The sequence below is a fragment of the Cuculus canorus genome, chromosome 19 (genome assembly GCF_017976375.1).
Source record: "Cuculus canorus isolate bCucCan1 chromosome 19, bCucCan1.pri, whole genome shotgun sequence".
Taxonomy (NCBI): domain Eukaryota; kingdom Metazoa; phylum Chordata; class Aves; order Cuculiformes; family Cuculidae; genus Cuculus; species Cuculus canorus.
The window spans coordinates 4,800,767-4,942,798 of record NC_071419.1 but is presented as its reverse complement, the minus strand read 5'-3'; the positions used below and the strand labels follow the sequence as shown (position 1 = coordinate 4,942,798).

Genomic DNA, 142,032 nt, shown 5'->3' with positions numbered 1-142,032 from the left:
CTCCCATCCCCACAGTCCTGCCAGCAGTAGGAGAGAGGAGAGCTGCAGCTTGCAGAAGCTGTTGCTCTGATGCAGCCTGGGCCCAGAGCGGCGGTGGTGAGGCTCTGACCTGCTTTAACCCACGATCTTGCCTACTTTGCTCCTGTCTGCTCATTTTGAAATGAGAGAAGGAGGCTGTGCTGGGTGGATGCTGAATAATTTAGAGTCAGGCTCTGCGGCACATCAGGGCTGAGCGTGGCCTCTACCAAAAGGCTGGGATGGAGCAGCCAAAATCCTTCCTCACTGGGGGCAGAGGGGATACAGAGCAGCTGAATTACAGCATCGCTCACGTGTAGGTACCAGCCAAAGCCACTTCCTTCTTCCGGATGCTCAGATTCACGGCTTGCTCCCAGAGCACTGATGCTCAGAGGCTGTTAGTGCTTTCAGCCGTGATGCAGCATCCCAAGCTTTCATCACCACACAAGCGGATCATGCTGAGCGTCCCTGCTTCTGCTCTATGGACCACATTTTCTTCCTTCCTCCCTTACAGAGACTGCAATATTCCTTCCCCTGCTTAGTGAGAGACAGGGCAGGGTTGTAAGACATTGAGAGGGACCTTTCATCCAGCTTATGCTTAGCCTCTGAGCGGGGTTTGCTAGAATTAAGGACAGGGAGGAAAGGAGGAGGAAAAAAACCATCATACATGAGGTCAGCTTATCCAGCCATGCGTGAGGAGGAGCACAGCAAAGGTGGCCTCAGCGGGTCAGGCAGGCAGCTGGGGAGCATCTTTGGGGGCTCCAAGGGAGAGGGGCAGAAGCATCAGGAGATGGCAGGCATGCATCGTGCCAGCCGCTGGGAGGGACCCGATTCACGGCTCCCAACCTAATCCAAGTTGTTTATCCCAGTGCAGATAGAACACGAGAAGAATCAGGCCATGCTTCCTCTCTCTTCCCTGCAAGCGGTTCATTCTCCTCAGCATTTTATCTCTTGTGCAATTAGCCCTGTAAAACAAAGCGCTGCCCCATCAGACTTCTCTACAGAGTCACATAAGGCACAGCATTACCATTTTCTAACGGTTCTGATTCTGAAAGTGTAAATTATCGCACAAAGCAGTGAAAAAACAATGGGCTGTACTAGGGATCCGTACTCTGGAATGAAATGAGAGGTTTTGGTCCCTGAAGTCTGTCTGATGGCCTCAACTTGGGCCTGAGAGTCACTAGAGCCACGTGTGAGTTATGGGCTCAGCCTCCGTGCTCTGCACAAGTCACCTCCAGAGTCTAAGCAACAGGAATTATTGTGCTCAGAGATAATTATTCCCTGCATACTGCACTACGGCTCATTAAAAGTTTGTTAATGTTTGCAAATTGCTGAATAGCGTTTTTCGTTCTTGCCTACTCCGATGAGGTGGGGACTAAAAGGCAGATTCAGATGGTGACGTTCTCTGTGTTATTGTGGTCACAGCAGGCTGGGGCTGCACTGCACGTAGGGAAAAGCATTTGTGTTGTGCAACTTCACACCACAGGAGAAAACCCTCTTGACTTCAGCACGCCATGCAGGGGTTAAGAGGCTGAGTCCCACCAGTGTTATCTATACTTTTCCATCTAAAGCTTGAGACTGTCTGCACTGCCTCCAAGTAAACCCCTATATCGGAGCGAATCGCTCAGATTTCTGGAAAAAAAAAATGTGTGACGCCTTCCTGGAGTCTCACATGGAGATATTGACTTACCATGAAATGGTCTGTGCTGCTGCAGTCAGATGTGGGAATGAAGTATCTCTCATCTTGCAATAGAGGCTGCAGATCCACCTTGGATGAGGATGTGGACATCGTAACCCCAGCAGCAAATACCTGGGGAAAACAGCTGAATTGAGTGAAAAAATCCCGCAGAAGGAACAGGAAAGGGGTAACCATCCCAGCTTCACCTCTGCATTTTCATGCACACAGACAACTCTACACCAGGGACAAGCGATACCTGATGGCCCTTCTCCTGTCTTCCTCTTCCAGGTGTAAATGCAACCTCCACGCTAACCTGTGCACCTTCAAAGAAGGCAGCCTTCAGTGCGAGTGTGAGCACAACACCACAGGGCAGGACTGCGGCAAATGCAAGAAGAACTTTCGCTCCAGGTCTTGGCGAGCAGGATCCTACCTGCCTCTACCCAATGGTTCCCCCAATGCATGTAAGTAATCCGCAGGGAGCTGGCCCGGGGCACACTCCCACCTCAGGCTGCACAACATCCACAGGCTGGAGCAGATTCTGATCTCGTCCTTCTCCATCCTGAATCAGTGCAGGATGCTCAGCTTTGAAAGGAAAGTGGGTATTTACTTGGGTCCCGGTACACAGGGAAATGAGAGAGGATCTGGGTGGATGCAGAGGTGATTTGTTGGCTATTGGTAGGTGAGTGATGAGTCCAAATGATGGCTGAGAATAGGAAGGATGTCCTTGGGCCAAGGTACAGGTCCATGGCTTTGTGGCAATGCAAATTACTGTCCTTTGAAGAAGACATTGCTTAACCACAGTGGAGCATTGGCTTTCAAGTAGCCCACAGGCTCAGTGCTGGTGCTACTCAGCTGTGAGAGTGCAGGTTGCTTTCTGGATTGCTCTCTGGATCCCTTATGTCAGCATTTCAGGCAAGCGCCACGAGCTGCAGTCCCTCTGCGCAGCTCCAGTCTCATCCAATTGCTTTCTGGAGCAAGGCACTGACAGAAGCAGAGGCGTGCAGATGAGATGAAGGATGCATACCCACCATCGTTCAAGCAGGGGAATTGGGGCAGGAAACATCACAGATGGGCCGGTTTCTCCTGGGTTTCTGTCCAGGCCACGTTAGCAGACTTGTTTAAATGTCATGGAGTAACAGTAGCCACTCCAGCCTTTCAAGCAGCGGCTTTTAGCATTACCAAAGAGAATCTTTTCCTTTCCTCCCCCCAAATTTTTTTAAAGATTTATGTGCTTTAAGATGATCAAAGCTGAAATTCAGGCTCCAAAGGCCATGACAGGAATGTTTTGTGTGCCAGGGATGGTAGATGAGCAGGTTCTTTCAAAGGGAGCGAGCTTGTCAGCTCCCACCAAGCGGCTGCATTGCTTCAAAGGAGCCTGGGAGAATTTCTGGTGTTGACAGGCACAGACATGCTGTTCTCTCTCTTTTTCCCCCTTCGTTCCTTGTGTCTCTTCCTATTTCTCTTTCTCCTCTGCTTGCTCTTTTCCCATTCATCTCTCTTCCCTTCTGTCACTCAGCCTTTTCCCTCTCCCTACCCTACTCTCTGCAAACTCTTCTGTTGCTTCCTCCTCTCCCCACCAACACCATCCTCTTCCTCTGCAACAGAGGCGGTTCTTTGAAGCCCTCTCCTCTCGGTGGTCCTACCTCTTCCATCACTGGTCCAGTCCTTTATATTCATGCAAGGCTGAGATTTGCCATGATTTATCTGCTTGTTACAGCAGGGAGGATTGTGGCCATTAGTCTCGCAGGTGCTGAAAGCCAGAAGCTGGTCCTTGGGTGGCTTTCAACTGTTTTCAGGTTTGAAACCTGTGGCTTTGCAGAGTCCTGTTAAGTGAGTGCTGCAGTGGGAAGGGTGTTCGACTCTTCTTGCTCATGGAGAACGGCCCTAGATGCAACAAGCAGGTTTAGACCCTACTTAGCAGAGTAAACCTCAGAAGATGTGCTTGTCCTCTGCTGGCCTTTAATGGTAGGTCAGGGAAATGCCCATCAGAAAAACCCATCAGTAAAGGCAAGCTGGTTTTGCTTCCCCAAATGAAAATCTGAGCTGCCAAGACAGCACTATCAGGTCGCCTTTATGGTTTGACAAAAGATGTTGTAGCAAATTGATATGCCTATGGGCAAGACCCCCACTAATTAGCTGCTGTTCTGTCCCACGTTATGTATCTGTTTCATCTCCTGCTGGTATCCAAGCTGATGGCATCCTGTTTCCAGTGACCAGGCTTCTTCTTATTTTTTCCAGGTGCAGCTGCAGGCTCAGCCTTTGGCAGTAAGTAAAATATCAGCATTTCAGTTATGTTTTAACACCTCGGTGCATGGTCCTTGTGGATGTCACTAAAAAAAAAATATGGTTATTTTCTGTCCATTATCATTTTCCAGGCAATACGTCTTCCCTAATTGTGCCTCATTTTCTGTCTTGTCAAAGAGTCTTATATTTTCTTCCTCTGACTTCAGTAGCCTCATTTTGCCTCTTCCTCTGGCATGGTTTCCCCCCATGAGGTTCGTTAGAATGGCAGCCGGAAAGGAGATAAAAAAAGACTCTTCAAAACCACCAATACTCGCTGTGAACTTTCCCCGCCAGTGTTGCAAAATTCTGCTCTGAGAAGGAGCTGGGTTTGAATTATTTGGCACAGCATCCAGTCTGGGTCACCTTGGGCTATCGATAAAAACCCATCTATAGAGTGTGTGTACATCTGTATGTACATGTGTATGTATAGGAACATATGTCTGTGAAGTGTTGGCAGCAGAGACAGCAGAGCTCAGCGGGGATTGCTATTAAAAGATTGATGGTATGGTAGGACTCCTTATTTAACAAAGCTGGAGGTAGTTTGATATCAAAGAGCCTTGAGTTTTGGGTAAGCAGAAGCCTGGGTTTGAATTTTGTGGCTCGGAATTACCTCCAGAAGAAACAAATAGGAGAGCTGAATGAATAATGAATTCTTTGGTTTGCAGGCAAGCGGGAAGAATTGGAGGAGAAATGGTTTCAGAGAAATGCAAATGCAATTAAGAAAAATGCACCTAATTGAAAAGTGGAGGGCAGTTTATCTGGGTAAATGAACCATATTTAGATTTTTAGTGGTTAAATTTAAACGGTTAAAGATTTCAAATAGAAATTAAAAGTCTCCCTCAGGTAATTTAGGATTAGAAAAAAAATTAAATGTTTTAACAGTCAAAAATATTCTTTGCTTTTCTGTTCACAACCATGTTGATAACTCTCTCTCCCCCACCCTTACCAGAGCTTGGCATCCTCAATGATACCTTTGTTTCGCTGCAAAATGTTTCTCATCAAAATTTTCTGCTAGGGAGAAGCTGGGGCGGTGCTGGGAGCAACGCGCAGGAGGTGGACAGGAGGGATTTGTGTTCAGGGCCAGTTAAGGAGAGATTATTTAGCCCACATAGGAGACTACAAGTGACCTAAATTAAGTATTTAAACTAGCTCAGAGCTATTACGAAATTAAGCATGATAATCTGCATGAAGCAGTGGGACAAACAAGGACAGGAGGGCAGCAGGTGTAAGATAAGTAGGAATTTGTGTACTGGGTATTATTTTAGTTCAGGCTGTTGTTGCAAGCACAGTGGTGTGGGCACCGCACCTGGGATCGCTCCCGCGCGGCTCCGTGGGCCTTGCTGATGCTAAGCCATCAATTAACTCACCCCGCTGAACGAAGGGTGCCCATGGAAATTAATACGTGCCAATGGTATGGGTTGGTTTTGGTGATGCCAGGTAGTTGGCTGCCTGTGGGATGGTGAGAGAATAGTGCTGGTTATGGAGCTGGGGTAGGTAAGGCTCTGCCATCTGGCACGTAGACATCGGGCAGCAGAAGCTCACCTCCCGGCGGGGAGAGCTGGGGGCTCCTCTGCATCTCCCACCCACTCTTCACCCCATCTCTACCCAGGCGTGCTTTTGTTTCCCTTTTCAACTTAATTGGTAATTAGTTTATGACAGAGCTGTGAGCATTTAAGCCAATATCTACACCAACAGGGTAAGCTGATACAGGCACAGGCTCCGGCCCCTGCACACATGCACGTGCTTGCTACATCCAGCGTCATCAAGCCACCATCGCCTTAATCCTCTCGGTGCCCCAGTTCTAACTGCGCTGAGAAATGGGTCACCAGTTCAGCGCCAGCAGCGGCAGCCTCACGGGCGTGTGGGCTGCCAAGGAAACCCTCTGTTCTCCCCCAGTAAGTGCCTCCCACCTCTTCTCTTTGCTTGCTAGCGTATGAGCGACCGCAGCGGGTTACCACTGCAAAAACCACCTCTGCAAAAACCACCACCACTACCACAACGCCCACCACCACCACCTCAACCACCACCACCACAACCACCACCGCGCCCCTACCTGCCACCACCACCCAACCAGGTGGGTGCCACAGTCCCTGCCTTGCTAAGAGGGTCAGGATGCCACCACCAGGCTCCTCTTTTTGGCCGCTTCCCATCCCGGCTCCTCTGGTGATGGTGGGGAATGAGTGGGATTGCTGTGTTGGTAGCCCTCGTTATCTGCTCTGTAGGATGATAAAGGAACATGGATAAAAATCACCCTGACCCCGTTCACATCTCCCAGCCTCTGGGCCATCCTGGTTTGCTCTTGGATTGAATAGAGGGAAGGACACTTTGACACATGTAACTCAGGCTGGGAGCAAACATTATGGTTCCTATAAGCAGGGAGCCAGCCACAACAGGGCTACGTCAAAGCCAAAAGACAACAATGCCATGGGTTGATGCCCCTCACCACCTGATCTCACGCTGCTTTCAGTCTGTTATCATCAGGGCAGCAAGAAACGAAGCCAGGACTGGATGCAGAGGAAGCAACGCTTTTCCCTTTTTCTCTCAATTTTGGTTTCTAAAAGTAAAAAGTTTTCAAAATCCATCCCTCCTAGGGCCACTTGGCAATGCTGTCCTGCACGGGGCTGGCAAGAGATGCTCTCTTACAGCTCCCGTCACACGCAGAGCAGGAAAGTAATGAGGCTTTACTGTCCCATTGCAAAATTAAACCACATACCCAGTGAGGGGAACTGCACCCCATCCTGCTCTAGTCCCTGATCTCTGACACAGGCAGGAGAGTTGCCCCTGGAGAACTTGCTGGGTGCTGCTCCCAGACCTCGATGGAGAAGCCTGGGTGCTGCTCTGCCCCATCAGACACTCACTCAGGCAGAGAAGCTTTCCCACGAAGCAAGAAGCTGCCAGGGAAGGCTGCTGCCGCCTCCTATGACTCACTAGCAGACTTAGAGCATCCCAGAGGCTTTGCTAAGCCATGCCAAGGACGGGCCAGCGGGTAAGCGGAGAAGCTGGCTCTGTCTTTGCTGGCTCTCCCAGTCCTGCATCAAGTCGCTGGGTGCAGACTCAAGGACAAAATGCAGACTGGATGCATCTTCAAGGGCAGTCTTCCTAGAGCAGAGCTGCACTGTAACATTCCTCAGGCAGCCCCTGTGCAGGAGCGCGTGGGGCTGGAGCTCATACACACGCCAGAAACACCCTTTCCTAATTTATAAAGCTCCCCCCTGGAGAAAAACTTTTATCCTTTTTCTGGGGGTTTCTCCTTCCCTCCTCTCGTGAACAGCATTCGCTTGTCTTTTGGAAATGAGCAGATAAAACTTAACAGCAGGACATTTTTTTTTTTTAAGCTTCTCATGGGGGAATTAGACACGCATTCCTCCCTTTGCCGTGCTTTCTGGGCCTGATATTTCCCAAGAGGACGTTTTACACCCACAGTATGTTAGTAACAGTCTGTCTGGGGGAGCTGCCAGAAGCCAGTCAAAGGGATGAGGAAACTTGATTGCATGTTTATGCAAATCTAGATATATTCATGGAAGTACCCTGCTTGAGTAGTTAATCAGGAAGCTGAGGGTTTAGCTCCAGCTTCCATGGAGTTGGAATGACCCTGAATAAAAGAGTGACGGTCTCTGGTATGTTAAGAAGTGCTCCTCGCCCAGGTCCATGTTGTACGTGTGCAGAACGAGGTTCATCCACCGCTCCTGCTCAGAGCTCAGCCCATCACCATGGCCCCTGCAGTGACAGGGCATCACATCTACATTTACACCACACTCTTGGGCTCACTTGATTTTTATCCATGCTCGCCTGTAGTGACATTTTAGGTCTATAATCTGCACGTGCTGTGTACGTGTGTGGGTGCTGTGTGCAGCACCTATCTTGTGTATGATTTGCAGTGCTCTGCCTTGCTTGTGTTGCACATCTGGGGTGGGCAATAAGTCATCTGTGTAGGGCTGGGAGGTGGTGGGGGTAGTCTCTCATGCCAGACTGTTCTGAGGGAGACATCATGCACCTCAGGGTTTGTTCTTTCTCTAAAACATGCTCTCACCCCTTGCCCCCCAGTCCCCCCATCGTGTTTTTGCAGAGCCGGGTCTCACCCTAGCATGGTGTCCCTGGGGATGGAGACAGTCCCTGGAGGTGCTGCTCCAAACATGAAGGTAGTTAAGGCCTCGAAGAACCACAGGGACCTGCTTTCTTACCTGGGTGGCACGCTGGATTTGATGCCAGAGGTCCATTGTGTGGTTTGGAAACCAGCAGTAGGGAAGCAACGTACAGCCTAGTTTGATCAGAGATGTTTCTTCTTCTCCGGTCCTGCAAAATGTAAAGTATTCCTTTAAATACCGTGGCATTCCCAAGGGGCTGTGAATCTGACTCACCTGGACCTCAGGGGAAACACCTTGCTAAAGAGGTGATCCTTCGAGCTGCCTTTTTGCAGGAGACTCAATAACCGCAAGCTGGGTCAGGCTCCCAAAGTGAGATCCTCTGTCATTACCTCCCTTCTCAATTTTAGAAGCATTAAACAGATTTCTTCTTGCCTTAAAGCCAGCTCAGCCACTCAGCTATTTAATAAAAAAGTCCTGTGAGGGCCCTGCCCCATCCCTGTGCTGTTTCACCCTCTGATTTACACACTGTCTTCTGCCCTTTGAATTTCTGCTTCCCACCATAAGCAAGCATCATCACACCAGCCTCCGAGTTTGCTGCCTCTGTGCCCGTGAGAGAAACACAGAAAAAAACAGGTACTTAAAGCCAGAGCGATGTGTTTTTCCCCTTCTCCTTTGTGCCTCCGCACACTAGTGGGTAGCGGCAAAGCAGAAAGTAGCACGTAGGCTAGGGAAGTAGATTAGATTTGAATTGTCTCTGGGTTGCACGGATCTGCTAGACATCTGCTTCCTTTGGCTGCTCGTGGTGTTTTCCGTGGTCAAGGTGGAGCTGTGGTCATGTTCACAGGATGCTTTTTGTGCCCAGTTGCCTGTGGTGAGAAGGGTGAGAAGACTGACTTTATGGGCACAGTCTGTGGTCTGGAGGCAGTCAAGGCTGCCAAAACGGGTAGAAAGAAGGGAAATCACAGAGTTACCCTAAGGATGATGAATTAAGTGCTATTCGCATTTGCCTCCTGCCGTTCTGTTGTTTCAAAACCTTCCTTGAAGCCTGTCAAATTCTTCCTTGACGGTTGTTACATTTTTCCCACCTTCAAAATGAGCTCCCATTCCCTCTCCCTGGTTTGGAGCAGTTTCAGCAGTACCAGTTCCCCTCTGGGAAAAACAAAACCAAGATGAGTCCTAGTTGATAGCAAAGAGCTCCAGCAGAAAGAGAGGACCAGCAGCCTGGCTTTGTGCAGGTCCTGCAGAAACGGGACCCCATGGTTATGTTGTGAGAAGGACTTTTTCACGGTTCTTCCCCACTACTCCAGCCCTGCTTCCCCCAGTGGTTATTGCCATGACGCGTGACTTCTGGGTTCAATTTATTCTGCTCTCCCCAAAACCCACCAAGACCAGCAGGGGCTGATACAAGCCCCAAAAATAAGAGGAACCCAGTGTTTCCCAGTTGTATGAACTGGGTCTGGGGGTGAAATGCGTCTCTTCCCCCTGCCAAAATATAAACCATCCATTAATGTCCCAGAGCTACAAGGGAAAGGTTCTTGGGATAATAAGCATTAATAATTTTCCTGGCTCTGTAAATGTGATTGAGTGGAGGTGTATGTGAATGACTAAAAAGCAAAATGCCTTCAGGGCTGTTTTTTATTGTCTCTCTAATTAAACCCTTGCCAATTTGCAGAGGGCTTTTTTCATATTCTCTTTTACACCATATTAATATCAATTGGTTTCCACTTTCCAGCTGAAAAGGACAATGTCTATCACCTTCTCTTAGAGCTTGTCATTAAAAAAAAATAATCTTTTTTTTTTTCTTTTCAATTCTGTATTGTTTATCATCCCCTTGATGAGGCTGGGAAATCACATTTCTCTCCTACTCGGGTTTGTCCTTTGAAACTTGGCAAGGATCGAAAGATTTTTTTTTTTTCCCCTCCTCCTCCTCCTTATGTTACCCAACTGGAGCTTGAAATTAATAATATGGCTTTTAAAATTGTATTCCTTGGTTTGTTTTCTAGCAAACCTGAAGCTTGTTACCACTACTGAGGAGACGGGGAGGGGCATGGAGCCAGTGGGGGTGAGGGCTTGCAGGGAAATCAAACAAGCGATCTATAAATTTCTTGCTGTTTTAATTTCCCTGCAGTGGCTCGCAAATTCATAGAATCACCGAATGGTAGAATCGTAGAATGGAAGGGACCTCAGAGCCCATCCAGTTCCAACATCCCCTGCCACGAGCAGGGACACCTCCCACTGGCTCAGAGGCTCCAAGCCCCATCCAACCTGGCCTGGAACCCCTCCAGGGATGGGGCAGCCACCGCTGCTCTGGGCAACCTGGGCCAGGGTCTCCCCATCCTCACAGCAAAACATTTCCTCCTAAGATCTTACCTTGATTTCCCCTCTTCCATCTCAAAACCATTCCCCCTCTTCCTATCCCTGCACTCCCTGATCAAGAGCTCTTCTCCAGCTATCCTGTAGGCCCCCTTGAACTGATACTTCCGAGGGATGAGGAGGGCTTAAAAGTTTGGATGAGAAACAAGGATTTCGTGTCTCCACCCTACGACTCTTGTGCTGCTTCTTAGTGCCCTTATTTTGAAGCAGAGAGGGGTGCAGACCAGTCCCTTGTGTCCTTACGCAAACACACGAGCCAAACACCGCGCATTCAGTGGGGCTGAGAACGAGCAGCTCAGCACATCTCCTGCCCTCTGCATTTGTGCCCAAGGGCACAGCAGCTCCCCATCGCCAGTGGCAGCGTTTGCACTGAGCAGACGTGAAAACCTGCGTGGCACAGGGTTGGGTTGGTTTTGTCCTCCGAAGTTCTGCCCTTCCATCAGAGTGCTGTAGAGCTCCTTGCAGGTTGCCAACTCCCCCCCCGCCCCAACACACCCAGTTAACACAACTTTCCCTTTTGACTGCTGCAAGACTACAGCGGCTTGTCAGCTGCCGCCCCCCTGCAAGTGGGCTCCCCCTCAGCCAAGGCTGGCCCCGGAGCAGAAGGTAGGAGACACGGGTCCGAGCTGGGTCCTGCCAGACTACCAGCTCTCCACGCTCAGCAAATGCTCTCGTTTCCAGTTCTGCATCTCTGTTTTCCATGCATCTCTCTCTTCCTCCCACATGGGAAAAAGCTCAGGGTTTGTCTGTGCCCGACACGCAGCTGGGAATCCGGTGAGGCTGGATTGAGCCTCGGGGTTTAGTCGTATACATGAAAGATGAGGATGGTAAGCGGTAGAAGAGATTGTTCACAACTTGCTGCTGGGGTGAACGGAGAGGATCATGGAAATCCTGTCGTCTCCCGAGACCAGAGTCTGTTTGTAGAGCAGAATAACTTTGTAAATAGATAGGCCTGTGTCATTTATAGCAGAGATGCTTTCTTAAGCATTTAGTTGCTACGTGTCTCCTGCGTGACTGCTGCTCCTGGTGGGGACCCTGGGAGGCTTCTCATTGGCTGTTGAGGCTGAAATTTCTCCTCCTCAGGGTTCCCACCAGCACATATGCTTCGGTAGTTGCCTGTCGCTGTTCAGCTTCTGTTTCCCATCTGAGATGCCTGTAGCTCGCTCCAGCTGTAGACATTAGCATCCCTTCCAGAGCAGGACACAACTGTTGAAGCTGGGCCCAGGACACAACCCAATGTTTGGAAATACTCAACTAGGGGGGCAGAAAGTGCCAAAATTGATGCTCTTTGGAATTGTTGTAGGTTTGGGTCCATCTCTGGACACGGAGGGAGACAAAGTTGTATATGATACAGTAACAAAAGATAGGTCTGCACTAAGGCATCAGTGCCAGGTGATGCCAACAGTCTGTACTGAACAAGAGGGGCTTCCGAGTCTTGACAGTGGTCTGCAGATTTAGCTCCTCTCCACTCTTGGGCAACATGATGACCACGTGCCAACACTCACTCATCCAGCAGTTCTCACACTCTCCCTCCCTTAGGGGTAATTTTTCTGTCTCTCTTCACACTTAAAGGCTCTAATTTCCAGGACACTTTGTCTTTCATTCCTGCTTCAACACATCAACCAGATATAGCTCCAGCAACCCACCCCAGATACCTGCCTAGAGCTTCCAGTGTTCCTTTGCCACCTCTTTAAGCAAACAAGAGGAGGATCTCTATTAAATCTGATGTTTTCTCTAACTGACACCTCTGTAAGCTGTTGAGCGCCCACCAAACGCAGCAGCACTTGGACCCACGCTGAAGCCACCAGACCCTCCTGAGAATGTTCGAGGTAAGGCCCTGCCCGTTCCCAAGGATAGGTCAGGACAGGTTTTTCTCCCAGTGCCTGCAGGTCAGGACAATGCACTAGTCCTCAGCATATCTTTTTGGAGATGTGTTTGGGGCTGGGGTGTCCCTGGGTCCCAGGAGAGCCCATGGGTACCTCTCTCAGCTCCTTTGGGAAGAGGTTTCTTGCCACAGGGCAATAGGCACACACCTTCCATTGGCCAAGATAAATTACACAAGATTGATGGGGCTGATCAGCTGCTCTGGCCCAATGGGAGGCTCCTCTGTCCTGAGGAGGTCATGGTACCACTGCAGCATGCCCACCTCCTGCCATTGCCAGCACTGTAGGGATGCGATCACCACCAGGGAGATGGAGCCAGCAATGCCTTCCCAGTGCCTCCCTGAGCACCACAGCACTGGCCGAGGGCTTGCATGCCCCAAAAAAACAGCGGGACCCATTCCTGAGTACCCTGTGGGATCTCAACACTGCTCAATCTTGCACCTTCCTGGGGTTCCTAAAGCACAAAACACCCCGAGTACCAAACCCCATCAGCTTGATTTGGGAGCAATGGCCTTTACCCCCAGTGCCCCAGTGGTTCTGCATGGGGACAGGGGTCTGGCTGGCAGCACAGCCCTGAGGGCGCACAGTCGCACCTGGGGCAGCCCCTTACCCTGAGGAATTATCTCAGCCCAACCATGCTGGGCTGGCCCTGGGAGCCCTCTCCCTACCACAGCACTCAGATATGTTTTATCATCTCGTGTAGCAGCTCCGAAGAGCAAAGCAGGGCGCACAGCACACTCTGCAGGCAAGAGGCACGGGAAGAAGCCAGGTATGTGCTGGTGGAGATGAGCTGGGCTGGAGCGGCGTGTGCTTGGCAGGACCTCGTGGCAAGCCCTGCCAGATACCACCTCCATAGCATTTGTCCTCTTAGCTGTACTCCTAGCAGCTTTTAGGGTGCCAGTTGGCGTGACCTCCATAAACCAAGGCCATGGCCAGCAGATAAGTTTTTTAAGCTGTTCAGGCTCGTAGATCCTTATCTTGAATAACCCAATTCATGCCACTAAACACGCGTATAGGGGGTATGTTTGAGTAGCTCCTCCCAGCTCTGTGTGTTGCAGTAGTGCTGTGCGTGGAGTATTTGATGCATCATCCTTTGAGAAGGGGAAAAGAGAGGAGAAATTCAGCAGCTACCAGCTGCCTAGTGCAGAAATAGATGCTGGCGCTGCCACAGTGGTGTTCTTGGCTCAGCTTGGTATTGTTCTCGTAGCAGAGCTACTCGTGGTAGGGTGGGACGTAGAGTGCTGCTAAGCGGTGGGGGGAAAAAAAGCATGTCTCTGATTTTTCTTAAGCATCCTCAAAGAGCTCAAAACTCATCCGGCTCAAACCAGACTCTGGTCCAGTGGCTCCTATTGAAACATATAAAGGTAAGAGGAGGGAGTGCGGTGCTCCAGGGCTCCTGGTCTTCACCCAGGTGATGTAGTCCAGCAGACTCTGACATGGAGAAGGTTGGGGGGGCTTACTGATCCACGTCATAGTTAGTTTTATGTAGGAGTGCGTCCCTAGGGTGAAACAATGCTTGAGAATTGCAGCAGGTAGAAGTATGTGAGCTGAAATTCTTTGGGTATTGATCAAACAGGCAGAATTTGTTTCACAGGGGATCAAGATTACAAAAGACTTTCAGCTCCTCCTCAGGCAGCTGCGAACTATGGGGAAACCTCTGCCTTGCTCCATCTTCCCTGGTCATCATTTCATTAAGACGAGTCTCCTCCTCCCATCACACATGCATGCCAACCCACAGCTTTCCCTCCCCTCTCTCTGTCGTCGTTGAATGTTTTATGCTAAAGCTTGGAACAAAACCCCAGCTCTAAGCCTCTCTCCTCCACTCCAAAGGCTGGGGTAGCTCAGGCTGACATTGTTTCTGCTCACGTTATCCTCTCCCCATGCTGGGGCACCTCCTGACCAGGACAGCTGGGCCACAGGGCATAGGGTCCCTCCTTCTCCGCTTACATTATGCTTTCAAACTCCCAGGAAGATCCAACGCCCTGAATTGAACACAGCGAGGTTGTCACCATCCCATTGTGATAACAAAAAAGCAAACACAAGAAGCAAGTAATCAATTTTCTCTGTCTATAAATCAAACCTATCCGATTGTTTTCTAACACATGCCCACAGCTGAGAGAGATGCGCCCTGGGGCCAGGAGCAGTGCTCCACCAGGTGATGGTGGCATCTCCCACCCAAGCAGCGGCCTTTGCAGCTCTCCCTGTGCTGTGCCAGGCAGCTCTGGTTCGAACCCTCACATACTCATCTTTTGAAGGACTCCACACGAGCCACGCTTCCTTACACACATTCATTTTAAGCATTTCATCCAAGGGTCACTGTACTTAACCAGCATTGGTTTGGGAGGTGCAACAGCAAAGCAGATGCTTAGAAGGGACACATGGAGAAAACCCCAGAGAAGCAGCAGGTTTTTACCTGGATACAGAGCACCTTCAGCTCCACTTCAACCTTGTCCAGGAGGCAGGAAGCACTGCTGCACCCTCTGCCAGCCCCATCCCATGGGCCAGTCCCCTCCTGGGCGCAGCCAGGCAGAGCTCAGCCTTTGGCAGAGCCTTTCCTGGGGCTCTGCACCCCAGCACAGCTCCCCTGCAGGTCCTACAGCCCCTCCAGAGCCAAACCCAGGCACCAAACTGAACTCTGCTCATTTAGGAGGCAGCTCTTTAATTAACACCTGACTCCCCTCAACAGCCCACCTCCTGCTCCATGATTATGCATTTCCTTAAAGAGATCATGTCCTGGATCAGCGTAGGGCTGGCTTCTGCCTGGCCTGACCCTCTTTGCTCTCTGAGCAATGACTTTGAGCGCCGTGTGCACTCATCCTGCTCAGCCCTGCAGCGGCCACAGCATTTCACCAGAGCATGATATTCCTCCAAAGCCTTGTGGCTCCTCTCGTCCACCCAGTGCGATGCTCCTGACTCAGCTCTCCAGCTCTTTTCTCCTCTCCACAGACTGCGAGTGCTACGGACACTCCAACCGCTGCAGCTACATCGACTTCTTGAACGTGGTGACCTGTGTGAGCTGCAAGCACAACACAAGGGGCCAACACTGCCAGCACTGCCGCCTGGGCTTCTACCGCAACAGCTCGGCGGAGCTGGATGACGAGAATGTATGCATAGGTGAGCGCTCTCGTGACCTCTGGGTGCAGCACTGGGATGTGGGATGGTTCATGCAGAACATTGCTCTGTGGGACAGCTTCAGTTTAGCCCCTCTCTGGGGGGTGGTGTGTCTACCTGCATGCTCCTCAAGCTGTTATGGGCTTTGCAGACCACCAAGGCTTCTCTTCCCTGAAAACAAAGCCCAAATAATATTTTTCCAACTCAATTCAGATGTCTTGCTCTAGCAGGAGCTGCTCAGCTCCAAAGTGGGGTGGTCTTTGCACCTGTGGCTGTTTGCACTGTTGGAGCCTGTCCAGTGCCCTCCCATAGCATGCAGCCAGTCTTTTCCAGAGGCCCAAACACGTCCCTCAAGGGATTAGCAGGCACAAAGCCTCCAGGCAGGACAAACACTAACAGCTCTGTCTTTGGTCAGAATGTAACTGCAACCAGATCGGCTCCCTGCACGACCGCTGCAACGAGACCGGCTACTGTGAATGCAAAGAAGGTGCCACGGGGCCCAAGTGCGACGACTGCTTGCCCAACTACTACTGGAGACAGGGCTGCTACCGTAAGTACCAGCACCATCACGTTCCCCTGAGCTGGAGGGACAGAGGGAGGTATGAGGTGGACCTAGACGTGAGGGGGATCTTTGGCACCACCTACTTGGATGCCCCATGGCTCTCAAGGTGCAGGGTGAGCAGACTCCAACCATTACTCCCCAATCCAAAATGACTTGATAACTTTGTCCCTGATGTTTGCAGCCCCCGCTGTGCTCCTCTGGCCTTGGGGCTGCTCTTGCGCTATGAGGGTTGGAAAATGTAACCCCTAGGATCTTGAGAAGAAAGCCCAAAACTTCTAGTTGCTGCTGCAGTCATGGGGTTTAACATTCAGTTCTGGGCCCCTCGCTCCAAGAAGGATATTGAGGCTCTGGAACATGTGCAGAGAAGAGCAATGAAGCTGGTGAAGGGGCTGGAGAACAAGTCTTATGAGGAGCAGCTGAGAGAACTGGTGGTGTTTAGCCTGGAGAAGAGAAGACTGAGGGACTTTATTGCTCTCTGAAAGGAGGGTGTAGAGAGGAGGGAGCTGGGCTCTTCTCCCAAGTGACAGGGGACAGGACAAGGGGGAATGGCCTCAAGCTGTGTCAGGTGAGGTTTGGGTCGGATATTAGGAAAAAAATCTTTACTGAAAAACTGGACATCAGGAAGGAAATTTTCACAGAAAGGGTCATCAGACATTGGCAGAGGCTGCCCAGGGAGATGTTTGAGTCACCATCCCTGGAGGTGTTTAAAAGACGGGTAGATGCGCTCAGGGACATGGTTTAGTGGCAGACAGGAATGGTTGGACTCTATGATCCAAGAGGTCTTCCAACCTGATGATTCTGTACCCCAGATTAACACCCACGTCCTTCCCTCCCTTCCACCCCGTAGCCAACGTCTGCGACGATGAGCTCCTGCTCTGCCAGAACGGCGGCACGTGCTACCAGAACCAGCGCTGCATTTGCCCTGTGGGCTTCAAGGGGGTCCTGTGCCAGCAATCCAGGTGCGAAGCCGACAAAAAGGACTGTGATGGTGTCCCCAGCACGCACAGCAGCGTCAGTGCCATCCTCCTCGGAGTGCTCGCCCTCCAGCTGTGCGGCTGGGTGGACCTCTGAAGCCGCAGAGCAGGGAGCTCAGCCCAGGCACGTCACCCGAGGGACCTGGGGTGACTAAGGTAATGGGTGGCTCTCCCCACTGTCTCCTCCGCCTTCCTTCACGCTAGGACTTGCACAACGTCTTCTGGTCCACTTTCCAAGCAGAGAGGTATGCAGAAAATCAGGGGCTGACTCCTGCCCACGAACCCATCCTGGCAGCCGCCGGGGTGGCCGCAGCGCAGAGCCGGCTGCCGAGCAGCAGCGTGGGGACTGCACCAGCCGGAGCTGGGGTCATGGTCCCACAGCCCGTGCCGTGGGACCTCCGTGCAGTGACTCTCCTTCCGCACAGGGCAACCTGGGGCCAGGGGGGCCCTGGTGAAATAGTGCCGCGATCCAAGGGATATTTTTTTTATTATTACTTTATTTACTTTGGTATAGGCTGGGGTGTTCTTTTTATTTTTCCTTTTCTTAGTATTCTGTTTCGGAAGAGCCTCTCATGACAACTCCAGAGCCCCATAAAGCAACAGGCAGGGGAAGAGGAAGGAGGGAAGGGGGGAATCTGGTCCATCCTTGCTGCATAGTCCCACGTCCCACCATTGGTCTGGCCGGGCCACACAAATACCATTGCCTACAACTCTAGTTGCTGCATTGATTTTGTATTTTCATCACTGGGATTTGTTTTCTTGCAATTACAGAGGACGCAGGGGCCATTAGGCATTGGTACATGAGGAGTGCAGTGTCTTATCCATACATTTCTGTATAGTGTACGGTTCAAATATCTTTTTTTTTTTTTTTAGTAGAGACTTATTTTTGTTTGGATTAAATGTTATAAAAGAACCACAAGTGAAAGGGACATTTCTCCATGAGCATTTGATTCTGGTGTATCCTCCTCCAGTAAAGCAAGTATCAGTTGCTGCCTGATCACCACGTTTTCCTTTTTGTGTGCACAGTTAATTACAGGTAAAGACTTATTTTTTGATTCTTAATGTCCTCTTGTGTTTTCTGAGTCACTACCAAGGTGCACCACATGGTGAGGGAGAAGGGAGGGAGAGAGAGGTTGCCTCGTCACTGAGAGCTGTTAATTATTTCTCCTAATTACTTTGCTGAACCTAGGTTAGACTACTAACTGTAGACAATGAGCAAAGCCTGAGTGATGTATTAAGCATAAGGCCATTTTAAAATGAGTTTGCAGCAGGAGAAGGCTGGATAGCCCAAGGATGCTTCTCCAGGGGGACCTCATGTCGAACCCCATTGCAGCACCTCATAGAGCTGGTGCCATGATGCACCTTTGCATAAAAGAACTGTTTATATCGAATACCTTTAAGCAGACAGAATCTGGGCCTTCAGTGTAGAGCTCATAGGAATTAGATCAACTCATTTAAGGCTTATAAACATGCCGCTGTTGGGAAGCATTTGCAGTCAAGCCAGGAGAAACCGGAGAGAAGAAATTATGTATCATCTCAGGCAGAACAATGGGAATGTCATGAACACAGAGCTTTAATTTTGTAATGTCTAAAGATTTACCAAACCAGGAGCTGACTGAGTGGAGGATTAGAAGATGGGAGACACCTCCTACCTCCAGCACATTCAGTTCTGGGCTAGTTCTCTTGACAAGGGAGCAACCCCAGCTCTTACCCAGCCTGGTTGCCCCCTGAGCCAGCCCAGGAGACCCACACAATCCAACCTTGAGCCACCAATGGCATTTCTAGGTCTGGTGTCCTTGCCAGAGCGCTAGTCCAAGAGCTTCCCTATCAATATCTTCTCTGTTTCAACACTTGGTCTCTGTGGTCCTGTCCCTACAGCCCATCCTGCTCAGCTGGGGCCTTTGCTGGGAGCAGCCCAAGTTTCAAAAGAGCAGGAGCCTGTAAGATCTTCCAGCCTGACGTTACAGATAGTGCATACGCAGCCAGTGCTCCTGAAATGCAGCCGTCCCCAAGAAGAGGGAGCAATGAACCCGTACTAGGAGAAAGGAGAAGAAAATGGGAACAGAGGTGCAGGATGGTTATTGTCACATCAAAGAGCAACACAAATCTGATGCATGTTTTGAGCAGTATTTAGCACCACAGAGGCAGGTCACGCCGCTTAGTTAATCCACCATAAAATAAACGAGGGTTAAACTCACCCTGCTGAGATGTGCTCTTTGAGGGAGTGGGCTCGCACGATGCCTCCCTTTCCATAATGCAGTCGGTTGTTGTCTGTTGTTATTGACACTCGCTCTTGACTGCAATATATTTAAAATCCTTATACGTTACTGTCCTTAAAAGTAATAGCATAGAACAAACTGTAACAAGATCAAGATCTCTAATGGCACTTCTGGAAGGTGAAGCAACATTCTCCTTTCCCTGCGCTACTGTTTTTCTCTAGAATATTGGATTAAGCAACAGAAAATTTACTACTTCATAAAACCATATCCCAGACAAATTCTGCACCCAGCAGCTCCCCTGCAAACACACTTTTATTGCGATGCAAGCAGGAACGTGCCCAGCAGCACTGAATTCACATGGAAAATAACCTGAGAAGAGCACAACAAAGCTCAGAACAACCCCAGAGAGAAGACTGCTGAAGGTGGTACGCCACTGCACTAGGCCTTTCTAGGTTTGGAGGATTTTCTCTTGGTTGATTGGGTGTTGATTGATTAGTTTGGGGGTCTTGTTTGTTTGTTTTTAAGACAAGACATCACTGGCTTCTGAACTCATCTCATGGTGGTACCTCCCTATGGAACCAGGATACCATTAATGTTCGGTCCTGGACCTTCTTTAACCAAAGCCCAATGAATAGTTCTGTACCATCAATGAGACAGGCAGTTGTGGTTCTAAACCTCCTGCAGCTATGCTAAAGGACACCTGAATAACTCTGAAGATGATGAGTGGGCAACAAAACCAAACCAAAACACAAGTCCACCTTCCACACCACTTATACCATTCTTAGGCTCTTACCAGTCATGTAGAAGCAAAGATCTCTGTGAAATAGTAACTATGAAGGACAAACACGACATGCTTCATCTCGCCAAAGAAAACAAATTGTCTTTAGGCTGAGAGCAAGACCAGAGCCAAAAGAGGCAGTTTCAAATTCCTTCCCGTGCTTTGCCCGCAGACAAGACAGTTCAGCTCATCTTCAAGCTCTGACACAAAGCTAGCCCTGCATGTTGGAGATCAGGAGGGCACTTTGCTTTTCCAAGAGCACTGGAGAACTTGCAAGCACGTAAAACAAACCACTGCAAAACAGGAAAGAAAAAATCCCTCTCAAACAAAAATGTGTTATTTTCAGAAATAATTTAAAGCTTCTGAAAGCTTCAGCCCTGAAGACCCATTAAGTGCAGACATCTGCTAGCACATAGGGGTCTGCACAAATTGACTAGAGCATTATGGAAATAATACAGAGAGAAACCATCATAGCAAGTACCAGCACAACTGAAAATACATCTTCTTTAAGATAGAAACATTCATACATCAGTTAATGCTTCCAAATGGGAGAAGTTGTCCAATGAGCTTGGTGCTTTACTTGTGGAAAGGTTAATCAAAAGGTACTTTTCTTTCCGAGAAAAGCCACTTGCGCTCTTTCAAGAGGCTTTCCTGTGTATCCCGTCGCCAGCATGCAGTTGGCATCATTCATTTGAAAAAGTTTTTAAATTACACTGCTGTCTGCAAAAAAAGTGGCCTCTTCAAACAGTGCAAGTAGAGCTTTTGATTTTTTTTTTCTTGTTTACCTCCTATTCTACTGATTTTAACTATTTAGACCATTGGAAAATCTAAATAACCAAAACCCCTAAAGTAACACATCTACCTGATATGCCAGAATGCTACGGCCAGGCTGAGTCCACAGCCCCAGCTGCAGAGAAGGCAACGGCAGTCTGATTTTATGCGTATTTGCTCATTTGCCAGGTAAAAGGTTAGGCTTACAGTCCCTGTGAGCTGGAGACAGAAGGAGGGTGAGCTGAATTCCATTGGCACTTACCAGGTATGTTATTTGTGATTTTAAAGCTGAGGAAGCAGACATCTCATCTTCAGGAGCGATTCCTAAGGAGCCGTGCGGAGGCTGGAGTAGCAAGAGAACCAACACTTTAGTGGTAATAAAATGAATTGTCTCACCAATCAATTCTGGTCTATAACTGGCTTTCACAAAAAGTCCCAAATGTAAATAAAACAAAGTATAAAGGAGGAGCTGAGCGTTCTTGTTCAGAAATAAGAGCAGAGCTGGATTTTGAAGATATTTGTATCATTATCTTCTCAGCCCTTCTGGCAGGGACTTGGAAAATTTGGCTGCTATCATGCAGAAACTGGCTAAAGCTTGCACTCTGATTTGAGAGGTAGGGTTAAGCTTCAGACTGTCCTAAAGGCTCCTTTGTCATTTTGATTCTCTACGTGTTGTAACGAGTTTAACTGCAGAGTGAAACAGGTGAGGAAAGCCTAAACCCACCCATTTTTGCCACCTACCCACCTTGTCTCCTCACCAGCAGCAATACTGATCTCCAAAAGCTCCATTCTGATCCCTCTTCGTGCTCTTAAAATAAAGAGAGGAGGAAACCGATGGGATTTCTTTGTAGCAAAGGGAGTTCTTGCTTGATGTAACAGTGAAACCTGTCACAAAATTGGTCAGCAGCAGCAGAGTAGCCTGTCAAGCTATCAACCAAGGATTTCTACGTTTCCACAATACCAAATGTAATATGCACTCAAACCACCTTCATTTTCATTTCTAGCACTCTTTGCCTGGGAGTTGGTGGCAAATTAGTGGAAGTCTTAGCAGACAGGTACATATGGCCAGGTGGTCTCCAGTGTCAGTGATATTCAATGTACAAGACTGCTTAGCCTACATTTATTTGCACTAGAGAACAAGGCATTTGGCTCCTTTCCAAGCATCTTAAAAAGACAAGAAAGGAGACTTTATATACGACTTGGGAATGGACCCATCGTGGCAAGAGACTGTATTATATCATTAACATTATAAATTCCATTTACAATACAGCAGTCATTTCATCCATCATTTATTCATGCAGACTAGAGAGAACGTCTTGCATTTTTAGGAGCGTGGTTGTGCTTATCCTTGGTATCGCTACAGTCGCTGGGCTGTGAAGGAACAGCTCAGCTCCGGCTGCTGGCTACTCTGCTCTCCCTTCTATGGGAGAAGAAAAGCCCAGCATTTCACCACAATCCAGCAGCTGCCAAAAAAAAGTCTCTACTCTGAAATAAAAGTACTTTCATGTTGTTTTTTGGAGCTCAGCTGGGATTGGGAATGTTGTTAACCCTCAATCAATACATTTGGTCACTACATGTTCGTTCTTGCTCTGGAAGCCATGCACTGCTCAGTGCTGTCCCGGCATCGCTACAGCCGGCGTGGGGGCTGCTTCCATTTTATGGACTAGCACAAGGAAGAGGCCAAGTGCCTTGCCAGTCTGCACACCTTGTACAACTCAGTCTCCTAGGTCCTGAGCCTTCATCTCTTGGACCCAGCTGCTAATTAGTTCCTGCACTCAGGTTATTTAAGAGACAGCACTGTAAAAACTCGTCCCACCTGTACTACCAGCACTGGAAAGGTGAGTGTAGCCAAGGGACTGGGGAGGAGAGGTTGATGTTTTCATCACACCCCCAGCAGCAAGGCACAGCTCTCGTGGCTTCCATCCACAACCCAGAGGTACCGCCAGCTTTCAGCGTTCCTCAGGTCCATCCACTACCACCACCCCACCAAGGGGTGAACGCCCTCCATGCTCCGCTTCCCAGAGGGAGTTAATGCTCCTGCCAGCAGCTGGTTTTCCTCTGGGTGGTCCCCAGACATCTAGAGGTGCAACAGATAAAGTCAGCTTTAGATAAACCAGCACTCCATAGCTTAGTGCATGTACAACAAAACTAAAGTAACAACTAAAACTTATTAGGTGAGTACCTGTCTGGATATCATCATTATACACGTGGCTCTGGTTTGTTCTCACATCACCAGAATTGAGAGTAATAACATGGGAATACATTACAGCAAACCTTAAAGGTAAAAAGGATAAACAGAATTATATTCCACGTTTACTGGAAAGCTATTTTGTGTACAAAGAATTAGGGAAAAAAACCCCAAACTTTGAACAAGATATAGTCAAACGCTTACAAGAGACTTTCTCTTCTTACCGATATCAAAGACTAATAGCACCAGAGGGAACCGGTTTTGCACTGAGAATTAAGCTGCCAAGCCTGGAAGAAGCGTGGAAGCCTCTGTATAAAAACCTGAATACTGCTTCTTCCAAAGTGTTTTGGCACAGCCTCCAATTAAACTGTTTTACATAAAACTTGTGTTGGATGTTTCTTTACTGATTTGTCTGACTTTTAACACTCATGAGAAGAGAATAAGCACCGCACAGCTTCTCTGGCTGCCACCGGTTCTGAGATATTAAATGAATAAAAGAAGTCGACATTCAGGGCTCATCAATGCTGAGTGCCCATCACTATCGGTGTTTTATAGCACACAATAGAAACAGCAGAGAAGTTATGAAAATTGAAGCTAATCAGTTTATAAAGATTAATATTGAGCGACTGCATGGCTTAGTAATGTTTCCTCAGTATTAATTCAGCATGCTGTCACTCACATACCAATCTGTCAGGAGCAAGGGATTCTCTGCCTTGGGTAAGGAAGGATCTCATGGTCTCAGGTGAGGCATCTCAAACGCTGAGGTGTCCCAGCTCGACGGGAGAGACACTGGGCCAGATGCAGTTCAGGGAGAGCTTAAATCGGGCTTATCCGACGGTGAAAGGTCTGTGCCTCGAGAAGCACCCTTGAGAGGCATCCCAGCTCAAGGGGAGGTCGCTGCCACGCGGCCACACTTGGAGAAGGCTCACTTAGGCCGTCACAATCACAGAATAAAGTGCTTGGCTCACGGTCAAATTACAAACAGCGCAGAAGGTACACATGAGGGCCCTTGTACGCGCCACTTTTCTTTGTTCCTTGAAAAATGAGTCTTGGAAAAGCAGCCCAGTATCCATGTGTTAATTGCACCATGCTCGCTGTGTCACTCAGCTCCTTTGTGGGTCTTCAGAAAACAGACTGGAACTAGAGGAGTTCTTGGCCCGGCTACAGCTCAGGCCTTTATCTCCTTTGGAGCCTGAACCAAAAGACCACTAGTTTAGGTAACGGGTCAAGTGCGTCCATCACAAAGCCTTTGAATGCCCTAAGTAGGAAGAGCAGGCAGGCCAGCACAGCCCCGCCAAGAAGAGTCAAGAGATTTGAAAGACAGCAGTATTTTTGAACACTCCTTTTAACATAAAGGGACACAACACACAGGGCATGGATGCTGTGATGTGGGAGTGACTGAAATGCCCCATTCGGGGCAGTCAGATTGATTCAAGCAGCCTTCCTTCTCACACAAGGCACACAACATCAAGGAAAAGTCACAGCAGTTTTAGAAGAGCATGTTCTCCTGACAAGAGGTGTCCAGGGCGCACTGAAGCGACGGACACTGCAACAAAATGAAGAACTGAAACTAAACAATGCGCATATGCTGATTTAGTTCACAGGCATCTCTCAGCTTCTCCCCCATCATCTGAAAATGCTCTGTGCTATGCAGCACACTGAGCTGGACAGTTGCAGACTAAAAAGCTTCCCAACACACCAAGAACACAGTTGTTGCTAGAAAAACACATTTGCTCTGGGCTTGGATGCAATAAGCACATAAGTCTTCCCAGCAACTACGATTTGAATCACTACCTGTTTTGTACTGAACTGCATCGCATGCAACTCTTTGGCAGGGGGTTAATTCACTGCAGTGAATTCACTAAAGATTATGGCTAAATTTTGGCTAGAAAAGTCCAGCAGCTCATTTGCGTTGGGAAAATCACTGCCGTAATATTCATTAAGCGTAAAGAGACAGCAGGTCAGTGCCTGCTTCATAGCAGGCTGTATTTCACAGACACAGGGCACTGGCAGCCTGGACCACTCACACCACAGCCAGTTAACAACGCAGCAAGGTGCTGCATTCCCAGGCAGAAGCATGCTAGGCTACCTCCATGCAAGAGAGATGCTTCTCCATCTCCATGCAAAAATCCATGCTGCTCAAAAGGAAATGCTGCTCTTCACCTCCTCATGACAGACGTGTACTCCAGAAGAAGAAAGTGATACTTCACAGTGACCCAAAGGCATTTTTAGTAGAAATTATTAGACTTTTATTGTGAAATGTTAGGATGAGAGGAAGGTTTCTTAAAAAGAATCCACTTCTCCTGCTATCCCGGTTTACTCGTTATATATATTGCTCATCAACACAATGGAAAGAATCCAGTAGTAATATGCAGAATGAACTGTTTGGCCTTTTATCTCTGTAGATCTCCAAAAGCTCTCTACAAAGAAACTCGAACATCATTACCAGTAAGTGTTAACTAGATCTTTGACCAAGATGCCACAGTGCAGTTGATTATTCGTCACATGGACTCACTGGGACCAAACAGACATCGTAGGCTTTCATCTGCTGTTTGTGTTGCCACTGCAACAAGAATAGGATTCCAACTGATGAAGCAGCAGCAAGAGCAAAACTCAAGGCACATTTGTATAAACAAAAGCTCTTCTGTTCCTATAAAAACAGGCAGTAAAATGTACAAAAGAAGCAGAATTGTCTCCATTCAACCAATGTATGCATGCCTTCAGTCTTTCCTAAATCACTAGTAGAACATGAGGAAGAATCAATGCTACCACATTTTCAACAGTCACTCTTTGCTATTAAATAAATTAGACTTACTAGTGCAAAGGAAAAAAAAGAAGTCTGGCTTTTTTGATTTTTTGGTTTCTTTTTTTTTTTTTGTGTGTGTAGCGTTGGTGGGTTTTTTCTCTGCTCTGATTCTTCATAAATAAATGACATCCCTAAGAAATCACCGTTTGCACAAAGAAACAAGAATCTATGCATTTGCCAAATTAAATCTTAAAATAATTTTGTATACTGTACAAATATACATTACACATTAAACATTTACAAGCTTAACTTCCTAGATGACAGAATTCACTGCTCTTCCAAGCAATGCAGCTACCCAACTTTCCTTTTCCACAGCTCAAATCTATCAACTGTCAGGTATAAAGTCCCCTTCACGTTAGGGACAGGGTGGGAAGATGGTGGGATCTACTGATAGCAGTGCTATCAATGGAAGGGAGTTTCAGCTGTGCTAAACAGTTTAAAATACAGTCCTTGCTAGAAAGAAATCTGGAAATAGATTTTCAGTAATCAGCCAATATTGAAGTCAGTGAGAAGTCTTTCTTCTCTTGGCACTGTTTGAGTCTGTGTTCTGTGGAGATTCCTCTGATGCTCTCCTCATTACAACACCATATTCTTTGTTTCGCTTACTGGTATTAGTTTGACCTCCTTCACTGTGGGCTTCTGAATTGCTTTTTGATACAGGAACTCTCCAGTCACTCTCACGCCGAGCTGCATGAGGCGATGTGGAAGGCATATTGCATTGTCTCACTGTTTGCTGGGGCTTCTTAGAAGTTTCTGTTCTGGACGGCTGGTCCCTGGCAGCTGAGGACACATTGAGTCCTTGCTGTGATGTTGATCCTGGATTGCTGTGGGTTGACCGACTGCTGTCTTTGGAGGCCTGCTCCTTCCCCTTGGTTTCAGTTCTACTAGCCATACTTGCCAGCCTTGGATCACGTGGTTTCTCTTGATCGGTTAGCGCTGCAGCCTCTCTAGGTGTGGAGACGCTGCCTCTCCTGGAGTCCGCAGCCCTCTGGACCTGCTGGGGCCCTCGGCCTCCCTCAGGTGCTGCATGGCCAGAGCCAGGAGCGAGTTCCCGCAGGCTGCTGGCCTCCCTTGGATTTTCAAGCTCACCTTTCTTGCTACTGCAAGAAGCAGTGGGTAACAAAGATTTCTTTGCCTCTGGTTTGGGTGGAGGCTGTACCACAGCCTTGAGCTTCAAAATCTTATCAGCATCTTTCCTGTAGCTTCTTTCTGATGTCCTGATAATCGCACCTCTTTTATGAGCATCCTGGATCAACTCATACCAGTCTTTATTTTCCTTTAAAAGAAAAAATACACCCACCACCAAAAAGAAGAAACAGTTATCATAAAGAAATCAACACGAATGGACAGAGGTGTCAGAGGATGCACGACTCCTTTAATCAAGGTACCTGACTTAACTGTCATGGAAACTATCGTTAAGTGCCTTCTGGAACGGAGGAATCTTATGTTTCACTTGCAAAACAGCAATAGGCACTCTGGCTGCTGTAACACAGGGAAGGTACTTTCACCATCAGTGAGCTACTACTTAAAATGACAATTTCTATATTCGTGAAGGCCAGAAGAGTTCTCACACACTAGAGTGAAACAGAAGCGAAGCTTTAATGCCCTCTAGTGGTGCAGCAAACACCCCACCCTTTCCAAGGGAATAAAAACCTAAAAACCAGGCACTGTAAGACATTACATCTATTTAAGGGCATTCCCAACACATCCAGTGGACCTCTGTACTCCCTCCAGTATGTAGTTCTGTTTCAAAAACACCTGTTTGAAAGAGCATCCTCAGAAACCACGTGATTACATGAAGTAGTATCAAAAAGAATAAAGTTTTGGGGAAGTTTGGTTTTCCAATATCATTTTCCTTGCTCAAGTATCCAGTAACAACTACAATAGCTGGAGCAACAGTATGGATCAAGCAGGAAACTATCACTGCCATCATCCTAACTCACCAGTAGCGAGAAGATATACTTGAATTGTAAAAGACTGTGTTACAATTTAGTTACTGCGAGCAACTTCTAACTTCCCTTCTTGGAAGCAAGAAAAACAGTTGTGGTTGGGGTTTTTTTTAAAGCTTTCATAAAAAGTCAGAGCCAAAGCTTTCAGAGAACTCGTCAGAGGCCTAGACTGCACTAATTTAGCAATACACTGGCAAAGGGTCCCCTTTCACAGACAGGAGCAGTTCGAGGATGGTTTTCACTCCTCCAACCTTGATCTGACCTAAAACAGAGGATCACAGAAGATCATTTGATTAACACTGTACCGACCTTGAGTGTTTTCAGTCTTCCAAGGATGAAGAGGCTGAATCTGGCTCGGGTAATTGTAACATTCAAGCGCTGAATACTTGCCAGAAACCTAGGTGACAAGACAAAACTAAGCTCCTAAAAGTACTTCTTCCAAGAGGCTTAAGCGTTACAAGAAAAAGATATCTCCATTTCACTGAAATTGAGTGTAAGGGAAGCAGTTACAGAGAAGGCAGCAGTTTATGACCCATTTCCAAATCCTCCTGCAGCAGCCCTGCCTTACACGAAGGGCTTTGTGTTAAGCACATTTTCTTTCTCTCTGCTCAGTGTTGGGTTTGTGTAGCAAGGTTTTGGTAGCTCAGGGTTCCATAGGGGTGGCTTCTGGGAGAAGCTGATAGAAGCCAGGGCCAGCTGGCTCCAGGATGGACCTGCCTCTGGCCAAGGCCAAGCCAATCTGCAATGGTGACACCTCTGTGATTAAAGATTCACCCCTGCCTTACTTCGACCTATGAGTTTTGCCTTCATTTCTTCAACTTTCCTCCCAACAGGGCTCAGAAAGGGGAGGGGTGAGTAAGCAGCTACATGTTTCTTATGTTGCCCACTGGGGCTGGCAGCTGCCTGGCTTTGTTGCCAGCTGGGGCTCAAAACCATGACAACCACTGACACCTTGCAGGGAATTCCAATTCTTTCCAGCTCTTGCTGTTGATGTTTTCCTGCTTAGAGCAAATCTTCTCTTAATGCAAACCACCGCTTCCTTAAACGTTCCTCGAAGTATAGAAGACAACCAACTCACTTCACCTATCAAGACTTTAAGCTCCTTTTTGACTTGGACTGAAACATTTGGCATGATTAATGGGAAAATTTTCTACTGAAATACTGCACACTAGACAAATATTTTATTTTAAAGGTGACCTGCACTGGAAGCATGTGAAGGAAGACTTTTGCTTTGTCATGCTTCAAGAGTGAAAAGTATACACTTGCAGAAGAAAACCTGTATTTGTACTATGAAAATTGGCAAATCTTATTTTTGTGGGATCACAAACCAAGGTACTGAACCCTGAACAAACAGATGCTTCACATATTCTTAAAGGTTGATTTCTACTAGGGCTTATTGATCAAAACTCAAAAAAAAGTTTGTGAAACTAATAACTATTTCTTCTCCAAGAAGGTTAGAGAACACTAAGTGACACTAGAGAACTAGAGAGCACTTGAGAGTAAGTCCTTAAACAACTTGGTTTGAACGGCTCCAACACTAATGCTTGCTACCGTGGTCATGGAAGAGACCTGCTCACCCACAAATTCACAATCCCTGCAGTAAAGACTGCAAAAGCCTCAGAGCCATCCTAGAAAATCTGGGCAGTACAGGAAAAAGAGACAAAAAGCAGACCAGAAGAGTGGATCCAGCAGCATAGATGGCTCTCCTGAGTCTTGGAAGGGGAAAAAAAAGCGATCTTCAAAGAATACTAAATATTCCTAACAGCTTTCAAAACTGAAAGAGGAGAAGAGGAAGGGGAAATATTTTGTCATTTCTTGGGAAGTTTTCCTCCATTTATTTTTCACTTTCAGGACAAATTTAATGCTGGACCAGCAACCTTGGAGACCAAAATAATTTGTGCAGGTACAAGATCATCGGGATAGCTTGCATCACCCTTACCATCACACCTTGCCAACGAGACCTGACCCTGAAACAGATGGCTAAGTCATCAGTATGTACAGCTCTTAAGGCATTGCACTGCCAAAGCTCTAATATATAAACCTTTAACACAGTAAGCAGGAAAGCTTTCTTCCAAAAGAAGAGATAGAAGTTAAGTCCTGTGTCAGCCAAAAGAACTGGCAGGTTCTAGCTGCCTTCAGTTTCCAAACTCAATCAACTAGATGAAGAAATTGCCAAAAAGCATCTTTGTTGTTTACTATAAGATCTGGATTGTTCCTTCACAAAGTACCGTGGATCAGCACAACTAAAAGCACTTTATCTTGCAATTAGAAAATTACGAGTCGCCTTCCCTGGAGGTGTTTAAGGGACGGGTGGATGAAGTGCTTAGGGACATGCTTTAGGGAGTGTTAGGAATGGTTGGACTCGATGATCCAATGGGTCCTTTCCAACCTTGTGATTCTGTGTGTGTGTGATTCTGTGTGTGTGAAACGTAACTAGCTTAGTGAAAGCTTGTATGTAGAAACAAACATTTTTGTTTATGTGAGCAGACTTCCCACAGTCTAACACAAAAGTTATTAACTAGGTGGCATAGTTCCACTACCATTTTTTTAACTAAAATGATCAATCAGTTACAGCAACAAAATCAACACAACTGCTGTAGCCCCTGGGGGTGAAGAGCACATCCAGCATCTAGTTCCTTCTGTGGCAGATAGGAAAAACCCATATAAAATCATCAAAACTGCAATCTTAACTTGTTAACGATACTTTTACAGAGAGAATGCCATACTAGTGGGGCAGGGGCAGAAATGGATTTCATCTTAAGAGAGCAGCATTCAAAAAAACAACTGCTGCAGTACTAAAGCACAATGCCAAGTTCCCAAGACCAATCCTGCCAAACCAAAACAGTGACAGGCTAAGGTAGCCGTGCAAATTCACCACCATGCAGAACACACTAGTTAGTATCTCTGCATCCCTTTTGTTCAGAGATCTCAAACCAGGATCATTAATTCATGTCATAAGATACCCTTTAATTTGCTGACTTTTTCCTAACAACTTTCTTCTTAGTCATATTAAAAATAACTAAAGTGTCACTGGAAATGGGATTTGCAAATCACTGAAGGGAAACATACCCTATTGACCCTTTAGTGCTGTTTGCCCGAACACACGTCACTATGATGCAGTCTTTCTCCCGTCCCTGGAATGCATCTACTGTGTCCACTTCTCCTGGGCTGAGAATAAAGAATTGGCAAGCTGTTAAATTATGTTAGTTGAATTTTTAAGCAACACATGGATGCAAATGGCCTAAAGACAACCCTTAATGATCGGCTGTCAAAATAACTCAAGCGTTAAGTTTCTGCTTCAGTGTATGAAAAGATTCATCTTATGAACCTAAAGATAAATTTGCTGTTCTCAGGCCAGCATCGTTGTTGAAAAGCTGTTCAGGCCTATGTTGCTTGGAATTTTAGGCTTTCTTTTAAATCAGCTTTATTCAGAACAGCAATACAATCAAAGCGTGAATACAAGTAATAACTAAGAAATGGTACCAAGAGGCCCCACCTGTTTGAAGCAAAAGGCTTGCATGTGCCCTTTAAATGCATAACTAAGCACAGATTTTAGCAGTACAGAAAAGTTTGATGTTTTGCCACTAGTTTAAGAGGATAAACAAAGGACTAACACACAAGAGCCAAGTCCCATTTGAAATCTTGTGGTTTCTTTACCTGTTATTCTGAAACTCTCTGTCCAGTTGTTGTTGAATTTTCTTTTTCTGTGCACTGTAGGGAGTAATTATTCCAATGCGACGAAGACCCAGATCCTTCCTTTTTTCTTTCATTGTCCTAATTAATTCCATTACGAGCTTCACTTCCTGAGGATTACTGAAAGAGCTGAATAGGACAGAATGGAAATATTAGAAATACATTTGACAACCTTTTCAAAGTCAATGCTTCAACCCAGTTTGCAATTTAAGCCCCTGCCTTAAATTTTTGCAGCCTCTTTGACACACAGGCTCAAAGAACTTTGCAACCAGGCTGACAAAGGGCCAGTAACAATGAAAAGTGCTGTCAGTGAAAGGCTGCACTTCACATTCCCTTAAAACTAGACAGCTATGCTTTCTTTACAGAGTAGGCAAAAGGGAGGACTGAGCCTGCCACCTTCTGGCACTACCCTCAGCATGCAGCTATGAAAAGAAAGTCACTGATGATAAATCGGAAACTGTCACTGGAGTTAGCAGAGATTGTAGGAATTCACTGGCATCCAGAAGATGGTCAAATCAGGATCAAAATCAGTTTCAGATAAAACAACTCAAATCCACCTGCCTTTTTGTAAAATCAAACCAAGTTAAAAACGCAGTTCTGGCTACTTTAAGGCACACTGGGAACCATAAAAGAGAATAAAATAAAACTCTTCTGCAAGTAATTAATTCTCAGCAAATCTAAAATTTGGCAGAGTAGAATACAGGACTTACTCATTGTCTCGCTCCTCACAACCATCTCCTACATCAAAAATAAGGTAGGGCTGGAATGGCCACTCTGAAGAACATCTGTTCTCTTCTACTGCTCTGTAAATAACATTTTTTATCACCAGGTTACCATACACATTCTACAAACTGGTACTACATTTATTTACACCATGATTATCACATAAAAACAGCTTTCAGCTTTTTCCAGGCTCCTTAATTTTCACTACTAACTGCACATACTGAGGCCTGAAAATGAACTCTAAGCAGTGTGTATGCTCCATTTTAAGTGATTTAGTTAACTTACTCACAAAAGATGGGCTGCATCTTCCCACCCCAACACAACCTCAAAAATTTTTGACTCAAAAGAATATCCTGACACAAAACACCCTCACTCGGGAAGAACAGAGCGCTACTCACTTGTCAGTCTTTAGAGTCCTGCCATAAACATAATTGGATGGGAAAAGGCAGATGTCAGGGTGCATCCTGTACTGCACAGTCAGCTGCACAACTGGCAGGCTCCGTAAAACATTCTCCTGCACTTGCTCCTCCAGGTGTCTGTGCAGGCGCGCCATCAAGGACTGATCATACCCATATTTCTGAGCTTCCTACCAGAAAGAAAAGATGAGACAATTCTGGGAAATTAAGTGCCAAGTTTATAACAGGAATTTGCTTTTCGGACTTAAAACTATGCAGTATTTTCTTTTAAACTTCTGAATCACTGACAGTATGACAACTACTTGCACTTCAATTTTCTATGTGTGTTAAGTCTTATTGTTTCAGTAGAGATCACCGGCATAAATCTCATTTCTTGTCAGTGTAGTCTTTATCAAGACAGCTTTCCTTTGCAAGTCATAACACAGTAAAAGCTTGCAAGCATCAACAATAATGAAAAGCAAGATCTTCCAAGTGGGATCTTGTTAAACAAGCACAAGTCAATTTACCCTTCTAGAGAAGCCAGTCTGTTTTCCCCCCTTCCTTTATCAGATGCTTAAAATAATCCTTCTGTTGGATACAAAGTGTTCTTATATGTCCTTAGAATATATCCACAGGGTGAAGAAGTCTCCATACAAACAGGTAACCTTCATTCTCCGTTCCTTAAGGAACATGATACCGACTGATACTCACATAACAAAATAACAGAGAATGCCACAATACAACGTCCATTACAAACCTAGTGCTGAGCTACACTGGAATTTGTGTTACCACAGCTGTTCTGAATGGTGCATGAAATCAGTTTCAAGCTGCATCAGGAGGTTGCACTCACACCTGTATTAGCTTTATTCACATATTTGAAGGCAGTATTCATATGGTCTCCATGTAACAGAGACTAAACCTGGCAGGGCAAAAGTCATTAGCTGATACACATCACGATCTGACAAAGTGACTTTTGTTTTTAAATTTTAAACACATTTTCTGAATACTGTTCTTATACCATATCCAATATACAGCATGAAAAACCACAGTTTAAACACTTACCACGGATTTTACAGTAGGAGGGAGCTGCCTGGGATCTCCAACAAGGACAAGTTTATTACAGCGATGGATCAGTGGAATCAGCGTTTCAACCTCACAGGACTGCCCTGCCTTTTGTATAAGCCAACAGGACAAAAAAGTTGTAAGCAAAGAAGTGGAGGGAACTACGTTAAATTTCCTGTAATAGAGTCAGAAAAAACTCAGAAATGCGTTTTCAGGCTTCTTTAAAAAGATGACATTTTCCCTAATAAAAAGCTCCAGATTTTATTAGGTACACAGAGCCATCTCCAAACAGACAGAACTAGAACCCAGTCCTCTGGAAGCCTCTACAGCAAGACCCACACTTTCGCCATTATTTTTTAATAAAAGTCATCTGCCATTAAAGCACCAAACAAGGCAAAAAAGTTATCCTTACTTCTTATGGCTTTATTTGGCAGAACAGGTGGATTATTAGTTAAAAGGTGGGGGATGGAGCAGTCAGCTCTCCATATATCACATCAGCAGCCAAACAACACAAGTAGCTTAAGCAGAAAACAACACAGACCATTAGAGGTGGAACATGGTGTAGTTCCAAATGGCTTTACTGACCTCATCCACAATGACACAGCAGAAAGGATCAAGTCTTTGCCGCCCAAAAACAGATTCCAGCAGAACTCCTCCACTCGCACTTAGCGTGCAGCAGATGATGTCGGACTCCAAGATGATATCTGCCTGTACTTTCTGAGAGTGCCCCCGAACCTTCAAGTACAAGAAGACATCTCTTCTCTTTTAGTTTTCTTGAACCACCTTAGAGCTATTTCTAACTGCCTGGACAACTCTAACTGCCAAACTGATTACACATAACGCATCATCCCAACAAAACTATCTCCATTTTTACAAATGAAAGTCACAAGCTTGCTTAACTGACGTGTTACTTTCATTTTAAATTACACCACCTTCAAGGCAAAATTTGGTTTGCCACCACTTCCGCACCTGCAAGTCTCCATGACCATTCAGAGTCAGCATATATTTGTTAAAGATGAACCTTCATTCATCTCATGATTTGTGCTACTCAGCCTTAACTACTGGTTTGCTATCAGGGCCTGTATTTCCAATTTTGGACCTGTCTCTTTCCACACACAACTCTTCCAGCTGTTGCTTTACTTGAAACATTTAAAAGCAACTCAGTCCCAGTAGGATTTTAAGTGGCATGAAAGTAGCGATGAAGATACATCCTAGAACATGAGGACATGCATGTTTCCATCATCTTCTTTTCTAATTATACTTTTCATTTAAAATTAACTCTAAGAGTGAATATCCCCATCCAGGTTTTTGCAATAGCAGAGCACACCTGGATTTCACACCAGGCCATCCAAAACTTATTCAGCTTATGATCTTTATTTACCTACTATTTTACAAATATACCCAGCCACACCAGAAACAGATCTCCAGCAGAATTAAAGAATACCAACTATATAAATAAGCTGAGGTTTATTAGAGAGCCACCCTAAAGATAAATTCCTACCTCTTTTAGTTGAGAAGCAAGCTGTTGTCTCTCCTTAGAAAGTCTGCCAATTTCATCAGTTAACATTTGACTCTGGATAGACGGGAGAGAAAAACGACACAAATATCAGGAATAATTAACAAGTACTTCACATATATCTTTTTCCTCCCATATCCTAAACTAGTTTCCTAAACATTTAGACTTGTACAGATTGTCTCAGTATCAAACACGTCAGAAAAAGCTGATCAGTTTCCTCAAATATGGTCACCATATTTAGACTTTCCATACACAATACATAACATCATACTGCTGAAAATACCAGTATAAATAGCCAAAAAAACAAATCCTGATGTAAAGGTCCTCATTCTCTTTCACAGTGCTAACCAACATTTCCATTAGTTGAAAAAGCAAGTGAACAGACAGTTAATGCTCAGAGATGGCATTAAAAAGAAGAGTTCTTTTACTCTTTGGATTCAATTATGAAGACAAAGAAAAACACAAACAGGATTAAAAATACTTTTATCTTTCTACCTTCGTCCTCTCACACCGGTGCATTGCACGCTGGCGAGACAGCTCATCCAGCTGTCGATCCAGAGCTGCTTTTTTCTTCTGAATATCCTGGTCACAGTCAGCTGGCATTCGTCCTATAATAACACAGAGGAAAACATACAGGAGGAATAACAGAACTAGGTTGCAGTAACCCTTGCTCTCAGACATACACTAAGTTACTAAGAATAAACAGACAAATTAACTTTTTGTTGTATTTTCCCTTTTCATATTGATCTCCTACCTCATAAAACGAGACTCTGTTCCAACTAGAGCTCTCAAATTCTGCAAAGCTGCATTGCTGAGAAAAGATGGCTTTAGCATGTACTTATTATAATTTCTTTAAATAAAAAAAAGAAGCAAGCATTTCTTTGATTTTGTTTAGATTTTAGGCCATATGTACAACTGTTTCCCATTACGACTGAGAAAAACAATGCTTATGAAGCACTGTTGTAGAAAAAAACTTTCACCTGATCTCCCTTCTTAAAGGACACAGTCCCAAGTGTAAAACATCATCAAGCTCCTAAAGATGACTGAAGAAAAGTCTGATTTGCACGTTACTTACTCATTCTGTGTTCAACTTGTTTATCCAGGCTAAATCCTCGGACTTCACTGTTGATTGCTTTTTCAGCACCCATTCGTACTAAGTTGATATCACCACAGTTTCCTGTTTACAAAATCAGAGTCAAAATATTTTTAGATTGTTCCAATCATCTCTGCACTTTGATATGAGATAAAAAAAATTAAACAGCATGGTTACCAATTGATGTTTTTTCCTTTTTTGCTTTTCAGGGGTCTGCAACAATTTACTTGCACTTATCAAAATGCAGCTACAAAAAAAAAATTAGTAATTCCAAACTCTAAGAAAAAAAAGATGCTGCATATGTTTTAGTGGTGGCTAACAGTGAAGAATATTATTTTGAATTAACAGAACCACCTCTTACGCTCAAGTCTTTTTTACCTAAAACTTACAGAACTCCTATGTTAGAAAATTACTGAGTGCGATCAGTAACACAGCTGGAAGGTTAAAATCAAATTAACATTTGGTTAGAATGCTTTTTTTTTAGCCCACTACAGACTCGATGCCTTGTTAGGACTTCATCTACTTTCTATTAGTCACTAATTAGGAGGAGAAAAAATTGAGAGGCTCCAACACATCAATTTTCATCAGTCCATTCACCATTATCAAAGTCCAATTTTATTCGAAATCAAGGTAACATCCTGTATTCAAATCTTTAAGGGGTACTTAAACTGGCAAACGGAAACTAACACTATGAGGAAAAGGTTAGCATCTATAAAGACAAAATGCAATTCCTTTAAAAAAAATAATACAACTTTTAGTAAAAGCACATTAAAATTAGTAACAGTATGAGGATGTACCAGTGATGATCTGCAAGAGAAAAAAAGCCGCTTAGAGCAGCATACATGTATTCTACATAACCAACTGCTGCAGTTCCTCCTTCAGGTTTTGCCTATTTAACAAACAGAATTTTAAAATATGCATACCCAAAGGCTCCTGTCTGTTCCGGCATTTTCCCTTAAATACGAGGATGATCTTTTTCATGAGTTCATCAACAGCAGCATTTGATGGTGCACAAACAAGAAAACGGTTTGGCTTGATCTTGGAATTTGTTTTTTGAGTTCCTTTCTCATTCCTAGTGTTCTGTGGATTAATTAACAATAAACCAGAACAGCTTCTTTAGATTCTTTCCATCTGTGACTTAGAAGACAGACTATATGCTCATCTTAATCACCATGCAGAGTATGGGGATTCTCATGCTTGAATCTCTCTTCAGGTACGTCCTACACTGAGTAACAAGTCAAATGTATTAATACTATTTGCGTTAATTCCCTTCAACAATGATATACTTGACGAATATAACAGAATCTAATACAGAAACAATTAAATGGCACAGGCCAAATAATATTTTGGTGCATTAAGGAACATTCAGGGGTTTTTAATCTAATAAGTGTTTAAACTACTGACTGTGCATGTTTTCTTAATTTTACTTTTTACATCCATAAAATAAGTATTTTCCAAGATGCCCAAAACTTATTACTTCCACCTTCACGCCCACTACAATACAGATTTAATTAAGTCAGCTTAATAAACTACACCTCCAGTAATTACCAATACTACACTTCCATTTTGTTTATGCTATCATTAACTTCCACTGGGAAACCAAACACCAGCACGTGATGACCAGCTCAAATTCACTTACTTCGCTCAAAACACGAGTCAGAAGTCCAACAATAGTTTTTGATTTCCCTGTTCCAGGTGGTCCATGAATGAGGCAAATCTTGGGAAGGCCCGGATGTTGTTTTACCATGGCATAAGCTGTCTCAATTGCTCTCTTTTGATCTTCATTGTATTCATTCATATCTGATGCCTGAAGGAACAGATGGGGAAAAAATAATTAATTACTTCATGTTGATCAAACTTCCCATGTTCATTTTAGATATTCTCAGAATACCTTCCCCCATCCCTCTAGCTATGACTCAAAAACTTTAAGGGCATAGAAGCTTTTGATTCTAGGTTTGCTCTAGACACCCACCCAATTCTGACTTGCAAGTCGTAATGAAAGTTTTGTTCACTCTACAAAGCTTTATTTTACACTACCTTTTCCATACTACGCCTTATTTCCTCAGACACGTCTACAGTGTGGAAAAGAAACCGAAAGCTGCTTCAAGTGCAGCAGTGTGTATCTGTGTCAACAGAGAAGAAACACCTGAGCAAGTTCAGGCTTGTCTCTACCCACTCTGAAAAGCGCAGTGCGTTAGTGCCTTTAAAACTTCTCTGTTTGCACTTGACCATCTCAAAAAAGCCAACATGCAAAACCAGTTCTGCAAAACTTAGGAGATCCAAACACCCAGTATATCATCCCTATCACTTCAAGCTGCAGGACTTACAGCACTTCCTGAAGCTATGATCAAATCTCTAGGACAGAAGTCATTGTAACTTGGATTTATGATGGGATTAAGCAGGGGACTCCTACTCAACAGTAGCAGACCTCTGAATGTTCGGTTTATGGTCACCAGGGAGCCAACCACCACACACTTCACTTGCTTATTTACGAAGAATGACAAATTGCTTCTAGTATACAGAGAAAGGTAACAGGTGGTATGCTGTTCATTTTGTCCTATCAAAAACAGAGAAAAAAAACCCACAAGTTGTTAATTCATAGAATATCCAAATTGTTAACTGAAAGACATTCAAACAGGTCGCTCAAAAAATTCACCAGAAGCAGCTGCTGCCTTCTATTAGGGAACCAAGAACATTTGGAAAAAAACCCAAACCCCTTTCCCGCCCAACAAATAAAAATATAAGTAAACAAAAAAAGAAACACCCACACAACCATGTCCTGTAAAACAAAGCAGATCACTGTTTAGACCAGGCAGCACTAATCCCAATACTTGGTAATCCTCGTAATTCATGACTTCAGTTACAGAAGATAGCGAAACTTTTAGTCAGTGAGAACACAGATGTTTATGGTACTTCCTGTCTTGCAGCAACGTACTCCCAAACATGTACACAGAGTAATTCCTCATCATTACTTCCTGTTCCTACACAAAGCATTAGCATCTGTGTTGCAAGAAGTCCATAGAAAAGCAGGTCTCCAGCTTCAGTTCTGGGATTTTTATGAAGCTTCTAGCATGGAACAGACACTACAGCAGAAAAACAATCCCATTTCCTCTGAGGTAAGTGGTATGTTACCATTATCAACAGCCAGCTATGAAGTTGCAATTCACAGTACCAAGAATAATCCCTCTTTTATTTCAATCCCATTTACTTACCGGTTAAAGAGCCAGATCCACGAGAAAATCGCTTCACAAGACCAACTTGACTCACTATACTGTTCTCCATCTCATTTTCTTCCCCAAAGGTGTCTTTTTTCTTTTGGACCACGAAAAAGATTAAGTCAAACTCCTTTGGATGAAGCTGTCTTGCCAAATCACTTTCTCGAAAGTTGGCTACCCAAAACACATTTTAAAATTAGAACATTAAAAGGACAATGGTTACAATTACTTTCTGACTGCAGAAATACAATTAACATCTTGCATGTACTTCAGAAATATCCGTTTGTTAACTTTTAAAGCTATTAAAAGACTACAAAGAGTTTTAACTCCATTCTGCATTCTTAAACCTGAACATAGCACTGCATAAAACTGGACCAAGTCAAGGAATACTTTATTTACCAAAAGCAGCTGGAACAAAATCCTAAATGAGTGAGATGGAAAGCATTCCAACAGCAATGAAATAACTTTCTCTACTGAACACTTAAGGTACAAACTCCCTGCAAAATAAGCATTTCTGTTACATGTACTCTGTAAAATAGCAAATTCAAGATTCTTTCTGTATTTAAAGCAAATGAAAAAACGCTACTGAATGTGCTACCTCATTATCAGGTACTGTGTACTTGAAAATGAGAAGAGGGTTTTATAAGAAAAACTCTTACCTGTGCACTCTGCTGTATTGTATCCAACGTCAGCATAGAATTTCTGTAAGTAGAAGTGGTAACTCTGCTGCCTCACTCTCTGGTTTTCTATCCAATCTTGTGCCAGCTACATGTTGGGAAGTAAAAGCTAAATAATTCTTCTGCTAAATAAAAGAAAGCTAGTAGACTGTCAAGTACAAGACACTGAAGAGCCTTATCCATTTCTTTTTTCAGTACATGCATCATGGTACATATAAACACATACAGTGCAAGCGAAAGGACTTCCTCCCACCCCCATTTAACGTACTTTCTTACTACGCACCTGCCCTGCAATTTCACCTTACAATACCAGTTACTACCCTGGTATTGACTTCTGTTTCTACTGGATTTCTATGGAAGAACCGATGCAATGACTGAACTTGAAAGCATACAGACTTCAAGTGAAGGAACACTATCTTTTCTTGCTATTAAACTATAAACTGTTAAAGTTAAGCTGTTTGGAAAATGCTTCTCTAACTAACCTACACTCTCATGTAAGTGCTCAACATAAATCAAGACATTTGGTTCTTGTTCTCTTTTTACACAGTCATTGAAAGACCTTAGTTTCTTAAACAAAGGTTTCTGTCACAGGCTTTATATGCCACAATCAAAGAGGAACCACCTTTTTTCCATGCTATTGTTCATGCACACCCTAAAAAAAAAAAAAAAAGCTTTCCTGAGGTGACTGAGTCCCCAAACTTGAATGTAACCATCTAGATTTCTTCCCTCAAATCATTTTTCTATTCAGATCTACATCTGAACGTTTTCAGAAGGTAAAAAGAGGACATAAACCAGTTTTTAAACTCTAGGGTTGAAGAAAAGAAGCCAAGAGGCAGATAGCTACTCACTGTTTCAAAGGCGTTTAGCATCATCAAGGGGAAAAATGTATTAAAATAGTCATTGTATCCCTGAAATTGGACAGGGACAGAGGCTACTACAGACTGCAGGAGATGACCTGGACATCCAAACTGGCTGGAACTTGCAAACATTTCGTATGTCCACTTTAGGACTTCATTAACAAAAATACTATGATCACGTTGTTGCGCACCAAGAAAGGAAGAATACGTTTCTCGGGCAGGCCTCCTGGAAATATCTGAAGCATTGTTGTTCTGTCTATTTTGTGACTGGAAAACGTTATTAGAATTATGAGGTTGTAGTACATTACTGAAACTTGGAGGTTTGCATGTTTGATTTCCTATTGGTACAGTCTTTGCAATCGGTGGCTTGATCAGCACAGGTTTTGCTGCCTTCAGTTTGGTTTTTGAAGATGGCGGTAGCTTTTTAACATCTTCAAGATCCCTGCTGAAGGCTGCATTCCGCGAAGAACTTGCTGAGCTGAAAATTTTGGTAGTGGAAGGCTTTCTTGGTTTAGAAAGCGGCAGGAGAGGTTTGGCAAACACGTGATCTGCTTCTGAGCTGGTAGCCGAATGCTTACTACAGTAGTCTCCTGTTTTTTCCACTTTTTCCATGCAGTCTTTGTACTTACATTTCACCATAGTCAAGGATTCTTTCTGCTGAAGGCTTTTGGCAGTATCCATTTCCTCTGGTTTTACTGTATCTACAGTAGTATCTTGAACACTTTCCTCCTCTGAGCATAATTCCATATCCATAGGATCTAACTGAGTTAAAAACAGATCATCATCATCTTCACTGTTTTCATCTGGCTTACCCCCACTTTCTTTTGAAGTTGCATTCTCACACTCAGGCTGGACAATGCGACCTTTTCCTGAAGGTTCACCTTTATCGCCTCCAAGTGCAGTAGAAGAGAGACCTGAATCCGTAGGTACATGAGGAACCGTCATACTGTCATCCTGCAATTTTCTGTTCAAGACTGAAGAACTAGGCATTTCAGAGACACGCGTCTCCTCCACAGAGGGGCTTTCAAATTTACTCTTACCAGCAGAGACACAAACAGACTCCTCACTTCTTTTACCTCTTTGGTTTTCAACAGATCTTTCGACCGATGCCAGTTCAAAACTTTCAGGCTTTTGTTTCTCAGATGCCGCATCCACTTTGTTAACTTTTCTGTTCCTACTCTCAGAACTTCCTGCCGAATTTCTCGCTCTGACACTGGTTTTGGGTCTTGTCTGCCTTAAATACTGAAGGTCTTGGCAGGCTAGCAATTTTTTATTATATTTTATAGACAAATTCTGAGGAGCAATTAGTTTACTCTTCCGTTTCTGCGCAAGTCCAACTCTCCCTGCAGCTTTACCATGGCTGCGCAATAGAGCTACGCTCTCTAAAGAGCGCTGGGATAATTCAAATGCTTTGCGGGGTGCCTTCTTCAGGCCAAGTTTTTCTACAGTTGATGCTGGTACAGGAGACTGACGAACTTTCCTTGGAGGAACCACAGCAGGCACTGACCTGCCAAGCTGAGGACTTTTTGACGTACTTTGAAGTAGTTTTTTATTTTGAACCGTTTTAAGAGAAGGAGATTTTTTAGGACTTCTTTGAATAGTTCTTGCTACCTTACATTCAGCTGTAGTCTTCCGTGGGCTCGTGCTATTTTTCTTGAGGGCCAACTTTGAAGCTAATGAGATGTTAGATGTAGATGCTCTAGATTCAGTCAATTTGGAGTCCAGAGTGAAGTCTTCAGGAACAGTTCCTTTGTCTGCAAAATGCTCCAGTTGATCTTTCGTATTTCCCTTACTAGTGGATTCTTGCAACATTGACTTAGTTACTTCCTTTGTATTATCAGCTTCTTTCTGATGAGAAGTATTTCCTACCTGCTTTTCTATCAAATTTGCTTCTTCTTCCATGGTATCATCACTTATGTAATCCATATCGTAACCCAATTCATTTGTGTGATCGTCCAGTAAGTCATCTGGATCACTACTATCAATTGATGTTGCAACTTGACCTTGTTTATACTCTTGAGTTGCCTCCATACAGTATGCTTGAGTATCTTGCCAAACCGAATAGACATCACCTTCTGTTTCAAATTCGAAGTACTGAGACCCACAGTCTCCATCATCCTCCAGTGACAAGGGAGAGCTCGGCATCTTGGACTCTGCTTTCATATCACTATCAGAAATGCAGCTGGAAGTTGAAGGCTGCTTTTCAGGACATGCGTTTTCATTCTTTTGGTCTTTTTCCTCCTTGTCAGTCACACCATTTTCTTCCTCAGAAGAGTCTGAAATTATAATGACTTGATTGTCAGGACAATCTGCATCACAGGGAGACTTGGTACCTTGGCCATCAATGGAAGATCTTACAGCACCTTTCACTTTCCTTTTAATATCAGATACGTTATGGTGTACTGAGCTTTCTTGGCTTGAGTCAAAGGGAAAATTGACACTTTTGGCATACGCAGCTAAAGATAATTTACCAAGCTCTCTATCAACCTGGGAATCTGCTAAAGTATCATCTTCAGAAACAACCTTCACAAAATCCTCTTCTTTTTTCCCCACTGAATTGTTCTCTCTCTTGAAATATTCTGAGAATTTGAACAACCTGTCACTTGATTCACACTTCACTGGCAGTGGCCTGATCTGAGCAGCAGGGTTGCCTGTATCCCTCTTGTTTTCTAAGCTAGATGAAACACAACCACTTGCTGAAGTTTTATCCAAATAAAATGTCCTTGAAATTTGACCTTTACAGTCATATTTACCCAAGTCATCTAAATCAAGCTGTTCTTGGTCTGAAGTTTGCATGTCAGTTTCTGTCCTAAACACAGACTTCAACAAGGAACTGGATTTTTCTTCAGTGGATACCTTCTTCAGTAAGGTGTCACTAACCCCAGCAACCAAAACACCATAATCTCCCTTTTCCTGCACACCAGCTTCATTTGAGGAGCTGGAGCAACCTAGAGGTGTTTCTTTTGATATCTGTTTAGTGGGGATGAGTCTAGATTGAAAAGCACTGTTGATGCTTCTCCCCTGTGTACTTTCACAAGTCCTGGAAGATGAAGCATCAACAGAGATTTCATTTTCACCCAGAGTACTCTCTCCCTGATGTTTATGACAACCTTTGCTTGTGCACAGATAGTCAGTGCAAGACTTGCATTGTTCTGCCTCTGGTTTTGAAGCACCTGTTGCTAAACCGGAGGTTTTCAAATCACACTGCTTCCCTGGCTGCAATGCTTTTGAGGGCCATCCAATTTTCTGTAGCTTGTTTTTCAAATTCGTGAGTATATGTGCATCTACTTTAAACTTTGAAGACGAACTGAAAGACTTGTTGTTTTCCTTTTCATCCAAGCTATAAACATGTTCTGGAGAAGCAATACGACTTTGAGCAGCCATACGCATTGGTGTTGCGTGTCCTGCTTCACATTTGTTCTCCAACCCTCCACTTCTGAAATCAGAATGCTGGGCATTTGGATTAAAGCACTGATTATCAGTATCACATTTCCCAGCCACAAGATCATTGTTCCTATTTTCCTGAACTTTGCCATACAATTCTGTTGCCGAAGAGTTGTGCGGGCGGTCATATTCCTGAGCTGTGTCATTAAGTTCCTTTTTAATATTCAAGAGGCCTATTGTGGATCTCCAAGGTCTTGAACTTTCAGTTGCATCTCTACATTCCTCTCCCCAGGCACTCTTTCTTGTAGGGGAAGGGTTCTCTTGACAATCCTCACCTCCATCCTCTTCTGATATGCCAGCAAACGGTGACCAAAGGTCATCTCTGCCATGCACATTCATCTTGCCTTCATCACCACATACACTCTTCTCTTGCTTTATAGAAATGCTAGGAAAAGTTGGAGAGTTTGCATTGTTTCTGGCAGGTGGAGGGGTACGCAACGCTCTGTCCTTTGCACTTCTTACAACTTGCCTTAAACACAACTGTAATTCCTGGGTTTCCTGGATGTTCAGCTGCCAACCTAAAGATAGATTTCCTCGCAGAAAAAGGTTCAGTTTGTCTAGGTATTGCTTACAAAGAGCATGCTGCCCAATTTGATAGCCTTCTCTAAGAAGGCTTCGTATCAGCTGCACACAGGCCTGCTGCACAGAATTAGAAGCTTGTAAAGATGCTGCTGCTGAACCTCTCACATAGTGTCCAGACGATTTTTCAGTGCACCGTGTAAATGCTACAGCTGGAAGCTTAGCACATCTCACCACTGCTTCCACCCATTCTTGGGAGCTAATCCATAGCAAATGCAGGCACTTCTTATTTCTGTGTAGTTCAATGATAGACACCAAGATCAGGAGGAAAAATTCAGAGATTTTGTCACACTGCTGGAATCTCTGATTGAGAATCTCTCTGATTTCCAAGCAAAGGTAATGAATGACCTCTACTATATATGCTACACCCAAGTCCTTAAGATCCATGAGTGACTGAACAAAAGGGATGAACCACAGAAATGTGCTGTCATGGACACGCGTTTCTCTGCCAATATCAGACTGAAGCACACTAGCAAGGGTTTGCATATCTTCATACATGTTGGGGCAGTAGTCAGGACAAATGGCAGTCTTCCATCCAGTATCCTGAAAAAGAATTTCACCACACATCATCCTCATTGTGAGTATCTGCACAGTTCAGTCTGCCAGGGCTTTTTTTCTAGCCATAAATGTTACTTTCTTTCAAATATATGTTGACTAAATTATAGCATCTCTGATATCCTAATATAAGTGAAAAACCTAAATTAAAAAAAAATACAAAAAAAGATCAAATCAACATGTATAGAAGGAACTTACTTCCTAAAATGTAAACATGAAATCAATGTTAAGTAGTACTTCCTTTAAAAGGAAGTGAAACCCTCCAAAGATGTTAGACTGACATAATTTAACCTCAGATAATCAAACATACACGTAAAGCCTTTAAGAGACACTTAATAAATAAAAGGCACCAACATCAAGAGAATACATTCACAAAAGTTCCTTCTGCTTCATAAGAAAAAAAAAAACCAAAACAAACAGTGAGGTACCAATGTTTCAACCTTGATATAATTCTTGGGCTTTAATACCATCTCCACTTGATTCACAAACACATCCTTCTTTCCTCTTACAGCCTGAAACTACCAAGTAAACAAGAAGTGATCAGACTGGTTGCCTTTAAGGCACACAATAAGAACATACATTAATTAATATCTTTTCTCTACAACATTACTCGTAGAAACAAGTACCTTCCCCTCCCTATTTTATAGATGGTTTAAACTGATAACGTCATTCAACAATCAGAACTCAAAGAACAAGGAAACAATATATTTTTAAATACCTTTTGAGACTTTTCAGTGTTATAATTATACACCATCTGACTGCAAGTAACCATGTCATCGTCACCATAGTCTGACTCCGGTTCAGATTTTGTCCTGAGAAGAAACACCAATCATTATAGATTCCACACAATTAACTTAAAAAGCCGGCTGGCCAAAACATAGATTTCACTTCTTGTTTACTGACCATGCAACTATCAGAACCTGTCAGTGATAAAACATACATATGAAAAGACATCACATTTAAAATCGTAGAGTTTGCTCTGCTCCACTTACAAGAGACAGGGTAAGTGACTGCCTCAGTAAAGACAGCCGTCTACTAAGTCATGGATTTTCAGCTTTCAAAAATAGGAGGTGTTCCTAAAGTCCTGAGACCTGGATTTTTATAAAAATCCTTTGGAAGGGACAGCATGCCAAAAGATGGAGTTCAAGCTTACATAACAAAACTCTGTTCCTATAGAAAGTGCTTCTAAACTTCCTAGCAGCGCACTAACCAACCTGCACTGAACAAGCACTTTACCTCATTAACTTTCTATTCAATACTGTCACTCAGAATTGATTCAAAAACTCCATTTTATCTTGGTATCTGAAGCCAAAACCTTTCAAAAGGTTATCTGATGCCTGCTATGTGTTTTAATGAAGCAGTTCACTGTGATATCCAGGTTATTAAAGGCATGTTCATGATTCTAACTTTACTACCTTCCCTGAAGGGAATACATTCAGAAAAGGAATGCAGCCTTTAAGACTACACAGTACCATTAAGTAAATCTAATCTTGAGAAATACTTAAAACTTAATATGAGCTGAAAGTAAACTCAGATCAGTTATCATCTGGAACTACAATAAAATCTAAAACAATGTCATCCACTGACAATTCTGGAATTCTCATCATTTTACCACGAGCCCCAGACATAGCCATCTTGAATCAACTTCAGTTAGTTACTACACTAAATAAGCACTAAGCCTTCCTGATTCTGGAAAAAGACATCTTGAAAAGTGTAACAGACATCACAGTACTCAAAAAGAAGCGAGCATATATATATTTTGAAAGAACCTTACAGTTTTAGGGGACTCTTTTCATTGCTTGGAATTGGCAACATCTGATATTTTTACTTGCCATCTCCCTCCCTTAACACAAATTAAGGCAGCACTGACAAGAAAACCAAGACCAGGCTACTATATTGCCTGGCATTAAAATCATAAAACTGACATAAAACATTAAAAAAACTGACCTCTTAAAGCTACTGCGTATATTTTTTATTTCATTGTTGTAGCTCACATTGTTGATAATGGTTTGAAAGGCTTGGACAGGATCAATAAGCTGACCCCATACTTTAGATCCGAGCTGCTCCAAAATAATCATGAAACAACGCAGCGCTGGCCAGAAGGGGTCAGTAGAATCATCTGAAACATAACAGTAACGTTGGGGAGAGTTGAAATTCAAGCGTCCTGTACATTCTGAGGCTACGACGAAGTTGACAGTAGTTGGTGTTCACTGATTTTTCTAGAAAGATAAGTATTCTAGTAAGTTGCCACTATACTTTTTAACCCAGAAAAAAGATGAAAAAGGTCACTCACTTATCTGTATTGAGAGACGCTGCTCCCTATGTAGACATAAATCAACACGAACCTGGATAAATAGGACTAACATTTCCCAACTCTGTGACATGGATTCTTCCACATTGATTGTTGCAGTGCTGTTCTAAGAAGTGGGTACAACCTACACAACTTTGACAATTTATACTTCAAATTTAAGCTAGAAGCAATCGGTTTTCCTTCAAGTGTCTTCTTCCTTCTGCATATAAGATAGTACCATAGCCTCAACAAACATACCAAGCTAACAAATATCTCACCATTTAAGAGGCAGCACTGGTCTTTAGCTCATGTGCCATTCCCAGGCTATGCCATGGCAAGAGGGCTACAAGGATGGCCCAAAGCCTATTAGTCTAAATTCCCAGCTGCAAAAGGCATTCTCTAAAACACATGGGCTGAAAAGTCACATTTTAAACAAGCTGTGGCAGTTCAGAAGGTGTTTCTCTATTTTAGGACTCAAAATTCAAATTTCATGCCATAGTGAAATGTGCCTCTCCATATGACCTGTACATCAAATCAAAACTATATAATAGAAGCTGTAGATGTGTCCTCTCAAAAACTCTAAGCCATCCTTACAGAAAGCACTGACATCTCTTCTCCATTCAAGTTTGTTTCAATGTCATTTTTCCGTATTTGTCAGTATTGCCCAAATATTGTGTAATATGGGCCATCTTCCAGAAGATAAATAAGTCCGAGTTAAAATCATCTCAGCATTACACTTCAAAAAATTCTCTCAATTAAACTAGGACATTTGATAAAGATGAAAATTAGGCTATGACTGTCTTAATCTCAGCAGTCAAAATTGGTTACCAGCTGCTTCTTTCTCCATTGTGTGTAGAATAGACTGCATGAAATCATTTTGTTTGTCTAGGCCCAGCAACAAAGACTCCATAGCTTGTTCTTCCAGCACTGACAGCAACATACAAATCCCTACAAAAAACAAAACAAGTTGTCTGTATATTTCCAAACATTTGTTCTAATTTTCACCAAATCAAGGATCATTTTCCAAATGCCATTACCAGTGTTACACTTGACCAAAGAGATCAGCAGCAACATGAACTAAACGCTACTTCACTACTGCATTTGCATCAACATTCAAACTTCCCATTTGATATGCCCCCAAATAAGCACCACCTATGAAACAGTAGAGCTCTAACTTGAAAGAATTGCTTAGAAGAGATTACACATGTAAATTCATTTCTGATCGTAATCACTCACCTAGCCAATAGTTCTTGTGGTTGGCAGTATCATATAAATGAGAGGGCAAAAGGATAAGTTTACCCTTTTCAATCATTGAAGAGCAGTAAATATCTGGACTCTCAAAAAGCCCCAACTCGATAACTTTAAACAAGCAAGTTAGCACTTCCTTTAAGTCGTAGTAATCATCCCTGTCAACCTTCCCTAAATTCCTTGCTGTTACGATGGCCCATCTACGAACCTAAGGATTAAAACAAAAGTTACATATCAATGAAGAGAACAAATAAGATTACAATGCTGTAAGATTAGGAAACATTGCTGCTACAAACGGGACAAAAGCATATTTTTACTAATGTCTCATGACTGCAAGTAAGAGCCTTTTTTCCAAAATAACCTTAGAAACATATTTACTATACCTAGGAGAAGATGTTGGTAACAAACAAGTTAAAATTTAGGGTAACATATACAAGTAAAGCTCCTTATGATTCACATGAGAAAGGGGCAGTATTTGGGTTTGTACTACCTTTATATTATTTAAATCTTATTGACCAATATTTAGCACTTTGACAACCATATGCTGCAAAAACAGCTGTTAAGTTGTACTGTCAGTACAGGACACCTGTCATTTCTTGCCCCTGGAATCATTCTCCGACCTCTACCAAGGGAACTTACAGTGTAAGATACAGCACCATTAAGTACACTGCTGAGCTGCACTTCTTGAAAAGAATTCCATTTGGGAGTATAGGGTGCAAATTTACAGTTTGGTTGAACACCTGTAACATCCAACGACTACATTCAAAGAGTAAAGTGATTCTAGAATCTACTGCAAAAGAAGAGTCTTTTCTCCTTCAGCAAGACTAACCATATTCCTAGTGAAATCTTATTTTTATATATATACTTTAAAGAAAAATACAGAAAAACACTTAAAACTCTGAATGCTACTGTTTTCATATTCTTGTTATTAAATATAAGAATCTCTGATGCTATTTAAGACTAAGTTTCAGTGGACCAGAAAAAGTAACTTACCACTTCATTGGGGTGTACTAAAAAGAGATAAATTCCTGGATATTTCTCAAATACCTGAAAGGAGTTGCAACTTTGTTCCATTCTACAAAGCACATCTACACACAGCTCACCTAGAAAGACAAACACAGCAAGGACTAATTTATATGCTCATAAAACAAACAAAAAACTATTTAAGTGCCAAAATAAATATATTCTATATACACAAACACACTGGTACTTCGGTTTAACTACTATTCATTATTTTCACCTCCTCCAGCAGAAAAAATACTACACCCTTGTAATTGTACACTAAGATACATACTGAGTTTCTCATGCAGCAGCAGGTATGGATATTTCAGTATTTCTAGAAGGGGCACTCTCAGGTTATTCTCAAAATCTGGGCCCACATAACCAGGCAGCTGTGTCTCTCCATTCCTATCCACTATAAACAATTCATCATCTTCTCCAGCGTCTTCTCGCATGGATTTCTCAATATGAGCAACAAGACGGGAGGTTTCCAACTCCCACAAGACCTATTCAGTGAGAAAAAACGACTCAGTCTGCATTTTTAAAGAAAGTAACTACAGATACTTATTATCGCATGCAGAAACCTTAACTAGACTTTCAAAACTTACAATTTCAGTTCGAAACATTGCTTTCCACACATGGTGTGAAACAAACTTTTGACATGGAGTTTAGATTGTGCAAATCAAAATTCTCACGTCAGAGTCAAGATAATGAAGTGATTTTTTAAAAGAGTAGCATTGAAATCAGAAGCGTTTGTATAATTCTGTTAAATACTCAGAAACCATTTTGGTAATGAGGTTAGTCACAAAACATTGTTCTGCTGGCCAATATGAAGAAGTGCAAGATACAGAAAACGATTATATACTTAGGGAAGAAGGGAAAAGCTATTCTGCAATCTTGCCCTCTCACAGATTTCACAAAGTATTAGTGGAAGGGAGTGAATGTAAACAATGCAGCTCACTTCACTCATCTAAAGTAATTGCTCCAAACCTCACTTAGAAACCGAGGTTATTTCCTGCATTTAATAGACACAGAAAGGAACTTTCAGCAGTTCAGTCACTGCATTTATTTCCCAGCTATACTCAGATGAGACTGCCCTTCAGAGATGTCTAGCTGACTAATGTAAAAAGCAACCTTTTAGACATCTATATTATGATCAGTTAGCAACGCATTTTATGTACACATATGGGCTTTCAAAAATACAAAACTGGATACTAATGAGGGAGAATTATAAAAGGTTTATAATAAAATAGCGTTTTTGAACTTTTTTGATTGCTTTTAACCGCATAATCTCACAGGCTTGCAAGATCAGATCTCTAAAATTCACACACAGCAGAAAACTACCAATGAGAAATGAAACCAAAGAAAAAAAAGAAGAACAAACCCCAAGTTGAACAGAAACCAAAGGAAAGAAGATACATTAAAAAAACAGAGCTGTCAGTTTGGCAGGTGTTCTTTTTTTCAGACGTCAAACCACCATAGCATGAATAAAATTCAGGCTATAAAGTTTAGTCAGTAACTCCCCACTGCTGTTTTAGTCTTCACTAATCTGAATATATGCAAAACAAGGGGGTCCTCTAGTTTTATAATTGGCTCTCTGCAAGTCAATATAAAAAATGCAGAGAGCCAAAAAGCAACACACCCTGTCCCCAAAACCCAATAAAATGCAATGCCTGCACAAGTTTCCCCCTACACTAAGTCCTCACACTTACAATGGGCAGAAGCCAAATCTCTTAATTACCTCATGCAACCTTGGCAACTTTTCCCTTGCTTTGTGGTATTCAACCACACACTCCAGGCAGTAACACAGATCATCATTGGATCCTTCAAGATCTTCTGGGGACAACCGTTGAGAAGCATAGCTCTTCAAGAACTCAATGGTGTCAGAACCACTAGGAGTACACCACTGGCATGTGCTCATTCTTCGGATGGAAAGAACAAGGAATTAAGAGAAGTCCAAGGACTGAACATGGGAGACATTTCCTTTCAGCCACAACAATACTTAATTTTCAAGTGTGATGAATTCAGAGATTATGAAACTCATTAGCAGTGTACATGTGCGTTCTTGGATGTTCCTGCATCATACATATCATACAGGCACATGCAACTAAGATTAAACCATTAGATGAGCATTAAGGAATGCTTGCTGAATGTCAAACATTAAAAGCAAAGCACCGAAAAGAAGTCAAATTAGGTAATTTACAAACTATGAAACATATGAAAATTCACTTCAGATAAAAAAAAACTCATCCACACTTAACGTAAACTTTCCACAAGTACAATGCTGAAATCTGTTTACACTTTTTTACTGGCATCTGTGGAATCTAGGTCTAACATTAGAGTATAAAAGTTAATTAGATTTTTTCCTAACCTCCTGCTAAAATTAATTGGTCAGTGAATCCCTGTTGTCGGAGATAAGGGTTTTGAAGCAGAACTTCCCTGTCTTCATTACCATCACAATTAGAAAGCATCTCAAAATTCTCATTACCGATTGCTTCCTCTAAAAACAGAGGTTCTTCACTAAGCAGCAATACAGCCATCTCAGATCCCATCAGTCTGAAAAACTCAACAGAACACTAGAAAAGCATGATCTAACTTGGACTAACTACACAAAAGGAACGATGGCAGCTGCTTCTGTTATTTAATATAGTGAGGAAAGTAAAAAGGAAACCAAGATAAAGCAACACTATGCGTTTCCTCATATCTACGTACTGGGAAAAAACAACTGTGGTGTTTACCTTTGGAACAGGGAGCTATTCTCTGTTCAGGTGTGTCAGCTCACATGGTGGGAGAGTGTCCAGCACTGGCCTGCTGCCAGGGAAGGGACTGATGCCTTCAGTCATGCACGCCTGGAGCCCAGCACAGCACAGCAAGGTTTTCATTTACTCATTCCCGGCAAATGGCTCTCGGGGGGATTTCAAGGATCTGAAGCAAAATGGTAATCAGTGGAAACCAGTTCAGTTCACATGTTATAGGCTAAGAATTGCTTCAGCATTCAGATTAACACTCAGTATTAAATAGACATTTACAGAAGTGGTAAGTATGACCTGCAATAGAATTCCTTCTGTTATTCCCATACAGCAACACAACAGCTATCACCCTTATTTCCAACAAAAGATGCAAAAACTTACCACAGAATTACAGAATGGCTTCAGTTGGAAGGGAACTTAAAGCCCACATACTTCCACTCCTCTGCCATGGGCAGGGACACCTCCCACTGGATCAGGTTGCTCAAAGCCTCATCCAGTCTGGCCTCGAACACTTCCAGGGATGGGGCAGCCACCACTTCTCTGGGCAATCTGGGCCAGTGCCTCCCCACTCTCACAGGAAAATATTTCTTCCTAAATCCTCATCTCAATCTCCCCTCTTTCAGCTTAAAACCATTTCCCCTTGTCCTGTCCCTACCCTCTCTGACAAAAATTCTCTGCCCAGCTTTCCTGTAACCGCCCTAGTCCTCCTACCTTAAGCAAGGAAACAGATTTAACAAACCCACACGGACACGTGAGCCTCAATCGCAAAGAAAGCCCCGCGCTCATAACGCTCTGCTACGGGCGCGCTGCACCGGCTGCCAGGAACCGACAACCGCCCAGGGTGAAGCCGGGAGGGGCCCGACCTCCGCCGTGACCGCGGGTCAGAAGCCCCCTCCCACCTCAACCCGCCACACTGCTCTGCTCTGCTCTGCTCCCCCGTCTCGTCTCGTCTCGTCTCTGCTCCCCCGTCTCTTCCCGCCTACGTCACCTCACGTCACCTCACCTCACCTCACCTCACCATCTCTGCTCCTCTCACCTCACCCTGCGGCCACCTCTCTCCCGCCGACGCTCTCTCCACTTCCGGCTCGCGGACGGAAGTCGCGCTCCAGCCTTGTTTCCCTCGTGGGCGGGGCCGCCTCCGTCGCATGCAAGATACGCCCCCTCTCCAAGACACGCCCCTCTGTGTGGTGGCTCGGCCGTTTTCGCGCGCGGCTAAGCCACGCCTCTTTCCTCTAAGCCACGCCCCTCCACGCCACGCCCCTCTAGAGGGGGGCACGGCCGCTTCCGCACCCTCCAAGTCACGCCCCTTTAAGCCAAGCCCCCTAGCTGTGGCGCTGCCGCCAGCCCCCGCCCCAAGCCCCGCCCCACCATCCAGGCCGAATGGCGGGTATTTAAAGTCGCTCGGTCTGCTCAGGCTGGAGAACTCTGAGGGGAGACTTTGTGGTAGTTTGTAGCCTCCTCATGAGGGGCGGAGGCGCTGAGCTGATGTCGGGCAGGGTTAGGTTGGGAGTTAGGAAAACTCTGTTGCAGGGACAGAGTTGGGCTCAATGGTCCTTGTGGCTCCCTTCCAACTCAGGTCATTCTATAAGTTTATGAAAGCAGGGAAACTGAGGCACAGGGGAGTCAGGCCTTGAGCAACCTGATCCAGTGGGAGGTGTCCCTGCCCATGGCAGGGGGGGGTGGAACTGGCTGATCTTTAAGGTTCCTTCCAACCCAAACCATTCCATGATTCTATGATTTTTTAAGACATTAAGGGAGAAGGGCTGGAAAAGCCAAGTCACCCTTTGATCTCCAGCTGCTGCCACCACAACACTCCACTTTGAAGTGCTCCTCTGCTGCAAAAGCAACTCTCCTTACCTGGTTGTCTCCCTCTTTGATAATGCCACACAGCTGAGAACTCTTTGTTTATAACACCATTCAGGCCGTTAACACGCCAGCAAAATGCTTGAAGCAACACACCTGCTCAAAACACTGAAGTTTTTAGGGGATGTGCAGTGGTTTTCTAGGCTTGAAGGATCCGTTTTGCTCTTATTTACAATGCAGCCTGATATACAAAGCTTTGCCAATGTTGTTTCCCTCCTCATTCCATGGAGATGGTCTGGTTCTTTTTTAAATCTCTGCACGGAGTTTGCTCTGTTTTCAATAATATTCACAAGAAATAACTGCCTCCCACACACCTTTGGAAATGATGGCGAAGGGAAAAGCTGCTTTCTCCTGCCCCGTTATTCAGCCGACAAATGAAAAACATATACTCTCCTCCTCCAAGCAATCATTTATCCACATGCAGAGAGATTACAAACACCAAATTACAGAAGGAGATACAGACAGGGAATTGTTTCCTTAATCCCTGCTCAGGGCTGGAAGGAAGATGGAACAGTCTCCCTTTTTTTCCCAGGTGCAGCACTCAGGTTTACAGTTCCAGCCCTGGCTTTCTTACTTAATAAAAGCAGTTTCTTTGCAAAATAACTTACCAGCAAAAGTCTTCCTTTAGAAGTTTCCCTTTAAGCAAAGGATAAACCAAATTTCATTATGGAGGCAGAAGTTTATTTCCGCGAGATCTGCTCTACAAATTCTACAACCATGTCTCACCACTCTCACAGAAAACGTTTCTTCCTAAGATCTGATCTAAATCCTCTCTTTTAGCTTAAAAACATGACTCCTCGCCCTATCCCTGCGCTCCTCCCAACTCTCTCAGCCTATTCTCATATGGGAGGTGTTCCAGCCCTCAGATTATCTTCAGCTTTTAACCTTCAAACACATAAGGCAACAAAACCAAAGAGCTAAGTGCAGAGCAGCTGGCACACACTTACCCTCCACCTGTGAAAAATTCTCAGTAGAGCCTGACTGAGAGTCGGTTCTTGCCCAAAAAAGTTGTCAACTGATCCCAGATGTTTCGGTGGAGATTTTCCATACACTCTCCCCTTTGTGTTTCATTTTTATAAGGTTCCTATAGTTTCAGGTGGAGCTTGAATTACTTCAGCCGTACATTCTTCTATTCCTGATTGGTGTAAAAATCCCTCACTTCCTACTTAAAGTCAATAAAAATTTAAAGCACACGCCCAGCTGGGGAATGTTGTCACTTGGAGACAGGTAACCTTTGGAATGGAGGTGTGTTTTAGCACTATAATGAAGGAAGTTCAACTAAAGGACACTTTCGTACAGTGGTTCGAGACAGCAGTTGCAACCTGGTTTCCGTGGTAGCAGCTTTGCAGCTATCTTCACAGGTCCACTCCCATCCTGAGAACAGAAACTAGCTGCTCTCTCTTGGGCATCACCTCATCCTCCAGACATGGAAGACAGAACTGGTCTCTTCCACGGCAACCACATTCTTTTCCCAGGAGCAGCAACTGTACCTTGCCTTAATATCACAGTAAAATCGCTTCAACGTACGTAACCTAAGGCTTTGGAACAACTTGTGGGTCTCCTTTTCCCCTTACCTGTCACTATTTTCCCATACCTGGGAAGCTGTAGTTACCACATAAGTGCTTAATCATTTTCTAATTAATAGCTGGCTTTTGAATATTTCACACTAACACAGTGACTGCATTTATCGATGGCAATTCCAAATCCGTTACATCTGTTGTCTCAATAAATCAGTGAATCTGACTTCACAACTGTCTCAATGAGAGTCCTTAACAGGGACACACTCCTTTAGACAAAAACTGTTTGCCGAGTCTGAAGTTCAAACTGGACTCAACCACATCCATGCTCCTCTCTGATGTGTTTAGGAAACGAGGGGACCCTTTCAGAACCTCATCACCAAACAGGAGGGGCTCTCCTTTTGGCCACAGGTCACTCCTAACAGCACCACCAAGCGCCATTTTCATCTCTTAGCTGGAAAACTTACCCTTACACAGGTGTTCATCTTGTGAGGTGTCCTGCCTGTCACACAAAAATTATATTGGTTTCTATCTTCAGAGACATTAAAGCCACACAGTTAAAAATGGAAGATTCTCATTTCACATCCTTTGCTAAAAGCCATAATCCAGAAGAACCTCCAAGAAAGTCTTTATTTCGGTCTGTTCCAAGTTTGGCATTTTCAATGACAATTAATAAAACTAAAGAAGGAAATTCTCACTTATGACAATGACCACCAAAAACCAGTCTGTCAGATACCACGTCTTGCATTACTTTCTAATGCAGCATACAGGAAATACAAGCAAGCCATCTGAGTACTTTACACACACAGTAGGATTGCAGGTTGTTTAGGGTTTTTTTTACATTTTATTTGGTCAATTTACAAATATTCACTCTAGGCAGATAGTTAAAAATATATGACATCAGTACAACCTCCATCTTAGCCCTCAACTTTCTTATTAAAATGTAGAAACTCTTCTTGGCACAATAAAAATATATCTATGTATGTACATTTAAACAGTGTCCATTTTGTCTCTGTATTCCAAATACTGACAAAAACATTTAAACTAATTGGTCTGGTTAGCATGAATCACAGAATCACAAGGTTGGAAAGGAGCCATTGGATCATCGAGTCCAACCATTCCTAACACTCCCTAAACCATGTCCCTAAGCACTTCATCCACCCGTTCCTTAAACACCTCCAGGGAAGGTGACTCGACCCCCTCCCTGGGCAGCTGTTCCAGTGCCCGATGACTCTTTCTGTGAAGAATTTTTTTCTGATATCCAACCTGAACCTCCCCTGACGGAGCTTCAGGCCATTCCCTCTTGTCCTGTCCTCTGTCACTTGGGAGAAGAGCCCAGCTCCCTCCTCTCCACAACCTCCTTTCAGGTAGTTGTAGAGAGTAATAAGGTCTCCCCTCAGCCTCCTCTTCTCCAGGCTAAACAACCCCAGCTCTCTCAGCCGCTCCCTGTAAGACTTGTTCTCCAGCCCCCTCACCAGCTTTGTTGCTCTTCTCTGGACACGCTCCAGAGTCTCAACATCCTTCTTGTGGTGAGGGGCCCAGAACTGAACACAGTATTCAAGGTGCGGTCTCACCAGTGCTGAGTACAGAGGGAGAATAACCTCCCTGGACCTGCTGGTGACCCCATTTCTGATACAAGCCAAGATGCCGTTGGCCTTCTTGGCCACCTGGGCACACTGCTGGCTCATATTCAGTCGGCTGTCAACCAGCACCCCCAGGTCCTTCTCTTCCGTGCAGCTCTCCAGCCATTCTTCCCCCAGTATGTAGCGCTGCATAGGGTTGTTGTGCCCCAAGTGCAGGACCCGGCATTTGGCCTTGTTAAACCTCTACAAAATGAAATGACACTACAATCCAGTAATTGTAGAAGACAAGAATACATTTTCTCTAGAATGGCTGATAAAATACAAGTCCACATAAAAAATAAAAATCAGTTGCATTTAAGAACAAAATAGCTGTTAAAAAAAATTCAGTTGTGCTGTTTCCATCAATACAGATGTCTTAAGATTTACTGCAGATATTTAAAAGTAAATTGAAACTATTTCCCCAATTCCATGAGTCTATTTTTTTTTATTTAAAAAAAAAAATCATTAAAGTTCTTAAACCCAAGTTCAAGCACAGAGGATAAAGAGCTGCTTCAAGCTCCTTAGAAAACAAAACAATGGAAAAGTGCTATTTTTGAGATAGTCAGAAAGCAACTTGGATGGTTAAAAAAAGACTTCTAAACCCAAAGCCAAACTAAAGTAACAACAGGCGGCACAAAAACTGTATTCATCTCAATCTTCAGCATGAAACGAGGAAATGAGACTTGCATATCCTCACTTTTCCCATCATCAGACGGCCTGTGTACCTGCAGTTGCTGACCCACGCCCACTTTCAACCATATCCATTTTGTAATTAATTATGCAGAGTAGGAATTGTTTATAAGGCAGTCAATTAATCACTCTCTTCACTGGTGTCAAAAATGTCACTGAGTCGGAAGGTCTTCCTCTGTTGGGTGGCTGTTGAATTGTCAGAACTAAGGTGTTTCATCTTCTTTTTTGCTAACTTTTCTTCAAGTTCTGGAAGTTTCTCTTCAAAAAGATAATCAACAATTTCTTTGGGAAAAAAGAAGAGAAAAAATAGTAGTCTTAGATCTGTAGGGGAACTGGATGCCTAAGTCATGGAACTTTTAAGGCCACAGTATTAAAGAGAACAGGTTGATAAGCAGTGCATGAAGATGCCACTGAAAGTAAACTGTTATTTAAAAAAGAAATTCATTTAGTAAAACAAGTATAAACCCTGAGATTTTGGCCAATACATGTAGGGGATGCTAACTCTTAGATCCTCTTAGATTCAACCAAAACCATTAAGGAATATATGCAAACAGCTGGGATACTGACCAGAAAAAGTCTTTTTTTGCCAAAAAGGGACAGAGGTGACTTTCAGCTTATAAAATTTTGCTTGAACATAGCCTCTAGGGACATCTCTGACAAGAGAAAAGTGCAAAGAGTTAGTGGTGCAAGGAACTATTACCAAGTTTAGTCATTAACAAGTTACCCATTCAAGAGAGTGACATCAGTAAAACAGTATCTTAGCTTTAGGTAGAAAGGGTGGATTTCAAATCCTAAACACAAGTTTTTGAAACAGCAGGTAAGAACCCCAACCACCTGATTATACATATGCCTTCCACATTCAGTGAAAAGAAGTATTAATTGAAACCAAAAGTATGTGGAAAATTAAAGTAGTGCTGTAGGTAAAATACAGCACTCATGGTATTGGTAGTTTCACATTTAATGCTTTATTTGGAAAACAACTATTCTATGGTATCACACATTCCAATAATTATCCCCTTTGCTATGTGTTGATTAACACCTGGACAAGACTCTTAGACTTTAATAAGACATTTAGACTTAGCACAGACTAAATCGCACAGTTACAGTCCACATAATGCACTGGGAATACAATAACTGTTCCCTGAAGCAGTTAGAATTAAGTTTCAGAGCTTATAGGCATGGTTTATTGCTCAGGACTATGCAAGGATATACAACTGCATGCTACCAAACCAAATGACATTTTCTATGGTAGCAGAAGCTCTTTGATTCGTTTGTGGCATTTTTAAGACTGTCTACAGCAACTATCCCTTGTATCCATAAAAAATAAGGAAAAAAAGTTTACCCAATAGTATTACTGAGTTCTTCCCAGTTTACTTCATTAGGATCTTCCACTTTCATTTCATATAATCTGTGAATATAATGCAGGAACAGTTTGTAGGCAGCATTCAAGAAATAATTTGATAACGTTCACAGCTCCCCCAGTCAGAAGTCATAGGACTTTTAGACCAAAGAAAGAGAGGTTGCAAAACCTGTATGAAACCACAGGCATGCCATTCTCACCCAGCAAGCTTTTATAAACACAACTCAAAACAGGAAAGAGATACAAAAACATTCCAACAATTCTGAACTATACCTTTTAATAAGATTGATCTTGGCCTGTAATCCTTTGACGCCCATATAGAGCTGTTGCCCTTTGGTCATCTTGTTTGTCAAAATCGTAGTCCTTTGAAAACACAAAGAAATCGTTTATATAATTTCAAGAAATTCTAAGCATCCAAAGGAAGAGTCTTCAAGATGTTACTGCTGCCACAGAGTAGCAGAAATCAGGCTTCACTATTGCAGCAAGAAGAAAACTTACCAGAGCTAGCAAAGAGTTATTTATTTGTCTCAAGACACATTTGCAATACCTCTTCTGTAGTCTAGAGCTTATGTTATCTGAGTTACCAATCAAACCTCGTGGTACAAACAGCTTTGCAGAATGGCCTTTAATATACTCCAAAACACATTTTACTGTGTCAGTTTAGCATATAACCTTACCATTTCTGTTTACATTGTCTCCAATATCGAGTTCCCACTTTAGCTTCAATCTCAGTCCATGGTAATTTCTGGTACAGTTTCTCTCGGTCAATCGAGAGATCTCGATGTGACTTTTCCGATGATGAAAGAGAATTTTCATCCACTTCCATTCTTTTCCTAAACACCTCCTCCACAGCATGCATTAACTTCTGGGTCTCTTCCTTTGACCAAGGACCATAATTAATAGCTAAAATTGAAAAACAAGGTTAAGGCATACTTTATCATAAATTATTAGGGGAAAAAAAAAAAGCAAACGTGCAAACACTTCACTTTGTTTTAATCTTATTTACAGGACCAGCTTCTGAACACACTTTCCAGAAACTCTTCTGCATACTAGATGTGAGAAAGTTCAGCCTAATCACTAAAGAACAGCACTGAGCTCTAGTTTCTATCTTTTAATACCTGGTTGCCAAATTCATCCACTCTCCCACTGCAAGCGCCTATTTAGACACCAGTTCCATTTAATGAAGAGTTGCATTTGTTCCACTTCTTTTCTGTCAGAGACTGTTCCTATCACTTCTGTATGAAAATGCAAGCAGTGGTTTCAAAAAAAGAACCATCACCACAAATTAATTTTTTAAACAAATCCACTCTAGGGATTTTTTTTTTTCCCCTGAAGTTCAGGACAGAAACAACATACGGTTAAAATAACTCCTCTAACTGAAATATAGAAAATTGTTTTCCTTAAAATTGCATACCTGACTTGATTTCGGAGTATTTCATGGCAACTGAGAGGTTAGAACGGGACATCATCTCGGAAATCTTCTTCCAATCATTGCCATGCAGAGCATGATACCTCTTTAATTTTTCTTTTTCTTCCTCAGTATACCTAGTTGAGGAAACGGGCACAGCTTCAGCTGCAAATTCAAACCATTCCAGTATATTAAAAGAGCTGTAATCTCTACAGGCATTTCAATGTTAATCATTGCTACCATTTCAAGTCACATTTTAGAATAGAGGAATTGATAAGGACTAGTCAGAAAAACAAACTGTCAATTAAGTCACAGTAACTGGCAGGAATGGGAGAGATGATCCGCACTTATATCCATTTTTAATGTACAAATAAACATCAGAGGCTGATATTAGCACTCAGAAACTCTTTCAAATTACTCACCTCCCCTTATAATTATGTGGGTCGAACATTTTCCTTGCTCGATAATATATCAGCCTCCAGGGTCGCGGTATGCCCTCAGCTAGAAGGTAAAGGATTCATTTTTAAGAAACATTTCTTGCACTGGTGAAGCCACTTTAAAAAAGCCAAAACAAATCAAAAGCAAAACCAAACAACATACACGTTCATGACTATGTGGCAAATCATAGATTCTCTGTCTGAGAGAATATGCTCTACAACACTCCAGTACCTGCACAGGAAACAGTCTGAGCAGAACCTCCTGAGGAGTTTCAAAGATGTTATTGTTATGACCATAGTAAGATTGTGAATGTCAACAGCTGGTAAGTAATTGTGTACAGGTGGTGAGTATCAAAAACTGAACTTCTGAAATCTAAAGCATAAACCTGTTGCTCACTAGTTACAAATTGTATGGGCTCGCTGAAAACGTTGGTAACATCAAGGGAGACAAGAGACAGCCGCCAATCGGGAGGCCAATGAGATACTCTGCTTCTGCATGTACACCAGTTCGACGGGAAAAAACAGGTGCTGGGAGCACCCGGCAAAAACAAAGTGAGGATCTTGATTGAAGGAAATATCCTTGAAGTGGGTAAGACCCAGACAGACCTAGATCTGGGAACACACAACCTTTTTAGTCAGCACTGCCCAGGACAGGCAACTGCAAGCAATTGCAGAACACTGACTTGACTTCCTGACCTGTTTTCCCAGACCGAGAGCAATTTTCCAGGTGAGAAGGGAACTCAACACCAAGCGAATGTGAATCACAGAATCATTGAATAGTTTGGGTTGGAAGAGAGCTTAAAGATCATCCAGTTCCACCCCCCCTGCCATGGGCAAGGACATGTCCCGCTAGATCAGGCTGCCCAGGGCCCCATCCAACCTGGCCTTGAAATGTGAAGGTGCAAAAGGAATGGCTGTGTGAAATAATCAGGGAAGAACAAACCTGTAGCCTCACTGATCCCAAAATAAAAACTAGTATCCAAATCCATTACAGGCTGTCATTTATCCTGTCTTGCCTATGCCAGTGATACAGAACACACACAGAACGGAAAGGTGCTGAGCAAGTGCATTGAGTGGATTCATCAGATGTTACAAAATGAGCATCTTTACCATACGAAATGTAAACATCTTCGAGCCAAGAGAAGCCTCACAAGACAAGAAAAGAGGAAGAGAAGAGATGCTCCTGCCACAAAGAGTCTCAGCCATAATAATTTTATTTTCCTCATGTCTTGGAACACTAACTACTTTGACTCATGACCCCATTTCTTTCAGTTTCTGCCATCACTCAGTCTTAAACCTGTGACCTATTTATGCTAAGAACAACTGACAATTTCAAACTGGCCTTAATCACACCTCCTGTTAATAAATCACGATTTCATAAAGCCGAGCAAACAGTGCACCTTAAGCCAGAAAGTCCAAACGCAAGTCTGAGTCTGTAAGTGCCGCTGGTCATGATATTTTCATCTCTAAACTCTTCAGACTTGAGAAATCATAACAAAAACAGTGTACCATACAGATTATCAACTACCCACTCTCAGTAGCATGCTCCTTTTTTTCCCAATTTAGCAAAATTAGTGCTTTTCAATAAAAAATTATTTTAGAAAATATATCCTCATATCGCCAGGCTGTGGAACAAAACATTCAGTTCTTGGAGAAGGAACTTAAATACTTACAAAGTTTTTCACAAAAACGATATTCTGCTTTCAGGCGACTGATAGTTTCTTTTTCTTCTGGATACCTCGAGGTGAACAGGAGTTTTTCAGCACTGTCTATTGCGGTAATTGATAAGAACTCTTCAACATTTTTACGGACTTGATCATTTTCTTTCTGCGAAAATCTGCCAAACTTGACAGCAATACCTGAAATACACAGGAAGTTTTATTACGAAAAAGAATAAAAGAAAAATTATAGCAAAGCTCAAGTACCATCGCCTGTCCGGTACATTTCAGATTTTAGCAAACAAATGATCAACAAATTCAATAGGTGAAAAAAGTAAAGCCAAAAAGACAGAAAACAAGACGCAGGAGCAGGTATTTTATACATACACCACTCTGGACTGTAATTTAACAATGAGGAAATAGAGGCTACAAAGCAGAGAAACAGAAAATATGTCCATTAGAATGAAGTGAACCAGACTCCATGGATGTCACAGATAGGATACAAAACCAAACTATTTTCTCTCTGTCAAAACACTAACGCAGCTGCACAGTTCTTCCTCGCTGCAACACTATTTTGAGAGCTCACCTTGTTTTTTAAACTGTTTAAACCTCGTTAAGTCTCTTCCAGCCATCTTTCTGACTGAACTGTCTGACATGGTCCTCACATGAGGAATAAACTCTTCCAATTCTTGTTTCGCGGTCTCCAAATCCACAACTAAACCTGTGACAGCGTCCAGGTAGTCTTCGTCATCCAGATTAAGCTCATCGGAGGCTGCCATTCCAGCAAAAGAACTGTTCTGGTCCTTTGTATTCGATGCCGAGGGTTCTGGTGTCCTGATAGCAAAAACAAAAGGAGTAAAATAAAATACACCACTAGAACTCCAAAACAGAGATTTTGTTAGTATCTCTACCATTAAAAAAATGAACATGTTCATTAATTAAAGAACAAGGGATATTTCACAAATCCACCTCCTTGTATTTCCTTTTAATGCAGATGTAATTTATTACCAAATTTCTATACTTCTTTCTATAAAGAGCTTGCTGCAGTTTTGGAAATTTGCACCTTTCCCACAAAACTCTCACACATGGACATACAGAGGAAATAGTGCCTCTTGCTATCATTGGCAACACAGAACTTTTCCACCTGTCTCTTACCAGCGCTCTTATTGTGGGTTGTACACAGTGTAAAAGCACCAAGAGCTTCTTACATGTGTGCACAGAACATTAAATTGTTCAGTTGATCTTACAACTGGTGTGGCAAAAATGTATATATTCAATACAAACACCAATTTTAACCAATGGGATCCCTTTATCTCTTTCTTCTTCCCTCTTTTTTTTTTTTTTACTATGAATAATTGAACATAGATTATTTCTACACCTACAGTTTTCATATAGAAGAAAACAATCTACGTTGAAGGCAATAGTAGGGTATTCTTACAAATTTTGTTGTGCTGATAAGTGAGCTATTAAAGCAGGCCTCCATAACACCTTGACATACCATAAAGGGTTTTGAAGTTCTGTTTTAAAAATGCATACAGTACAGACTGAAGAAAAATCTGGGCCACAAATAATGTGATAGAAACGTATTTAGCAGGTTGAAAAAAAAACCCTAACCAAACAAACCCAAAACCTAAACTTACATTTCTTCAGATTCGGAAGAGGTTTCTTCCCTGACATAAACACTGCTTTTTATTGTCTTTCTAGTGCGCACTGGAGTTTTTTGAGGTCGATTGGCTGTCTTAGAAGAATTAGCATGTTCATCCGCAGAATCTTCACTCATGGCAGAAATATCACAGTCCCCATCATCAGGGCACGTCTGGGGTGTTGCCACCTCATCCTCTTCTGGAGGTAATGGCGAGGCTGTGTCTTCTTCCCTTTGCCTGTTCCTCTCTGGAGATGACAACGGCGACTGGTCAACGGTTACGTCCGTGTCTTCTTGCATTTCTTGGGTACAACTACGTCTTTTCTTCTTCTTCTTTTTCAACCTTTTATTGTCATTTTTGTCATCTGTTTCTAAGACAGGCGGCTCACATACCTCATCCTCTTCAGGCAATTTTTCTTTTTTTTTCTTCTTAGCAGGTTGTTTTAAAAAAACATAATCAGCATCACCCTCCTGACAACTACCAGAGTTCTGCTGATTTACTGAGACATAAGTTACATCGGTTTGATCATCTGCACTCTCATTGTATTTCCGCTTTTTTTTCTTTTTCTTTTGGAAAGCATCCACACCAGTATCATCACCAGTTTCATGTTCCAGTGTTACACACCAATTATCTAACAAAGACTGTTCCTTTTCCTCCTCGTGATTCTTTGTTTTCTTCTTTTTACGGCTTCCACCATTCTGTGCTGCTTGATCTTCAAATATCACTGGAGAAGCCTGGCTAACCTCTGCATTTTGTACACTTTCTCTTTCATAATCTTCATGTTTCTTATGGTATCCTTTGTGTTTTCTCTTCTTCTTCTTCTTCTTGACAAAATCCTGAACTTGAAAATCATCTGCACTTGCTTTTTCTGTCATATTTTTTCTTACCTTAAAGAAAAGATATGAGTTTTACTCAAGTGCTATAATTTATGTACTGTTTTAAGCTATTAGAGAGTAAAAAACCAAACATCCCATTCAAGACATTAAAACCCCACAGCACTACTCAATGTTATCTTAAAAACACTCAATGAAGATACTTACTTTTCAATCCAGCTAATTTTGCAAAGTGGTGGCAAAAAAGAGACGCTTTCTTCATCAAACAGATGTGCATCACAGCTGTATTCAAAACTGCCTTCCTGTAACAACGACACGCTTCAATAACTGCCAGCTTTAAGTTGATTTTGAATAATTAAGTTACGACAGGCTGCTATATTCAGCTCCACTTTCAGTACTGCAACGGCAACAAGCTAAAAGTAATAAAGATACATCAAGCTAATCAGGACTAAAGACCAGGTTCTCCAATTAGGAGCTTCTGGCTGGCTTTGCCCATGTTCAAGCAGGTCCAAGGCTGGCCAGGACCTGCCAGCTCTGATGGATTCTGTAATCGGAACAAAACAATCCTGAAAACCGCTGTTACAAACAGCAGGAAGTGTTTCTTAACACATTTTCTATGGCCAGCACCTAAAAAACAGTTACAAAACAACATCCTATCAGCTTTGAAACACAAGACCATGAGTTTTACATTCTCAACACAGTTTCCAATACTGACCACCACAAGGAAGCGGCTGACGTGAAACATCTGGGGTCAGACACTAAATCACAACTCACCACACAGCTCTACGGACGGGCACCGAGCTGCTCCGTGTCCCTGGGGACAAACACCAAGATGTGCCACCAAGCTGAGCATCCATCCACCCCACGGCTCCGGACACCCAGCTGCCCCGGGCACAGGCACCCAACTGCCTCACTGGGCAGGGCATGGGAACCCAACCAACCCGTGCACTGGCACCCAGTCACCCCACCAAGACACGGGCACCCCACTGCCCTGCAGCCCCGGGCACCGGCACCTCACTGCCCTGCAGCCCCGGACACCGGCACCCAATCGCCATACCGAGCTGAGCGTGGGCACCGAGCCGCCCCACCGCGCTGGGCGCTCAACTGCCCAAACGAGTGGGGCGCCGGCACCCAACTGCCCCGCAGCCCTGGGCACGGGCACTGCGCCGCCTCACCGAGCCGGGCGCCGGGCACGCAGTTACCTTACCGAGGCGAGCATGGGCACCGACCTGCCCTAGCAAGCCCCGGGAACAGGCGCCCCACCGCCCCGCAGCCCCGAGCACGGGCACCCCACGGCCCCGGAGCCCTGAGCACGGGCACCCCACCGCCCCAGCGACCCGTTCACGGGCCCAAATCGCCTCGCACCTGGCGCCACGCGCTGCCGCATCCGCCGCGCGCCGCACCCATTTCCTCCCCAAGCCCGGAAGCGGCCCCGGCCGGACCCTTCACGCGACGGACCAGGGCGGTTGCTAGGAGACGGGACGCCTCAGCCGCATCCCCGGAGCATCCCCATGGCGAGCGGCGCCCCCGCCGGCCCCCGGCGGCCCCTGAGCCTGGCCGAGGTGGGGCCGGGCAGCGAGAACGAGCGGCTGGGGGTGGTCCGGGACAGCATGCTGTGCAACCCGCTCATCCTCAAGGTGAGACCGGGCACGGGGACAGCGCTCCCTGCCCGCAGCGGCGAACGGGTCCCCGGGAGAGGAGAAGGGGTACTGGTCCCCGTCCCAAGCCTCCATCTCCACCCCATCCCAGTCACTGTCTCCATCTTCTCCCCCCTCATCCCGTCCCACTCCCCATCCTCGTCTCGGTCCCTACCTCAGTCCAGATCCCCATCTCCATCCCTTTCACGCTCCCTATCCTGGTCTCAGTTCCCATCCCAGTCTCAATATCCATTCCCGTCCCCATCTCCATCTCCATATCCACCTCCATCCCGGTCCTTATCCCAGTTCCAGTCTCCATCCCCTGTCTCGATCCCCATCTCCATCTCACCTCCATCCCGGTCCCCATCCCTGTCACAGTCCCCACCCCAGTCTGTGCCTCCATCTCCACCCTGGTCCCCATCCCTGTCCCCATGGGCAGTCCCAGGCCACTGCACCCACATGATGCAAAAGTTTCCTTTTAAAGCATCTGGAGGGTGACAACAGTTGAAAACATTCAACATTCAATCCCGTTAATTTATTTGGCAAGGAGGGGAAAATGTGTTTTCTCTCTGGTTTGTCACCGTTATCACCTGGTTACCCTCCGAGACTTGGCATTTTCCCTTGCCATGATCCTGCGGTTCGAGGAGCACTCGGGGACCAGCAGGAACACGGGCTGTAATGCCTCAATTTGGGTTTCTGTGCCGGCCATGGGGGTACCAGCAACCCACAACCTTCTCCGGAGTCATAATATCATAGCTTCATAGCATCATGGAATGGTTTGGGTTGGAAAGGACCGTGAAGGTCATCCAGTCCAACCCCGCTGCGGTGACGGGACATCTTCAGCTGGATCAGGTTGCTCAGAGCCCCATCCAGCCTGGCCTCGAGTCCCCACTGGCATTCCCTGGATGCCACCCTGCCCACCCCTGTCCCCCCGGGGAGCCGGTACCGCCCCCCCATCCCCGTCGGGGTCGTTTCTCCGGGGGTGCGGAGGCTGCAGCTCCCGTCTGCCTCACCGGCTGCGCTTTGCCGCTTCTCCTCCTGAGGGCAGCCAGGTCTGCTCAAAAGCTTCGGTTTTACACAGCAGAGACGTTCACACCGCGGCTGTTCAGCTTCCGCTGCGGTTCTTATGGTCCTGAATCCCCTCGGTAAACGTACCCCGGCACCGGCAGGCTTAGAAGTTAGCCATAAAATTTTGGAATTCAGAATATGCCAAAAAAAATTTGAGTCTTTCAAAATCGAACGTCTTTTTGCTTTGCAAAACTCTAAAATGTGGGAGTTTAATAAGGCAAAGGAAAAGTAGGTTTTGTGTCACAACTCAAAAGCAGTTTCACTTTTTCAAATCTAAAACTTCTGCTATCATTCCTTTCTATGGATCTGTAAGTTTGATACAAAGTAATGGGGTCTTTGCTTAGAAATGGAATCAGGGCAGCATTTCCTCACCTACCTACCCCCCAGAAAGAGCTGGTGTGCAAAGGTGTAGGCATGGCATCCGGATCTGTTCTGTAAGCACAGTGAACCTCTTTGGGATAGAGAGAGAAGAGGCAGCCCTGCATCTTTCCCATCCCTCCAAACTCTTTCTGCCTTCTTATAAAAGTGTGCTAGTAAATCCATTTTTCAGTGATGCACGAATATGAATCAGAATAATATATAATTATATGGCGTTTAGGGTATGCTAAGGCTTAACTGCATGGGTTGGGTTGATCCAATTTATTTTCACAATGCATTTATATTCCTTACGTTCAAATAGGTGTAAACCACCTGTCAGCACTGCAAATCCCAGGTTTACAAATACATCACCCTATGAAGGGCAGTTCCTCTCCTGTAGTGTATTTGTTGTACATAGATCATAAGTGGTCTTTAAGATTATGTTGATTTATGTGGGAGTTTGTTTGTCTGGGTGGGAGCATCCAGCTGAGTGCTCTGTCCCTGGAGCTCTGTTGATGTCTTCTCCCCTCGGGTCTAGCAGTTTGCTCAGCCCCAGCTTTAGGGCTTGAGCAACTGTTGCAGAGCATCCTGGCAGTGGGAATTCCGAGTACTTATAAATCAGGGGATGTCTTCACAAGACCAATTTCAATTTCTGTGATCTGGCCAAGTGAGACTAAAACTTGAGCAAGTTTCGAGAAAAAGTAGTGTTAAATTTTAGCGTTCTGGACAACTTCTGTTCTCTCAGGGCTTGCTTGCAGGAGGGTGCAGAAAGGGACAAAAGGTTTTGAGACAACTGCTGCTTCTACAAGTGCCTCTGGCCGCCGTGGGAGGGCACCGAGGAAAGCACAGCTTCTACAGCAATCGTTAAGGTTCATAGGACAGCAAATACAGCAGAACCTGAAAAGCCCAGCTGTGATGGGTGTGATGCTCACTGCTCTGTCTTCGTCTGAGTCGCACTCAGTCCCCAAAACCTTAGTACAAGCGTGTGAGACCTGCTTCGTAGCAGCTGACAGCAGGATTCCCTACTTTCTCTCCCAATTCTCTCATATATCTCCTAAATGAGGTATCTTGTATCCAAACCGAGACCACTGCACTGACGTCTGCCTGCGTTTCTGGCTGACCCTCCTGCCTCAGCTCGGTCCAGCCTGATCCACACCCAGCTGGCTATCACAGACTAAAAACATCTTTTTGCACCAAGATTTCTAGGGATGAATGTTCTATTTTTCTCTGGTTGAATGTATGATGCATTTTAATTAATCAAGGAATTAATTTAGTTTATCAATATATGTTAGCTTGCAGCATAAAAATGAGGAAAGTGTTTCATCTACTGATGCCAGTAAAAATCTGAGCAAAGCACTTTTGGTTTATTTGTTTTTACCAGTGAAAGCCTTAGCCAAGCACTTTTCTCAGTACAAACTTACTGAAACCTCCTGTGTTACAAAAATAAGCCAGCTCTGGGAAGGAAACAAGCCTTCACCACACTTAACCCTCAGCACACCAGAAAAAGCAGCCCGCACCACTTTTGTGGCACTTATATTAACATCTTCTGGATAATATGCCATAATGAAGTATCACTGCCAAAGGTGTTGTCTCACCAGCCTGGCACTGAATGTATCCTTGGTGCATGAAGGCAAATGGGAAATGCCAGCTCTCAGCTCCCCATGCCAAAGCATCCTCTTACCTGTTAAGGTGCAGCCAGGGGATGTGCAGAAAGCAGGGAACTGCTCTCCGTGAAGCATCTTCAGAGCCAAGCAGCATCCGGCTCACCTGCAGAGTCCAAGTGCATTGCTCAGCAGAAGAGAGTTGGTTGAGAACTGGCGGTCGTGAGGAGAAGGATGGTGATGGTGGTTTGCTAGCCGGGAAAGGCTGGCACCAAAGCTCAATCCCAGTCATCCAGGCTGTAGGAGAACCAGCTTTACAAACAGAAGTTTTAAGCACTGCTGGAATGCACAAAATTTGTTTTAAAAGCTTGGTATTTACATAACAACTAGTGCCAGACTCTTTTTATTGGTTTGGATGCCAGGCCATTTAGGATTCATTTTCCTAAGCTTTTCTCTGCAGCCCTCAGAGCTGGAATCTTTTCTTCTTTCCAGATAAGATTGAACGAGAGGACTCAGGCAATAAAATTTTAGCAGCTACAGTCTGCAGAAGAAGAATATATAATCAAAGACCTCACAGAACCACAGGAATTAGCAGACTGATAGTGTTGGGTTTGGCAATCCCAGCTGAGGAAGGATTAGCCAGGCCACGGAGGATGAACTGCCCTTTTTGTGGTAGAAGGGGGGACATGGAGATTTCACCTTGTGCCCAACTGGGAGCCTGCTCCATGCCCAGGAAGAGCAGCTCTGTGTGGGTGACAGCAGCACACCAGCCGGTGCCTGTGGGAGACCACTTACTATACGGGGACCAAATAAAGGCAGAAATCACTCACCACCTTTCATGCCTATTGAAAATTATAAAGTGCTTCTGAGCCGTCTGACCCGTCCCACTACTGCGAGTAATTGCAAACTCATTTTGGTTTCTGGAACGATCCATAGGAAGGACAGCTAAGAAAAGGAAGTAGGAGCATTTTATGAAACTAAAATTGTGTCACATCATGAAAATGAAAGCACTAATTATGCAAGAGATGAGCGTGGAGAAACATATGGTGTGAAAAAGAATATTACAACTTTGAGTTGTAAACTGCATGCATCACAAATATCTCTTGCAACAGGAATTACTGAAAGGGCAGGTTTTCCATCACCCCGGAGTTGAAGCTTTTATTAATAGACCTGCACTATGGCTGTAACCGGGCTTTTACATCTGAATGTTGTGCTCAATCTTAGAGCCTTCATCCCTCACTTTCCTTTTTTTTTTTTAAACCTTCTCTCCACTCATCTTCTTGAGCTCCCCCTGGCAACAGCTAGCGAGGAGCCAAGGTGAACCTGGAGCGATGCACCCATCTTGACAAGCCGTTTCTCAGAGCAGAACCAGGAGGCACCACTCACCTTTGTATTCCTCATTCACCTTTGTGCAAGGACTGTTAACCTGTGCAGGAAGGGGAGATGATAAAATAAAGGCTTCCTTAAAATACGCCCATTGCTGGATGCACAGGGAGCATATTGGAATGATGTGAGCTATCAGAAACTGTGCAGGTGTAGCATCTGTTTGAGGGCTGGGACTGACAGAGACCAAAATCACTCCCTCTCCGCAGAGCGCCTATGCACCAAGCGTGCCGAGACAACACAGGTCCCTGTGGTTTCCACGGCACATCTCTGCTCTCCCCGAGTGATCTGCGAGTTCAGCCACAGCTGAGAACTCACAGCTGATGCCGTGTTGACCGAGAGCCCCAGGAGTGGCAAACTCTGCTGACAGCATAACTACGCTGCGAAGCATCTTCCACAAGCATTTGGGTAACTTCCCTCCGGTGTAAGCTTTGTTGATTTAAATAACTCTGTGCCCCCTCCTAATACCTGCTCTCAGCTGTTCGGAAGCAATAGATCTATTGAAAACTTGGTCAGGGACCAGATTTTAGTTTGTGTCTTAGGTGAATAACCCTCATAACACAGAGCAGAGCAGGCACAAGTACCGTGAGCTGTATTTGGAATAAGGTTGTCTTTTATTTGGTGTTAATTGTGCTCTTTACCTCAAATCACTACACGTTCTGAGCATCCTGCCTTCTGTGCTTGCTGCTTGGGGACGCTGAGGATTAATTAGTGTTTATGCAGCATTTTGTGTGCTTATTACTATTATTATTATATCACTACTACTATTATATTTTTGCAATCTAAGGCCGGTGTTGTGCTTTTGAAAATGTATTCTGAAATGTCTATACAGTACAGCTCAATAATTCATTAGAGAAATACACTAATGAAGGGCTGGTTAGTCAAATAATCATTAGGTTTGGTTCTGAGCTTTATTTTGCCAGTGCTCTGACTTCTAAGGGTTTTCTTCTCAGCATGAACTCATTTAAGATTTTAAGTGAATTATTTGGTACACTAAAAATTAAACTCCTTATGAGCTTTAGTGCCCTCCCATATTTTGCACAGCCACCACTGAAATAAGTAAGGCATTTCCAAGAGGCAAATAAACAGTCTGCATGAATCAAAGTAGTGGGTTTCTCTCCCAGTTATTTGAAGGCAGGACTTAGGCTGCAAACTGCCAGCTGTGATTCTGTGGGCAGCAGGACTGCACCACCAGCACCGGGCATTCATAGCTGCTCACCCCAAGGATCAGCACGCAGTATGTAAAAGCAAGCAAAAGGGCATTTTGATCCTTTATGTGAACAAAACAATGCAAATTGGTGAGGCTAATAAGCCCAGAAACATTACAAGGTGAATGCCTTTTATGTTAGTGAAAATCCTCAATGTTTATTTGTCTAATACAATGGAATCAAGCTTCAAAGGCCCTTTGATTTAAGAGTGCCTTGTTGAAGTCAGCCAGCACAATAATAACCATTAGACCGAATTGTTGCATTATGACCCTCAGAACAGAGTTGTCATAGCAGAGAACATCTGTACAGCCTCTTGCCTGAGTTTTTGGTGATGTAAAAGTAGAAATTAAGCTTAAAGAAGAAAGAACGCAGAGAGAAGAGGGGAAAAAAATAAAATTAAAAGGGTCACAAATGGGTGCATGCACTCACAGCACATCCAGAGCTGCGGCAGGCTATATATTTTTTATGATGGGCCTAAAACTCAGGCTTTAATTTCTGGAAGATTCAAGAAACTTTGGGGGAGAGCCAACACCAGTTTATGGCATTGGCCCCAGAAAACAGAGATGAGAAGCACCAGACCCCCAGCTAAAACTTGTAAAAGCACTGCAATATCTCTGCCCTATTTCTTCTCTGCCCTCAGCTTCTCACTCTGACAGCAATAAATATCCCTCCTTCTCTGAAAGAGGAAGAAGAAGATGTCCTGAGCATCGAGGAAAAGCTGGCGGAGGACTATCCTGAGCAGAAGGGCACTGGGCAGGCAACCCGTGGGCAGCTGCCCATAGGAGAGGCAAAAAGCTCTTGATTTTTAAACATTTATGCAGCTGTTTCCCCTCTTTTTTGGGTGCTGCCTAGCAGAATATAGAGCAAACAAAGCACATTCACAGCAATCACAGGGACCAATGTTTTAAGTTCATCATTTTTGCAAGTTTTTAGCCACACTTTCCCCAACGGTAGGTTGCTTTCCATGCAAATTCTCAGAGATGCTCTTATCCTTAATTATTGAATTTGAGTAGGCTTTGTCATCTCGCAGAGAATGTTTTATTCTTGCTTGGCTGCTCACATTGTACAGATTAGAGAGAACCTGCATTTTGAGGATATTTTCTTTTTTAATCATTTGTACTTTATAAAATAAGTTACACTGACTTTTCTACTCTCATTTATTTGAACAAGCATAGATAAATGAAAGTGGGACCTTATTACTAGTTTTCCAACAACAGCCCTTAAGAAAACTTCAATATCAGGGGAAACAGCTCTAGTTTAATTTTTTTTTTAAGCAGCCAACATGCTTTTTTATGCCTGAAAATCTTAGAAGTGAAACCTGATTAACAATAATAGTGCAGCTCCTAGGCTGGAGGGAAATCAGAAAGGCAAACACAGCGAACCTTGTATTGCTTAATGATGAGCAAACTAGGCTGAAAAATAAAGATGGTTTTAATCGTGAGCTTTGGGCTTCTCCCACAGGTAGAAGAACCCCTTTGTTTGCAGCGCGCTTTTCAACTTCCCAACATCTCTTTACATTTGCTCTTTCCGCCACCCTTCTTCTCACTGCCCGGCCCCTTCCGTGGTTCCCAGGAGATACCAGTCAGCTGGTCATGAAGCGACTGTAACTACACTGATTACCATGTATTACGGTGTGTTAAAGCTCTGATACACGCCGAAACGCAAGTTTCCCCGCACCGGTGCGGCTGCATCCGTCGCTGCGCTCTACCACTCTTCTCCCTCTCGGCGCTGCCTTGCCAAGGGGCTGCCGTGCTCCCTCTGCCACCATAATCAGGGAGCTAAAATTGTTATCAGATTAGCCCCAGCAATGAAAAGCACAGTCCCAGATCACACTCACAGTTAGTTAGCATTTAGATAGGCTGGGACGGGGGCTGTACAATAGGCATCAAAGCTGAACTCTTGGCGCAGCGAGAGGGATTAATTTCTTTAACCAACATGCCTGATCTGGCCTATCTCATTACCCTGCCTTGTCAGTGTCGATGTTAGATTTGATTGAAGATTATACCATTTAGGCCTTTCCCCTGTTTTCCACAGAAATCAGGCCTATTGAATTGCACATTCTTCCATGGGCCCCTGTCAATACTCAGTGGCCTGAGCCTCTAATTCTGCTTCATTTAAACTTCATCAACTTTTCCAATCAAGTGGAAGGATCTGAAATAGGCTCCGTAAGCAGAAAGGCCCTTTTTCCTTTTGTCAGATAATTTATTCTGTGTTCTCTTTCTCTCCCCCTCGCTTCCCCACCTCTTTCTCTTTTTCTTCTTTTCGCTCCCTTTCCCTGATGCTGAAAATGAGATTACAGTATTTAAATGACTATGATAATCAATCGGGGGACCTTGAGCCGAGATTGAGGTTAATTTTTCTTAGCAGAACAAAGAAGCGTGATGCCATCGGGGATTTGAAGGTGCAATCTGTGTTTCATGCTTGTATTCCTCCCCCCCAACCTGAAACTGCAGTTTTAGGAGTCTTTTCTTAGTACTAACTAGACGGTTGTTGTGATTTTTAACAGAGGCAACCCCGAAGAGAGAAGAAATGTAATTTTGGGCTGATAAATAGCTAACAGCCTTCAATCAACAATTTTAATAGGAAAAAAAAAAATCATGGTGTAACTGCAGATCTAATGAAAGTGCTATCATTACCTTATTTATTTTTAACTATATTTGGAATAATTTTCAGCAGTGCTATAAGGAGTTGTTCCAGCTTGCACAGCAGAGTTGTGAACTTTTACTGAACACCCATTTCATCCATCCACTTTTTCTACTCAGCAGCTTTCTTGTTTGCCTGGAAAAAAGTTGAGACTTTTGTCATGATTTTGCTAATCAGAAACGGAATCGTTTAAGTTAATCTTAAAACCCCCATTGAAAAGCCTTGTTAAGTCTTCAGGTGATGTATTTTTGGTTGTAACACGCCAGCATTCACTCACCTGGATCTTTCCTCTACCCTTCTCAGGAAAAGAGAAAGAAAAAAATATGCATTTCTTTGCTTCCATCCTACCTTGTCTTGTCAGTGCTGTTTTACATGCTGCCACCCAATGTTATCTTTTATTTGTGTCAGGAGAGAGGATTTGACAAGTTCAGTATACAATGTGCATTTGGCAAGGCAAATTTTTCATACCAATTTTGAGTAGAAAATGAAACTATCTTTCAACACAATGAGCAACATCATTTTTGGACAGACTTATTATGAGAAGAAAAATAGCAAAACTTTATTTCCCTGCACGATACAAAAAAACCCCTCTGGAAACGAGACATTTAAACAAAAAAATAAATGCATGTATGAATGTTTGAGGCCATCAGTTTGTTTTAGAAATAAAAAATAACCACTGGCTGCTGTCAGGTATCTGTGGCCTCCTTTTTGTTAATCAGATGCTGCTGAAATTGCTTGCATCATAATGTAGCTTTGTTTCTAATCTTTTAAGCTGTCAGAAGACTGGGAAAAGCAGACCGACTTCAGAAGTTTGTCAGCATTCACCAAGCAAAACAGCCATTAGTCAATAGTGCGTAGGCTGGGGTTTGCAAAGATGCCCGGGGCCTGAGCGAGGGAGGGACAAGGACCATATCAAAGGGCTCTGGCTGTTCCCTGCAGAATTCCAAATGTAACTTCTGGTAGTACTAAATAGTCTGAACAATCCAATTAATGGAAAAAAAATTCTCTTTATAAGTTCTGCTGTCCCATGCGGGTCACAAGTTACATGGGTACGGCATGTTTCTTGGGGATGAGACTTTTGGTTTTGCCAGACCCCTACCATAATAGACTTTTGGTCCATGACAAGGACTTGCTGGTCCAACTGCATAGGGAGGACCCAGCACAGTTAAATAAATATCTTCCAAGAAAGACCGTGTATTGAAAAAGGGTTGTCAAACCTTCACTGGGCGACAAGTTCATTTTAGCACCCAGGACCCCCGCAGAGTTGGGAGGTGCAGCCTGAGAGCCATGGAAGGAGGTATGTCCTCTGTGTTCTGCAAGTCCATGGGAAACCTTGCCCTATGGCGGGAACTGGGATACTCTTTGATGCCTCAGCTGTTACCCACTGTGAATTTTATCCCCCTCACCCCAAAAAAAAACCAACAGCCCCAAGAAGCTTGTTCAGCTGCACAGACTTGGTAGAAGCGGTGCATGTCTCGGGCAGTAGTTTGCTCTAAGGGTCTTCTCTCTTCAAGCAAATGTTAGCTCACCATAGGGAAATTAAATCTCCATCAGACATTGTGACATTGTAAAGCAGACCCCATTACAGCGGTCGAGTTGCAATTAATTGGTTTCCTCAGATATTACTTAATTCTGGGAAGGCATAGAGAGATGGGAAGGACAAGGCTGATCTAAACAATAATTTCCTAAAATAGCATAATCTAAATAACCTAATGAAGTGATTACATCGTTATTAATATAATGAAGAGCCAAATGAAAATATCTGATATATAACAATATATGAATATAACAATTTAGAAAAAAACAGAGTAGATGCAATTCTGGTTGAACTCATCATGAGGCAATCAGCATTTGTGCTTAGGGATGAAGGGATGCTGGTTTAGCAGATTAATTATATTTTGTGCAAATACCTGCCATTTCAAAGTGTCCTATCTTCTACTTTTGTTTGGTCTATGGTTCACTCTACTTAACTTTTCCACACCAAGGAGCTGCTGCCTTTGTGGCGTTGAGGGTTTAGAGGTTGGTTTTTAACTAAGGTTGTTGTTGGGCTAGGAAATACAGAGCAAAAGAACCATAAAAAAGAGACTGCCTTACATGCAGATGAAATAATTAGTATTTTGGAAATATTCTGGCCCAGGGAGTCCCTCTGCAGAAAGGCAGTGGGGTGATGCATGCTTGGGGCACCCACTGCATCCGTGCCATGGGGTGCTGTGGGGTTCTCGAGAGCCATGCAGCGTCCCAGCAGCCTGCTGCCAGTGCAGGAAGCAGATTCAGCCATCTCCTGTGCAAGAGGATCCGCTTGCATTATCAGAGTGAGAAAGTATTTGGCTTCAGCAGAATAAATAACTAGGCCTTATAAGTCATTAAAAATATATTACAAGAAAAATACAGTGCAGCTATAAATAGAAAACAAAGCAACTCCTATATAAACTTTTACGGTGGTTGTTACTCAGACTCTTTGTCACTGTCTGGTTTTAAGTGAGTTTAGCATCTGTGATCTCCAGAGACTGATATCCCTTGAAGCTGCAGTGCTGCTCAGGCACTGGCAGCGTGCTGGCCTCTGTGAACCTCCCCCAGTTTTCATCATGAACATTTAGTGATGGTAGCTCAGGTTTGTGACCTGAGCAGAGGTGAGCTGAGATGGGGACAGAGGGACTGGTCAGTCCCAAACTGGAGCTTTGGCATTCTTCCCTCACCCACCCCCTTTTTTTTTTTTAAGTGGAAATATTTTGCTTAACTCTAATTCACTTACATTTGTGACAGTCTGACACGTAGCGGTTACTTCCATAAAAGACATCACCTCTCCCTGCAAGCCTCCACAGATATAGATCTTGACTTAATATTAAATGAACTCTATATAGCAATACATTAATTGTTCAGTGATACATCATTGCTGTCTTCCTTTTTGTTATTAGTTAAACAGTAGTTCACGTAGGTGAAGTCAAGCATACCTAATCATTTTTAAACCTTTCTTGAGGAATATTCACTTTTTTTTGGAAGATGCTGATGTTATTTGCCATATTCTGCTCAGTGCTCTAGCTGAAGCCAGGGCAAGCTTGCTTTCAGGGGCAGATGAACTGCACTTTGAGTTTTGGGACTTCAATGTTAAGAGTTTTTGTCCTCTGGGCTAATTTTCTTTTTTTATGTCAAACAATAAAGTGGAAGAATCAGCTGGGTTATACACCTTAATGCAACTTGGCCAAGAAGAGATCTCAAACTTTCAGCTATCTTCAGCTGTGGGATGTTATAACTTTGAAAAAGCAAATCCTGACTGTGGTCTGGAACATGGAAACTCCCCAGCAAAGTCCTCATAGAGCTTAAACTCCTGTGCGTAGCTAATAGGTTGCTCCAAGGAAAAGACTGTTGCCTTGGCTGGACAGTGATGAACAATTAGAGATCACAGCACACAGGTGTACTGAAGAGTCCATAGTCACAGATTCAGGTCAGGGAAAGTGGGCCACAGATCTGCAGGGTGAATCCTAACAGTCTGAGTTGCGTTTTCTTGGTAAGGAGGACATTTCACGTAGCTTACGTCTTAAGAAATGTGATGTTTTCATCCCTGTTCTGCTGGATGCAAAAGAGGAAGCAGCTGCAGCACAGTCCAGAATGAGAAATGTCCCATTCGTTTGGAAGACTACAAAATAGTCAGAGGCTGGAAGGCAATGTTCAGATCTTTCCAAGTGTTGGGGTAATTATGATCTGAGGTCACACTGTCATGTTTGCTTCCATTAATGTGCCTCCAACTCGGGACCTTGTAAGAGGGTGAGAGATTTTGGTTTGCATCTAATTCTCGATTGAAATATAGTGAGTCAAACTAGTTTCAAAATAAGTCTGCGCACTGCAGTGGGGGTCATTGACACATTACATGGGTGTGAGGGAGAGCAAATTTGCTCTTCTGCATGGACCTGCGCTCTGAACTGTGCTCCCAGGTATGGAAACTGCTGGCTGGAAACACTGGCTGAGGGTTTCTTAACAGAACAGACCCATTGGGCTCATTTCTGCAAAAATGTGAGATTCAGCAAGTGATAACTGGAAAAAGCAATTTCCTTTTCATGACATGTGAGCGTTCACTTTCTTTTCATCCTCAGATCACAAGAAGCTCTTTCTAAAATGCTCCACCAGCCTCCCTCGGTTGGGGTCTCATTGCTCACCTCCCTCCTGCAAGGCTGTTAGCATGTAGCAGTCCCTTTAATTTGGGAATTTAACAAGTAGTTCTAAATTGGGGCGTTGAAAAACCTGTGATCCTATCTACCATGTCTATCCTATCAGATGTGGTTCTGTGCTTTCATTGCCTTGAAAACAAAGGGGAAGAAAGTTGAACACATGGTACCCTCAACTAGAAAGGGCTTTGCTGTAAGAGGATATTAGGTTGTTTTATAAAGCCCAATATTATGCTTGAATTATGCCTGAATAAGGAGGAAGGACATTGTTAAAGAGTCCTAAACATTGACTATAGTGGATCTTCTTTCTTCCAAACCTTTCAGTGGTGGTGTTTGGGGCTATTAATGATTTGGTATTGTATTTATAAGCCAGCAGGGTAATCCAGAGAGCAGCAGGAGGGGCAGTTGCCTTAAATAAAGCTTTACAATGCTGCTAATTAAAATGATCCTTCCTCTCCCTGTGATGACTAATGAGACAGAAAGAGGAACTGGGGAGGGCTAATGAAAATGTTGCCATGAGATTCCCTATTTTTAATTGGTCTTTTTAATGTTTTAATCTTCTTTATGGTGTGGGGGTGGAGATGGAGAAATTTTCTTTCAACCTTTCTTGTAACACGCCCAATAGGTTTGTAATGCATGGCATTCAAAATGTGCATTTCTATCTGTATATGAAGAGTCTCTAACCAAAAGTCTGAGACAGAAGAAGCAATTTTGGACTTAACTGAGAACAGAAACAAGAAATGTGAAACCTGTTTTTAAGCTCAAGCTTCCAAAACTCCAAGGGAGCATTCATACCCCAAGGACTAAGGCTAAGATCTATTGTGAAGGATTGGCACTGATGCTCAATAGTATTTAGAGCTTTAGGTCATGACGCTCTGTTAAATGCAATATTTATCCCATGAGCATGTCACAGTTCACCTCAGATGTCAAGAATTCAATTAATATTCTGTTTAATAGAACACACCATGACCTAACCTTTTAATACTCTTAGTGCGTCTGAGCTCTCCTTATTAGTGTCACTCTAACTTTCCTTCTCAGCTGATGCATCTAACAACAACAGGGATGGGGAAATTGGGAGCAAGGAGAGAGGAGAAGAGATTTAAATTACTTTTGGACCTCACTGTGAGGATTCAGCAGCTTTATCCCTTGTAAAACCCAGTTTGGAGAGGGTTAGCACACCCCACTTTTCCCATTTTTATGGAGTTGACATCTTGCAAGTTCCAACTTTCTATCAATTCAAACCCACAAATGGCACCACCAAATTTTTCATAGTTTGATCTGGTCCAGTTTTTCATTGGAACAGCATTGCCCCCGCTTCACTTTGCAGTATTAAACTTAGAGTCAGGCAATAGAGTGTGAGTAACACCTGCAGGATTAAATCTTTGGCTTGAAATTTTGTCTGTACTGGGATGATGGGCTGTAAAAGTACTCTGAGATTTTGGAATCGGTACCGCAGGAAGTTCCCTGCATTGCATCTGAAAATTGCCTCTGAAAGAGATGGGCTGAATGCATCCTGATTATGATTATGGCAGGAGAAAGCCATTAAAAGCACAGTAAATTGTGCATTTCAGGTCATATGAAAAGGAAGACAGGCTTAGTAATCTGATGGGTGTATATCTAGCTTTTTAAATAAGAGAATTAATTTTACAAACTCCTAATTGGGATCTGTGTCAGCCCGATACCTTTCCTTTCCAGACCTACATAACGCATTAGAAATGGAAAGAGACTGGAAATGAGTGTTTTAAGTTGTTCTGTATGGTGTAGCCTTTATATTTTGAGAAGCACTAAACAGCGAAAGGTTTTTTTAAGGCGGTGTTTCCCTGATTTCAACCAGGCTGGTAGGATGGGAGAGACAGCAGAGAACACCTGCCTACAGCTGGGAGGGGGCCACGCTATTACCACACCTGTGATTTCAGTAAGATTTGTTGGGAAGATCAACCAATAAATACAGAGTCTGTACCTCAGCTCCTTAGAGTGGGAGAAAGAACAGACGTTGTGCCAGATATTTTCATGCAACTATATTCATTATTTATGCAGAAGAAGAGATATTTCAGGAAAACAGAGCTGAACCATGAGTGACAAGGTATCTTTCCAGAGAGTAGGGTGCAGGAAAATTGCACTGAGGTTGACAGCTTTTTAATGTAGAGTCTCTATTTCACTGAATTACTGCATGTTGGCATTTCGAAAGTACAAGATGACCTATTTATTAGCTGTGAATCAAACAGAAATTACATGCTAGAAAATAAAAAAGTTGTATGTTTCTTCCAGCTGGTAAGATGCTTATCCTACAAAAATAATATATACATAAAACAAAACCTGCAAACAAAGGATCATCAATCACAAGGCACTAAATTTAATGTCATAGGACCTATATTCATCTTGTAATATTGCGTTCATATGTGCTTGTTCCCTTACATGTGATGTAATATTAAATGTATGTGTGTCATAATACTTTAAAATTTCACTATCCTTGCTCTGCTTAGGCTCCTATCATCATCCTCTTCCCTTTTGAGGAGGAAATACTGGCTTGGAAACTTGGCTTCAACAGTAACAGGTATGCTAGAGCAACACAAAATAGCTTGCTGAGAACAAGCTTTCCATATTCCTAGCTGACCTCGCCAGGCAGGTCCCCTCTCCATGTACAGACTGGGGTCAGAGATGTCACCGATCTGGGGACGCCAGGCTGTCCAGTCCTGCCTCTCAGTACACGTAGCACTTCTTTGAGCTCTCAAAAATCCTAGCCAAGCTTGAACAGGAGCTGCCCAACATCACCAGTAGTGCACAAAGCAGCAAGTTAGGAAGTGAGAATATGATTGTTGAGATGATTGTTGAGACCAGCTGCAATATCCTATTTTATACAATCTGAAGCATCCATCTTTCAATGCCACTGGATCTTCCAAATCCAGTATTCTTGGAAAACCCAGACAATTCATTTATATAGAAGGGTTCCTACAACGTGCAGAAAAGGCAGGTGAATGTCCCCATCTAATGTCCATCTAATCAACGCAAAGCCCCTTGAAATACTACTGCTCTTATTTTTCATTTGATAATGATGCTGTATTTCATTGTTTCATTATGGCATCATCCCGTGGCTTTCAAGCAATACTTGTAGGTCACCAATAGCTGATTCGGTAGTGAATCTCAGCCTGGGTTCTGCAGCAGCCTTTCACAGTCCACCATCAGAACGGCAGCTGTTGCTCAGAAAAAAGCATGCTGTTTACTGCTGCTTTAAAAAAATGTAACAGAAGCATAGCCAGCCCTGGGGCTTCTCTATGATATTGTAGAATAGTAGGGATTTACCCACAGTTTCCGAAACAGGGAAAACATGTTACTTTTATGAAAAATCTGAATATCACTATACAGCAGAAACTGAGCACCGCATATCAGGGACGTGTCTGAGCCTGGAAGAAGGTGTCCTCTCCTGGCTCTTTGCATTCCTGCTTGTAACTGGGCAGTGCCAGAGCCTCAGGAGGAGGGTAACCAGCTACCAAGATAAATGCTAGAAACTGCTAGGCCATGCAGATGGAGCATTTCCCTAGGGGAATGGCAAAAGGGGGAGGAAAAGCTTGCCAAAAAGCCTAAGTAGTAGTTCTGCATTTGCCAGGGAGGCAAATGCCACATCTGAAAGGAATAGCCTTACCAAGCAGAGCTTGTCATTTGGAGAGCAGAAATCCATCTTTCCCTGGGAACTTTTATATCTGGACAAAGGCCCAGGAAGAAAAAGCTAAAATTGTTGGATTTGGCAACTGACATTCAAATAAAGGTGGGATGAGTTCCTGCCTTCTCTTCCCTCATGTTCTTACACAAATAGTTTAAGAGACAAGTTGCAGGGGCAAGTATCCAAGCCCAGACCCACAGCAATGTTAAATATAGCTTTATAAATGCATTTCATAAACCTTTTAGCTGAGAAAGTAAATAATTTTATTTACTTTCCATTTCTCAATCAAAGCACCACAACCATCGATATGAAAACTAACCCCTACACAAAGAAGGTCAATGCATGGAGTATGAAAGGGTGTGGGGAGTCATTCAAAAGAGACATAGACACACACGCGTTTGCTACAAGTATGCAAGAGTGTAGAAGTATTAATCTGCTGTACAGACCCATGCAGGCCACTAGCACTCTGTGAATATGAAAAATCTGTGGTGTCACAGCGAGTAGGTGGCCTCATTTCCTCCCTCCATCAATCCCTCCTGTTCCCCCACCCTCTATAGCAAGAGCACAAAGTGTCCGTGTCTTACTGCGTGGCCTGGATGTTGTTTTCCCGATCAGAGCAGCAGGCTTTGTAGGGAAGATGAAATGATTGCTGACTCTTTTCTTCTCATTAAGTTTGTTTACATTGCAGACCATTGAGGTTTCACTGGCTTTGTCTCTCATGTACTCTGCTTTGAGAATCCCCAGCATTCATAAAAGTGAAGCCAGCTAAACCTGCAGGACTCTTGCATTACTTAGAAAAGTGCGGTATGAACTTTTATCACATACGCGTTGGTTTTCTTTTCTTAAAAAAATAAAACTGAAACCCACAAATTGGCTGTGTAGAAAGAAAATTGCTGCTAGGTTTATCCTTAGACCTGGCGGTTATTATACCCATACAAATTCTGGACCAGCAACCTCCAGAATCGGGGCTTCGTCTTCCCCTAGTGACTATGGCCAAGAGCACCACGCTCATCCTGACTTTGCAATAACCTAACAGGCATTTGACACCTGTCCTAAAGAGGGCAATAACCTCCCAATACAACTGTCATTTCTGCTAATCCATTCATGTGACCGGGAAGAGGAGGGCAGCATTAGAAACTGCTGGTCCATCTGACAAAATTCCTGTTGATTTATCTGAAACTCATTAGCAGAAGCATGTGGGGAACTTTATAACTGCACTTATGGCTTTGCCGCTTTGTCCTTCTGCGACTGCAAAGCAATGTCTTTCACCAACCTTAAATTCACATCAGCTTTGCAATTAATCAGCACCACTTGGAAATATATGGATATATATATTCTATCAATATAATTTTCAGACTCATCAGCATGTGTGCTTCCTTACAATAACTGGAAAAAGCATATTTTTAAATACATGCTGATCCAAGTACATTTGCAATAGAAGCAAGGCAGTTATTTCAGCATTGCACATTCATTCCAAGTTATATGAACACATAGGATCTTCAGGAAAAAATATCTATACATTAGAAATATTTAATTCACCACTTGATATGATTCCAATCTCTCTGTGTTGAATCTTGAAGGGTAAAACTTAACATGACTCTTTTTTGCTTGAATTATCTTACTGCTCTTGCATATATACAAGCTACATGCTGTAATGCAGGAGTCATACATTCGTCTTCGTAATTTATCTCATTTCCTTTGGAATGGTGTCCCTCAGTGGCTCAGAGAAAGTGGAGCGGTTGTTTTAATAGATTTGAGTTTTATCTGCCTCTCTATTTGCAGCAGGGCATAATAATAATAAATTATGATACTAATAAGTAGGTTGTGCAGAATGGACTACAGTGGTACCACTTCCCTCCCCCTCCAAAAAAGTAATTTATGGGTACATTCTTGTGACTTTAGGGATGTAATAAATTATCAAGGTTCGTTTTTCCATCCAATTTGAGGCAGTGCAGCTGTGTTTTGCAAGCAATAAACTCTCTTGTTGTATTTCTTAGCTAAGCACTGAAAAACAGTGTGATTTTTTTTTCCCCTCCCTTCCCAATTATTGTTGCAACGCCTGGTAGCTTCTCTGTAGTTAAGTGTTTGCCAGTGCTTCCATTATAAACCTCAATTTTCAGGGACCTATAACTTTGCTCTTTTAAATCACAGAGGGCAGAAACTTGGTGTACATCCCTGTCAATCTGTATGCTTTTTTAACTGAGAGAAAAAAGCAATTTTTTTAAGGACTCCAGAACTCCCAAATTGGAGCCACGTGTAGAAGTCAGAGACACATGAATGCGAGTAGCTGGTAATGCTTGGATACCTCCTCAGCTCCTGAAAAGCCTATGAGTGCCTCTTATTTTGGACACATCGGGGGGCAGTATTTGGACCTTATTTGTATTTTTGACATAGTGGACAGGAAGGATAGAACCATGTGCCACTTTGCTGGTCGAGGGTTCGGGGATCAAGTGCGAGTCAGCTGTTTGCAGAAGCTCCCTCTTTAAAGGTGGTGCCTTGCTGTTGGGTGCTGGTTCAACATGCTGAAAATACAGAAGGCATAAAGGAAACTGCGGCAATTCACCCTTCCCAAGCACCAGCTTGTGGTCTTAGCCTACCATATCAATCAAAATACTGTCACAGGGTCTCAGAATTCAAGGAGAAGCTAAGAGTCTTTATGGACCTGGTTCCCATTCCAATACCTTTCCTCTTTGTGCTCAGTCTGACCTGAGGAAGCATCAAAGAAGGAAGGAAGAAAAGGAGAAGGTATTCCACCACCTTTAGACTTGCACAATCTCTCTACAGAACCTTGGAGATGCTGGGCTGGGAAGTACAGTACATGTTCAGCTCTGCCAGGAAACAGTGCATTCTTCCCCTCTGCGTAAGCTTACTGCACAAGAGAAAAAAAAACCCACTTGATTTTCTGATACGGTTTTGTACAGGTATTATTATGTCCCGCTTGCATTGCACAAGCACTGCTTTGCAATAGGGCACCAAATACCTTTCAGTGCAAGTGAATAAACCAAGAGTGGAGTAAAAATGACTCTGGGTTTCCCGGGTGCTCTTTGGGGGAGCATCGCGGCAGAGAAGGAGCAGCTCACAGCCCCTTTGTGCAGGCTGCTGTTGCAGCCACTGGCGTATCAGGCCATACAGCACTGCCAGGCTAATGCTTCTGCTAAAGCAGCCTGCTACGTGATCAGCAATTAGGCTGTGAAGTCAGCCCCTTAATATTATGTTAACATAGTTCAGTATATTAAATGTAAAACAACTCATAATTTTTAAAGGTACCTCAGCTTACTGAGTTTAAATGAAGGCAGCAGTAGGACTATCACAGCCATATGCAAATCACCTGCATTTTAAAGCTAACAATAGATTTTGCTTTATTGTTTTGGCATTTAACGAGCGGGAAAATAATAAATTAAGCCACATGGGGAATCCCTGGTGCTTTTACAAACTGAAGCAGTGCCCATTTGGAGAGAGAACATTCCCCATTTTTCTCCCTAGCTGCATTTCTCTTAACCCACTGCCTTATTAAAGCTTATAGGGTGAAATTCTCCTCTCATATTCCTCTGGCAGCTCTTAGTCCACATTCAGCTCTCCCTACCTTCCTAGCTGTCTTTCATCCTGCGAGCTCTCTCTGCAGACAGGGAACAGAAGAAGAGTAAAGACTGACTGGGCCATAGGGAGTCAGAAGAAAGATGTTGCCATAGTTTTAGGAGGGTTACAATAGCTATTAGAGCATGGGCAGCTTTTTCTGCCTGTTGTAATAGGGGATGCAGTCGGCAGCTGCCAGTGCAAGGTCTATGGAAGAGGTGTCTGCTTTAGGCTCTGGTCAGCACTAAGCAGGATCCATGCAATGAAAATAGTAGGACGTCTGCAACTGCCTGGTGTGCCACCGTGCCAAGGACCAGCGATGACACCAGCGATGCCAGATACATGGCTCAGTGGAGCAGTGTTTGCTGGGGGCTGCATAACCAAAAGGAGGAAGGAACTGAACATTTTAGATGACCTTTTGGGCTTGAAACATTTCTGGGCAGAGTGTTTAGACTGCATCACGCAGGGCATGAGCCAAAAAAAAAGGGTAATATTTTCATTTAAAGGTACTTAACTCTTACTGATCAGAGCCCTGAGTTAAAAATCAGACTGGGTTGTAAGGATGTTGGTCATCTCAGGCTGATTGAATGGGCAGGTGCTGATTTTGCAGTTCACAATGTTTAACTCACTTACTGGTAGTCCTGTAATGTACCTGAAAGCAGAATCCATCATGGATGTTTGCTCCTCAATGCCATTCTAGATGTGTCTTCTCCACAAGTCACCAAAAGGAAAACACACTGCTTCATTGCCCAGCGTTCCTCGGTGTGAACAAGTGCAGAATTTCCTTGCAGAGCAGGCACACGAGCACGTTCAATACATGCTTGCTTCCTGTGTTATCCGCGAGAAGTATCAATTATACATGTCCATGAACATATCCCTGCACCTGTGTTCCCCCAGGAACACTATTTTACCAACTCCAAAGGATGCAACAGAAATCAGGAACCAAGGTAAACCAGCCAGCCTAAAGTTAACACAACACAGCAGCATTAACGGACAACAGAAAATTGCCAGGGAGAGTGGAAATTAAAACAAGGTAACAGGAATATAAAGAAAATATTTTGAATGGAAACCTGCAAACCTCAGTCAAGTTTGGAACATGCCTAGGGACAATTCAGCTTCAATCTCATGGCCCTTTACAATCTCTCAGAAAAGCCCCTGCAGTCTTGCCACACACTTCTGTTTTCCACCAAATTTGCTGTTTGTCCTATTTGGTTCTTTTCCTCTGTTGTGTATAATGTTCGCACTTACATACGCACTGCATGGGGAAATTGTAAATAGGTTTGTGCAGCCCCCTGAATATATGAAGTGCTGCACAAGGATTATGGTTATTTTCATAATTCTCCACCACTGCCTATGTTTGAAGTCAGGGATGTCTGGTGGCTGAACCAGACAAGCAGAACACACACCAAAGCCCAATTATCTCCAAAGCTCTTACAAACACTAATGCATTAATCGTTTAAAACTAAGAGGTGAGCGTTGGTCTGTATTCCTGTCTCAGTCGGGATGTAACTTGACTGTTGCCGAGAATTATATGATGAATCTGGTCCATTCATCGCCACTGTGGGGGAGAGGAAACAGAAACAAAAGCAAAGCACCTCAATGACCACCCCAGCCTCAGCCCACAACATCTCTTTGGAAAAACAGACCAAGCCTCAGCTCCGGAACAAGAACATCCTAGGCTCAGGTCCAGCTGAGCATTAATCCTCCATGCAATGCTTTCCATTACCCTGTTAGAAAATCCAGATGCTGCTTAAAACGTGGAAAGTCTAAAAATGATGTGAGAACAGACAGAGAAGGGCTGAACAGCAAAATAAGTGTTTGGTTCTGTAAGAGATGCACAAGCACACAAAAGCAAGCTGGCTCTAGGAAGAGCTTTTCAGATTACTTGAATGTCTCTTAAAAAAATGGACTAAAATACATATTCCCCCTATTATTTTTCAATAATAGAAGTGCAGCAAAGAACAACTCACTAGTGCCACAAACTACTTTTTCATTTCTGTTTTTGTTTCATGCTTCAATATCTTCTTCCAGCTGCTCATGTCTCCTTTTCCTTCTCCTCACTTTGATCTATTAGTTTTCCCCAGAAATGGGGTTTATAAATCATTGTAATGCAGCCCTGGGAAAGACGGTGCTTAGTGCAGGGAGAAATACATTGCAGCTAACAGCCACGGCAGGGAGGAAAACTCTCACCTCATAGTGGGGCTTTGGCGACAGGTTACTGATGGCGCTGGGTTATTTTATGTCTGCATTCGTGCCATCAGGGGCAAGGCCGTAGGGAGCACTGCCTGTACCCCTTCTGCAATATTTCAAACTTCCTTCTGCAGGCAAAAACAAACTGCTCAGGGGCTCGCAAGGGAAAGGGGGAGGAAAAATTGCCAGAAGAATGGGAGGGGAGGCAGGGCAGGTGAGGATGGATCACTTCATTCCTGCTTTTGCACAATTGCATCTTTTTAAAAAGAGACGTTTGCCTCTAACACACCTGAAAAGATGTAAATTTCATGCAAGTGCCATCCATTGGCAGCAGTGGCTGGATCCGGCTCACCCATGAACCTTTCCACCTCTTTGTGCCAAAGCTTTTGTGTGTTCCCATTTTGTGCTTAGGGAACTTTGGTGCTGGAAGCTCACGTTGAAGGCTGACCCCAGTCTCGCTGCACCTTGAAGTTAGGGTACATCACAGGAGGAACCCCCTCTGGTGCTGCCCCGGTTTGAACCCCAATGAGAGCAAATTCAGACACGCTTGTGTATGGCGTTGAAAAGTCTTTTTGTATTCAAAACCCAAAGATTTGGCTTTTTTTTTTTCTAGCCAGGCTTTTGAAAGTGAGCTACAGCCATTAAAAACATTATTGAAAATGTGAAGCTGTGAGCAATGCAAGGCTGGGCACTGGCTCCCCAAGCAATCGCCAGACAGCCTTTCCAAGCCAAGCTGGTGGAAGGGCTGCTGCAGCATTTGTGGCACAACACTGTGGCCAGCCTGGGGTGAAGGTCTGAACGTCCTCCTCCAGCCACAGGAGTTCCCCTGAGTCCCCTCCCGGGAACAAGTGTTAGTCCTAAACACATAAAACCCAACATCAGCTACAGCCAGAGACAAACCTCTGTCAGCAGAGGTTTAGGTATTTATCTCCTGCCCTGGGGTACAGGATGGATTAAGGGAACAGCCCTATTTAATTAGGGAGGAAATCTCCATAACCTCCTAAGAGCAGCACAATCACACGCAAGCTATAGGCTCTTCTAAGCACTTGCTGTGTTTTTAGGATCACCAGCTCCTAATAAGACCACCCCAGGCAGACACACCATATTTTAGTTTAGAAAGCACACAAAAGAGACACCATGCTGGAATCTTACCTCTATCTTTAACAAAGCATTACCCCCTCCTCACCCTCTTCCCCATAATTGCCTTGTTATTGTCATTGGTGCCATTGTTCATTGGTTCGGCCGTAGAGAGGCCCGAGGGAGCAGTTCTGCCTTAGCTAAACCAATATCTCCTGCAATAACCCCCTGCAGTTTTCCCTTTGCTATCCCATGTTGAATAAATCCTCCATCTCTGTTTGCTGAATGATCATAAAGATATGATTGAAGTTTCAGATTTATGGTTTCCTTCGAATTGAGGAGCAGCTCCAATAATGCCAGAGCCTGTTTGCCGACTGCTTTCGACAGGATGTATGTAAAGGGAGATTTGTAAGAGCAGAAACAGCAACGCAAAGATTAAAGCGAGGTATTTTCTAGTCATGCAGTGCACACGTGCATTCATGAGTAGGGCTTGAATTCACACGCAATTCCAGAGCGTCCTCCATGCAAGAGCTTTGCCATGGTTCCCAAGCACCCTGCAAGGCAGAGCGTGCACAAGATATTTTATTTTAACACCGAACTTGTCTGGAGTAATAACACAAGGGACCCACAAAAATTGGTCACCTCATTCTCAGAGATTGAAGGAGGATCCTAACTAAAGATCTTGGACAACTGTAAGGAAACTGTCATGGTTGGACTCGATGACTGAGTGGGTCCCTTCCAACCTAGTGATTCTATGATTCTATGAAACTACTCTAAAGTGGTTGCTGAAATCTGAGAGGGGGCTGTATGTTAAAGTGGTCCTTACTGTCAGCTTCCCTTCCTACGTACCAGGAGTTCTCTCTGGACTGTGTAAATGCAATCCACCGAGTGCCTGGGATGCTCTTTAGGGAGCACAGAGAAACTCTCGTGCTCCTGCAGCTGTTTCCTCTGATCAAAGCACCAACATCCAAAGAAGCAGCCAACAGGCATTATTCTCTCCAACAAAAGCAACTGCCTCCTGACCACAGCCAACATTGCACCTTCCCCATTGAGGCGATACCCTCTGAAAGAAAACTCAGGGTATCTTGTACGTGATTGTGGACTTCAAGCTGCAAATCACGTACAAGCTGGCAATCACATTCCCCAGTGCTGTTGTCTTGGCCTAGGTGTGAAAGCCATCCTTCACCCCATCAGCCCATCTCATCTGCATTTACTGAGCCATCTCCGTCCATATCGCAGGAATTGCACGCTGCAAGGCACATCGCTACTCGGATTTAGGACAATATTAGTCTTAATGAGTAACCTGCCTCAAAGCTGTGGTGAAATCAAAGTTTGTGACATAGGTGCCAAAACCTGAACAGGGCATCCAAAACACATTCCTTCCAGTTCTGTGTCCGCAGCACATTGGCTTTTCCCTGATTCACAGCCATTTATGGTCAATCTCATTTCAACGAAAAACCTATAAACCTCTTACAGCACAACGCAGTCCTAAATTAAATGCACTTTAACATCCCTATATAACAAGGGAGTCTTTGCTCTTTTAAATTAATGCATGTAGCTAAGAAGGGGACCTTTCTTGGAAAATTTATTCCACTTTATTTGGAGATAGAAAACCCCACCTCATTCCACCTTCTCTGAGAGCAAAGATTATTTTGTGTTATAATGAGGAATTTGTAATAACGAGAGCATTGTGTGTTAGACTAACTACGAAGCGAACAACAGAAAAGACTTCTGAGAACAGCAGTGTTTGTGATGTATGGTAATATTTTTCCTTAGTGCATTACAAAAGAAAAGCAAGATAAAAATATCTTCCATTTTCTTCCTAATTTGTAGTTTTCTGGTGTTAGCAAGGCTTATAAGACACATGCTCCCAATTAGCTGCTCCTCTTAATTTAAATGCTTCATAAATTATCTCCTGCGCTTGTGGATTATCACTTCATAATGCGAGTTAGCATTTAAATAAATAGCTGCGATGTAGGAAATTAGAGAGGTTTACAGTCTGAGGCAGCAGCATAATGAAGGAAAATACCACAGCAGCTGAATAAGGGTTGGGAGAGATGTGATGAGACAGATTTTTTTTTTTCCCCGTTACCTTTTAGCAACCAAATTTGGACTGCAGCAGGGAAAATATGGGTCAAAACTCCAGCAGAGCAGGAGCCTTTTGTAATGGCTGAGTACGAAGGGAACATAGAGAATTCTTAAGCGCATAAACCATCTGATTTAGCAAATATGATGCAATTATGAAGTGACTTTTTCAAGCCAACTCTTGCTTGCCTCACAAGGTAGACCCTTTGAAAGCAATTGGGCTATTCATGTACATCACCTGAGCAGAATCTGACCACTTATGTTCCAGCCTTTCAAAAAAATATAGGACTGGAGAGAAAAAAAAACACTAGAACAAAGCAGAGCTGAAATTGTATTGAGAAAATTTTGGTGGAGAAAGCCATGTGGGAGTCAGATGTAGGGTTATGGGGAATTTTAGAAATATATATATCTTGCAAAGATAACGAGCATTCATTTGTAAGCCAGATCACTTTTACCATATTTTTAGCACCATTAATAAGATCAACCCATAGGCAATGATAATTTTTAACCATAGGCAGCAACTTCCCAACGCTATTTCAGCCCAGTTTCACAATTATTGTCATAAATGTAGAAAATTAGGAAGACAGGGCAGGGAAAAAACCTCACAACTCCTTGGGGGACCAAGGCTGTCTCCAGCATTTGCTGGGCTTTGCTTTGATGTCACTGCTTCTTTTTCTGCCACAGGAGAAAACTCTGGGCGAGATGTTACCGGCAGTCAATCACATTTGACTGCCATTGACTTCTTGGGGAGCTGAAGACAGAGGCACTTGTGGGTTCAGGAGCCTTTGGTGTTTGTCTTGCAGAGCACCCAAGGTTGAGCATTGCAGCTCTCAGGGAAGTTGAGCTATAGCAGCTACCCGTTTGCTCACATCCAAACGTCCCAATGTGTCAAAATCATGGATATTTTTTTCAAAAACACATGAAAATCATAGGAGCCTTGACAGCCTTGACCAAAGTCCAGCCTTAGGCAGGAGTAAAGTTATTAGTTACCTTTTTTCCCAGAGAAAGTCTGACACATTAGGATTTCACAGTAACTGGCTGTAAGTGTAATGGGCAGGGTGTGATTTTGCTCACTCGTTTTGCAGTTAAATTTCAGCATGTTGAATACATTTTGCTGTAGGACAGAGCAAATGATTCAGGCAGTTTCTTGCATTAGCACAAGACCTTCTGCGCTTAATGGTTGTTCTGTCTAACTGACAGCACAATTTGGGTCTTCATTGTATTCAATATACTTCAAGAGCGGGGGGTCAAATTGTCTCATAATTTGCATCCATACGACCCTGCTAATCCCAGGAGAACCGCAGAGGGTAAATTCAGGACAACCTGTAACTGACTCAATTTTCTCTGCTTAAACACCTTCCAGTTAATTTTTCTAGCTATGTACCCCAAAATGCCCTTGGTTACAACCTCAGTTCTTCCCAGGTCAGTAGGACCGAACCTGGGCAACTGGACTGCAGTCTGTTGGAAGGAGATTTCTGCCTCGACCCCTCAGGACACACTGGTGGAGGCTGTAGCCAATGCTTGGATAAGATACAGTCCAACCTGCAGAGATTTCAAGTCAGCATAGCAGGATCTCTGTTCCATCCTATAATTTTCTATGCCAACACGCAGCATTTAGGAAGTGAAAGAAGGGCTCATCCCCTTTAACTAACATCTGAAAGGTTACAGGGGTTCTCCATCCCCGAAAGCCTCCAGGTAGCAGAAGAAAGGCTTTGTGAGCCAATGCACCTGGCTGTGCTCACAGCTCTGCCCTCTGTCATGTATTTGCATCTCTATTACCATCATTTTGCTTTCTACACTGAGCAAAGAATGACCAACAGAAGCACTACCACCTTCTTCTGTGCTTAGAGCATGATAAGCTACTGTTTTACTGGAGTATGAGGGCAAAGAAACCAACTCTTCTGTCCCAGTTGCAAGAGCTCTTCAGGTCTCAGGAAAGCCTGGCAGGTATATTGGGTGCTGAATGCAGGAGATCAAACTAGAAACCCAGGGACTACATTCCTTCAGGAGGATAGTGCCTCTTTTTACACAATCGCCTTCTCTTCTAAAAGGGCATTTTAAATAATAAAATTGGAAGCTGCTGCCTATATCTTTCGAACTGATCTACTAATCATATTTCTTCAAATTTTATATCCCTGACCCTTGTAAAAGGATTGCAAAGAAGACGTTTTTTAAGCTGCATTTTAATAAGTCAATATGAAAGCTCAAAATTATTTAAAGCTTCTTAAATAGGATTATATTTGATTTCTTGTGGGAATAGTGTGGGATAGTCTAGTAAAGATGTTCTGTCCTGCTGAGGTTTTATTACATTAAAGAAACAGCATCCTTTTTTTAACAGCTAAAACTTTTATCTATTCTCTACTGAAAATGGAGATTATTCTGTACCTGAGGTGAATGAAGTTGGTAAATTCCTGCATCTGTGATCAGAGATTAGAGTTCCTCTTTGAGTGAAAGTGGAGAGACTCCTGATCCTGAGGTTTGCCCAAATTTAACGAGTTGTCTCTTAGTCTGAAATATTTAAATATTTTGTTCTAGGAGGCACCACAGGTGTATTGACTTAAGGCAAATTCTGCTGTGAAGTTACAGGTAGCTCTCAAGGCAGCTAGTGTCTCATTTGCAGCCAGGGATTGAATTTGGCCCCAAGAATCAGAGGTCTGTGCCACTGGGAAACTATTTTGCTATGTTGGGAACGGGACCATAGTCAGTCTGCTCAAAAAGGCTCAGAGTCACATTCTTACTCTTTTAATGTCATCGTGTCTGTATGGATGCCAGGCTAGCAGCATTTAGCCCAATATGTTCTATAGAACCCAAAGAAATAGAGGAGGAGGAAATTAAAACGAGCTGTATGGAGTTGAAGGGAGGCAGCAGCAAGTTACATAGTGTAAACAGCAGCTTGACTAAATTGAATTATGCTGGGTGTAATCTGGAACACCACCTGGCCTTGAGAACATAAGGGGATTTTTCTTGAAGTAGCAGATGGGGAGGTTTATAGAGCAGATATTACTGAGGATAAAGCACAGAGAAGAGGTCATAACCTGCTGAAAGGAGATGGAAAGTTTTCTTAAGAACATTGTCCCACCTCTTTAACATTTAGAGAATGTTCACTCTCAGTCGTCAAATCAGCCACATCCTGCTCTCAGCTAAACATTAGCACTCCCACTGAAGCCAAACACTGAGCAAAAGCATTCCCTGGCAGAATTTGACTTCACAATGTGCAACAGCAGGTGCCTCCAAGGCTGGATTCTCTGGGAAATGACACCACCGCTGCCCCCTTTTCAGCCACTCCCAGGAGACCCCACAAATCTCTGGAGAGTCAAATGCAGAGATGGTAAAATAGCTTGTTTTGCCAAGGTGCTACACACTATTCTGCTCACACGCTCCTCAAAGCTCCCAGAACCGCTGCCACGCTGAAGGCAGAATTATTTCACTGATCTCCCCACTCTGCTCTCCACAGATGCCTCAATATTTCCCTTTGCCCATAGGGAAAGCAAGAACTTGGGATGTGCCTCCAAAGACCCGAGAGTTATATGATGCCACACACTGAAAATGGCAGGCTTGAGATCTGACTCCCTAGCAAAGAGCATCCTTTTTTTTTTTTCCCCAAACAGAAGAAAGCAGCAGCCCTGTTACAGAGAAAAGCAATTTTAACAGTAGCAATACCCTACTGCTAAAACTGTCCCTCTAAGAGTAAGTTATCTTCTACTCAAAGAAGAGTGACTTGTATTCAGAGTCTTAGAATTTTGGGGCAATTTTTCAAGGTAAAACTAGAAGGCTTCACATTCCTTAAGATAAGTAAAACTATTGTGTACGTAAATACTTTCATATCTGTCTGGCCCTTTAAAAACAAAATTATAGAGTTCATTTGCATTTAGATCTCTTTGGCTCCCTCTTTTCATCTAAAGACAAATCCTCACAAAGGCTGCTTAATTAGACCAAATTAGATTTCCACCTAGTGGCTTGTCATTCATTAGAAAACGCTGTTCTTTTTTTTCTGTTTTGGTAATTATAGGCTGGTCTCGCAGTGTTCACTTCAGGCTCAAAGTATGACTTGCATCCATGATTTTGTGCAGATGAGAGGAAAATTATTCAGTCGCATCAAGTCTGCCCGTTTTACAAGTTGGATAAAGATCATTGGCTGGAGTCTTTTATGTAATGGGGTATACTCTTTCTTAAGTCTTTAATGATTAGTTGTAATAGCATATCTCATGGCAATTTTCAAGACTAAAAGCTAAGTACAAACAGTTCGCACGCGAAGCTACTGTAACAGGCAGCGGGTGTCTTTCCTTAAATACGGGTTTCTATGTCACAGACCCATGTGTGTGGCCTTCGTTTGTCAGTGTTATGGCCCCACCATGAGCAGAGAAGATGGGAAGGGACAGGCTGGTACCTGGGGTCGGGTAGGTAGAACCCAGGGCGAGAGTCTGCAGCCCAGTTGTGCAGCTGGTGTCTAACCCGGTGAGGGAACACTTGTGTCCCACCCATCCTCACATCCCTCTGGTGCCAGCATTACACAAAACAGATACTAGAAAGGAAAAAATCTTTCCAATTTTGACGTGACACTCAAAAGTTTCTAGCTAATAAGGCTACAGCTCCTGGTAGAGGTCAGCCAGGAGCCCAGGTTAGTACAGAACGTGTGTGTAGACATTCTGGATCAGCTGTGTCTTCCCTACTTGGGGTAACAGTTAAATTCACAGCAAGATCTCGTTCCTGACTCCTAGTGCAGCAGTTGGCCCAACCACCACCCTTTTCTCTCCAAGATTCACACTGCTGTGGGACACCATAATAGTTTGGTCTCCCACTCTGAACACAGTAGAGTATCAGAAAGGTCCACTTCTGTCCCCAACCCAAACTCTATTCCCTTTGCTGTCCTGCGTGGTCACATTAATTCCCGCCTCAGTTTCCCCACAACAGGATTAACGCTCAATGGCAAGTTTTGAAGCTTAATAAATCAGGGCCAGACTTTGTGGTCCTTAAGCAAAATTTTCCTGACTTTGATCTTTAATGTTTATGAAAAGCTTCAACAATAAGTGCCAACTTATTAATAATCTTCTTGGGAGTGGAACTTACAAGGAATTGGTGGCAGGCAGCCTAGCAGCCACCAGCTCCTGCTAGGATTTATTCTGCACTAAAAAAAAAAAATCCAGATTCAGGTGTGTTATTCTCACAGCACCCTTTTTTCCCCAATCATTTTTTTTTTTTTGTGAGAGACAGAAAGTAAGTTTTTCCCTCTACCTTTAAAAAAAAAAAAATCTGATCAAATTTGCCTTTCTCAAAACACTGAACATTCCCTTTCTCATCTACCTAAACCTGATGTTGAGTTACTGTCCCCCAGAGGCTTTCAGTAGCTCAGTTCTGATGTATCCCTGCACTTTGTAGCTCACTGCCTTCTTAGACTGTAATCAAACATCAAGCTAAGTAGCAAATAAATCTCCCGATCTCATAAGCTGCACAGCAAGATCATGTAAATGCAAATGAAGGGCTTGATTTCAAGCTGTCGCGGGGGGAAGGAGGGAAAAATGCTGGGCCTTGTCACTGCAATCACTCCACTCTGCAAGTGCAGTAAATCTGCAATAATAATAGTAATGGCAGCGTGACGGGAGGCTTTACTGTACAAGGGGGTGTCATGAAAAGGGAAACAGAAGGTAGGGAAGGAAGCAGGGCCTGACAGGCTGGAAATGCACTGACACAGGGTTTGCAGGTGTCCACAGGGCTGTTGAAGAGGGAATGGGGCAGCCCTGGCTGAGTCAAAGAGAGAGGATTCATGGATGTGCCCAGCATCCCCTCCTAGTGAAGGGCTGCCTTAGATGCAGGGGTTAAAACCCCGTGCCTCCATCTCTTGCCCTACCTCTGTGCACAGACACATCTCCAACCTGTCTCACAGTCTCAGTCATCATTAGAAAACTGATTCAACGTGTGTAGATGGGCCATAAATACCAGGGGATAAAACAACTAATTGCAACAAAAGCTGGAATCCTTTGTACTTCCTACATCTTTGCAATGTACCCACCTCTTACAAACAGAGCCATTTCCAAGACTTCCTCTTCTTTCACAGCTAAGATTTTTCCAACACCGTTAGACCCTCAAATACAAATCCAGAGCTCGAACCTGGTGCTGCACAAATCAGAACATACCTGGCAAGGGTCCGGGAACTCAATACACCCAACACCGCTTGCTCTTCTGCCAACCAAGGTATCCCTACTGATCAAACACCCCCACCGTTGCGCTGTGACCAGTCTGAGCATGGCACCCTCCAAAACCAGTTCAGGCACATCTGATTCAACCACGAATATTATCATGTCCAAGGGGAAAAGACACATTAGCAGAGTCCTTAAAGAGTTTGAGAGAGCACACAGTGCCTCAGCACTTGTCTCTTGCATCTCTGGGAGGAGGTGATGATCTCTGCAGGATGCTCTGGGAGTGATTCAGGAAAAAGTCCAGAGCTGTTTTTTCCAAACAGGCTGGATAAACAGTATTTAAGATGCTGGATTTTCCTCACTCAGATCGTAAAGGGAGAAAACTTGCAGAAGGTACCCAGAGAAAATTAGGACCGCCTGGGATGCAGAGAGAGACGGTTTTAATTAGAGCCAAGAGGTGGGAAATAAGGCAGAGAAATGACATCTTAATGAGGTTTAATGAAGTTGTCTACTGATGGGCACAGCTGTCAGACAGATCTGTATTCCAGCCAAGCAGCTTTGTGACAGGCTAAACCTGAACACAGGAAACAGTGCTGGAGCTGGGGAAGAAAAAGGACCTTTGGCATCAGCTTTGGCTCACTCTCCCCTCTGCTTTTTAACGCAGCACACCTACAGCACCCCAGGACAAAAACTAAACCAGCCCATCAGGCTGCAACAGTGTTTTGCTCATTTATGAATGAGAGAGGCTGTAATCTTGGATTACACCAAGCAAGAAGTGTTCCGGCTACCTCCTTCCCATTCTTTGTTTTTGTGGATAAAAGATGTTGGCAGGGAACCAGAGTCCTCTGAGTCTCTTGATTTTCTTCAGGCACAGATTCTCTCCATGTTCAACATATTGGACCAGATTTTTTCTTTTAATTAATTATCCAGCACCTTCAGCTTTATTTATTCAGTGCAAAGTGACTGTAAAATGCCACCTGATCATAAAAAGCAGCAGCATGCACTTATTTTTCCAATGGAGTAAATACCCAACTGTGTTAACTTCAGGTGGTCTACAAAAGGGGATCTTTAAATCCTGTAATTTCTTCCATTCTGCATTCAAAGGTCTGGAAGCAGCTTTGCCACAGGTTACAAACCTCTCTCCTTTCCTGCAGTTTCTCAGCAATTTTCTCCCATCTGCCACACCTTTGCCATCATCACAGATTTCTGACCTCACTCAGCTGATTCAGTATCAGAACATGATCCTCAGTAAAAGCCTATTCTCATGCATCTGAGGAGCCCTACACCACTTCCCTTGTATATCAGTGACAGCTAATCTAAAAATAGCTAGTGTACAAATGCCTATAAATACAGGAGAAATAGATCAGCAATGAAAGCTGCTTTATCATCCCTGGCACCAGTTTATACTCTTTACGTGAGCTCCCTAACTCACACACAGCATGCACATATGGCTTAACACCACCAGGTGATATTTCAGTTACAATAGCACTAAAAGCCCACTCACTCCCAACGTGCTCAGTGCTGGACACATCCACACGGGATGGTCCCTTCCTCTTCTACAGGCTCACAGGAGGCAGCTGGGGCAATGCAGCCGTGTTATGCGCAGGTTGTATCAGGTATCCAAGTCGATTGCTTTCAAAAAGGTCTGTTTACAACAAAGGATCTGTAGCTTTGCGCAGGGCAAGGAGACTGACAGGGTTTTTGAGCCTATGAAAGGATCTTAGCATGTCCAGAAAATTCATTTTCTGATGAATTTGTGCTCCTGAGAGTCATAGGAATACCTCACCTGCTTTTATAGCATCACAAGTGCATGGATTTAACAGGACCAAAATGAAGCTCTTCCCTCTCAGATCTGGGAAGCAAGATCCTGAAGGCATCACTCTGTGGGCGTGCAGACCCAGTGATCACAAACTGGAAAAGCTGACAGCCAGCTTGCCAGGACCTGCAAAGCAGCAGACCTGTTGTCACAACATGGACAAGCAGCTCAAGCAAGCAGGCACAATCTCACCTCCGGACATGCAGATCCAGGCTGCCGGGCTCTCAACTCTTCCCTCCTCCACCACCTCCCTTTCAAGCAGCAATAAGATTTCAAGACACACACATCCTGCAGTGACTTCACCATGGAGATGGGAGGGTACAGACAAAGGGGTGAGGGGAGGTCAGTTAATCCTACAGACACAACCAGGCTGGGACACCCATAGGCTGGAGAAGTGTTCATTTTGAAACTAAATAGAAATGTGACTATTGAGCTCAAGTTCTCTTCTGTGCTATAAACCCCAGGCTATGCTCCCCCTTCTTCATCCTCCTTATTCTCCCTCTGCAACATGCCTTGCATCTTGATTATTCCCAGGCAAGAGTGGTGACGTGACTGTTCTTGGGGAAGTTTCTGCTAGTTTTCTAGGACAATGCATAACTTCGAAACGAAATAACTCAAAGCAAAGTTAAGACTAGTTGCAGAGTCTCCCCTACAGACACCACAGCTGGTCATCCTAGCCAAAGGAGAAATTATCCAAACAAGGAGACTTCAAGTCCTTATGTATTGAGAAAGGATCCCTATTTCCTGCAGGGCTAGGTCGCTTTATAACTTGAGTGCAAACTTGTGTGAAATTCAGCATCCCTAAGGCTCTGGCTCTGGTGAAGTCTTATGGCTATGAGTTCTCTTCTTGCACTGTCACACTGGCTTCTGTCCAGACAGTGGGATTCAAACCTGTACCAAGTGGAGCCAGAGCCACTCCTGGCAATTGCAGTCACATTCTGTTACACATTTTTGTTTTCAGGGGCTTTGACTTATCAGGAAAGGTCTTTACACTTCTCTTTTAACCTCACTCTTCCACAGGCAGAACTGGGGCAGCCCCGGAGAAACTGTTGCACACTGCCAGGCTTTGATTTTTCATATGGGCTGCGTATCCAGAGGACAGATGGAGGAGTCCGTGAAGGTATGGCAGCACTAAAATATAGACCTGCAATGAAGTCCTGATTGTCTGTATATGAGGGACTCTTCCTCCCTGTGCTCTTCAATACTTCTCATCAAGCTGGTGAAGAGCTTCAACATTCACCCACTTTGATCAATATCACCCAAATTTCTTAGTGACTACTAATGTTCCTCTATCATACTGCAAACTTTTATAGGACTGCACAGAGCCCAGGCTGAGAGGGGTATGGCACCTGCAAAGGGTGATACCTGTGGCCACTTTTGTAACTTGAGAGTTTTGTAACTCCTACTTTGTGCTCTCGGGGGCAATTCCCCTATGAGATCAGACTCACTGAGCAAAGGGTGGAGGGGGAGAAGACATCCAATTCAGATGGGAAATGTCCCCATATGAGATGCAGTAGGATAGGATAAGAAGTTCACTCCACAGTGAGACCAGGGAAAATGCATACAAGCCATGCAGTGCCCTTGTGAACGATGCACAAACATCAGCCTGCTTTCCCAAATAGGAGTTACCAAAGATGCCTGAACTTTTTCTCTTTGCCTCTTATGTTTCTTTCCATCTACAGCAATAGGCCACTGGGACACGGTAAAGCCCAGGACCACCACTTTAGTTGAGGAGAAGCCCCGAGACTTCATTGCCATGAACCGTGCTGCTACAAAGGCTGGCTATACCACAGCCCGTGAATTTAATTTGTACTACAAAGCCAAGGACATTCGGCGCAAAGATAAATGCGGTCGCTTCAAGAGTCCTCCCAAATTACCTGCAGACTTTACTTATGGCGTGAGACCAAGGTAAGGGGGAAGGCTTGGGTGCCTTCTCAGAATGAGATTATCTCTTCCTATCCTCACGTCGGCATCTCCTCCACATCTCAGCTAGTTGAGTCGCCAAAGAGAAGTCTCATGAACGTGAACACTCTGCAACAGAGTAACAGCATCACTTCCATGTGTGATTGCAGCCGTGCGTCAGATAATTACCCAAATATGATCTACAGGCTACACGTCCTCAGTTCACCCCAGCACAAAGGGCTTGAAACCTTAAAAGAATGTTCAATGCCAATCCTGCAACTTAAAGGAACATAAAGAGCTGTAAGCCAAAACTTCCCAGATAACTGACTCAGAATATCAGAGCAACAGCATTTCTACCTGTTTGCACTGGTTGAAATACAGCGGTGCAGTTAAGGATCAGTTCTTTATTCCACTCCCTCACACTTGTTAGTTCATCTTCCTGTGCTGGGCAGAAACTGGTAGTACAGCAGGATTGAGGCAAAGGCTTCCAGTGCTGACTTTTCTGCTTCCTTGGGCTCACTCCCAAGGGCTTGAGGAGAGCTGGTACCTGCTACTCCCCCAGCAGCCCCTTTAGAAGGGCATAAGCCTATGCATTCATCCCTTGCAATACAGCAGGACCTACTGAGTTAGGTCTTTCAAACCACAGTGTCTTCCAAAAGATCTTTATAAGGCATCCAGTATATGTGAGCCCTGCTTGAGGTTCAACCAGGTACAGCATTTAGAAGTGACCCACCTAATATCCCCATTGTGTACCAGCTGTGCTGATTTCTCATGGGGGATTGTGCAACAGGGAGGCTGCAGGAGAGAACATCAGCACCTTGCTTAGACTGACTTCTAGGTCCTTCTGCTGCCTGTCCTCCACAGGAGCATGAAGGAGGCTGGAGGGCATGGCCATCTGGAAGAGCCAACACAACTCCAACACAAACAAGTCTCAAAGCCTCTGAAAGGGGCTCCAAAGCAGCCCTGCTGCTGCTGGAATGCAGAGTTTTCTTGCTCTGTGTAGGTCTGGACCACACGTTAGGTTTCATTTTAAGAGCTGGATAACAGTCACTATCAGAAAAATAACAGCTACAAATTCTTGAGAAAAGACATGATGAACGGCACTGTGTATTTTACGTGATAGTAAATGGGCTTTGCATATGCAAATTGAATGGATTTTAAAATGGTATTTAATGACAATTTTCGTAGCAGACATTAACATTAATTGCATCAAAATGAAAATGTAGCATTAGCTTGCTGTTAGCTGCAAATGCCCCAGCTATAAAGCTTTATCTTTATCAGTATCAGCCCTCACCGATGTGACAGGGCTGCTCTGCAAATTGCAGGCAAAAGGGCTTTTATGCTGCAAAAGTATCCCCCAATGTAGACAAAAATCAACATCAATTTTGCTTTATTTCTTCATAAACGGAGGTTAAATGGCTGCCTGTAAGAAGTCTAGGCACGTTTCAAAAGTTTTAAGGAGAATCTGCAGACCCCACAACAGCAGAAGTAGTGGAAAAGGGCTTTTAATTTAAAGTTATTATTGTGCAACTTGCCTGCTCCTTAATAGCCACCTTTTATGCAGGCTGATTATATTTATCCCTTTACTTTAAAAGCATGTTATAGACAAAATGAAATTACTGGGATTACCAAGGAGTTGTTACAGCCATTTTTGTAAAAGTGGGAATTTAACACACTTTTCCATAACTGACAAGTTAAAAGGCACCGCTTTGGCGAGAGCTCCTCAGCCAAAGACCGTTCCTAGTCACAGCTGACCAAGTTCAGCAAGACCTGCCACGTTAAAAAGGATTTGGTTGCCAATGGATTGAAGTCACTTCTGCATTCAGATTCTAAACCCTGTAGAACTGCGTTCCAAGTGCTTCTAGTTGAGAAGGCACTCACAACTAAGATACATGCTTGTCTTGGGGCACGAGAGAATGGTGGCACACAGTTTTTCCATGACGCCAGGAACTTGCTTGCCCTTAGAAATGTCCACTTTGATGAATTGCTATCATATGCAAAAAAGTTTTTCAACTAGAACAAAGCCTGCCTGTCATTCCCTAGCCCAAGGCACAGCACAGACAGGACAGCTGAGAAGGCTAGAGAGCAAAGGTGCCTGCCCATTGCACTGGAAGTTGCTGCAGCCATCGTATTTGATGATGGCATCGCTCTGGGACAATCCACAGAGTGCCAGTGCAAAGGCTCCCAAGGCTGTACCCACAGCCCCGTTGCTCTCTTCTGCCCAGCTGGAATTGCAGCTAGTGCCAGCACACAGCCTTGGGCTGGGCTGTCGCCCTGGGAACAGCAGCACAGGGGGGTTATAAGCCCAAAGAACACAGTGGCTGTCACAGGAACACATTTGTGGTCTTGCAGCTGTCAGTGAGTAACGTGCAGGCTTCTCAAACCCTGTCAGTGTATCTCCAGCCCCTTCTCAGGCCCTGGGCTGCTAAAGGCTCCCATCTCCTAGAGAAACCAAGGTCAAGAGTTCTCTCCAGGTTCACAAGCAAGAGCTTTCCTGGGTCATCCCAAATAGAAACGAGCACAAATGCTGTGGTTGCTATTAGTGCCTTATTAATCATCCCCTGGCCCTGCTGCTCCCTCCAGCACAGCAGATCACTTACGCCTCTGCTTTCTGTTCACGGTGGATTTGTGCTGCATGGAGCATTTCACAAGGCAGCATCAGACACTGGAGTGAGCTTTCTGAAGCATTGAGGCCTCTTTTCTTTCCTGGGATACTTACCTTCAAAGGTCACCCATACCCCTCTATTAATTCCCTGTGGGGATCTTCCAGGGGAAAGAAACAGCTCTGCTTTTTTGCTGATTCTCCCCTGTTCTCTCCCTCCCTTTTCCCAGAGAAGTGTTTGCTACGAATCATGTGGCCAGCTTTGTTGTGAGAGTCATAAAAAGGACATTTTTCATCTCTCCTTTTTTCTGCTCTCGCTCCCTTCTCTCTTTCAGTATCAGACAGAGATTTATTCCCTCCGTGATGCCTGTGGCATTCAGAGCTGGGAGGGGTCAGGGGAGGCACTGATGGGATGATAATAGATAATACAGTGGTTCCCCAGGGTCTTGTCCAGCTCCGTAGCCGATCCATCAGCAAGCAGTGCTTGTGCCAAGGTCAGCGGTAACGAGGATGTGGTAGGGTCCCAGCCTCCCCCATGGGGCATCCTCCAGTCAGGCTCCCTCGATTCACACTCCGGCTTCTGATCTCTACAAGAGCTGCCTTGTGCAAGCCACAATTTGCAAGAGAGCACGTGTCCGCTGAGCGCAGGCACTGGGGTAACGACCACTTTACAGTGCATGCACGCTCAGCTTTACCTGCCTCACAGCCTTCAGCCCCACCACAAACAAATCTGCAGGTTTTCTTTCAAGGAAAATGCCCATCATTGACAACACCTCCCCTCCAGGAGCTAAATACAACCCATCCACGTTTTGTGCATGATATTACATAGCTGTAAGATGTGTGTGGATTACTGTCACTGTCCTCCTAGATCCAAGTCCTGGGTCTTTTCATTTCAAATAACCCCACACCGCAGCACTACCAACAGTATATTCAGCCCCCATACTCGGTGTAGTGACCTTGCTTTGCAAGAGGGGAGACACAGGACGCTGAGGGGGCTGGAGTTTGATCATACTGGAGATCTAAAGACACAGTGGGTCTGTGAAGACCTCCAGGTTCTTCACTGGTGTCAATACAAGTTGATATTCAAGGTACATTTTGAAACCCCAATAGACGTCCAGACCCACATTTATCCTCCCAGCCATCTTTTCTGGTTGAAGTTCATCATGTGCTGAAATCAGAAGATATTAAGCAGTTGTGTTTGGAACTACAAGTAAGCAAAGATATGGATGCTATCTACAGCTAGATTTCAGGTTATAGTGACTTGTACAAGGTCACACAAGGAGTCTGAAGCCAAAACACACCAGCACACAGCTGGTACCCTGAGCACAAGTTTCCTCCTCAGAAGCTAACTGTGCAGAGCGCATCCTCAGCATAAACACAGTGTCCAGCATTTCCAGGGCTGCTTTCAGAGAAAAGCTTCCATTTGCCTCTTACTAGTACAAGTTTCCTAATTCTGCATACTATGTCCCAGAACACATTCTTGGACATAAGGACTGCACATACGTGCCATTCTCTGCCATCCTGCACCTGTACCTCCTTCAAAACCTGCACAGCCATAACCTTGCCTCCAATGTGCTGCCATCCTCTTGGCAGTTGGCCTGTAGGTTGGGCTGACCTTGGGTGTGCTGGCAGGATTTCCCTGGCACTCTGTCATCCCCATATCTCCTGCCAGTTCCCCCCTACCGTCTGCCTTCACTTCAACCGTCCCTTTCCTGAATGTTACAACCCATTTCCTTTCTAACTTCATCTCCTCTTACTATTCCACCTCCCATTCTCTAAAACTGGTCTTCATCCTTTGGCAGCTGCTTTCACCATGTTCCTGCAGCAAACTCACCTCTCTGAAGTGTTTGATCATTGCAATATCTCTTCTTCAAATTGTTACGATTGGCCAAGGGCATCAGTTATCCAGTACCTCCTCTTTTCTTTGTATCATCTGCAATTGTCCTAACACTCTGCTGACAGTCTCCTCTCTGGCCTTTAGCAGCTCAGCTGTTACCTTGGCCATCCCTGCAGCTTCCTGGCTTAACCGACTGCTCTGTCCTTAGTTTTCACCTTTCCTGAGAAGAGATATTTCAGTGCTCATGCTTCCACTTTGTAAGTAGTCTTGCCACCTAGAGTGTCTGTGATGTTTGCACACAGACAAAACAAAGTTTAGAAAGCTGCCTAAGAAGTGCATAGATATTCCCAGCATCTCTTTGGCACAGAGTGCACTGATAGGTTTATTTTTTGAGACACTTAAACGTATCAGGTCATTAATATATGATCCTGAAGGAAAAAAAAAGCGCTAATCAAGCTATAGACCAGCTGCAAAGATACATCAAAGAAACAATGCTGAAGAGCAGAGGGTGTTCCTGGAAAGAACTCACCAGGAAATGCTGGACAGGCAAGAAAGATGGGCATTACTGCAAGCCCACGTCTGATCTACGATCACTGGAAGCCAGACAAAGAAAGAGTAAAGCCACAAAAATCCAGGAGATTGGGGCAAACAAAACTTTTAGGGGAAAAAAAAAACCAAACAACTATCTGAGGACTGACAAAACAAATTATAAAATTGTAACAGTGACTGGAATTGCTGTCAGGCTTGAAGGCACCAGAAAAATGCAACCAAGTTAAAAAATACAGGACTTCCATCAGTTCAGATAATTGTATATCCTATTCAGTTTCACAGAGAAAGGCACTTTGTGTCTCTGCCACCGTTCTCGCATTGCTAAGATAAGAATTTCTATTTCAAGAATCATTTTCTTCTTCTGGAGACATTCCAGGCTGGATATGTGCTCACATCACTCTGTGTACATCAGCTACCACAGAGCTCCCAGATGCGTTCGCCTGCCTTGTCCCCGGGTGGCTGCAGCATCTGGTTAGGCTGAAAGACCTGTTACCCCCTTCAAAAATTCCTGAGTGCACCATGAAGATATTGCTTCTCCTGCAGCATAGGTATTTACTGCAGTTATCACAGTTTGACTACTTCAGGGTCCCAGATTAAGAGAACATAAACAGCCAAGTCATGGTTTGGCATAAGGTTCAGGTCCTGCATGTCAGCCTCAGAGCTGGGGGGGAAAAAAAAGGATCTAAAAAGCAGAGATTTATATCCCTTATTAACAATTGCATTACACTGAATAGGAAGTAATTTATTTTCACAGAGACTGGCTGCTGTCCCTGGGTTTCTCTCCACTGATTACAGCTGGCTGAAAGATTTCTTCCAAAACTTTTTCCATCTAAAACTACTTCTTTTCCCTTGCAAACTTCTGCTTTTGCAGTCTGTGCAATGAAATCTTGGATCGGGGCAGGGAGGGGAATAACAACAGAATGGATTTTTTTTCTGAACGCAAAGCTTTTCAGCCCTCATTGACATTGTTTCCATTCAAACAAACTAATGTTCTCACCCAACTAAAGAGATCGAAGCATAGGATGGAGGTCAAGAGGAAGACTGCTCTTTGATTTGTTTTGCGCAGCATTGTGGGGTTTATTTCCTTCGGTCTTCACTCATCAGGATGTTTTGCATTTGTTGATGGCTACAGACTGAGCACTCTCACTCTCAGCTATAGACTGAGACCTCTAGGCAGAATAGCTCTGTCCCATAACCACATCCCACCTGAGTTTGTCAGAAGATAAGAGGGTTTCCAGTCAGTAGAGAAATATATTGAAGACAAATCTAAATCATCTTCAATTAAGTCAGCCAAAGGGGATCTCCAACCCAAAAATTAGTGCTAGTGCACAAATTCCAACTTGTGAAGCCAGTTAACGGGTAAGAGCTGGCTTTGTATCTTTACTGCAAGATACGCTTCCACGTGTACATTTAGGACCAATGTTACAAGTACACATCTCACTCTTGGCCTGGAAGGGAATAGTAAAGCAAACTGGTGCTCTTGTAACTGTGTGCACTCCAAAGCACAGCTACGAGCTTCTGATAAATCTTCTAAAGTGCATGTTTACAATGGATTTTATTCTTTTTACTGTTTGATACATATGAGCCCTCTGAGCAAAATAACAGATCCTCTGACACTTAAGAGAAGGCACTGCCTCATTGGCTGCCCACAGTGAAATTATTTGTATTGTTATTTCCTCATCCAAATTACCAGGATTGTAAAGAAGCTTCAGAAACTCAGAGTAATCAGTGCTTCACCGGCACAAATCCTGCAGCTGCCACACAGGTGGAAGACCCACTGTTTCAACGGAGAGTTTTGCCAGCCCAAAGACTGCAGAAAAAAATTGGTCCCCAAGTGTTTTGTACCAATTTTTCTCTTGTTATTTTCTTCAGTGGTTAATGGAAAGTGAGGACAAGTGGAGATCATTTAAAAATGATCTTTCAGGCCTCTCCACGGGTTTATTGCCAGGACCTATTTAGAGGACCATAAAGCTGTAAGGGGCCTATAACTTTACCATATAGTCCACATGCTTCTTAGGAAAATGAAAAGCCTTTACATTCACACCCTGCTTGTTTTGCCATCTCTCCCTCTCTTTACCAACAGACCCACACATGCACGCAAGGACCGCTGGTGCCGCTAATTGAATTCACTCTTGTGAAAGCATTAACAAATTGTAAGTGACCTTTTATACAAATTCCAAAGTCAAGAACTCACCGCTAACCCCATATCCCTCTTCTGCCATTCACTGTTATGCAAAACCCACAAACAATTAAAAGAAATAACGAAGAGCCCAGCGGCCCTCTTTCCTAATTAGCTGCAGGAGGCGATGCTTGGGAGTGTGGCTAAGTGCTTCAATTACCTCGGCCCTCCTCACTGCCCTTGTTAGAAGAGACAGGTCCACTGGCCAAAGGGGAACAATTAAGGCAAGGCAGAGCCAGGCAGTTTGCAGGAGGATGCCGAGGCCATGCCGGCTCTCGCACAAGGGCCGGAGCTGTAATCACGCCCCAGATTCCTGCTGGGCTACACAGAGACAAATTAATGGTAGATAGATTGCTAGCTGCAGCCCATCAGTAACGAGGGAGGAAGGGAGACAATATAGCAGTACAAGGGAGCTGTAATCAGAGTTTTCCTGTGCTATCAGCCCCCTCTCAGGGCAGAGGGACCTAAGCATTAATGCCTTACTGCTGCCTCCATTGGCTGTACCCCAAGGCCCTGAGCAGAATCACAGGCTCCAGCTTGTGCTTTATTTGCTGAAGATGATGTGCACTGGCTGCAACAAGGAGCCCCACATTCCAGAGATGCTGGAGACCAAACTGGTTCCTGATAAGAAACCAACCTGAGCTGATGGGAAAGCCAATTCTGCTGAGCTGGTCACAAGCCTGGGGAAGATCTCTGTATGGACACTACTACCACAGGACAAATCTTTTCCATCCTGAAGTACACAAGAAAGGAATACAAAGGTGGTGCTCCCTGCAGTTGTTTCCCCTGACCCTGAAGACAGATCTTGGCTGTGCAACAAAAGTGAATAATCTTCGGTGGAAAGACACCAGAAAGGACTGACCCTCTCCCGAAAACTCAACCTTTCAAGAAAGGGTTAAAACTTCAGGATAGGCAGGGGTGTTGCAAGACAGTTTTAATATCACAGCTATAAAAACACTACTTATATGATTTATCTGTTGCATAGGCACCCTTGCAGAGCCAGATCCTGCTGCCACTAAGCTACCATTGAAACTGGAGCAGTGTTTTCAGTGCAGCCGCAGCAGCTGTGCAGCCGCTGGGGAGTTGATGCTCACTCATGTGTCCTCTGCTCCCTGCCAGACCCTGTCCTGACCTGCAGCAGGCAGAGTGCTGCAGGAGCCCTCTGCACTGGCTGGAGAGCTACCCAGAAAATCCAATGCCTGAAGCTTACACCAAAATATTTACAAGCCCCTATGCTTTTGAATTATAGAAGAAAAAAAGTAATCAAGGCAAGTTTTCACTCTTTTACAGCGCAACTTAACAATCAAATTGATTTCACCTTCTAAGCCTGTATAAACCTCCTTCCTGAGGAAAGTCCTTTGTATCCACTTTTGCCAAGCACCTTTTTCTTCCCCTGTTGATAGATAAACCTTTGAAAATAAGTTTGAGGGGAGACTGACAACCTTGAAACCTCAAGAGCAGCATGGCATTGACGGGTGCCGCTCCCTGAGCCGAGTATTATGGATAGATTTTAATTTCATTTTAACAAAATAGCTGTCTCCAGTGGAAGAAGCATCAAGAGCTAAATGAGGACCCATCTTGAGCTGAATCGCGTTGAACAGACCTCAGCACTGTCATTGATTTTCTGGGAAGAAAAAAAACGCCTCTGGCTACTAAACCAAATTAGTAGTCACTGATGACCAATTATTTTGCCCCACTGTGAACGGAGAGGCGTACTAAAATTCCAGTTTGTCAGACCCAAGGCTCTCTTCTCAAACACCTTTCAACAAACGTGTACCGAAAGTCCCTCAGATGGTTCTGACGCCTTCCTGTTTTCGGCAACTTCTCCTTCTCCAAAGTTTTAATGAGCTGCTGCTCTGGGGATGGCCTGCCAGAAAGGGAGCCCTTCCCGGCTCGGTGGAGCACTATTTGGCATGGCACAAATCACAGCTGTCAGAATTTATACACACATACACAAAAAAAGTGTCAGCCTAATGTTTGCAAATTATAATTACCATTTCTCTTGCACGTCCCTGGTGCCTTCATTTTAGATAAATCCCAGCTCTAAGGTATCAGCTGCAAAGCACTGAAGGCTCATATTGAATGGAATAGATTTAACTAGTTTGTAGCTCATTTAAGGCCTACACTGTTTTATTTTAATATTGTTAATACTTTATTATACTTTTTAACATTGTTTTCACAGTAAAAAAAAAAAAGCCTATTAGGAAGCTGCAGCTTCTTTTCCAAGAGATTTCTGGCAGACTAACATACCACATTGTATAACCGAGTTAGCAGGCGCTTGTCATTTCAGTTGAAAATAGGTCTGTACCCTGACTCTTGAAAGTAAATTAGAGAGGGAGTCTATTAAAGAGACAGGAACTGTTTCGGGGATAATAGTTTTGAAAATGTGCACAGATAAATTTTAAAATATTTAGGAAATGTCAGCATGAGAAGTGGCTCCAACTATTTGACTATAAAAGGAAGCAGCTGATTAGGTTTTTTTTCCACAATTATAAATAATTTGTTACATCCTATCAGAACTTCTTTCCCTTCCCTTTCTGTGGCAGGGTGCTTGTGCCAAAACAAGATCTGATTTACTCTAAACGAGGTGGATTTTAATCGGCAATAAGCATTTGCAGTAGATGCTTCCCCTGCTCTCCCTCCCCATGGCATCCACAGAAGATAACAGCAAAACCCTCAGTTCACAGGAGTGACATCTGGGCAGGGTGACAAACAGAACCGGAACACACAAGCCGTGTGTTCCGGTGTGTTCGTTCCTGTCCTTAAGTGACACTAAGGTGAGAGGATCTTTTCCCAAAAGCCAGCTGCAAATGAGAAATACTGTCACATTGCCAAGTGGCACCAATATTGGGGCCAAAATTCCCCATCCACTCCAACAAGATCAGCATTTGACCTACAAAGAAAAAGCCGCCTCACTGAAATTTCTCCAGTAACCTTAGTCAAAGAAGTGTGTTGCCTGATATCCGCTACTCTTCTCAGTATTTCTCTTGAAGGAGGCAGGAATATCCAGGTGAAGCCCCACATCCTACAGCCCCACCAGAGTTTCTGTATAACCAAGCACACAAGTCATTCCCACCAATTTCAAAGAGGCAGTTCATGTGTTGTCCCAGGCGCGATTCTATACTTTGCTGCATCAGGACTTAAATGTGATTAATCACACGGCAGGGAAGGATCTCTGAAGAGCATCAACCCAAATACCTCCTTTCAAGCATTTACTTACAAGCCAGCTGTGGACTGATCAGTCACCAACTGGCTGGTCCACTGGAGATGGTAAAAGTCACCTCCATAGAGATGTGAAAATACATTCAGCTACCACTAAAATCAATAATCAAACACTACACACAAAAGCTCAATGCTTTCCTGCATCCCTCCCTGCTATTCCTGCACATCAGGAAAGCTCCTGTTTTGGAGAGCAAAGGAACAGGCCGAGGAAACATGCCTATATATACAAGGCTCACCATATGCTTATGCCAGGACTACCAAAGTTTACACTATAGAATGAGGCTGGAGGCCCACCCAGACAATAAGACAGTCTACCAGAGGTTTGCCACATCGTTTATCCTTTATAAATATTTTCCCTAGCTCTGATCAGTGTGAAATGCCAAACTGGAAGAGAAGGCGCAGGGAGAAAAGTGAAGTCAAAGGGTAAATTGTTGGTGTCCCCTTTGGCGCAGGGTGTCTCCAGATAACTGTCTGGAGTAGCGCAGCTGATTTGTAAGCAAAGCCTTGAAGAGCCCTGCAGCATATGATCTATGAAACAGGAGGTCTGCAGAAGGATGTCTCCTCTGATATGAATGCCCCCTTGGGATGTATATTGCTGGATTGCGCATCTAGTATCATTAGAAAACACGACCGTAGATTAGGCTGTTTTGAAGCATGTGGTGTGCAATAATTAAGTAATAAAAGTCACCACAGGGGTGAAGGAACAAGAAACAGAAGAGTTAGTATTTGCATATGCACTGCTGGTGCCCTCCGTGATCGTCAAAGATTCTCCAGACTGCTAAAAGCTGGCTGCTACCAATTTTGGACTTGCTCTGTCAAAAGCCACAAAGCACCGGCTCACTCTATGGTATACAGGCTGTCCCTGCAGAAAACCTTTTGGTGGAGCTGGTGGCCCAGAAGCAGCCCGGGAGTTAGTCCATGTCCCTGCTGTCTTGTAGATGTTCCAATCAGGCAGGGAAAGCACTCCCTCTCTGTTACGGGAGAAGCTGAATACACTGTGGGCTACAGGTGGGAGCAGAGCTGGGGGTGATGCCTCCACAGTGGTTGGTTGCTGCTGAGATAGGAAAAATCCCTCCACAGCGAGGTGTGCAAGGACAAGGACCAATAAAACTTGAGGTAGAGATCCTCTATCACCTTCAAGCATTTGCTCCTGGGAGACAAGAAAAGCAGCAGGACCGCAGCAATAAGTGATATGTTATCCTCAAGGCAAGAGCCATACTGCTGCCACTGCCAGTTCTGCCTCCCATGGTGGCTGATGGAGTTAAGGGATCCCGACTTGCAAAGATTGCTCAATAATTTCAGACAGCAGCTCTGCCACAAGCTGATTAGGTCAATGCCAGCTCAGAGCAGCTGAATTGGTCACTGGCCAACAAGCAACTGTCTTTTATTTTGACTGTTATTCTAGAACCGTTGTCACCTGCAGCTCCTTTCTGCTACTGCCTCCTCCTGTCCAGGAAACTCCCTGGTACCCTGTCTCAGGGGGCAATACATCAGGTCTGCGCAGCCGAGGCGCTAGACTCATTTCACCCAATCCGTCATTGCACCAGTTTGCAGCTTTTTGATATAACACAGTAGTGATATTTTAATAGCAAATTAAAATTTGCCATTATGCCAGCAAAACACACTTTGCACCCAGTGGTTCTTCCCAGATAACTGCCGTGGCTGTCAGTCTGGAAGGGATCCAGCCTGAGCTGCTCCTCTGAGCTCCAGGGACACAATGCAAAAGCCCAGCGCTCTGCTTCTTGACATTGCCCCACTCTATATTTTCATTACCCACCACTGGGAACCAGCTGGGAAATGCTCTCCTGGAGCCATAGCAGGGCCCAAGGTTGAACTGCCATCTGTGGTGCTCCACAGCCCTTCCAGTACACCAGGGCTTGATCAGAGGTGGTGGTCCTTCTAAATGGTTCTGCAGAGATGGGAATTGTGCTCATTCTAGGGAATACCCTAACAGTCCTGCTGCAGGTTATCACAATCGTCTACAGGCTGTGGTGTATAAACTGCAAACGAATACGGGTTTGAGTCTTTTCCAGACAGAGAAAGCCTTTCCCCAGTGTGAGTGTTTATTCATGTTCTCACCACCACACTTTCCAGAGCAGAGATAAGAATCAGCACGGGGAGGTAAAATAAGGTATTAACCATGTGGGTTATATTGTTGTCTTTTCGATGTTTTCCAGGCCTAGCACTCCCCTTTATGACCTTCTCCAACACAAATACAAGGAGCTGTGGATGGAGGAGCAGAGAGCCCTGACAGCAGCCCTAAGAATACAAAAGAAAAAGGTGATAATACTCCAGCAGTGCTCTCCCTTCCTGCGTACAGCACTGCTGCCGGGCATAACCCCTCACTGTCCTACTCTATAAGGGATGGCAACTTCTCCCAGCCAAGGGGAGGACTCTTAGCTGGGGAAACATCCTCCCCGACTGCTGGAAGGCTGGTGAAACCTAATAAAGATGAGCTACTTCCCAGCCAAGATGGGTCTGGCTTCAGCCAGAGCATGTCCTGTGGGAGTGAACATCACATGCAAATCACAATCTATGTGAAAGCGCTCTAGAGATAAAACGGAAGGGTTGGGTTTTTTTTTTAGAAGTATTTTTGTATCTGAAGATTTACTGAGTGGAGCGAGCTCTCCAGGGCAGAAGTGCTTTGGCCAGGGCCTTTCAAAGGCATAGACACCTTTCTAGCTACCATCACTGTCTACATCTGTCTACATCAATATGCCTCCAGGTTACAGGTTTCCCAACTAAACTCCTAATATTGATTCAAATGGAGGCTCTGGTTCTCTTTGCATCGCCACAATAGTAAAAAGCTCTGCTGTAACAAAGGATTAAGTTTCAAATTATCTTTGGTATTTATGTCACCCCCTTCCCAGGAGCCTCGCAGACTGTCCTTTGGACAGCATCAGCTCTGCTCAGGTTACCCGCGACAGTGGATAAAACAATGGAAGAGCCAACAAATGTCCAAAGGACCATCACCAGCCCCAATTCTGGTGATTGAGGCCAGCACCTACAGCAGTTGTTAGTGTAGCACTGTGCTGTTAAACACACTGATATTGTAATAACATTTAAAAGCAGCCAATGACTGTTTTATTAGTTAATGGCTCAAACAGAAGTCAAGCTAATATGATAATGACCAATTTCAATGGGCTTACTGCCATCACAAACTATGCTTTATAGTTGAAGTACAAGAATACAGTGTTCTTAATTAGCAGCTACTTTATGAATACACAAGCCTAGGATGTTGAAAAGTGCATCCCTACCTTATCTATTAATGACTGATGTCTTTAATCACTAAGTTCCCTCCACCAAGTTCCCAAAGCCTACAGCTACCAATTACTGAGTTAAGCAACACAAACCTGCATCCTAGACCACAGAGCAGACAAATTCCCTAAGGTTTCATGCAGTGGCCAAATTATTCACCAGGTACCTGCATGGGCTTGTGCTGGGACCATCAAGCACTATAAGCTGCAATTAATCAGGTGAGCAACACACACCGGACAGCCAGGAACTACCACCACCCCCCACGGTGGAGGTGGTGGAAGTGACTTTCCCAGCTGGTGATGAGGCATTGCTATAGCTCAGAGCACAGGGCTTCCTGCAGGCAGCAGTCATCTCATTGGGATGCTGGATAAAGCAGACACTCCGAGATCTGGCAGCTGCTAATGTTTTGCTCATCAGTATGTTTTAGATATCAGTATTAGCTGTATGGACATGAAAAACTACCCGCTTACAATCATCAGTCCAAAGTGACTTTTAGACTTGCTCATCCCAGTGTCATTATGTTGCATGACACCAATCTGGTGTATATAGCTGTGCAGCCGTTTCAGCCCATTCTTTTTTACCTTTGGTTACAGAAGGACACGGTGCGTGACACGCGCACCACATGGCTGCGGAAACACCCACCACCTGCAAAGAAGGAGTCCTTCTGGCACCTACCCCACTTGGAGAAGGTATGGGACACTTGACTGATCTCAAGGACACCTTCTACCCTTGCCCACATGCCTTGATGACACCCTTAGCACACAATGGAGGTAGACACAAGGCTCTTAATTTAGAGCTTCCCAAGACCCAGAACCTAAAATGGTCCAGCACTGGGTACGTTCAAACATCAACCCCTTTTCAGCTTCAGGGTGAGGTATGTTTTGCAGCTATAATCCCTGGGAGAGGCAGGAGTTGCCCAGGTAAGCACATAATGACTTGCTTTCTAACTTGTGTGCATTTTCATGAGCTTTACGAGATGAAAAGCATCTTTTTCTATCTCCCTATTAGCACTGGGGTGGCCTTTGTTCTCTGCTGGTATTCCCACGACTGCTATACACAAACAGGACCATCAAACCCACGTTTTGGTAGCTTGCCATTTTATCAGCTCTCACCGTAACTAATTCAAACCACACCAGATGTTTCAAGAAGCATTTTCACCCCAAGAATTAGAGCTTTCCAGAAAGCATCCACTCTTGTTACTTCTCTAAACTACCTGACTGACAATATTCACCCTGAGACTGAGCAAAGGGTCTAGCCAGGTTACAGATGTGCATGACACTTCCTTTAATTGATCCAAATAAGAGCCAAGGTGAAGATTTCTTCTTTTAGCAATGGGATCTAAATATCCCTCTGAATTCATCTGCACATCCTGCTGTGCTCTAGGGTACTTGTTTGATATCTGTTAGCTTTGTTTGTGGTGTAAATTACAGGGAAACTTCAAGTGAAGAGCTAGGGGGCATTTTAGGAAGGAAGGGAAAAGAACTGGGCAAGGAGAATGGAAAGGAGACACCAGAAAGTCTGAAAGCACTGAAACCCTGCAGGGAGTTTACATGGCCAAAATCATATCTGGCATTGATAGATACCACTGCAAAGAGCCTCTCAGCCCTCCACCCCAGCCCTTGTTCTGGTGGGGTTGTTTTTTTTAACCATGCTGTTGATTTTTAACTGCAGTTAAAAAACAACGAAGAAGCCTTGTGACTTCCTGAAGCTAATTTACTTGTACAAGTTAGAGAGTTTTGACCAAGAAATGTATTTTGCACCACCTTGATGTATTCCTCTTACGTCCTGTCTAAGACTGTCCGATTAGCATATGTCAGTAATCATTTATCCCCGCTGCCTGTCAGCACAGAGCTGCTGCTGCGGCTAGTGTCAGGGAAAGAACATGACCGATCGCTGTTAAACAGATTGTGTAAGTCACACGAGATACTGGGGCAAGCCTCCTCTTTAGAGCTTCTCTCACCCCAGACCTTTCCATCACTATTCATTTTTCAGCCTGTTTTTTTCTTCATGCTTTCTCTTTTGTTTCATCCGTGACTGCTTGGCTTCCTCCCCAGCCACAGCTCTCAAACCTCCAACTCTTCTTCTCTCTCCCTTTCTCCTTACTCTCCTCTTTCCTTCCTTCCCAGGAGCAGCATCCAGAGGACTCTGTAATCCTCCTTTCTCATTACATTAACCTGGAAGGTTTGCCTTTCCCTAGTTGCAGATCTAACAGGCGCAGCCCATGCTAGAACTTCGATCAGGGTATCTGTTGCTCAGCTGAGTTTCAGTTCATAGTTTCCTCCATGAAAAAATAAGTTCTCTTGAACATCCATAAACATTTATCCAGTTAAAAGTAGTAACAACCCAGAGAAAGCTAATGGTTCCCAGAGACACCCAGCAGCCTCCAAACTGTGCTTTAATCATCTCTGTAAGATTGAGTTCCATATACGTAGTGGTGGAATAGACTTAAAAGACCAACTGGCCTAACTCTTCAACCAAACAGAGACCCCAGGAGTCACTCAATCCCTTCACAGGAGTGACAAACAGTGCTCTAAAGAGGTGAAGGAGCTTGTTTTTGTGATGTTTCTGACCTCTTAAAACCCTTCTCAAGCTCTTCCATGAGGATGGATAATTATGGCTTTAAGACTCAGCGGATTGGGGAGGTCAGCCATTAGCACTGACAATTGTAGGCAGTTTACCGAAATAGCATCTTCAACTCATACAACATCATCATCCTACTGCACCAAAAGCAGTAAGAAAGCCAATCACAAAGATATCACTTCACAGAAAACTTGTTAGCGGACTCCTGCCTGCATATTGTTTCAGCCTTCAGTGACATTATCCCTCTGTGGCCATTACAGAATAAACTCATGACCTGGGAACAACTTCCAACTCCAGGAAGACTATACAGAGACACTGTTGCTATGACCACAGCCCCACTTTGGACTATTTTTCCTTGTGATCAAGACTGGTGCAAAGTGCTGGTGTGACATGTCCTCAAGCCACTCATCGTTCTTGTCACTCAGTCACTGCCTGTTATCTGGCATGATACCTTTCAATCTGACCTGCAGGGAGCAATGTAGAGAACCCAGCTACCAACACGGTTGTAACCTAAAACAAGAGGCAGCAGGAAGATGAGATTTTGTTCCTTTACACCCATAAAAATCAACAAGGAGGACTTTTTCCTATTCCCATCCTGACCCCTGACAAGGAGTTGCTGAAACTGGGTGTGGGTGTCACTGCTGCCTCTTAAACTGAACTTCTTCCATTCTGTCCCTGCAAGACTATCTCCTGGCACCATGTAGAGAAAGTGGAAGGCAGTTAAACAAATGAGCTTTGCCCTCCCTGCTAATTGCCTCTCCTTGCTCTCTGCTGCATGACATTACACAGTCATTCACTCAGTAAAGTATAGACAAATTTACTATATTTTCATTTGGATTTAGGTTTCAGCCCCACTGCTTTAGAATAATGGTGCACACTATTAAGCTAACCGGGTGATTTACAGGCTCTTCCACACCCGGTGATCACTCCTGCTCTGCATCTTGCTCCGGAGGACCATGGGGTCTCCTGGGCCCTCCAGCTCACCGAGACAAACAGGTCACAGGGAGCCAGACTTGTCCTGATGGGCAGTTCATTAGAGAAAATCGCTGAATTGGAGTATTTTTTTAAAAAATAAATGTTAACTCCTTGCTCACCACTGCAAGATGCTTCTGCTGCCCTCTTCTTCTGCAGTCACACCCCCTCACATTTATTTGTAAATTTGGGACTACATTCACTGGGGATTGTACTTCAGGCACCCACCTTCCCCCCATGCTCATGGGATGTGTCCCATCCCTGTGTCAGTCATCATTAGCATCATGCTGGCCCAGGCGGAATGACATCCCTAGTGTCAACCAAACTCTACAAAGGCTGTTGCTGCCAAAAACCATCATCCCTGCAGTCCTAGCAGTGCAATCCCAGGGCGAGGCTTCAACCACCTCCATCTGACTATTTGATAGTCACAATCCAAACACTAAGTCAACACTGGCCACTCGGCAATACATTTCCAAAGCTCAGTCAAGTCAGTCCAGAAGGATTCTGGTAGAGATACCTCACGCAGTAGTAATGTGGGACAGAATTCACTCATGTGCCAAAATAGCTCAATGCACCACATATCGTTGACACATACCAGAGTTTTTCCTTTGCTCATTAGAGAATCCCAGCTTGCACGGACATTCAGGGTGGCTTTCCAGGAAGAATAATCTTGTTTACTTGACCAAATGGGGGAGGAAAGAAAATGCAGCAACTTTGGACCACACTTTTGTCAACATGTGCTGCCTTCCCAAGCAGATGAAAAGAGCTGCGCTCGATGCGCGATATGAATAAGCGATAAGCAATTGACGAGCAAGTGTTCGGGTACCTTGGCAAAAGACTTAATTTGCAACCTGGCACAAAATCAAAGGCTCTGTCAACGGCTGAGCGGCTCTCCTGCGTATGCCTCGCGTTACCTGGGAAAGCTCTGTCAGGTAAATTTCCACCGAAAGTAATTAGAGGAATCCCCACTGTATAAACTTTGCAGCAAAATTCTGGGCTCCAGAATTTGATTCTCACCAGGGATCTGATATCTGCTCACAGCCTGATCCTTCATCAGAATTAAGAGTTGAGGTTTAACGCATACACAAAAAATGTTCCACATTTTTTTTTAATGCCTTAACTCTATTTTTGTCTAAGGAGCTGAACTGACAAGCACAGCTCATGTAATCTTGCACCTGTTGTCTTGTCAGAAAAGCCATAAATTCTGCTTAAATAACCTAGGTTTGATACACACAGCACATGGTGGGCTGGCTTTCAGATACAGCATTTTTCCTCCTGGATTTGAGGGCAGCAAAACTTTATGGAGTTGGAATGTTATAAAACTTGTCTCCTGAGGCCTCAATAGTGCTTAAAGAATAAAGCAATGAGTTCAAGAGCTTCTTGTCACCATGGTACCAGCTCAAACCTCCCTTCAGATGGGATGTTAGCTGACCAAAAAAATAAAAACTGGTGTCACCTGATGGCTGTTCTATGGCTCAAGTGACATGAATTGGGTCCCAGCCCCACACTGATGATTCAAAGCAGCATCACTGGCCTTTAGTGCTGACCTGCCTACAGAGTGCAAAAAGAAAACACAACACCCTGTGGGGTTCCAAACGGGCAGAGACCCAGCTACCCTGAGCACAATCCCTGCACAGCTCCACTGGAACCGCAGCGGAAATGTCATCTCCTGCACCACAGCCGTTCTGTAATTACATGCAGGCTCCAGTCACTACATTTTCCTGCAGATTGTGCAGGTTTTCTTGTTTTGCCTAACAGTTGAAAAGTCCAGCAATGCAATTGCTGAAATCATAGCAAAGCAGCTCCCTGGTCCAGCCTTTCCTGGTATCTGTTTGCCTGTGCCCTAGACAATCAGCATCTCCATCACATGCTAATACCACCCTCTGCCATGCCCAGCCCTTCCTCACGTCTCCCTCAGACATGGCAACTTATCATTCCTCTGCCATTTTCATTGCTCCCTAACACCTCCCAAATGACTCAAGAAACCAGCACCCTCCTTGTGCAGCCTTACGGGCTGGACTGTCTCCCATGTAGGCTCCACATGCATCCAAGCCCTGGTGCCCAAGGGCAGCACAAGCAACTGTTGGCAACCAATGCTCATTGCTGTTAAGGAGATGTTCACCCATGAAGGAACAGATTTGGGGTGCTTGCAGCTTCGTGAGTGAAACCACAAGCACTGTGTTGGGTACAGGTGAGCACCAACCATTGCCTCCAGTGCTACCTACTATTTCATACACAAACCCACAGAAGTGCTTTTCGAATGGACTTGGGGTTTCGTTCATGGGCCTATTCTGCAGGGATGCTATTTACCAACAGACAATTTAATTTGAAGTCAAACTCTTGCCTGGTATGAAAAGGGTCAAGATTCAAACATCAAAAACAAATGAGGTGGATGTGAAATCTTCCAGCTCTGGTCTGACCCCAGGACATCTGCCAAGGCAGTCACACACTGGGTTACAGCTCTAGTGGGTTAATTCACCTTTACGCACACTATTGCCCAGACCAAGTGACCAGTGAACTCCAGTAAACATCTGTGGCCTTTATTTTCAGCAAGCAGAAAAAGAAAATCCCAGCTCTCCATGAGGCATTAAATACAGCAGCCAAAAATTACTGAGCACTTTTTGAAAGCTTCCTGGCTTTGAAGCAAATAAGGACCGTTTATCCCAGACTCCCTTGTCCTTCATTTCGCTGTGTTCTTGGAAATAGAAAGATGGGGAGAACAAAAAATCAACCCCATTTATTAAACCGGTTAAGTGCGCTACTGCCAGGAAAATCCACAGCATTTGTAACCCTAATAATCCAACACACACCTCGGAGCGCAGCTCATCTTGGACAGAATAACGTCTGTTTTAAAAATACCTGCCTCTCTCTAACTTGTCATGGCATTTGTTGACAACCCTATTGAAAGGCGCTCTCAATGCAGCTGTGAAGGATCTTTCAGCACCTCTTTCTCTTTCCTAGACAGTTTTTGAAAGGGAGGGGAGGAAAAAAAAAACCATCAATACAGGGGGAAAAAGGCATCAGCAGCCAACATCACCTGGGCCCCTAGCGCACCGCCTCCAATTAAATCAAAATGGTTTGTTTTTAATGGTCTTTTACACTGACAAGTGGGCTATCATTCCAGGCCTAGAGAGCTGTCAGGGAGCCGAGGCAAATCCTCCGTTGATAATGCCCAATGCTTCCAATTAGGAGCGGAGGCCGCTCCTGGCGCACTAACGATTCCCCAGCCTCCCTCAAGGCCCCTTCGGCGTTGGCTGTTTCGTCTTCCCTCTTCCTCCGCCGCAAATTACTGACACAAAACGGAGGCGCCCCGGTGCCTCCTCACCACGCCGGGCCCCGGCCCTGTTGGATTTAATGAGGCGATGGAAGTTTTCGCAGATCTTTCGCTAAATTCTTTTCTTGTTTGACAGCTGCTTGAGTGTTGACCTTATAAAAGATTTAGTGTTTCTCATTATTTTCTGTCAAGCTTTACAAGCGATAGCTTCACGGAAATCATTTGCATCTCGATGTGCACGCGCGCACGTGGTTTTTGTCTGGACGGGGATGCTCGGTGCTGCGTGCGTCAATGTGTACACCCTACCCCTCTCCGTATTGTGTATTTTATCCCCCACCTCCCCTAAAAATCTGCAAACATGGAACTGTTGTTTTGGAGAGGGAAAAAAAAAACACAATAGGACTTAAAAGGCCCAGAATTTTTTAGACTCCTGTAAATGAGGAAGGTTCTGAAAAAGGAAGAGAGATTGGTTTCCTGTAAAGGGAGCTCAAGAAAACGTTTTGTCACCCGCTAAAAGGATTCAATCAAATGGATGATGGAAAAACTAGGCTGAATCTAGGGGCGGCTTTGTTTTTAAATGAAAAATAGTACAAGGTTGGGAAGCTGCCTCTGAGCAGGCAGGCAGAGCCAGGCAGGTGCTGCAAGAGGAGCAGGTACAGCAGAATCCTTCTGCAGCCAAGCCTGGATTCTTCCAGGGCAGGAGAGCCCTGGAAGCAAGTTTATTGCTTGCTTCAGCCCTTTCCGCGGGTTCATTCTCAACACCTCTCACAAACAGTTTAATCCAGCTACATCAATTAAAACTGCCCTCGCTGCACCCTCCTAGGGTGACTCTCATTTACCTTTCCCCCTAGGAGCTAGCCTTAACCACCAAAGGTGCTGCAGTGCCCAGCACCTATGGCACACGCACCCACCCCAACGTCAACGAGCACAACACCGACAGCTTCTACAAACCCATGGTCTGAGGTGCACGTTCTGCTGCCATCAGGGGAGTTCTGCCAGTCTGTATCAGCTCAGCTCTGCCTTCCCTGTCCCAGCTCAGCCTTCCTGTACCTCACATGCAATTTATTAGCCCTCCCTTAACGGACCTGCTTCTGCTTGCCACACACATGATTCTACTAATGTTTGACGAGTGATCATTTACAGTCCTCCAATTTAAAACTTTATCATAACTGAGAAAACCAAATGAAAATAACCCCCAAATACATATTTAAGCTTTAGGAGTTAAGGTTTTTTTTATTGTCCCCTAATTCCTTGAGGCAAGCACTGATATTACAACATCCCAGCTGCAAGTGTCCTGTAGGTTGTCAGCGACAAATGCTATGACTAACAGCAGACGTTGCTTCTTGGCAGCTGAAAACCATTGCAGCTCCATCATCCTGCAAGGAAAACCACTCAGCTTGTGCCTACAAACTATATTCCTGCTCCAGCCATTGCTCCAAATCCATGATTCAGACAAAGCCCTGGCATAACAGCCCGTAGCCACATCAGAGTAACAGTAAAGATCATCAGCCCTCTCTAGAGGAAGTACCTCTGGGTTCATCCTTTAAAATATGAATTAGAAGAATCAGAGATGAGGATTCATCACTGGCATTGGCTTCTCAACACCAGTCTTTGTCATAATAAGACCTTTGACCCAAGGACACCCTTATCTTGGCTCTAATTACTGGCCTGGGACTAATCCATACTTCTCAACTGTCCCTCATTATGAGAGGGTTTCTCATTTTTTAGGATGGCACTTGATCCTTGTCCTACACCTGGTGCTTCCCACTTACTCATGCTCAGGGCAGAAGCTGGCATCCCTCAACTTTGTCAAGGGCTCTGCTAATTTTAATTACTGCCAGTTGTGGCCCAGTGTGACATTGCTCACCTGGGGGCTTTGTACCAAGACTGGTGTGAATAAACTGCTGTTTCCTCCCAGGCAGAAGTATCCCCCTACTCAGTTCCATGTGCTGGTGAACAAAGAGCACGACAGGGAAGGCAGAGGCACTTTCAAGAGAAGCAGTTCAGCAGTCCTTATCTGCCGGCACTGGGTTTTTCTAACAATCCCAGCTCTAAGGAAAAATCTCCTGCATCATTAATGGGATGTTAGAGTCGACCTGGCTGGAGATCATCTCTGCTGGGATGCCCACCTACTTTAGCAACCCTTGGTTCTACCTCCCCCACCTTTCCCTCTGGGAGAGGGGATATGTCACTGCTGCAGCTTGTGAGAAAGCAAAAACATCCAGAAACAACTGTCTGAAGTTATGCACTCAAATGCATATTTAAGTACCTGAACGCCTTTCCTCCAGAGAGGGGGAATAGCTAAATACGCTTTGTTTGTCTTGATTAATGAGATCACTAGCAAGCTTTTCAGGGCAAAGACTGCTCTGTATTTTTACATATGCAAAACCTGACATCCAGCCAGCCTGAGTGGGGTGGGGGAAGCGGGAGGCAGCTCTGCACATCCACACAAGGCAGATTTATGGCATGAGGAATTGCGCTGGGGCACCGTGACCCCCCCATGGTAAACCAACTCCATACACGAAGATACTCGCTCATCCCAGTAACTCTGCATCTACTGTGTAGGTTTGCCATATGCAGCTGTGTATAAACTCCCTGCTCACTCTAAAGCACCCTGGGACCTTTCTACCCCGAGGTGACTTGCCCTTTGTTTACTTGCTATGGGCATTTTTTCACCCCCTCCCCATCTCAAAGACAATTCCTGAGGTGAAGCTGCTCATATGTTTGTTGAGCAGGTCATACAAGGCTCCTTGACCCCAACAGGATCTTCCCTGGGATCTCTCAGCCCATCCTGAGCCCTTCAGTGACAAACAAAAGTCTTGTGTTAGTAGAAAACAAGTAATTTATTTCAGGATCCACCTTAAGGTGTGCCAGCATCTGAAAGCATCAGACAGCTTGTTAGGAAAGTGTCAAGAACTTGTTACTAGGGCAGACAAAAAAATCTCCTGAAGTCAATCAGAACACTAGTCTTTATTTTCAAAAGGTTAAGTATTTAACTTCAGCTGGAGCAACATCTCCCAAACAGAGAAACCTTTGTACTAATGTGCAGTCTCTTGCCTGTTTGTGCTGCAACCTATTTTCCTTGGCCGGCTGCTCGCTGTAACCAATCGTTTATCTGCTGCTTCCATTATAGGTTGGGCCTCATCTCTGTACTTTTCCAGACCGTGGTGCTCATAAAAAGGCATTCAGTGCCCCTCATTGAGAAGTGCCTGCAAGACATGGTCTCCTTCCCCAGAGCATCCACACAGCAAGGACCACGGCACTGAGCTGGACACCACAGCCCTTTGACCCTGTGATAGCCACAGGCTTATAGGCTTTCTGTCTGATTTTACAAAGTTATGCTAAAGAGTTATACAGCCAAATAAACACTAAACATGAAAGGAATGATTCTGTTCATTGCTTCGTGTCAGATGCGCAACGCCTCACTCAGTCTGATCACCAGAATTCTCATCGTGCTCAGGGTAACCACACTCACAACTAGGAATAGGGCAGCATAGGCACCAGTACAGCCCCAGAGGGAAAGCAGGACAGTCTCTTTCACCATCTGCTCTGAACAAATACATTAAATGCCACTATATCCCAGTCAATATCAAGTCTATAATATCTCATAATCCATCAGTCCTTCTTATTTCTTTGCCAAATAAGCTTCCCATCGCTGCCTGACTCAGCAAAGCCCTCGCCTGTGTGAAGGAATCCCAACACCTGCTTTAAGTGTTCTGCCAAAGTGAAGCCACACAGTAATGCCTTCTCTTGAAGATGGCTCCAGCCAGTTCCAGGCTTGCCCTCAGACAGCTGCTGGTGCTTGGTGTCCCTCAGGACCTCTCCAAGCAGCTGCTGAGCAAGCTCAAGCTCCACCAACACCAACTCAACATCACAGCACTCAAACCCCAGCTTGGCCACCAACAGGGAACAGCAGAGGCTTAGACAGGTACCAACACCTAAAATCCATCTCCTCTCAACAGGATACCACCTTAAGAAAATATCACTTGATAATAACTGTGATTACTTTAACTCTGCTTCTCCAATATTGCTAGGGAAATAATTAATCACTCCTATGTAGTCTGCTTCTCACATCTACTCTTATATCTCAAGCTGTACCAGAAAATGTTTAGGGTCCAATGTTAGCTTTTAGGTTTCACATTCATTACCCTGTTGGCACTCAGAAAGCTCAGGTGTGTTCACTCCAGGACCATGTTCTGAGAGGCAAGATCTGCTGTCCTGGGCAGCCCCAGCTGCATCCGTAGCTCAGGAAGAGGCTGGTAGCAAGCACTGCAGAGGAAGTGGTTGTGCCACAGCATAACTTTGCCCCACACACCTCACCACCAGCTCTAACCCAGTCCTCCTTCGTAGGCCCACCAGCAGCCAAGGGATGCAAAGAAGTCCAGGGCTTGACCCCACCAGATTTCCAGCCAAACTTTGAAACCCAAACCTCAAAGAGCAGAATACTTTATAAGATTAAACTGCATTGTTCAAGACACAAGAACAAAGTAAACTGCAGGGGCAGCTTTTTCTTACCCTCTCCCAGGCCAAGGGACCCTCCACAAAGGCTGCTCCAGCATCTCCCCCATCCCCTCCTCAGGGGCAGCTTGTGCCCCAACCTGCCTTTTATATTAGGAAGCAGCTGTAGCAAACTCCACCCTGCCCACACCTGAGCTGAGGGAGGAAAGAAACCAACTGCTCTGCACTGGGGAAACCCTGGTATACAGTTCCCTCTCTTTAGTACAGTCTTCTTAAATAAAACCCGTCTAGAATAAGTAGGAGGGTAACAGTTGTGTTGCCATGCTGGCAGGGGTGGATTGTAACCAGAGACCTTCCCCACCTCCCCAGGGTGGGAGAAAGCCAGGCCTTAAAGGATTTGTCTTACTAAAAATGATACCGTTTACGAGCTCGTGAGGAACCCAGGCACGAGGTTTGCTCTGCTGCCTGGCAGGAGCCACATCCAGCCCTTAGTCCAACCACAGCATCTGTGCCCACCTGCAGCAACTGCCCGGGTCTTTGGGGTGTGCAGAGGGAAGGAAGCACCTCCAAAGAGTCCTGCATCACTGGAAGAGGGATGGCAAACAAAGGCGGTGGGAACCAAGCCCATACAGACCTGCTGATTCGGGGCAGGTCCAAGAAGCCACCAAGAGACCAGACACCCAAAAAGCAGCAGCCGAAGCGCGTGTAGGCGGAGATACCGCTTGGCAGGGCTTGTAGCCGACAGAGCTGCACCCTGAAATCCTGGGCAGGGTAGTGATTCCAATGGCCAGAGTCTTACAGGTCGGATGGGGGGCTCGGGGCACCCACCCGCACCCCGTTTGGAAGACCCCCCTCCTCGCGCAGGGGTGCGGGCTGGACCCAGCCGAGCAGCCTCGTCCCTCTGCGGGGCACAACCAAGCCGCCAGCCGGGCGTCCCCTCTGCTCTGCCCCGGCGGAGCCCGGTGCGGGGTCCCGACCCCCACTCAGCCCAGGATGCTCCTTGTCCTGCAGTGACACCCACTGGTAACGGGGATCGCAACGCTGCTGCGGGCTCCCCACCGCCGCGCTCCTCCCCGACACCGCGACCCTCCGGCTGGCTGTGCCTCCCCTTTCTGCCTTTCCCCCGCCGATCCCGAGCCGCCCTGTCCTCCTCTCTCTCATGGAGATACTCAATTCGTTACCGGAGCATCCCACCGAAGTCTGTCGCTGCTGAGCATCCCTCTCTGTGCCTGCCTGGGCACAGCTTTTCCGAGCACCCAGCTTGGGTTCAGAGAGTAATTCAGTATAACACATCCTCCGGGGATTTTCATCCCTAAGCCAGACCCTTTCGGGATGTTGCTCTGTGCACCACCAGCAGAGAGTTCTACATCAACTCTTGCTACAGTCGCTGCCACAGCCCAACAGCCAGTGCTGTTCAGCTCCTGGTCCAGCTGTGGAGGTAACACCCCCCCAGCCTCATCAGGGCTCTCCCCACTCCCCAGGCCTCTGGGAACCCCTGGAGTCGATCCTGTCCCACGGCCATTGGCACAAACCTGCATTGGCAATTGGTGCTGGCAGAGCCTGACCCTGTCCATCGGCAGCACGAGGTGAGGTGGGATGCAGAGTAGATGCAAAGCTGTCTGAGTCCAAGAGCCAACTCTTGGGTGCGACTGGGTCTTGTGAGATAATGACTGAAAACCCAACTGTCATCAGGGATCTCCGCTTGTCTGGTACATGCCCATGTATTCGAGAACAGGAGCAGTCTCAGAAATGAGATTTAACGACAGACGTGTCCAGGGAAGGCAGTACACACTGCTCAGTGGTCTGTATGTGGGATTCCCTACCTGTGCTGTGGGAGCCACAGACAAATTGTTTGGACCTCGCTTGCACAGTCATGTAGGGGGCACACCACATATGGGCGGAATGGGGCATATTTCTGCCTTGGGGAGTCTAGTTCTGAAGCAACATCATCATCATCATCATTAACATCATCATCATAATTCATATAATTCTGCCACAGTAACACTAGAATATGGACTACAAGTGTGGCCTAGGAGTGATAGTCTCTGTCCCCAGTGCTTTGTCTGCTGATGGCACAATACAGTGTCTCCTTAGCGATGAGGTTTGGACACACTTCCATCCCCCAAAAATCTTGCACAGCGTCAGAGAGTGGGTCTGATCTGGAAACTTCCTTGTGGTTGTTTGAAGGCGGATGCTTTATTCAAGAGAAGGAAATACCACAGCAGACCCACCAGCACAAACCTGTCCCTGCACGGTTGATCCAAATCGTGATTCCAAATCCAATCTCAGCCCTGCTTCCTTTTCCAGCCCCATTCCTGGTCCCAAACACTACCTTAGATCTAGTCCTGATCTCAGTGCTGATCTCCACCTTAAACAAGATCTACTGTTTGTACAGTAAGGCTGCCAGAGCCCAGGAGCCAACAGAGTCACATTGCGAAGAGCTGGGAAATCCCATTGGGATCACTGCCCCATTCCTTACTGGGACCAATTCCCACACATCTGTTGCTCTGGTCCAGCATGGGTATGCCTGGTCTGATGCTCGGCCCAGCATGGGGAGGCCAATGCTGCAAAAGTGACCCCCAGCAGACCAGGACCCTTCAGCCTGGCCCCAGTCCCTGGCACTGGGGCAGCACCGCTCTGCTGGGAGGGAGACAGGGCAGAGCAGCAGCAGGGATTCCTCACCCAGGGACGGAATCGTAGAATCACTAGGTTGGAAAAGACCTTTGAGATCATCAAGCCCAACAGCACCTGTCCACTACTAAACCATATTCCTAAGCAGACAGGGAGGACGAGCAGCCTCCTGCACCGGGCTTTTCGCACACTAGAGTGGGGGCAGGCTGGGACTGGAGCTGATGCTGATTTTTGTCCCTGGACTTCTCCTCCTATGAGGTTTCTTTTGTTCTTCTGCCCCGATCGCAGCCGGCCCCGAGCCTGCCGGGCCGAGGGCAGGGGGTGCAGGGGGCCCTGCCTGCGCCGCTGCCCGACAGCTGGCAGCCGGGCTTCCCGGCGGTGGGGGGAGCTTTCCCCTCCTTGATCGCCTCCAAGCTGCCGGCCGAGGGCGGCTTTGGAAGAGGGACAAGATGCAGCTGCCTGGCCAGGAAGGTGGGAAACGGTGGAAATCGAGTATTTGAGAAATAACCAGCGGCATCGCTTTAAAGCGGCGCAGCTTCACAACATCCCTGGTGTGGACGGTTTTCCTCATCTCTGCGGCGAAGGGTCGACCCCCTAAATAAACCCTCGAGAAAACAGGAGCCAGGATGACCGGGAGGAAGGTGGGAGACCTGCGTGAGCCGGTTCCTCTCCAGCCCGGGAGCTCAACATCACCAAAACCCCGCGACGGGGCGGGAGGGAGGATTCTTGGTGTCCCCGGGAGAAACGGGCAGGGCGGCCTGAGGCCATCGGGGTTTTATTTAAAACGGGATTGACGGCAGGAAAAATTCGCCCTGAGCACCGTCCCTTCCCAGTTGCACCAGTAGGTACGGCCGCTGGGCGCTAGGAGAGGGGGAAGAGCGGCCGATGCTCGGCGGCCCCGAGTCTGCTGGCTCTGCAGGACCCGTCCGCTCGTTCGCAACTGATTTTGAGGGGATTGAACGAAATTCTCAGCTCCGAGGCTCACCTGAGGCTCAGAGCAGCTGCTTCGGCGCTGTGGCTTTGGGGAGAGTTTCGGTGCTTTTCCTTTCCTTTTTATCTATTATTATTATTATTATTATTATTATTATTATTATTAACGCCTAGTAAAACTTTCCCTGCTCGGGAGGGACTGGCAGCTCAGCTAATTGCGGGGGAAGGTGAGCGGAAAACAGCAACCCCTCGATATCCCCCCCCTCCCCGCGGCTAATCACCCCATTACGAGCCCCATCAGGAGGATAATGACAGCAAAAGAGGGCGGAAACTGCCCGGAAAGAGCGGGGATCCGGGCGGCAATTAATTCCCGTTAATCAACCTGCAAGGTGTCGCCTCCCGGGAGTGACATCCCCTAAAACGCCTCGGGCCAATGGGCGCGTTCACACGGGGTAGAGGGGAGTTGGGAGGGAGGGTGTTGGGGTCCCCGAGACGGAGTGGCAGAAGTTCATCTTTTCTCCCCATTTCTCTCCCTCTTCCCCCCCTTCACTCCACCCCCCCCCCCCCCCGCGGAGGGCGCGGCATTCCCGCCGCTGTCCGAGGTGCTGAAGGCTCCGGAGTGACTCCGGTGTGGGCCCACCCAAACCCTGTGAGCGCTGTCCGAAGTGCTGAAGAATCCGGAGTGACTCCGGTGTGGGGGTCTCCCCCGGGCGCTGTCCGAGGTGCTGGTGGGGAAGGGGGGGCTCCGCGGCAGCCCGACGGCTGGCCACCCCCTCCGCCCTCCCCTCGCCCTTCCCCATTGATTTCTGGATCATTAAGTGGTTAAGGCGCTGCGAAGCTTCACTATCGATCGCTGCCTCCCCACCTCTGGCTGCGAGCCCCCGGGCTGCCCCCCAGCCCCGCGTCCCCAGGCAAGGGTGGGGTGGCCGGTAAGGGGCCGGGACCCCGGGTGAGATTGGGGTCCGTCCCCCCCCACCCCTTCGCGGCCAAAGTTTGACTCTGCCTCCCTCTCCCCCCTTCTCCTGTCTGTCTGTCTGTGAGTGCAGCTGAGCGCGATGCTGAAGACAGAGCAGCCCTGGATCTAACGAGCGGCGTCTCGGAGAGCCTTGCAGCGATTTTTGCCCGGATTCCAGGCTGAACTTTGCTCTTTTCTTTTTATTTTTAATTACACCTTTTTTTTTTTTCTTTCACTTTTTTTTTCCTTCCCTTTTGTTATTGTTAATTATCATTACCAAACCGCTTCCGCCGCGCCCTCCCCGCCAATGCCCGTGTGAACGCCGGCACTTCGCGGGGGCCATGGAGGGCTCCACCGGCTTTGGGATCGACTCCATCCTCTCCCACCGAGCCGGCAGCCCTGCCGTGCCCAAGGGAGACCCGCTGGTGGGCGACGGCCGGTCCCCGCTGGAGCTGAGCCCCCGCTCGGAGGGCAGCAGCGGGTGCCCCTCGCCCCGCTCGCCGAGTCGCGAGTGCCTGGAGGCGGCGGTGCCGCGGCCGGGCCTGGATGCGCACCTCCAGCCGGGGCAGGTCTCGGCTCCCTCCCAGTCCCGGACCGTCACCTCCTCCTTCCTCATCAGAGACATCCTGGCCGACTGCAAACCCCTGGCCGCCTGCGCTCCTTACTCCAGCACCAATGGACCTCACGGCGGGCAGGAGCCGGCGGGCAGGATCCCCACCAAACCCGGAGAGGACTTTAGGGAGAAAATGGAAAAAAACACCAGCAGCTCCTCCTCGGATTCGGAGTACAAAGGTAAGAGCCGTTGGCCCCGTTGGTCTTCTCAAGGAGGGCAAAAAGGACTCGAAGCCTCCGGCAGCGCTGAAGCTTCTCTCCGTGCGCTGGGAGTTTCGCTGCGGCTCCGGAGCGCCCCGGGGATGGGAGGGTCGCGGACCCCCGAAATGACGGCACCAACTTAGGGAAACTTCGGGGTTCGGTGGGGTTCGACCCTGTGGAAGGGACTGGGGCGACCGGCGCTTCCCCAAACGCGCCGGGGGGGGATCCACCGGCACGGTTTCCGCAGGGAAGATCTGGCTGTTTCGTTTCTACCCGCGGGGAAAAGGGAGAGGAGAACCGGGGGCAGATTTCTGCCTTGGAAAGAAAACAAACCCAAACCAAACCAATAATAAAATAATCATTAATTTGCCGGGTATTTCCCCCGCTCCGTTGAGAAACGAACAAGAAAGTCGGCGGGGTTTTGATTCGATTTATGTTATTTCTGTTATTAATTCGGCGATGGTTTAAAAACGAGCACAGCAGGCAGGGAGCCCCGGGAGCATCCGCGGTGTCTGCTCGGCCCCGGGCTGGGGGCTTCGGGCTCCTGGTGCCCCCGCAACTTTCCCGGCCTCTCCCTGCGGGGGGAGACACGGGAATCGCACAGGGGCGGTTGGGGTCGATCCTCGCCCCCCAGAGCAGTTTATCCCGGGTGCCTTTTCTCATCCCGCTCCCATCACCCCTGCAAAAACTTTCACTCGGGAAAATTGTTTTCCGGGTTCATGAGAGTGGAGGGGGAAGGAATCCTGCTGGGGGGAGAAAAAAAGGAGGCGATGGCACCTTACGGAGCCGCTGGATTTGAGGGGGGCTGGTAGGGAAAAGGGGGACGGGCCGAGCCCCGACCCGGCTGCAAATGCACCCTCGGGCCGCGCTGAAACCGAGCTGATGGAGGAAAAAAACGTTTCCCCTAAAGAGCCTCCAGAGGCGGCTGGATCCTCCAGCATCGCGGGGGGGAATTTCGCTCTGAGCGAAGGGCGAAGCCCCGAGGCTGGGATCGACCCGGGAGAAAGGCTGGGATCGACCTCGCCGTTTGGCAGGGCCGGCATCGAAAACAGCCGCGATTCCCACTTTGGGATTTTGTTTTCGCCTCCTACATCCCCCTCCGAATTCCTTCAGCTTTTCACCTCTTTCCCCAAATCGCCGAAACGCGAAAGAAGAGAGGGAGGAGAAGGAGAAGCGCGAGTTTCCCGTTTCCCCCTGAGTCGAGCCCGGGCTGGGGGGACCGGGGTTGGGAGGGGACCGCTACCCTGCCACGGGGCAGCCACGGAGAAAAACACTGCTTAAATGGTAGAGAAACACCCCTTAAATCGAGGGGGGACTCTGCTTAAATCGGTGAAAAACATCCTGTCAATTAGGAGGGAAACACCACTTATCTCGGAGAGGAAACACTGTTTAAATGGGGAAAAACATCACTTAAATAGGGGGGAAAGCTCTGCTTAAAAAGGGAAAAACACCAGTGCAAATGGGAGAAAACACAGCTCAGATGGGGAGGAAACCACATCTTAAATGAGGGTAAAATCGCCGCGCAGATAAGGTTTAAAACACCGCTTCAGCAGGGAGCGGGTGAAGGTCCCCGCTTCCAACGCCATCCTTTTTTTTCTGCTCTACAAACATTTCCTCTGGCAAAACGGCCCTGATTTCCCCGCCGAAGGGGATGCAGGGCCGGGCCTGATGCACAGAGCCTTTGGCCCATGCCAAAAACCCCTAAATATATATATATTTATAAATACATGTATATGTTTTTAAGTTAAGAGTAGCCAGGGAGAGAGCCGGAAGGGCCGGGGAAGCCTCCAAGCACAGCCCTTTGGCCAGCAGGAACTTTTTAGGAGCCGAGAATCATCCCGGGGGGGATTTTCCTTCCCGGGGCTGCGGGAGCTCAGCCCCGGCTTTTCCCCGCAGCCAAACTCCGCACGAAGTTGGGGTCGTTTCCCGGGAACCGGGGCCGCATCCCCGTGATTCCAGGCTCTTCCCGGCTCGGGCTCTGCCTGCTCGGCCAGAGCCAGGAGTTCTGCTTGAAGGGTTTCGCTCCCCGGTGGCTCAATTAACCGGATTATTGTCTTCCTACGGAGAGAAATCAGCTACAGCCCTGTCCCTGCTAAACCCCACCACCAGCAAATTTAACATAAACCCCTGTAAAAAAAAATCCAAACCCCGCCAATTTGTATAAACTGAGCCTTTTTTTTGCTACATAATCTCCTCCAGGAGGGTGGAGAAGGCAAGCATAAATGCGGCATTTATTTTTTTCCCCCGTTCTTTTTCTACTCGGAATTTTTCCCATCCCCTACTAATGTTTGGCGGCGTAAATCCCCGCGTCGCTCCGCCGGTGCGTATCTAGGGACCGCGGCAACGAACGGCGCCAGCCCGCTTCGTTCAGCATCTTTTAAGATGAACAAGGGCAAAGGCACGGGTTTGACCAGCCCTTTCCCAGAATTTCGTTGTGCGCCTTGGAGAAGGGAGGTTTGTTCCGTGCCCCGGGCGGATGGAGGTTTCTCTGTGAAGGGGAAGAAGCAGCAACACGGCAGCTACTTTCCCTTTCAAAAAAATCTGGGCTCATTGTTTTTATTTTGGGTTTGGTTGAGGTTTAAAAAATAAAATAATTAAAAACAAAAACAACAAAAACCGAAACAAAAACAACAAGCCAAAAAAAAAAAAAAGAAAAAAAAGGGGGGGGAAAAAATAAGGAGAAAAGAGGAGGAAGAGGATAGGAGGAAAAAGTATCCAAGGGTCGAGAAGTCTGTTGGATTTTGGAGAATAAACCCAGTGCGGGAACTTGCCAAGTGAGAAATGAGGGATGAGGGGGATGCGGGGTTTTGGGGGGGCCGGTGCTCTCCGTAGCACAACGCGCAGCTTCGGTCCCACTCCCAGGCCCGTGGGATGGGGAAAAGCCGGGCCGGGAATACCCGTGAGTCCTCGTGGGCAGCTAGGGGTAAAATTTAGAAGGTTGTAGAGCAAATGCGCGGTGAACGCTACTCTGCGCGGAGCACCTCCGGCTCGTGGCTGCCGCGGGTTAACCCCCCTTCTGAGGGTATTGCCCTTCCCTTCCTGCCCTGACCCGCGCTCTCTTCCTCCCCCTTCCCTCCAGTGAAAGAAGAAGGGGACCGAGAGATCTCCAGCTCCCGGGACAGCCCCCCGGTGCGGCTGAAAAAGCCGCGCAAAGCCCGCACCGCCTTCACGGACCATCAGCTGGCCCAGCTGGAGCGCAGCTTCGAGAGGCAAAAGTACCTGAGCGTGCAGGACAGGATGGAGCTGGCCGCCTCCCTCAACCTCACCGACACGCAGGTCAAAACGTGGTACCAGAATAGAAGGTAAATAACCCACGCCGTCCCATCCTGCCCCTCTTTCCGGCCCCGCACCCCCAAACCGGGCAGGGCTTTTGCACCCCACATCCCTCCCAGCACCAGGGAAGATGCGGTTCCCTCCCCGCAGCCCCGAACTGCCTGTATCCCGGAGGGAGCTTTTACCCCGAAGTAGGGGGGAGATCAGAGATGCCAAATCAGGTTTTGGGGGGTTCAATCCGTGCTCCCAGCCTCGGCGAGGATGGGAGGCAGGACCGGGCTTTCCAGCTAAACACAACAGCATACACATCGGTCCATTAATAATAGATACCAATTACTGCTTTGGGCATCAATAATTAACACCCTTTACAGTAATTACACAATTATTATTATGATGAATAATTTACTGCTGGAAATAGGTTTAGCTCTTCAGCGACAAATCTGTAAAAGGGCTGGAGAGGCGGGACGGCTTCCCTGGATTTATCCGGGCGTCCCCAGCCCCGTACACTGTCACCGGCAAGGAACGAGGGACCCTTGGACGCAGCCCCTATCCCACACCCCCCCCAAGGTTTTAAGTCTTCCTAATTTCCATCGCCATCTGCAAAGATCCTCGACTTATCAACACGTTGGGAGTTTGGAGGAGTTTAGGGGCGGCGGGAACTGCATGCTCACCCATTCTCTCCCCAAATCTCTCCCGTAAGGACGCCTGGAGACGGGTCGGTGGTCCCAGCCCCGTGGGAGAGGTCCGGGGGTCGGGGCTGCTCCGTGCGGTCTGGCACATCCACATCCACACCCACCCTCTCCCCCCGTATATCTGCATTTATACGTATATGCATATCTATAGATATACCACAAACGAATACCCGGGGATGCTGCCCCACGCGTGTCCCACCGCGGGACTCCCGCAGCCGTCCCCGTGTCCCAGCCCGATCCCGGCCCGGGAAGGGGGTCCCGGGGCCCCCGGGAAGGGGATCGGGGCCGCTGCCACCTGGTGCCGGAGGATGCGGCGGTGACAGCATCCCCGCTCGGCTGCGGGCAGAGCATCCCCGCCTCGCGCCCGGGATGTCACTCGCGGTTCGTCGTTTCCGAGGTGGAATTTACACCCCAGAAAAGGACAAAATTGTTGGTCGCGATTTGCATCTCTGGGATTTTCACCCCGTCACCGAATTCCAGACGGGCTCAGGCTCCGGTGACTCTGGGAGGCTCCTTGGGCGATGGCACCGGGCTCCACGGCGGGAACACCGGGGAGATAAACCCCCTCCCCCATTAACGGGGGCTCTGTGTCCCCGCACTGGGCCGGTCCTATCCCATCCCACCGCATCCCATCTTTGCCGGGAGAGGGGATGCTCAAGGAGTGTTCCAGGCAGGGAAGAGCAGGGGGAAAGGAGGGTCTGCAAAGGGTACAGAGGCCGGGAGCGGCTTTTGGAGCATCCCACCCTCCCTGACCCTCTTTCTCCGTTTATCCCCCCCAGGACCAAGTGGAAAAGGCAGACGGCGGTGGGCCTGGAGCTGCTGGCCGAGGCTGGCAACTACTCAGCCCTCCAGAGGATGTTCCCTTCGCCCTATTTCTACCCGCAGAGTTTGGTCTCCAACCTGGACCCCGGCGCCGCTCTCTACCTGTACCGCGGCCCCAGCGCGCCGCCCCCCGCCCTCCAGAGACCCTTAGTGCCCCGCATCCTCATCCACGGACTGCAGGGCGGCAGCGAGCCCCCGCCGCCCCTGCCCCCCCTGCCCGGTGTCCTGCCCCGGGCCGCACAGCCCCGGTGAGCCCCGGACCCCCCCCGGTACCCCCGAGCCCGGGGAAGGGGGGGGCAGAGGGGGCCACCCCAAGTCTGGGGCAGCGAGCAAGCCGCAGCCTCCCGCTCACCCCCAAATATAAATATATATATATATATACACACACAGGACACCCCCCCACCTCCTTTTTTTTTAAATATATATAAAGAATGCAAGAAGCAAAGGTAGGAGGGGAGGATGGAGAGCTGGCAGAGCTGCCCCCACCCGCGGGGATTTAACCCCCTCCGTACCCCGAGGGACAGAGGGGTCACTGCTGTCCCCCCCGCCTGGGACAGAGCCGGGATCAGGGCCGGGACTGGCTGCTCCGGGGGGGTATCTCTGCCTCTCGGCCCTCTCCCCAGGAATAGCAAGGGGTCCGAGCCCCCAGAAAATTCCAGGGATGGGGGTTCGGGGGGAAGGGGGGGTCCGGGCAAGGCTATGGGACGTCCGTAACTTAAAAATAAAACCAACAAAAAGCGGCAAAATGTAAATACGGTGCGCAAAATGTATATGAATTATTTATTTGTGAACCCTGAGGGCGTATTTGTGTAAGTGATTCTTGTCAGTCTGTATCCCGGGGCCGGCCGGGGCGAGGGGGGGGCTGGGGGCCCCGCTCCCCGCTCCCCCCCTTTTTTAAATGTGGAAATAAAACTTCTTTACAAACAAACGGGTCTCGCCTCCACCAGCCCTTTCTTCCCCTCCTGTTTGTTTGCTCTGCCGGATCAGCCGCCGCCGCCACCGAAGGAAAGGGAAAAGCAAAGAGAAGTTTTCCCACCTCCCCATCGCAGGGAGCCCACCCCACCCCGGGCTCGGTTCCCCCCCCCCCCCCCCAGGCTCGATTCCTCTCCCCATTCCCGGGGTCTCTGTTGCTCCCTGGGCTCTGGTCCCCCCCAGTCTCTTCTCCATCCTCGGGGGCTCGGTTCCCTCTCCTAGGGTCTCAGTTTCCCCCCCTCCAGGCTCTGGTCTCCCTCCGGTCTCGATTCTTCCCCCCATCCCCGGTGTCTCGGTCGCTCCCTGGGCTCTGGACCCCCCCAGGCTTTGGTCTTCCTCCCATCCCCGGGGGCTCGGTTGCCCCTCAGGCTCTGGTCCCCACTCCAGGCTCGATTCCTTCCCCCCTACTTGGGGTCTCAGTGTCCCTCCTCCATCCCCGGGGTCTCAGTCGCCCCCCAGGCTCTGGACCCCCCCAGTCTCTAGCGTCCCCCTTCATCCCCGGGGCCTCAGTCGCCCCCTGGGCTCTGGACTCCCCCAGGCTTTGGTCTTCCCCCCCCCCCCCCCCCCCATCTCCGGGGTCTCGGTTGCCCCCCAGGCTCTGGTGCCCCCCCAGTCTTTAGTCTTCCCCCCCATCCTCGGGGGCTCGGTTCCCTCTCCCAGTGACTCAGTTTACCCCCCGGTCTCGGCTCCCCCCAGTGCCGGCACGCGGGGCCGGTGGGGAGAGGGGGGACCCCAGGACGATGCTGCCCGGCGCGATGGTAGCCGCGGCGCTGGTGAATTATTAACGCTAATCTTAAGTGTATAATTGCCTAAGTGCTTTAAATGATCGCTTTGGAAAATGGATTGTTTCCACCCTTTAAAAGTGTCGCTCATCTGGCTGCGGCCAGGAGCCCGGCAGCTGCTCCCGGGACAGCCGGGCAGCGCCCGCCGCTCGGGGCGCCGGCAGATGGGCTGCGGGATGGATCCCGGCCCCCCCTCGGCCTCCAGACCCGCCTGTCTGCATCCCACTCCCCCAGCACCCACCGGCCCCGAGGCTCCCCCGCCTGTCTGCATCGCCCCCGCCCGCCCCGAGCACCCACCGGCTCCCCACCAGCACCCACTGACCCTAAGGGTACCCCGCCAAGTGTTTGCATCCCACCCATCCAGCACCCACTGACCCTAAGGGTCTCCCAGGCTGTTTGCATCCCCCCCCCCCAGCACCCACTGACCTTAAGGGTCTCCCAGGCTGTTTGCATCCCCCCCCCAGCACCCACTGACCTTAAGGGTCTCCCAGGCTGTTTGCATCCCCCCCCCAGCACCCACTGACCTTAAGGGTCTCCCCGGCTGTTTGCATTCCCCCCCCCAGCACCCACTGACCTTAAGGGTCTCCCAGGCTGTTTGCATCCCCCCCCCAGCACCCACTGACCTTAAGGGTCTCCCCGGCTGTTTGCATCCCCCTCCCCAGCATCCACTGGTCCTAAGAGTCTCCCCGAGCTGTTTGCATCCCCCCCCCCAGCACCCACTGACCTAAGGGTACCCCGCCAAGCGTTTGCATCCCCCCTACCCAGCACCCACTGACCCTAAGGGTCTCCCCGGATGTTTGCATCCCCCTCCCCAGCACCCCCCGCCCACCCCAGCACACACTAGCCCTAAGCTTCCCCCCCCCAATCTCAGCATCCCCTGGCTCTAAGGCTCCCCCCGGGCTGTTTGCACCCTTCCCCAGCACCCCCTGGCTCTAAAGCCCCCCACTCCTGGCTTTAAGGTGGCCCCCCGGCTGTTTGCATCTCCCCCAGCACCCACTGGCCCTACGTCCCCCCCATCCCAGCACCCCCTGCCTCTAAGGCTCCCCCCGGGCTGTTTGCACCCCTCCCCAGCACCCCCTGGCCCCGAGCCCCCCACCCCCTGGCTGTAAGGCTCCCCCCAGCTCCCTGCAGAGCCTCTTCCTCAGCCTCCCCCGGCTCTAAGGCTCCCCCCCAGTTCCCCCCATCCCATGTCCCATCCCGGGAGCTTGGCCCCGGCATCCCTGAGCTCCGGGAAGAAGAAGAGGTTGGTTTTTTTTTTTTGGAAGGGGGGGGTTTGAAATTGTCATCTCGACCAAATGCAGAGCCACGCCTGGAGGAGGGAGCCCCCGGCTTTGTGGCCAGGGCTGATCCTTTGCATGTGAATGGGGGAGTTTGGTAAATCCCCGCGCCTCGGCTGGGCCAGGAGGAGGAGGAGGAGGAGGAGGAGGAGGAGGAAGGGGGGGTCGCTCCCAGCTCGAGGTTAATGAAGTGGGAAAGGAGTCTTTCAGGGAGGCCCGCAAACAACCCCCCTTCCCCGGGCAACAAACGCCCCGTCCCAAATCCTACATGGATTGACTTAAACCCAGGGGATAAGTGCTTTAAATTAATCTCATTGAATAAGAATGAGGCCAAACAAAACTCTTTAAAATCATATTAAAAATCTATCAAAGGACAACTTGCAGTGGGTGTGCTTTTCATTTTGTGAGCGCGAAGGCGAGGAGCATACAGCAACCTTCCTCCCATTTACACAGCAGGAATGTGAATCAAAGACATTCTCTAATATTTAATTGTCCTTGTAGCCATAGCAGATTCCTCCTCTTACATTAATGAAGTACAAGGCTTCGTTACACATTTGTAATTGCAATATTTAAATTTGCCATTTCACATCTGGAAGAAACTGGAAACACCCCGGTAACAGCGGGGCTGAGCCAGTGCTGTAACACCGTGACAGGGTCTGGTTTGTGTTAGAAGGACGGGAAGGAAACCTCTGTTCTAGGAAAGAGGGAATGGCCGTACCAGGTCTGGGTGGGAATGAAAGAGAGCAGAGGGGGAGCGAGGGCTGGAGCCAGCTCCTCCAGGGAGACCTCAAAAGCAAGGCAAGCTTCAAAATAAATCAGTTTAGAGAAGACACCATGTGCTGTAGGCTCTCATCAGAGTGCTGCGCTTGCCACGGGAGCTGTGCAGGAGGATCTCAGCAGCCTCGGAAGCTGCCGGAGGATCAGCCTCCCCTCCAGTGTGTGTGTGTGGGCACTGCAGTGGGACTCCACTGTCCAATCACAGAGCCCACTGGGCTTGTCCCGCACCTACAGCGGCCCCAAACTGGGCTGGAAACTCAATTTTTGGTGCCAGTTGAGCATGACCCTGGCAAGTGCTCGGGGGTGGGACAGGCTGTGCAGAGCTGAAATTAGATGTAGCAGTAGCAATGGCACAGTTGAGAAGGAGCACCAGTCCCATTAAGGAAACCTTCGGAGTACCGCACCAGTTCTGCTCCACCAATCCCTCCCTGGGTACAGGCTCCAAGAGACAGGCTGCTGCTGGTTGGTTTCTGTCAGCTCCAGGCTCTGGATCCAAGACTCAAACCAGTTAGTGCAGCGGGTTTGCCAGGACCAAACACAATCCTGGCTCTCCAGCCCCTTCTGGGCTTCGACCCAGCTGAGGGCCATCCTCCTTCCCTCCCGGCACAGCTTTAACCACGACCCCCACCCTGGGAACAGAGAGAGAACGAAAGCTGCTTCTTGGAACATGCCAACACACACAAATCCAATGAAATCAGCAGAATTGTTTCTAGCTGAGGGATTTTATGGTTTCATCTGAACATTGATGATGCCAGAATAGAAAGCCCAGAGCAACTGGTGCTTTTCCTGTCCTTTCCCCAGGCCTACAGAGAAAATAAACTATCGTAAACAGAGAGGTTCCGTTGCTTTCTGTTGTGTTTAGTTAGGGGTGCTATTGAGTGGT

At 45.7% G+C, this 142,032-nt stretch overlaps 5 protein-coding genes across 15 annotated transcripts in view; 3 read left to right on the top strand and 2 right to left on the bottom strand.

Moving 5' to 3' along the window:
- The window catches only part of NTNG2 (netrin G2), a 52,969-nt gene extending 32,986 nt beyond the window's left edge, over positions 1–19,983 (top strand). For 2 of the 5 annotated variants that reach the window (XM_054084555.1, XM_054084554.1), the window contains exons 4-14: positions 1,982–2,154; positions 3,932–3,958; positions 5,907–6,050; positions 8,626–8,694; positions 10,966–11,040; positions 12,189–12,263; positions 13,021–13,086; positions 13,607–13,681; positions 15,264–15,431; positions 15,844–15,978; positions 16,838–19,983. In XM_054084555.1, the coding sequence (XP_053940530.1) occupies positions 1,982–2,154; positions 3,932–3,958; positions 5,907–6,050; positions 8,626–8,694; positions 10,966–11,040; positions 12,189–12,263; positions 13,021–13,086; positions 13,607–13,681; positions 15,264–15,431; positions 15,844–15,978; positions 16,838–17,061 (1,231 nt within the window). In that variant the 3' untranslated portion in view covers positions 17,062–19,983. The remainder of the gene's footprint in view (positions 1–1,981; positions 2,155–3,931; positions 3,959–5,906; positions 6,051–8,625; positions 8,695–10,965; positions 11,041–12,188; positions 12,264–13,020; positions 13,087–13,606; positions 13,682–15,263; positions 15,432–15,843; positions 15,979–16,837) is intronic. The other 3 variants (XM_054084556.1, XM_054084557.1, XM_054084558.1) reach the window with 3 other exon arrangements.
- A 5,100-nt stretch (positions 19,984–25,083) lies between these two features.
- Positions 25,084–53,879, bottom strand: SETX (senataxin). Of its 4 annotated transcripts, none has more exons than XM_054084551.1 (26): positions 53,808–53,879; positions 52,760–52,946; positions 51,763–51,943; positions 50,317–50,527; positions 50,016–50,125; positions 49,011–49,230; positions 48,603–48,722; positions 47,432–47,603; positions 46,203–46,296; positions 40,898–45,472; positions 40,032–40,137; positions 39,370–39,546; positions 38,485–38,714; positions 37,797–37,964; positions 37,081–37,237; positions 36,140–36,241; positions 35,560–35,672; positions 35,050–35,121; positions 34,134–34,283; positions 33,549–33,656; positions 32,490–32,677; positions 32,079–32,171; positions 31,333–31,497; positions 30,745–30,843; positions 27,985–28,072; positions 25,084–27,002 (listed from the first exon to the last, which is right to left on the bottom strand). In XM_054084551.1, the coding sequence occupies exons 3-26, from the start codon at positions 51,940–51,942 to the stop codon at positions 26,229–26,231; spliced, it is 8,472 nt and encodes a 2,823-aa protein (XP_053940526.1). In that variant the 5' UTR covers position 51,943; positions 52,760–52,946; positions 53,808–53,879; the 3' UTR covers positions 25,084–26,228. The 4 variants fall into 4 exon arrangements, with proteins under 4 accessions (XP_053940526.1, XP_053940525.1, XP_053940527.1 ...); XM_054084550.1 differs by having other exon boundaries at positions 53,785–53,854; XM_054084553.1 differs by lacking the exons at positions 25,084–27,002; positions 27,985–28,072; positions 30,745–30,843; positions 31,333–31,497; positions 32,079–32,171 and having other exon boundaries at positions 32,508–32,673; positions 53,785–53,854.
- A 2,898-nt stretch (positions 53,880–56,777) lies between these two features.
- TTF1 (transcription termination factor 1) lies at positions 56,778–67,218 on the bottom strand. 4 transcript variants are annotated; one of them, XM_054084476.1, is made up of 13 exons: positions 67,168–67,215; positions 66,577–66,616; positions 66,010–66,104; positions 64,967–65,856; positions 63,913–64,160; positions 63,342–63,527; positions 61,654–61,732; positions 61,238–61,368; positions 60,501–60,726; positions 60,097–60,186; positions 59,806–59,871; positions 59,031–59,116; positions 56,778–58,745 (listed from the first exon to the last, which is right to left on the bottom strand). In XM_054084476.1, exons 4-13 carry the CDS (start codon positions 65,842–65,844, stop codon positions 58,585–58,587), a joined length of 2,151 nt encoding a protein of 716 aa, XP_053940451.1. In that variant the 5' UTR covers positions 65,845–65,856; positions 66,010–66,104; positions 66,577–66,616; positions 67,168–67,215; the 3' UTR covers positions 56,778–58,584. The 4 variants fall into 4 exon arrangements, with proteins under 4 accessions (XP_053940451.1, XP_053940452.1, XP_053940453.1 ...); XM_054084477.1 differs by lacking the exon at positions 66,577–66,616 and having other exon boundaries at positions 67,168–67,218; XM_054084478.1 differs by lacking the exon at positions 67,168–67,215 and having other exon boundaries at positions 66,518–66,616.
- CFAP77 (cilia and flagella associated protein 77) lies at positions 67,213–126,116 on the top strand. The gene is made up of 6 exons (XM_054084479.1): positions 67,213–67,439; positions 101,413–101,512; positions 102,075–102,300; positions 114,861–114,963; positions 116,535–116,630; positions 125,901–126,116. The coding sequence occupies exons 1-6, from the start codon at positions 67,314–67,316 to the stop codon at positions 125,967–125,969; spliced, it is 720 nt and encodes a 239-aa protein (XP_053940454.1). The 5' UTR covers positions 67,213–67,313; the 3' UTR covers positions 125,970–126,116.
- Positions 126,117–132,082: 5,966 nt separating this feature from the next.
- BARHL1 (BarH like homeobox 1) lies at positions 132,083–137,593 on the top strand. The gene is made up of 3 exons (XM_009569608.2): positions 132,083–132,533; positions 135,634–135,856; positions 137,299–137,593. Exons 1-3 carry the CDS (start codon positions 132,083–132,085, stop codon positions 137,591–137,593), a joined length of 969 nt encoding a protein of 322 aa, XP_009567903.2.
- Positions 137,594–142,032: the final 4,439 nt, after the last annotated feature.

Excerpts from the sequence above, each read along its gene's own strand:
- BARHL1 (XM_009569608.2), top strand. The coding sequence starts at position 132,083 with ATGGAGGGCTCCACCGGCTTTGGGATCGACTCCATCCTCTCCCACCGA. Across the intron at positions 132,534-135,633 it reads CTCGGATTCGGAGTACAAAG|TGAAAGAAGAAGGGGACCGA; the intron begins GTAAGAGCCGTT and ends CCTTCCCTCCAG. Across the intron at positions 135,857-137,298 it reads ACGTGGTACCAGAATAGAAG|GACCAAGTGGAAAAGGCAGA; the intron begins GTAAATAACCCA and ends TATCCCCCCCAG.
- SETX (XM_054084551.1), bottom strand. The coding sequence starts at position 51,942 with ATGAGCACATGCCAGTGGTGTACTCCTAGTGGTTCTGACACCATTGAG. Across the intron at positions 47,604-48,602 it reads AATGGAGAAAGAAGCAGCTG|ATGATTCTACTGACCCCTTC; the intron begins GTAACCAATTTT and ends GTTATGTTTCAG. Across the intron at positions 45,473-46,202 it reads ACACTGAAAAGTCTCAAAAG|GATACTGGATGGAAGACTGC; the intron begins GTATTTAAAAAT and ends ATTCTTTTTCAG.
- TTF1 (XM_054084477.1), bottom strand. The coding sequence starts at position 65,844 with ATGACAGAAAAAGCAAGTGCAGATGATTTTCAAGTTCAGGATTTTGTC. Across the intron at positions 61,733-63,341 it reads TCGTTTTTGTGAAAAACTTT|CTGAGGGCATACCGCGACCC; the intron begins GTAAGTATTTAA and ends TTTACCTTCTAG. Across the intron at positions 61,369-61,653 it reads CCACATAATTATAAGGGGAG|GTATACTGAGGAAGAAAAAG; the intron begins GTGAGTAATTTG and ends TTCCTCAACTAG.
- CFAP77 (XM_054084479.1), top strand. The coding sequence starts at position 67,314 with ATGGCGAGCGGCGCCCCCGCCGGCCCCCGGCGGCCCCTGAGCCTGGCC. Across the intron at positions 101,513-102,074 it reads AGATGGAGGAGTCCGTGAAG|CAATAGGCCACTGGGACACG; the intron begins GTATGGCAGCAC and ends TTCCATCTACAG. Across the intron at positions 102,301-114,860 it reads ACTTATGGCGTGAGACCAAG|GCCTAGCACTCCCCTTTATG; the intron begins GTAAGGGGGAAG and ends GATGTTTTCCAG.